General features: G+C 56.7%; 1 protein-coding gene across 1 annotated transcript; it reads right to left on the reverse strand.

Moving 5' to 3' along the window:
• Nucleotides 1-5,207: 5,207 nt before the first annotated feature.
• CFAP77 (cilia and flagella associated protein 77) lies at nucleotides 5,208-97,946 on the reverse strand. Its single transcript, XM_016196678.2, has 6 exons — nucleotides 97,758-97,946; nucleotides 47,549-47,648; nucleotides 46,873-47,098; nucleotides 26,761-26,866; nucleotides 24,488-24,589; nucleotides 5,208-5,559 (listed from the first exon to the last, which is right to left on the reverse strand). The coding sequence occupies exons 1-6, from the start codon at nucleotides 97,944-97,946 to the stop codon at nucleotides 5,437-5,439; spliced, it is 846 nt and encodes a 281-aa protein (XP_016052164.1). The 3' UTR covers nucleotides 5,208-5,436.
• Nucleotides 97,947-103,825: the final 5,879 nt, after the last annotated feature.

Below are 103,825 nucleotides of genomic sequence, written 5' to 3' on the forward strand. Positions count from 1 at the left end.
TGCTCAGAGTTTTTGAGAATGATACTGAGGGGTTCTCTGCAACGCGAATGAATTGTGGCTAGAGTGCCACTCATCACAGTCCTGAGCAGTCGGGGCTGGAGGCGTGTAATGCGACAGGCTGTGTGACAGGATGCCAGCTCCAGAATCAGCCAGACTTGAAGTAGGACCCTGGCTCAGAATCCAGGGCTGGGACTCAGGTGAGGCAAGTGAGGTGAGTCACCCAAGTCTTTACTGAAACTGTTACTATTTTGTCCATCAGGGATTTAAAATTTTTGATTTACAAAATATATTGTTTGTCTTGGTTACTGAGTTTTGTGGCAACCCCATAAATGTGCCTGAGGCAGGGGCCTTACCTGCCCCACCATAGTCCCAGCCCTGCTCTGTGACCCCCAGCACAGACTTTCTGACCCGTGGTTTTCTCAGCTGCGAGACCCCCATTGTCACTTGCTCATTGTGAGGACTCTGCACGCAGAGTGGGTCCTGGGGAGTAGCGATGACACATTTCATAGTAAAACTGCTGGCAAGGATAGCCAGAGCTTCATCCCCCGCAGGTTAGAGCGCCCCTGCTTGTCTCCCTAGCGCCTCCCCCCAGAGAGGTCAGCATCCCCCTTTGCCCAGGGCCTTCTAAGCAAAACCCATTTTCTATGTGGAGTGGGGAGGGGGTGTGGGTGACACAGGCCAGGCCTGGGTGCTGATATCGCTGCTCTGCAAACAGATGGGTTGGACAAGGATTTGGACGATTTGTGGGCTTCAAGGGCATGCTGTTCTCAACCAATTTTTTTGGTTTGGCCCCAAACCCCATGGAGCTCCTGAAACCAGAAAGAGAGCATCTCCCTCCCTCCCTCCCTCCCTCCCTCCCTCCCTCCCTCCCTCCCTCCCTCCCTCCCTCCCTCCCTCCCTCCCTTCCTCCCTCCCTCCCTCCAAGCATGCAGGCTCCCCATGCATGGTGCATGCTAGATGCTGGCAATGTCAAGGAGAGCAGGACAGAATGGAGCTCACAGAGGCCAAGGTGCCCATCCATCTACATTCCCCTTCATACATTATTTCCATTTGTGGATTCAAGTTTATAATTCACCTGCATTCAGTTCTAGGAACCTGGATAAAAAGCCAACCTAGTTTTCTTTGTTTTGTTTTGTCTTAATTCTTTTAATGATTTCAAGCATCAAAGATTTTCCCAAGTAAAAAGACATGAAGCAAAAAGGTGTTCTGGGCCCAGAAGGATACATGCACAAGACACACGTGGCGGGAGGCGCAGGCCTGCGCGCTGTGAGGCAGCCCACCTTGGCCCCTGAGCTGCGGGCCTGCTTGCTGCCATGGAGACGGGCTTCTCGGAACCCGAGTCTGTGGTTCCTAGACCAGCACTAGACGAGGAGCTGGGATGGGTGAACCAAAACGCCAGACCTTCTCTGTCTGGGTCCAGGGGCCTCCCGGGACTGGATTTAGATTCGTGGCCTATGAGCGATGCTTCCTCCTCAGGCTTCCAGCAGCCCTGCCAGGCCAATCGCAGAAACTGCCCCTGGTTTGTTGCTACCATTGCTGCTAAAAACCCTGCACAGCATCCAGACTCCAGCCCCCCCCTTCTTACCAAGGAAATTATTAATTATCTGGTTCTATGAGAGAGACAGGGAGGGAGAGAGAGGGAGAGGGAGAGAGAGAGAGGCAGTGACAGAATGAATGAGGGCTGGGCTTTGGTTGAAAAATCTGGAAACAGACCGGAGTCAGTGGGGCTTCAGCATGAAAAGAAAGCTGACCTCCCTCCCGGCCCAGAGCGGGGCTCCAGTCCCAGTGGGCTGCTGAGTAACTGCAGCCCTGTCTCCTCAAGCCCCTCCCAGCTTCCTGAGGCCTGGTTTTGGAGGCTGTCCTGCAACCCTCTTGCACCCCAGGCCGACTCTCGCTCCCTTTCCCACCAAGGGCACCACCTCCCTCCTGCCTCAGAGGGGACTTCCAAGAATTTCAAGCTGACCTGGTGAAGGTCCAGACCAGCTGCCCTCCCCGCCCCCTGCCCCCGGCTCATGAGGACGGCACACATGGGCCTCTTTGGTTAAATCTCTGATGGGCTGTTGCCAGGAAACCCAACCAGGAGGTAGAATGATCGCAAATGCCAGTCAGCGGGGAAGTGAGCAAAACCGGGTGCATGTCACACGTGATGGCCACCCCCACGTGGCACTGGCTGGAGTGTGACTGGGGGACTCGGGATGGGACGCTAGGCTAAGCTCTCCCTGTTTCTGCCCCGCTTGGAGAATAGCCTGAGGGGCAGGCCCTGGAACAGGTCAGTCACCTGCCTGGATGGCTAGTGGCCTAACTGACTCAGCTCCCTCCTCCACATCTCTCTTCCATCTGTGAAGGGGGATGGCGGTGCAGGGGGCTAACAGATGATCCCCAAGATGACCCCCTCCAGGCTGGAGCCTTCTGGACTCTACCTTAGGTCATGAAGGGCCGTCAGAGGGACACAAGTTGTGCGTGGGGGACCCCTCAGCCAGGGTCAGCACGAGTGAGCACACACGTTCGTCAGATGCCACAGGATACCTGAGAAGGCGGAATGAGACGGAAATCCGACCTGGGGCTTTGTGCCGGCACAAATAATTAATGAGGAGGGCAGAGCCAAGCTGAGGGAGGGAAGGGCCAGGAGCCTGCGGCCTTGGACTCGGGCTTGCCAGCGGGTGGCGCTGTAGGACAAGGAGCTGGGGAACCCTGGAGGGGAGGCGCTTCAGACCCAGGCGGGGAGCACCCAGAGGCTGGGATCTGCAGGCGAGGATGGAGGGTGCTGCCCCAGGACACCCGTCACAGCCCCGGCGAGGCTCACAGCCCGCTGTGTGCCTGCTGGGGCGGGGGTGGTGATCGCTATACAAAAGAGATTTCCCACAGCTTTTCCTGCCCAAGTCCACGCTTTCCCCTTGGCCCCTGTCCTTGGAAAAGCAAGCCTGGAGGGGCCACTCGCCCGTGGGCACCTCTCTTGTTGCCATGGCAAAGCGTGCCCCGCCCTTCAGTGGACAGAGCCTAATTTCAGGTCTTCAGGAAATCCTGTGTCCTAGTGTGCCCCCTTCCCCTCCCATACAGGGTTTCAGAGCAAACAAGTGTGTTGAGTTAAAAGCATCTTGACCTTCATGCAGCTGGGCACAGAGGAGGTTGGTCCTCTGAACGGCCCGCTCTCGCCCCTCCGTCACTCACAGGGTCTGGCTGCCCCTTTGCAGTGCGATTTGTTGATAAGAAAATAATAATTCACGTGTATCTATGACCCTGGGCTGGTCATGCTATACACATTCTTTAATGTAGGCATTATCTAGTTTAGTTTGAGCAGATGTCTGGTGCCGGGGTCCTGTCTCTCTCATAGATGAGGCCCAGGGAGGTTAGGACACTCGCTGAAGGTCACACAGAAATTCCAGGGTAGAGCTGGGCTTTGTGCTCTTCACCTGTGGAATGGCTGCCGGCTCAGCTGCCAGGCGCCTCGGGTGCTTCCTGCTGGAACACGGGGCTCCCTGCTCCCTGGGGGTCAGAAGGCTTCAGGTGGCTTTAGCCAAGATGAGTGAGGGCTTGTTTCCCTCTGGCTTGTGTGGTGGGAGGAGGGTTTCAGGCCCTTGGGATGGGGGGGATCTAGGAAGGCCCTGGCCGAGCCAGATTCCGAGGGGAGCGGATCGTGTGGCATCGTGAGGGAACCCGATGCGCTGCACCTGTGCCGCTGAGGGGCGGGCTGCCCGGGAAACACTCGGATCTCTCAGGGCCCGTCTCCATCGGTCTCCCTGCCAGGCCCGGCCTGTTGGGCGAGTCACAGCGGACCTTCCTGCGGTGGGCCCTCCCACAGAGACCACTGTGCACTTCCTGCAGGCCCGGCCCTGGGCCCTGGGCCCTGGGTCTGAGATTCCTGACCCTGTGCAACTCCCCTTCCGGAGAACACAGGCCTAAACAAGGGATCCTTGTTGTGCAGACAATGAAACAGGTGGGCGTGAATTTAACTGGAGGCCGACTCTGGGGAGGCCTCTTGCGGAGGGGGCTTGACTTTGAGCTAAGATAGGAACAGAGAAGAAGGGCAGGCAGGTGACAAGCTGTGGCCCAGGTGTCCCAGGCAGAGGGAAAAGCAATCCGAAAACCTAAGGCAGGACTGAGCGACTGTCGCCTGTGGACGGTGGGGACAGAGGCGGGAGATAGAGCCAGAGGGATGGCCCCACTGTCTCACCTGGGGTCCCAGCCTGGTCAGGAGTGGGGGTCTTGCTTCAGGATGGAGGGAAGCCACCAGAGTGCGGAGGGGCTGCTCCGTGGAGGTGGGTTGTGAGGGGGATGCCAGGCGAAGGTTAAGGGCCCTACTGCAATTCCCCAGGGAGAAGATGGGGCCGGAGAGAAGGGATGGACCAGGCTGTTCTTGGAAGCGATGTTGCTGGCTCGCTGCTGGATCAGACATCAGAGGTGAGGGAAACATCTGGCTTCAGCAGCTGGGTCAACCTGATCTCGTTTATGAGATGGGAAAACGGAGGGAGAAGTGAGTTTGGTGGGAAAATCAACTGTCTGTCTTGGCTCTGCTGGTTTGGGATGAGTACCCGGCGCAAGTGGCGACGTCGGGTGGGCTTGTAGCTGGGGAGGAGTCCTCAGACTGGAGATGGGGTGTTGAAACTCGGGGACGAGCTCGACTCCGTGTGGGGGCTGCCAGGTGTTGGGGGGAGGGCGTGATGGGCCTGAGGAGCCTGAGATTGGTTCCCGCACCAGGTATAACTTTGCTGGTTTTCAGATAAGGTCACGGAAGGATGACAAGCAGCATTTTAATTGAAAATAGATCAGGATGTCATTGGAGGGGAGAAGCCAGATAACATGCTGAGGGAGCGAGGGAAGAGCTGCCCAGGGGTTGGCTGGGAATTTCCTGGGCCCCTGCGCTCCCAGCCCGCGCTCGCCCGAAGGCTCTCCCCCCGAGGGTTGACCTGCCAAGGTCAGTGTTGGTGGAGGAGCCCGTGGTGGCCTGACGGCCAGGGCGGCCAGGGGACCGCAGGCCCCAGCGCCACTGCTGCCGTGGTGAGACTCAGGCCTCCCGAAAAGAATGATTGAAACTCATGTTTGGAATATAAACGAGGGCTCTCGGAGGATGTCACTGTCACGATTCTGCAGGAAACACACGGGCTGTTCCTGATGCTTCCTGGGCAGAGCCTCAGATTCCTTGGCCCCAGAATCTAAAGTCTGCCTGGTAATCTGAGTTTATCTCACGGGGTGAGAGCTTGAGAGGAGAGGGCAGGCGGCCTGCCAGAGGAGGGGGCATCCCTGGGGAGAGGGGCGCTGGGCGAAGGAAAGCTAGTGTTGGCTAATCTAAAAAGGGGACTCAGCAAAAATAACTAACGTAAAGCCCGAATCTGAGGGCCTTGCAGGAGCAGAACCCACGTAAAAATAGGAGAGTGTCTTATGTGAGTTGGGGCAAGAAAGGTGAGGCCTTCTGGAACTTTCTACTGTGTCAAGGAGGCTTTAGGGGTGGGTGTAGTTGCCCATCCGCAGAGTCCCCTGGCGCACGGCACACTCTTCCCTGTGGGCTTTGAAAGCTCGCTGGCGGTCAGCCTCGGTGGGGAAGGTGTCCAGATGGGGGGCCACCTGTGGATGGAGGGGAGAGCAGGTTAGTGGGTGTGGGTGCTCTTGGGGGCTCGCCCGGTGCTCCCCTCCCCGATTCCCTCGCTTGCCTGCCCCGAACTCCATCTTAGAGTCATAATAAAATTGCTGAGAGGGACAGAAGTGAGCTGGGAGTGCCCTCGCCCCGGGCGGTGACAGGCTATGGGACCGAAGGCTGCCGGGCAGGGCTGCCCGGGGCCCGCGTGGCAGTGTTTTCCCATCGGGCCTGCTCATTGTGGGGTAAGCGAATATCACATGGTGATGGCTGGGGTCACCATGCAGGGGGACCTCACAGCCAGCGTCACCCTTCACATGCCGCTTTTCCACCATTAAAACCCCCAACAGCCCTGGTCAGTTTGGCTCAGTGGTTAGAGTGTCAGCTGCGGACTGAAGGGTCCTGGGTTCGATTCTAGCCAAGGACAGGAACCTCGGTTGCAGGCTCGATCCCTGGCCCTGGTCGGGACACATGCAGGAGGCAACCAATCAATGTCTCTCCCTCACATCGATGTTTCTCTCTCTCTCTCCCCCTTCTGGAAAGCAATGGAAAAAATATTCTCAGGTGAGAATTAAAAAAAAACCCAAAACCAAATAAAACAACAAACCATAAGCCGCCCGCTGCCAGGGGACCTCGGGGCGCTTCCCTCACGCTCCTCCACAGGGTTGGGAGACGCGCAGGGCTGGGGGACAGCGTGGTGCTGGCCCTGGGGCCCATCAGAGCCGGGGTTCACCGGGTGGCCGAGGTGGAGGGCTGCGGGTGAGTGGGCCCACCGGGCTGCAGGCAGCTTTCGTGGGCGTTAGGTGACAGGCGAGAGAACGGACCAGGGAGAGGGTGAAGTGCGGAAAGGAAGTGGAGGGGAGACCCGGAGGCGCTCACGGGGAGAGCCTCTGTGCTCGGTCCCGGAATCTGGCCCCACCGCGAGCACAGAGGCCTGGCCCCCTCGCCCCTCGGGGAACGCCATGGCCCTTAACCAGAGCCCGAGGCCCCACCGTGGCTTCCCGAAGGCAGAGATCTGGGTAGTGTCTCCCCCGAGGCCCTGGGCAGAGCCGGTGTGGCCTCGGTTTCCTTGAAGCCCGCATCCGCTGCCTTGCTCGGGACACTGTCACCCCCGCCCCCTAACCGAGGTCTGGGCCGCTGCTTAGGGTCAATGAGACGCACACCTCAGGTCCTGACCGCAGGTCCAGGGGGCTGTGCTCAGCGTCAGGGGAGAGCAGGGAGGTCAGGATGCACGAGGGCCTGAGGAATCCAACTTGACCATCCCCCGTTTACACACGGGGAAACTGAGGCCCAGAGAGGGTTTGGTCCAGGGTTGGCCCCACAAGGAATCCGTGGCAGACAAACTGTATTAGCACCATGCCCCAACCTCGGGGCACTAAGTTCTGGATTCTTTCTGGAATATTCTGCTTCAGCTGCTTCTCCTGCTGAGGCTTGTCAGTTAGTTATTCCGGGACGTAAACCCACGGTCTTCATCTCTGGGGAGTGTGACCCTTTCAGGACTCGACAGAAAGCCATGGACTCTCTCCTCTGGGAAAAAGACCCGCAAGCCCTAGTGTAGGAAACAGCGCAGGCTGACGCGGGAGGTCCGTGGGCCTTTTGTCCCCTCCTGGGCCCTTGGTGGCGGTGTTTCCGGGAGCATCGGGGCCCCAGCCGCAGGTTTCCGACTTCTCGGCGGCGGGCAGGATCATGCAGGGCCCTCGCCAGTCACCTAATGCCCACCGGGCCCAGGGCTCAATACCTGGAGTTCAGCTCATTTGATCCTATTCTCAGCTTAATCTCCGGTTTCAGAAAAATTCCCAAGTGGCCTCAAAAATGTTATTGAAAAGAGAGGAAAATAGCCAGAAAACAAAGGGCTTCTCAGGTACACCTTTGTGTCCCCTCTGGCAAGGGATGGCTTGATTTCGACACCGTGACATGATTTCCCAGAAGGCAGCTAGAGATGCTCAGTAAGGCTGGCATGTCAGGTCTCGGGGGGCCTTGCGGGCACCCCCCTGCTTCAAATGCCTGGCCCGCTGGAACTCCCAGGTCTCCAGGGCCTTCTGTAGCATTCGGAGTCGCGACAGTTCTGTCCCTGGTCGGGCGTGTTGTCCGAGGTCCACGCGTCCGCCATCTCCACACACACCGGCCCTGTGAACGTGACCTTATTTGGAAAAGGGGCCTTTGAAAATGTAATTAAGAATGTAGAGATGAGAACGTTCTGACTATTCAGAGGGGCACCCTGACAGGCGTCCTTGTAAGAGGCAGAAGATGCAGATGCAGGAGGGAGGCCACGTGAAGACGGAGGCAGGGACTGGAGCCGTGTGGCCACAGCCCAGGAGCCACCAGGGGCAGAACACGGGAGTCCACGGAGAGGGGCTTCAGCCCTCAGAAGGCCGAGCAGCAGGGTGCCCCTCGGCGGGTTGTCCGGGAGGCCACCCCTGGGATCCCACCTGCTCCCATCAACAACAACGTCATAACCACAGACCCAGGATTCGCCATGTATGTCACACAAGCCTCAGAGCATCCAGGTGGTGTCCCCATTTTACAGATGAGGAAACGGAGGCCCCCAAAAGGCGGAGCCGCTTGCCCTAGGTTGCACAGGCTGAACCCCGAGTGGTGGGACTCTAGGCCGCATCCTCGAGCCTGAACGCCACTGTCTCACGATAAAAGCTTATGAGAGGACTCTCGAGAAAGTCACTGCCGGGAACGGGTGGCTCCCAGCCCGCACGCTCCGCTCTCTCCTCCTAAAATAGCAGCTCAGCCAGAGACAAGGATCCTGATTACAAGTCAGGCCTCAAGCTGTGTGTGGTCACGACCCTGTGGACCCCCGGAGTCAAAGGATGAGAGCTGTGGAGCACGGAATTCCTTCGGAGAGGCTTCTAAATTAAGCCATCTGCAGTCTGTCTCCGCCTGGAGCTAAGAAATTGTAACGGCTTTGGCAGGAGACAGCTCTGCTGAGTGGAGCTGAGCTGCTCCCTCTAAGGTCAACGCAGGTAAATAAGAGGCGAGTGCCAGGGCTGCCAGCAGCCCTGGGAGCTGGGTGGGTGGGACGGGGCGGCCATACCCAGGTTGGCCAAGGCGCTGGTCCAACCTTTGTGAATGGGGAACATCTAAACAGCATTGTCCAGATACGCACTGGGTGCCTCCAGCACCGGGGATACACTGGCGAGTAAGATAGGCCAGGGCGCTTGTCCACATGGACCCCCAAGACGGCCTGGGAGGCAGCCACTGAACACACCCTACGTGCGATTGATTGTTTAATCACAATTTAATAAGACTGAGGCCTGGGGAACTCTAACTCCGTCTGGGGGCAGGAAGGCCTTTCGAGAGACAATGAGGGCCCCAGCCAGGGGAAGAGGAGGGGAAGTGTCCTAGGTGGTAGGGACCAGCAAGCCAGGGTGCTGGGGGGCAAGGAGATGAGGGCGGGAGGGGGGCGCCATCAGATCTGAAGAGAGGTCTGTAGTCCGAGCTGCCCTGAGGAACCATAATTCCCTCCCTGTCTGGATGCCGGATTGGAACCCGAGACCCCAGACAGCCGGGGTTGGGAGAGACCCTGGAGGTCCCTGAGCCCCACTCTCCCGTTCTACAGATGGGAGACCCGAGGCCCGAAAGTGGGAAGCGCTTCTCCCAGGGTCTCCGGGCAGCCAGCTCACCCACCGCCTCTCCCTCGGCCCCCACTTTGCCCGGACCTAGATTCCCGGGTCCCATTTCCCAGTTCATTTGAAAGCACCCACACTTTCTGACCCGCTCTCGGTGAGCCAACGGTTCACCTGATGGATGCCCTTAGTGGTGAGATGCCGTCGGCGCTTGGTTGGTTTTGCCCTTGACGTCGTGGTTTCCTTCTCTGGGGTTCCGCTGTCCCCCCTTTCCCAGCATCTGGAGCCCCCTGCTTTCCCTGACGCGGCCTGTTTCCTCACCCTGCCGTTCACGCAACGCGGCGCTGGCAACCCTGTCGCCCTCTGCGCCTTCTTGTCTCTCACCTCACAGGTCCTGAGCATGTTTAGTATCGCTCAGTTCTCCTTTTATCTAGTGTCTATTGAATCTCTGTTGGGATTCCTCCTTTCGGCCTTAAGTTATTTATAAACGTGCTTTTAACTTTCCAGGCAGTTTTGTTAGTTACGTTTTGTGACTGACTTCTCATGGAACCTCTTTGGCGCTCAAGCAATCCGTGTGGTTCAGACGCTTAGCTAAGGTTCGTCGGGTTTTTGCTTTTTATGCCCGTTTGGGGAGCCGGACCCGCTTTCAGCAGGACAGCCCGTGCCCACGTGGCCCGGGCTGGGGTCGGACGTGGCGGGGGCCCTTCCACTGACGCACCGGTTACTTCACTCCCCGCACGAGCCCCGAGCATTCACGCCGCGCTGGACTCTGCTGGGCGTGGGGATACAGGGCACTGCGGAGCCTCTGCTCTCAGAGAGCAGGATCTGGTGACAAAAACACAACCGCACGACTCACTGCTCAGTCCTAGGCGTGCCGCGGATTGCGAGGGGGACCAGGCTCCGTGAGGCCTTATGACGCGGGGAGAGCAAGCGGGCTCGGGGCCAGAGCGGCCTCCGAGGAGCTGACAAGCGGGGCGTCAGAGGACTGGGAGAGGTGGGAGGTGAGTTGGCCAGGGGGCACGGTGCGGGGCGAGCTCCCCTGTTGGTTGTTGGAAATGCGTGTGACGCCACTGGGAGCAGAGCTGTGCTCGCAGGAAGTTTCACCACCGGTGCTCAACGTTCCCCGCGGCCCCCCCGTCGGGCGTTTCCTGCGCCCATCTCAGTGCCTAGGAAAGCGCCCCAGACCCAGGACGTGACATGTGGGTTGTTTTCCTCTGCCTGGTGGCCGCGGCCTTGGGCTGTGTGGAACAGCTTGGTCCACGTGAGCAGCGTCTGCCTTGTCTTTCCCCTGCCCTTGCCGCCGTCTTTCCTCAGCAGGAGGCCTTGGCCGAGCGGGGACACTGAGGCGGCCACAGCCGGGCTCTGTACAGCAGGGGGCGGTGGCTTCCTTTGCGCCCGCTCTGCAGCGTGGGCCTGGTGTGTGCGCGCCAGCCGGAGGGGACCCGCCCTGTGCCGGGCCCGCTCACAGGCTGGGCGGCTTCCCGTGTGCCCGACGTGTCCACTACAAGGGGCAGTGGGGCCGGCTGACTCCGGTCCCCTCTCGTCAGCCACAGGATGGTCCCCTAAATGGACACCAAGTCTTGGCCAGGTCTGGGGGCTGAGAAAGCAAAAGGCAGGATTTGAAGAAAAAAATAGCCAGTTTTTTAAAAAAAATAACCTGCCAAACAGCTTTAAAAAAAAAAAAAAAAAAAAAAGACAGCTATAGAGATTTTAGTTTAGTTTTTTTTCCCCTAAGTGACAAGTGCTCAGGTGACTGGGAGAGAGGTTTTCTTTAAAAGATTGAGGGGCTGTCTCCTCTAATGAGGCCACTTGGAGATTATGGATCAGTCCCAGGTCAGTAATTTCTGTCAAGCTGGGGCAGCTGGAGGTCAGAGGCCCCCGCAGAACACGGATCCGCGGGAGACGTCATTGGCGAACGGGCCGGGTCCTGCGCTCTGATGTTGCAGGCTCGGGAGTTGAGCTAATTAACGAGGGCGACAGGCTCTCCCGGGACATCTGGTCCCCTAAATTGTTGTTCTGCTACCAGCTCTCTTTTCTCTGTGGTCCAAAAATAGACAGAACAAGGACACAGGACCGGGCCCTCCCTGCTGACACAGACACATGCTGTGCTTCAAAGAACATCCAAGCTCGGCTTGGAAACAAACCTCCTGCTGCCCCACAGGCTCTAAAGCGAGATTTCCGGAATGTCCGGGCGAGGGGGGTGGAGCGACGGCCCCCTGGGGGCGAGGGGCGTCCTCACCTGGTGAGAGAGGAGACTGAAGCTCAGGGTGGTTAAGACACTGGCCTGAGGACACCCAGCTGCTCCCCTGGCTGTAGGGTTCTCCACACTTGCTGGGGCAGAAACCAGGGCAGCCCTGCGTGCCTTTGAAGATGAGACGCGAGTTGCTGTTTCCAGAAGCCAAACCAGTGTCTCTAGATCACTTCCAAGGACTGGCGGAGGCTAGTCAGCAGCAGTTGGGATCCAGATTGAACAATGAATCCATTTGCCAGATGCTGGAGGGTGAACAGAAGGGTGACGCCAAGGTGGGTGTTTGTCCGAACTCCCTGAAGACCCACTTCTGCTGCGTCAGCTTCTGAGTTTAACAGGTTTCAGGTGAGTGAGAGTCACAGTGAATAATTGGGGGAAACTGAGGACACACCAGCCCCTCCCTTGTCGTCCGAGGCCACTTCATGTGGCCAGTTATCACTCTCTTCCAGGCTCCGAAGACAGAATCCAGGTGACGTGCACTGATCTAACTCAAGTGGGCTATTTTTTTTTCAAGTGGCCTGAACCTTTTCTTTTAAACAGCTATATTGAGATATTCATAAAATTTACTCATTTTAAAGATGAACATTTGGGTCGCTGCCACTTTTGGGCTATTATGAATAATGCTGCTAGAAATGTTTGTGTTCAAGTTTTTGTGGAGACGTGTGTTTTCATTTCTGTGGGTAGACACCTAGGAGCGGGATTACTGGGTCACGTGGGACCTCTAGGTTTAGCCTTTTGGGAAACTGGTACAGTTTTCTCACCAGCACCTTATGGGGGTTCCGGTTTCTCCACAGCCTTGCCAACACTTTCTATCGTCTGTCTCATTGCTGTAGCCACCTAGTGGGCCGAAGTGGTATTTCACTGTGGTTTTGATTTTCGGTTCCCTGAAGGCTAATGCTGTTGGGCCCCTTTCCTGGGCTTCCCCCATGATCCGTGTGTCTTTTTTGGAGAAATGTCTGTTCATACCCTTTGCCCATTTTAAAACCGGGTTATTTACATTTCATTACTGAGTTGTCAGAGTAATATTAGCATTTGTGGACACAGTCCCTTATCAGCTATATGATTTGCAAAAATAGTCTCCTCTTCTGTGGGTTGTCTTTTCACTTTATTATTTTAATTAATTAATTAGTTAATTAATTAATTAAAATCCTCACCTGAGATATGTTTTCATTGATTTCGAGAGAGAGAGGAAGGGAGAGAGAGAGAAACATTGACGTGAGAGAGAAACATCGACCGATTGCCTTCTGCATAAGCCCCAACTGTGGATCGAACCTGCCACCTGGGTGTGTGCCCTGACCAGGAATCGAACCCGCAACCCCTTGGTGAACGGGATGATGCTCCTGCCAGCCAAGCCAGCCGGCCAAGGCCTGTGTGTAATGATTGATTAGCAAGGTGTGCCATGGGCCTGGGGCCTCGGGAGGGCTGGAGGGGGTGCCGTGTTTTCGCTCTGAGGGATCCAAATGGAGTGTCCTTGTAACAGGTTGAAGGAGGCGGGTCCCAGCGAGGAGCCGCCCGCGTGCTCCCCTGCCCTTCGCTGTCCCTCCCTCTTGAGGCCGCCGCGGGTCAGCTCAGCCGGCCGGCCTGTGGGTAGGTGGGGGGGGCGTGGAGCCGACGAGCCGGAGGTGAGCGGGAGGCTGGCCCCGGAGCCTGGGAGGACTCCCTGGAGTCTTGTTATTCAGAGAGCACCCCATTTGGCGTGGGCGCGGGGACCAATCGAGGACTAACGAATGCTCGCACTGTCATCCCGGGGGACAGTAATGTGTGCCGCTTGGAAATAAGTGGTGCTGCTTTTAAAAACCACTGAATCCTTATGTAGGATGCAGAGCCGAGGGAGGGAGCTTGCTGGCGGCAGATAACACGGGGCCTGGGACAGAAGAGGGGGCCCTCCTGACGACACCTGAGTGTGGCGCTAAGACTGTCCTGGGCGTCGAGTCTGCCTCAGGTGTCCTTTGGTCCAGCACATCTGGGCTGTTGTCCAGCAGGCTCCTGAGTGCTCTGGCTTTTCTCTGGTGCCTCGGCCCAGCCGCCGTCGGGAGGCCAGGAGGCCATCTAACCGTCACCGTCCGGGCTTTGCCTCTTGCCTGTTCTTTGAAACCCCTCAGCCCAAGAGGAATGTCACGCTGGAAGCTGTTCCGCACGAGCCAGACGCAAGAGGGGAGAGGAAGACCCCTTCCCGCCTCCCCATCTCCACCTTGGGGCCCCGTCCGACACACACACACACGCACACACACACACACACACACGCGCGCACACACACACACACACACGCACGCACGCACACGCGCACACCCGGGGATGCAAATGATAACCGCCGAGCCATCACTTGTGAAGCTTGACAGAAAATAATGAGAAACACTAAATCTTTTATAAGGTCAACACTCGCCTTAGCCGAGCAGCTGTCAAACAAGAAAAGAATTTAGCGCCGGAGCCACGAAACTTCCATCGGCTCATTAAGCCCAACAGGGCCCGGGCCTGGCGTGGCGGAGGAGACGGGGCCTTCCGTTTGGTGTCAGTAATTTGCGGCGGAGGCAAGAAGCAGCAGCCAGCGCCAAAGGGGCCTGGGGGGCGGCTGGGGAATCGTTAGCGCGCCAGGAGCGGCCTCAGCTCCTAATTGGAAGCATTGGGCATTATCAACGGAGGATTTGCCTCAGTTCCCTGACAGCTAGTGGGCCCAGAATGATCGCCCACTTGTCAGTGTAAAAGACCATTAAAAACAAACCATTTTGATTTAATTGGAGGCGGTGCACTGCGGGGCCAGGTGAGGAGGCCCGTCAGCCCCGCTCACCCGGACGGCCGCCTCTCTCCCTCTGTGATGGGGCCGGGGGTGGGCGCGTGTCTGTGTTTTCCAGGGTTTTCGCCTTTCAGAAACCGAGTGGGGCCTGGATGGGAGATGGAACGAGACTTCACAGCAGCAGCGAGGCCTGTTTTCAATGGGGTTGTCAACAAATGTGGTGACAAGTAGAGCTGCCAGGAAGAGGGCCCCTTTTTCTTTCCGGAGCCCGGAGGATGGCGGTCTGCGTGGCACCGCACTTCTGGGAGGTGCCCGGGAGGGCCCAGCTGCAAACAGGCGGTGGGGCAGTCTGGCCGGGGGCTGCCCTGCCCACGCCGATGACAAGCAGGATACGGGGCCCCGTGGTAGACTGATCTCTGGGACTTTCCCCTTGTTTTGTGCACAAGTGAGAGCTCAGGAGGGCGTTGGCGAGGGAGAGGCATCGCTGAGGCCCTGGGAGGAGGCTTTGTGAGTGGGACAGGCCCCAGCGGCTCGGCCTGGTGTCAGCAATGCTCCCCGTGGGGCATGGTGCTGACGATGCCCAGTTGAGGATGCTCCGTCCTCTCGGTGAGAAGAGGCCACTTGCTATAAACATTCACCTGAGGCCCCCCCCCCGGGTTTTCCCACCGGCGGGGCCTCTGGGCCCACGGAGCACCTGTGTGTATGAGGCTTCTCAGGACGCAGCCCCCCTGATGCCAGGGGCTGTATGTTTTGCATGTTGCTCCTCGGCATCGTGAACGCTGCGGGTACTTGATAAATATTAATTGGTGCTTGCCAGCTTTCAGAGAGGTCTATATATTTGTGTATTAATCTCAGCCCTGTCCCACAAGCGGCGATCTCATTTGCTGCCTGCAGCTTCTTCGACAAGACAGCGCCTGCAGGAGCACACGGGGCTGGGGGCGGGGGGCGTCTTCGGAGGGCGCGCAAGACACCCCAGCCGATCCCCTCCTAAGCCTCCACCGTTCGTTTTGATGAGAGATCAGGCTGAGAGGAGACGCCAGATCCCTGGTGAGCGTCCAGTTCCAGAGCTCCAAATTTTGCTGCCGAATTTAGACATTGGGGACCCCTTAATTACTTTCCCTGGAAGTTTACCCGACAGTGCGCTCTCAGGTGGTGCGAGGTGGTTATCCGCGCCTGGTTCCTCAGCCCGCAGTCTCTGAGTTTGTGCTTGGCTGTAAATGAGGCCCTTGGCTGAGCCGTTCGCACGGTGCCCGTCAGTGCCGTGTCGCTTTTCCGCACAGCTCCTGTGTCACTGCCGGGGAAGCCGGGTCGCTCAGATGTGTGGCGTCCGTGGCCCGCTGGGGTGGGATGCATGCGGTGTCGGTGTTGTCTTTCCCCTTTTGTCTTATTGGAATAATGACCAGGAAGGGTTTTTTTTCCGGTGGGTTTTAAGAAGAGGCTGACCCTGTCAGGTCACAAATAAGAACATTAGAGCTAAGTGTCCTCAACTGGACAGCAAGGCTGTTGAGGCCATACTCTGGGCCCTGTTCTGGGAACGTGTTGACAGGAGATTTTGGGGTAACCGCTCTTAGGGACAACCTTAGACACTCAACATATCTTGGCTGGGTGGACAGACGGATGGATGGATGAATGGATGGACTGATGGATGGATAGATGGGTGGACAGACAGCTGGATGGACTAATGGATAGATGGATGGTGAGTGGATGGATGGATGGATGGACCGATGGGTGGGTTAGGAGCCTGGGATAAGGCGACGGAGACCTTAGAAATGCACCTGAGATTCAAGCAGCCTAAGGATCCTCTCCGTCTGCTTTGCTCAGCTTGACTTCTGAGTAGGAGAGGCGTTTTATTTTATTCAATATTTCTACCTTACCGCCTTACGAGTGACTTGAAGGGGCCTAATGAATTTTACATGATATGAAAGAAGATATTCCAGGTTGCAGAGGCTTTATGAAGATAATGTAGAGTCACACTACCCACCCCGTGGGGTCACTGCCCAGCCCCTGGCACAGTGACGGGCACACTGAGTAAGCATTTGGGACGTGGTGGCTGCTGGCGTTACTACTGTCAGCAGCACCCAAATCCAACTGTAAGGTTTTCCTGCAGTTGCCCCCGAGAAGGGAATATTCGCATAGATTCTTGTGTTGAGTGGTTCAGGTGACACTGACGGGCATCTTCAACCACAGTCTTGTTCAAAAATATGTAGAAAAGCAGTTCAAGGTGGCAACTCGCCTATGGCTGTGGACAATGGTAGACAATGTGACTCCGGGGGGCCGAGGTCGCGGGCTCTGGGGCCCACCCCAGTCACTGCAGCACAGGGCCGCACCTCCGAACACTGAGAATTCCCTGCCTGGAGGGAGAGTCAGGAACCCAGGCAGGACAGTGTCGGACGCTGGGTATTTGTGGGACTCTCAGAAGAGGGAGCAGGTGATTCCGTGGGGTCCAGAGGGAGGAATGCAGCCAGGAGGTGGGAGATAAAAGGAGGCAGATTTCGACTGAACTGGAGAAAGGGGTTGCTCTGGACTGAATTGTGTCCCCCTAAAAGTCATACCCCCCAGTGTGATAGTGTTCGGAGGTGGGGCCTTTGGGAGGTGAATAGGTTTAGATGGGTTCCTGGGGGTGGGACCCCCATGCTGGGATTAGTGCTTTTATCAGAAGAAACAGCAGAGCGCCCCCCACCCCCTCTCGACATGACAAGACAGCCATCTGGAAGCCAGGAAAAGAGCCTCACCGGAACCCAACCCTGCCGGCACCCCGGTCTTGGACTCCAGCCTCCAGAACTGAGAGGAATAAATGCCTGTTGTCGGGGCCCCCCGTCTGCGGTCTGTTGTCCTAGCAGCCCGAGCAGACTATGACTGCAGTTCCTAATCCCGGCTTCCTTTTGAAGCCCCAACAAGCTTCGGATCAGACGTGTGAAGGGGTATCCACCTGCCACCCTTTAATTATACCTGTGTAAGAGCGGCCGGCGTCGACCCAGGGAGCTGGGGGAGCCACTCCCTGAAAACACTGGGTCAGGGTCCTGGGTGGGGCCCTGGAACCTGCAGCTCGAACCTCTCCCCAGAGGACCCACAGGCACAGCCAGGCTTGAGAACCACCTGCAGGAGCCGATGCCAAACCTGGTCTAACCCAGACACTGTTGCTCCTTGACCCTTCCTCGGCCAGGCCCCTGGCAAGCGCTTTACGTGTACATTGCTCTTGACCCTCTCGCCTACTGTCCTCACTCCACAGGTGTGGACACTGAGCAGTGTGGGACCTGGAGCCCGAGGCGTGGCTTTGAGCCCACAGGCTCAGCCCGCCCTCCACGCCTCATGCCTTTTGATACAGGAGGCCTGAACCCCGATCAATGGCTTCTTTCCTCTTTAGCCTCGGGCCAAACTACGGTTTCAAAGATGCTCGGGGGTGTTATCAAGGCCTAAAGGCTTTCAGGGCAGTGGAAAGTTGTGTTTATTGCAAGGGCTTAAAACAGCCAGAGCAGGGCTGGCCATGGCCCCCTGGACACCTATAAAAACCGAGTCCCTGACCACTGTCCACGTTCCTTCCCAGGCCCTGCATTTAGCCCCCGTGGCCCCTGACCTCAGGCACAGGTCCTTCCTATTTATGGGCCCTTCCACGGCCAGAGGGTGCCAGCCCCCACCCACTCTGCCACTTGTTAACCTCGAGCCTGGGGCTGGAGACTGACCTCTGAGCTCTGGCTTCCCCACCTGGGCAGCGTGACTTTCCCACCGCATCAGGCTGCTGGGAGCAGGGACGTAACCGACACCGTTCATCAGCGCACCCGCCTGGCAAGGAGGAGGTGCCGGCTGGGAGCCGCCGGCGCTGCGATTGTGGCTGCCAGCTGGGAACTTGGGCTCAGAATAGCTCTTGGATGCCCTTCCCTCTACACCCCAGCCAGTTGACTTTGGCCAAACTCCCCACTTTTTTTTTTTTTTTTGCACCATTCTAAGGCCTCCTGTCCCAAGGCCTCTGAGGAGAGGGAGGGAAGAGGCCAGGAAAACGCGGCCCCGTCTCGCCTTCTCCCCGGCGGGTGCTTGGTGCTGCCCGTGGGCTCCGCGTCCCCCGGGAGACGGGGAGGGATGTGTCCCTGCCCTCGGCGCTTAGCTGCGCGGGTCCCCGCCTCTCGGCTCATCTCCCCCGCGCTTCTGACAGACCTCAGGGAACGCACTTGGGTTTATCCGAGTGAGTCATCGAATGTTGTTTATCCGCTAGAACCCGCGGCGGCCACGCGCTTGGCCGCTTCAGTCCCGTCACCCCGCAGCGTCGGCGCCTGGTGACAGGGGCTGACAAGCGGGGCCGCGTGGAAACGAGGGATTCATGGGTGACACCGAGGAAGCCGTCCCAGAGGTGGCAGTTGGCCCGGACTCCTCCTCGAGCCCAGGAGAGTCTCTTTAGATCTCTGAGGGTTTATTCTCTTGGGGGTGAGCTGGAGGAAGAAGCTGGAGACCCCGCGGCCCCATCGGCTCCCAGACTCCCCCGTGAGGTGCTCGCCGTCCCTGGAGACTGGAAGTGTCTAGCTGATGCCAGAACAAGCGGACTTACTCTACATTCCGGGCGCTGTTCACACAACATCTGAAATATTTTCATGCCCGGTTGGGGAGAGCCTTGTGGATTAAACCGAAAACTCTCGGGCGCTGGCAGGATTCAGGGGACAGCCAGGCTGCGGGTCCCCAGGCTGCGGGGCTGGTCTTGGTAGCAGTGCCAGCTCCCGCATCCCCTGGCCTGGACGCCTGACCCCTCCCCATGACCGGCCTGGCACAGACGCGGGACCTCTCCCCCCATGACCCGGTTTCCCCCAGACTTCTCCAGCCGCTGTTTTGCCGCTTCGTCCCCAGGGCTCCAGCTCTGGCTCTTTGCGACTTGCCAGTATTTGAGCAGCAATGTCACCTTGTGAGCAGGTGCCTAAAAATTCTGTACCTCTGAGGGGCCGGATGCTGTAAGACCAATTAAGGCCCTGCTTTCACCCCTTCTGCATACGGATCTGAGTGGTAACGGGGGGACCTGTACTTAGGGGAGGAACGTCAGCTGCATCAGGACCGCTGACTCACCCTTCCCGGTGCCCCGTTCCCGCGTGTGACACATTCCCCTCCGCGCCCCACACGGCAACATGGATGTTCTTATTCCGGGGAAAACGCAGCGACGGGATACTTAAAATACATCACCAGTGTGGGGACTCGGAGAGGCAGCAGGTCTGGAGGCTGCCCTTCCTGGGTCTGCAAAGAGTGACACCGGGGCTGGACACAGCTGGGCGAGGGGGCGGCAGTGGGGTGGCCGCGTCCTGAGCCCGCCCTGGGGTTTAGCGGAGCTAACTTCACAGCCAGCTATGATTTGTAAGAGAACTGAGGGGTGGGAGAGAAAATCCTTTCCTTAGATTCAGCAGCTTCCGCTAATCAGCTGCGTCTGGGTGTCCCTGCTTGGCTGGCTGCTGATTTTCCCGCGCCTCCCAATTCTAGGAGGGAGCCGGGGCCCAGGGGACCCCAGGCAGGGCCAGTCTTCCACAAAGAGAGGAGCCTGAGCCCCGCACCCGGAGCACAGGGGCTTGTAAATCACACTGTTAGCTTAATGGCTCAGGCCATTATTCTAAAGCAGTGGGGCTGAACCCACCCAGTGAAAACAGTCAATTTGTTTACACTTTAGTCACTGAACGCCTCTGTAATGCCTGTAATGTCGGGGCGTTGGCCCTGTGGTGGGGGAGGTGGAATGTAGTGGAGGTGGAGACCTCCAGGTGCTTGGGCAATACCCCCCTAGAAGTGGACTTTGGATCTTCGTTATAACGTGGACTTGGCCATAGAGACCTGGACCCTGCAGGTCGGCCACCTTCGCTGCTGGGGCAGAGCGCCAGCCTCCGACCTCCACGCCTGATGGGCACCGAATATGGGAAACTGGGTGTGGCCAGAGCTTGGGCCCGGTTGGGAGCCATCAGAGGAGCTGGGCGCTTGAGCACTGGGACAAGCATGGGGTGGGGAGGTCGAGTCCCCATCCTTTAAAGACATTTAAAAAATAACCTCACTTGTTTTGTCGAAGATCCATGTACTCACTGCAAAAACTCAAACAATGCGGAGAAGAGCATTAGAGAGGGTAAGACTCAGCCTCCACCCCACCCGAGACCCCGGCTGCTGCCACTTGGGGCTCTCCTCCGACGTCTGCCCTCGAGCACACACACCTGCGGTCACTCGCGGCCGCCTCTGTCCGAAACGCTCACACGGCCGGTTCTTTCTGTCAATACGAGGTTGTGACGTGCCAATAGGTACAGACCAAAGTTGTCATTTTCAGTGGCTGTGCAATATTTCACAACACTGCAGGTCCTCTCTCTATATTACTATCATGTACGTGAGCCACTGCCTGGCTGGTGGCATCCGGCCTCCACCGTCCATTGTCGGGACCGCCATAAATATTTGGGGCACTGGCCCTTGTCTCCGGGCCCTTGTCACCGGCGGCCCTTTGTAAAGAGGGGGGAAGCATCTGTTTTTCTTGACTTAGTATTAGGTGGCCGGAGGCTGTGTGCTTCAGACCGAGTCACTTTTGAGAGCAGCAGGCGGGGCTATTAATAATTCCACCTCCCATCAGGCCCAAAGCAGGGCTGAGCTGGGCAGGTGACGTGTGCGGCCCGCCTGGGGGGAGCCCGAGGAGGATTCTGCAAAAGCGCGTGGACAGGTGGGCTGGCCGGAGCCAGGAGCGTGGTGACTGGGTGGTGGGTAAGGCGACCATCCCCGCCTGGGAGCTTGAGTCGCCAAGTAAGGTTGGTCTCTCTCCTCTGTCTGAGGCTGCAAACCCTGGGCACCCTGGGGCTGAAGCTTCTCCAAACCTCCCCGTCTAGCCGTGTACCTGCGCAGTTACCTGTCTGCACGTCTGTCCGTCCAGCGCCCTGAAGCAGCATATGCTGATGCTGAGAACGGGACCTGGCACAGATGTGATCAACACGATTTGTGAATGAGTTAATGAGTGAGTGAGTGAGTGAATGGTCACCAGGACCATCCTCATGGCAGCTGCCATTTATTGGCACCTTAATAGGGCCAGGCCCTCGCTAAACCTTGTGCACGTGTGCTCTCATCAGCCCTCCCAGCAGCCCTGCCAGGGGAACGTCCCTGCCCCGTTTTGTAGAAGAGGAAAGAGGGTCTTGGACAGGTAAGGCCACCTGACAGGTTGGGAGTGACAGGGTTGCCATGTGACCCGGGTCTGGCTGACCCTGGAGTCACGCACGGAGACACAGCACCCCTCTCCCTCTCTGCTGGCCCCTCGCTCGGCCCCGGAGACGCCGGCACGCCTGGTGGAAGGCACGTGAGCCCCCAGCCCAGCCATCCTTCCACTCGGGGGTGGGAGGCCATCAGTCCACACTCGTGCCCCAAATGGGAATCGGAGCTGTTCCCTGACAGTTCACTCTGACTGTGGGGTCTCCCACCTCCAAGAGCCCCCGTGCCCCTCCCACATGGCTCCTTGACCAATGGACGTGGGACCGTGGAACCTTAGGTTGGCAGAGACCCTCAAGAACTAGCCCAGCCCTTCATTTTCAGATGAGGAAACTGAGGCCCAGAGAGGCTCAGAGGCCAGCCCAGATCTCTTAGCTGGCTGGTGGCACAGCATGAATGTCCTGGCAGAAAGGCCACTCGCCAGCTGCTGGCTGACCCCCCTCTGGGCACCGGCCATTCGAGGCAACTGCTGGTGGCAGAGACTGTAGAGAGCCCCGGAGCCGCGCGGCCTAACTGCTGGGATCCTGCGGGCCAGCGAGGAATCCCGGCTCTGAGGGACCCCTCCCCTCCTTCTCCTGGTCCCTCGGGCTCACGGCCCTGTGAGCGCAGCGGCAGGGGCGCCCCCGGGGCCGGCGGGGCCGTGGAAGCCAGCTTGCTCGGCGCGGGTGCCCAGCCCGCGGAGCGGTCCGCGCCTGCCCGCAGCTTTTCCCTGTGAAAGGTGTTTAATTATTTCTGACAGAGTTCAGCGTCGACATCTGTTCGCGAGCGGGAGGTGCATGTGGGTTATCCATCACCGTGACGGGCTCGGCTTTTTTGGATGTGCTTGTTCCTTTCATAATGGGGCCGGGGCGGGGAGGGGCGGGGCGGGGGATCGGCGGCGACAGGCCACGACACGCGGCAGACAAAGATCCTCTTGGATGCTGGGCGCTGGCGCGTTTGGTTTGGAAAGGTGGGTTTAATCAGGTCTGTGAAGGGCTTTTCAGTTTGCCTGTCATTCTGGGCTGTACTTGTCAATCATTCTTTTGTCCACTCCTTCCTTCATTCCTCGGGCACTTACTGACCCCCCCCCCCCGGCTCGGTGCCAGGCACTGTGCTGGGCGCTGGGGACGTGCGGGGGCCTGGCAGGCATGGTCCTGATGGGCTCACATTTTACTGGGGAAGATGGACGGGGAATAGCTAAGGGCCCAGTTAGGTAATTGATTGCAGTCTGGATAAGTGAGGGGAAGGGGGGGAAGGGAGCCGTGCGGTGGGGAGAGGGGACCTGCTGGGGTGGGGCCAGGTGGTGAGGGAAGGAGTCCCCAGGAGGCTTTAGAGGTTTAGAGGAGAGGCTTAGGCAGCCCGGGGCTGAACCCAGGATCCCCTCACACAGGGCAAGGCCTCCCCCTCTCAGCCTCAGTCTCCACGTCAGTAGAATGGGGACATGATGTCTATGGGGACTGATGTCTTGCACAGTGAGAGCTCGATAAACACTCTTGTGGGTGTTATTTCTCGACAGGGAGGGGACTGAGCATCTGCCGGTGGTGGCGGCACTCTGGGGGTCTAAGAGCCTGTGCTGGGCTGTGACACGTGGCTTCCAGAGTCCCACGACCATCCAGATACGACGAGGGCCACCCTGCACCGGGGCCTGCATTCCTGTTCTTCCCTGGTGTCTACGGCACAATGGGCAGGGCCTTCAGCTTGGGCCCTGCAGCCGCAGGAACCTGGGTCCCAGGCCAGCTGCTCCCTCTACGCAAGGCGTAGGGCCCCTTGTGCGACACAGCACACGTAAACGACAGCACAGTGCCCGGCACAGAATCAGAGGCCAGCAGCGCGGGTCGGCGGATGCGGCCCGTTGCAGTGTTTTCTGCCAGCAGGGTGGAGGCTGGGAGAGGCTCGGAGGCTCCGGCACACCGCCTCCTTTGGAGAGGAGCGGGCGCTTTCTTTCCGCGAGCTCCTGCTGTGGGCGGAGCCGCTGTGGGGTGCGGGTGGGAGGGGCCTTGCCCTGGACCCTGGGGAAGACCCCAAGCCCTCCTTTGTCATTGCCCTGGGGCTCAGGCAGATGCTAAGTCAGAGGCGAAGGGGCCGAGGGGCTGGAAAGTCAGAGAGAAAAGGGCAACAGAAGGAGGCTGTGGACAGAAACCGCGAGAGAGAGAAGGGGGGGTCGGTTCGGGGGCCGGACATCGGAGGGACGGCGAGAGCTGAGCCGAGGGGTGCGCGGGGTCAGGGCGGACGCGGCACAGCAGCGCCCCGGCTCCCGGCGCCTCCTGAATGGCGAGTCGTGTTCCGGGCACGGGGGCGGCGGGCTGACGGGCGGCGGGCAAATGGTCACTGACACGTGCTGACAGAGGCCACTGGCGGACATGAGGGGCCGCGTCAAGGGGGCAGCCAGGCTTCCCTGCGAAGCTCGGCAGCTTGTTCGATTGCATTAGGCTCAGGAAGGCACCGGCCCCTTCATTGTCCAAATTGCAGTTTAACTCGACACGGCAGCCCGGCCCGGGCTGCTTTGTGCAGCTGTCTTCCCGGGGCCAGGCGTGTCCCCTGTGGCCCCTAGAGGGGCTCAGTGGGCCAGGGCAGGGCATGAACAGCCCCCCCATCCTAAAGCTGCTGTCCCCGGATCGCCCAGGTTCCCTCCCCTGCACGATGCCCCCAGCTCTCCCGGGAGCCCCTGTGCAGGCTCGGCTGCAGAGCCACCTGGCCGACCCCACTCAGTTCTGAGGTCGGAGATCGCCCTGGGTGTGTGTCACACCCTCACATCAGCCCCCAGGAGACCTTTGCTCCCACCTCCCGAGGATGCCACCCCGCCGGAGGTTTAGTGCTGGTGCCATGAAGCAGTCTTTCGTCCCCAAGTCCCCAGGGCAGGGTGTGGTGCTTCGATGGCCCCATCAGTAGACGGGGTTTGACCCAGACAGTGTCCACCCCTGAGGACAGACAGCCAGGCTCCAGTAGTTAGACGGATCCTTAGCAGCGTTTGCTGTGTCCTGTCTGTGACACGGGGACAGAGCCAGCAGCAGCGGCCCCTTCAGGGAGTGTGAAAGGTCGTGACCTGGGCCTCAGCATGGGCACTTAGGAAGCTGAAAACTGATAGCCACCGCTGCTGTTGTGCCCCTGGATGGTTAGAAGCCCACAGAGCCCGGCTGTCTGGAGGACTGGTAAGGACCACACTGGGCGGCCCTGGCAGGGAGGGGCAGGGGGAGGGGACTGACCTTCTGGAAGTGAGGCATTTGCCAGAGCGAGTCCAGCTTCACAGGCGGCTTGTACTTCCTCAGCTGGCTGCTCCGCGTCTCATAAAGCTTCCCCAGGGTCACCTGCAGGCCCGAGAAATGCAAAGCAGGCTGCTCACCTGGCTGCTCGCCTGACTACCTGGAGAAACCCGAGCTGCGGAGAGAGCGCTCGAGGGCAGAGGGCTGGGATTCCTGGTGCTGCAGACCCGTGGGTCCCTTTCCTCCCGCACCCAGCCCTTCTCCGAGTTGGGCTTCAGGGTGCCTGCCCCATGGCTCTGGCCCTGCCACAGCGCAGTGGACGTGGAGGGGGGACCACAGGATGCTGCGAGCATGTGGTTCCAGGTTCTGGCATGCAGCCGCTTCAAGGGCAGGGACCGTGTCCCAGGCATTCTTGTCATGACCCCGGCAGCTAGCACAGCCCTGGCGGTTAGCAGGGACTCCACTGCGTTTGAATGGAGGGTGCATGATTCACGGGATTGCTGGCATCCCTCTGAGCAGGTCCTCCCTGGGGCCGCTCTAGGAAGTCACTTGCATTAGCTAATTAAGGGAGGATCGTCTCTGGAGTCTGAAGGTGGGTCGTGGGAGGCTCTGGATCTGGTAGATTTGTGACATTCTGAGTTGCTGTAAGTAGCTGCTAATTAAAAAACACGACTCTCGATTGGGGCTATAAAGCAGCTTGTGGTGGCGAAGCTCCCTCTGAAACTGGTCGTTACCACAGCAAGTTGACTCCTCCTTGAGCCATTAACCAATAAACTAGTCATAGGCTGCTTTTAAAACGTTATTACCATGCTCTGCTCCGTAATGAACTGGAGTCTTGGATTCTACTGACTGTTGGGAACAGCTGGGAGGGGCCCTGGCTCCCTGCCCTCTGGGGGCTTGGGGACAGCTGGGGTCCCCTGTGCCTCAGTGACTCTCCTGTCCTGTCCCGAGGGCACCAGGATCCCGGGGAGGACTCCTCCACTCCCCAGGTTGGCCCTAGGACATCATGGGTGCTGTCACTGAGCCCTGAGCTTGCCTGTGATCGGCAGAAGTGGGACCTTAATCTCTCTGAGCCTCAGTTTCCCCATCTGAAAATGAAGCAAACTGAGATGATCTGATGAGATCCTAGCCTCATAGGGTGCTCAGGAGGACAAGCGGGAAGACGGGGTACATGCCTAGGCCCCTTCTCAGCAGGGAGTGTGGCAGAGGGACAACAAGGGTTGAGGTTGTTGTAACAACCAGAGACACCAGCGTCATGCTTCTGGGGAAGTCTACAAAACGCTCCATGGACCCAAAGCAGCTCTGATTCTGAGATGGTCGGTGGGGATCTCCTGCCACTGATGCCATTAGAATTGGCAGGGTCTGGACATGGCCTGTCCCCGGCTCCACGTCCCCTGGGTGGGCATCTCCTCTCTGAGCTTGATTTCTGTGCCTGGGGAGCAGGGGTCACACATGCCTCCCGGGCTCCTGTGAAGCGTCAATGAGGGGATTCTGTGATGTACGTGAAGCGTTCAGCAGGGGTCCGAGTCATTAGTTTGAAACGAGATGCACTCCTAAAGTTTAATAAAGGTGTTCCCTGTCGCACCTCCCCAGAGGTGGGTGTTCTCAGTTCCCTTTGCCTTCTTAGCCTTTCCTTTGTAGCTAGCATGGGGCGCTTTTCTGTGCAGGCCAGGTCAGCTGAGTTTTTGTTTTTTAAAAAATATATATTGATTTCAGAGAGAGGAAGGGAGAGGGGGAGGGAGAGAGACAGAAACATCAATGATGAGAGAGTCATTGATCGGCTGCCTCCGGCACGCCCCCTGCTGGGGGTCGAGCCCGCAACCCAGGCCTGTGCCCTGACCCGGAATCGAACCGCAATCTCCTGGATCCTAAGTCGATGCTCAACTGCTGAGCCACGCGTGGCCAGGCAGGTCAGCTGAGTTTAAAATCTGATTTCCAGATGTGTGAGGTCATGGGGAGGTTTGGTGGGAGGGTCCTCGGGTAGGGGTCAGGAACCGGGCTCGAATCCTGCCTCAGAGGCACACGGGGCCAGTGCATCGGGACCCCGCAGAATCTTCCACTCTTGGGGCTTAAGTAGCGGTTGAATCTCATCATTGCCAAGACCCTCTCTGGCTCTAACTTTCTAAGGTGCCTGGTCAGCACAGTAACAGGCAGCCTGACTCCCAGCCACCCCGGGGACAAATGTGCGCAGGGCTCAGTCTCAGAGCTTTGCGGGGCCAGCCCTTCCTGCCCTGCCACCCGGCCACGCAGCCACTTGGGAGCGAGGCTGCCCTTACCTTGTGCTTTTTCTCCAGTTTGATGGCTTTCTGGGCGGCCTTTTGCTCCTGAATCCATAGCTGCTGGTACCGGTGCTGCAGCAGGTCGAACAAGGGGGTGGATGGCCTGCGGGGAGGAAGTCCAGGCGGCCGTGAGGTCTTGGAAGGGCCGGGGCACCCTCCCTCAGGCCACCCGCCCCCCTGTCCAGGCTGCAGGGCAAGTCCCTCTCCCCAAGGCTGCGAGAGGCTCTCTTCAGCCTTCAAAAGCTGAGGAAGGAGTGGATGCCATGCACTAGTCATTCAGCAAACCTTGGTTGCACACCAGCCGAGTGCTGGGTCTGAGAGCGTGACAAAGACGGTCCCCTTCACTGAGTCTGAGATGGGCTCCTTGGAACCCTCTCTTTGACTAGGCCTTGTCCTTGGGCTCCATTCTTGGCCCCCTGAAGCCAGTCTTAGCAAAGAACCCGCGAAGCCAGTCCCCAACCCCTGCCTTCACTGAGGACCCTCTAAGTCAGTTTAGCAAGACTGCCCCCACCCTTGACGGCTCCTCTTAGTAACTGTCCATCCACTGACCCCTGAACTCTGCTCCTGGAACCTTGTGAATATGACTTTATTTGGAAAAAAGGGCTTTTGCAGATAGAGTCAAGTTAAAAATCTCAAGATGGGGTAAGTAATCATGTACATGCCTTTAGGATAGGCCTTAAATCCAATGCCTGGGGTCCTTATAAGAGATGCACAGAAGAGAGACACAGGGAAGGCATGCGAGGACGCAGGCAGAGATAGGGGTGGCTCTGTCACCAGCCGAGGAGCGCCTGGGGGCCCAGAAGCCAGAAGGAAAGAGCCAGGAAAAGATCCTCTCCTGGAACTCCAGGGGGAGGTCGGCCCTGCCGACACTTTGGTTTTAAACTTCTAGTCTCCAGAACTGAAAGAGAATATATTTCCGTTATTTTAAGCCACCAAGTTTGTGGCAGTTTGTTTGGCAGCCCCAGGACACGGAAACACAGGGGTTCCTCAGCACAGACTTTGGGAAACACCAACAGAAACGGCTGTGCGGCTGGGGGTGCTCAGAGCGGGCCCTTTGCTGGGAAACCGCAGAGCCCCTCACAGCCCGAGGAGCCCCAGGGCAGGGGGTTGCACGCTCTCCTTTGTGACCGACCCCTGGGGACCTTGTCAGAGGCGTGCTCCTAGTGGGTGGGTCTGGAGGTGCCTGGCTCAGGACCCCCACTCGGAGATCACAGCCCGACGCCCTGAGCCCCCCGAAGTCCCTGAAGGTGCAGACAGCCTTCTGAGCGGGTGGGCACAGGCATTTGTCTGGGGGGAGGACCCACGGCTTGTCACGTTTTCAGAGGTGAGGTGCGTGTGCCCCCCGGAAGGTTGGGAGCCTCTGATCATAGCCCGTGACCTTGCTTCACAGACAGGGAGCGAGGAAGTAGAGGCACCGAGAAGAGAAGCCACCCCCAGATCGTGCAGCTGGGACCTGAGAGCGAGGCCTCGAGCCTGGGGCTTTGCACGGTGGTCCTCAAAGTCTTTGAAATCACTGTCAACACTTAAAAATCGGGGAGTTTCCCGGCGCGGACCTCCCAGGGACTGGCTGACCCCGGCTCTGTGTGAATGGGGGTCCAGCGGCTTTGAAACACCACCTGCTCAGAGGTCTCTTCCCAAAGCCTCCCGCACACATCCACAAACAGGGCTCTTTGTTTTCCTGTCCCTTTACCCCTGTGGCGACTTTTATTACTTAATTATTACACACCCCATGCTCCTGAGCCGCCTAATTTATGGCCATGCTTTCTGATGACACGGGATGCGTAATCTGGCAACATCTACCCCAAGAGGCCTTCGCGGCGGAGAAGCTGCCTTCCCACAGCCCCTGCAGCGACCTCCCGCCGCAGCGACGGCCGGCTGGCCTGACCCGGCCCGCCTGGTGCGAGGATGAGCTCAAAATGGACCCTAGGTTTAAATGTAAACTAAGGAACTTTTAAAGAAAATGAAGGCGAGAATCTTTGGGCCCCAGGGGTAGGGTAGGTGACAGGTTCTTAGATTTGACCCCAAAAGCATGACCTGCAAGTGGAAAAAAAAATAGATAAATTGAACTTTCCCAAAATGCAGAACTTTCGCTCTGTGAAAGATCCTCTTGAGAGTGAAAGACCAACCACGGCCTGGGAGAAGATATTTGCAAACCACGTATCTGGCAAAAGACTATGGAGAATCTGTAACGAACCCTCAAAACGCAGCAGAAACAAGCCAACGATCCAGTTAGAAAATGGGAGACATTTTACCGAAGAGGATGTGCGGATGGAAAATAAGTGCGTGAAAAACCGCCGGCATCCCTGGCCGCTAGAGAAATGCAGGGCAAGCCCACGGTGACATGTCCCTGCACACCTGTTAGTACGGCCGAAATAAGGAACAGGGACAACGCGACACGCTGGCGACGAAGCCGAGAAACGAGCCCTGGCGCACGTTGCCGGCGGGAAGGTAAAGGGAACAGCCGCTCGGAGGGCGGTTTGCGGGCGTCCCGCGCGGGCCCGGCCACTGCTTCTTGCGGGGAATGGGGACTGTGTCCGCACAAAAGCCGGTGACAGATGGTCGTGGAGGCTTATGTGTCATCGCCCCAAACTGGGGACGACCAAGCCTCCCTCAGCGGGCGGGTGGCTGGAAAGGCCTCGGTCACCCGTGCTCCGGGGGACGCAGCCGGAGGAAGCGAACCGCTCGGACCGGGCCGGGTGCTGGGCGAGAGGGGCCAGGCTCTGAGGTCACACGCACAGTTCCATGCTCGTGACGTTTGGACATTTCCAGGGACCAGGCCGTGGTGGGGAGAGGGGCCACCAGGGGAAGCGAGAGGGAGACCTTTGAGGCGACAGGACGGTTCCGCGCGGCGATGGTGTTACGCGGACCTGCGCTTGCGATGAAATGCGCGGTGCCCAGCGCGGGACGGGCGCAGGCGGGCGGGGAGCTCTGCTGCGCGGCGCCCATGCCCGTTTCTCAGGTCCACAGTTCTGCAAGGGCTTATCACGGGGCACGGGTGAGGCGCGCTCGGGCGCTCTGTTCTGCTTTGTAATTCTCTGCGAATCGGAATTTCTTTCAAAGGAAGATATTTTTATTTATTTTTTTAAAAATTATTTATTTTTTAATCCTCGGCTGAGGATGTTTTCCCCATTGCTTTTCAGAGAGAGAGTGGGAGTGGAGAGGGAGAGAAGGAGAGAGAGAGAAACATTGATGAGAGAGACCCACGATCGGTTGCCTCCCAGACGAGCCCCGACCAGGGCTGGGGATGGAGCCTGCAACTGAGGTGCAGGCCCTTGGCCGGAGCTGAACCCAGGACGCTTCGGTCTGGGGGCGACACTATCTACCGAGCCAGACCCGCCAGGGCAGGAAGAGTTTTAAATGCAATCAAGTATGCCAGAGGAGACCGAGAAAGCTTCCTGCTTTGTAGAAAAATATTTAAATTACTGTCATACAAAGAGGTAATCAGAGAGTATGGAGTCAAAAAATGTAGGGGAAAAATGAATACAGGGTATTTTTTTCAAGTGTTATTTTTCTGGACTTTGTGGTTTGCGGTATTTGTCTGCTTACTTAAAATTTTATTTTTTTCTGATTTTCCCCCTCATTCTAATGAAGTATTCAGTTTGACACCTAAACTTGCGTTCATGATTTTGAATTTTTTTTTCTTAAAGAGAGCCCCAGACTTGAACGGGCTCCACAAGACCCGAGGCTGCCCGCGAGTGCAGGTGAGATTTTTCTTTTAATTATAAGGGAACATTATGTATAACTTTATGCTAATAAATGTGAAAAACCAAAACAAAACGGGCGATTTGTCTGGGAAGATATGAAAGACTCGAGATGGCTGAAGAGCATATTCAATGCTACCAGAGCCACGGGCACCGGGCCCGGGCGCGTCTACACACGGGCTCCCCCGACCTTACTGTGGACAGGATTCCAGGGTTTTCCAGAGCTTTTTGCCAAAAGCTTCCCGAATCTTTAATGGTCCCCAACCAGGAGAGGAGAGTGTGTATCTATTGGTCAGTCTCGCTTACGGGAGCAAACGGCCGAATACTAACTGACTATTACAGATCAAGTCCGGCTGTGCGTTGTGTTGACTACTGAAGGTCCTGTTGTGACGTCCCTGCCCATCCTGAGCTGGGGGGGAGGGAGGGGGGACAGGAGGAGTGACCGAGAACAGCCCACTCCCTGCCCCTTCCCGCTGAGCTCGGGGGGTGGGGGGGAACTTTCCTCCCGATGAAGCTGGGAGTTTTGACTGTTACGCTGGACTGGATGTACTAACTAGTGCGCCGAGACAGTCTTTTGTCACTGGAAGGGGCCAGAAACAGCGTGGAGGCCTGAGACTTCCCCTGGGAAAGGGCCGGGAAGAAGCTGGCCCCCAGAGCAGGTTTGAACAGGGCAAGGACACACGGGTCCTCAGGTTCCCCTGCAGCTCCCAGGTTCACAGCGCTGGTCACAGTCGTGAAAGCCATGGTGCGTCTCTGTTAGAAAATACTATATAGCTGCCAGAAAGAGTGCAGTGGTCACACGGGTAACGGCCCAGAAAGGTCTCTGAGACGAGTCAAGTGTAAAAAACCAGGTTGGGAGGGAAAGAGCCAGGCTCGTGCAGGTGCATCCACGCAGGTGTAAACCCACGGAAAGGGACTGGAAGGAAGCCGGCCAACGATGATCCTGTGGGGGGACAGGTCTGGTGGGAGGGGCGAGGGGGCCCTTCCCCTTCCAGTCCACTTACTGGTTTTATATGACACTTTTTCAATTAATAAAGCCAAAAGGAAGGAAGGAAAGGAGGGAGGAAGGAAGAAAGGAAAGAAAGAAACCTAAGTCTGAAAAGTCAGGGGACTTGCCTGGGGCCACACGGTAAGGATGGTGTAATGGGTCCGGGTCCCCAGATTCAGTGTCACGACTGGAGCCCACCCAGTGCCCCACCCCCACCATGCACAGCCTGGAGGACATCAGACCAGAGCCCTCCCTTTGCTCCACAAGCAGCCCGGGAGGGAGGGTGGCAGGCCGTCTGGGCCCGAGGAGGCCCTTGGCTGGCGCCCAGCCCTGCCCGTCCGCCTTGGGGAGTTTAGCATTTCCCGTGTACTTGACTTCTCCGGATGCATCTTTAGGAACCATTTTTTCTTGTTTTCTTCCGCAACTACTTTTTGCTGCTGCCTTAAAACATGTTCAGTTTTTAAAAAGGTAAATGTAGTTCTTTACAATAAAGGCAGGCATTTTTTCCCACCCCAAAATGAATGATTTTTGCCACAGGCTGAAAGCCCCTGTGGTCTCGGATGCAGCTGTTCTCTGCAGCTTTGTTTAAAGGAGCTGGAGGGGGTTCACACAGAGGATCTTAATTATTTATCCTCACTAAATGAGGTGGGAAAGGTGCGGTGGGGAAGCTGGAGCCCAGAGAGGTCAAATGGCTGGCCCAGGGTCACACAGCACACTCCAGTAGCAAAGCCTGGACTCCCAAACCCTCGGGCTACAGTGTCTGCAGCCAAGAGAATGTGCGACTGATTTCTGCAAAGACTGAAGGGGACAGCGAGCGGGCCGACTGCAGATAGAGGCCAAACCCACCCAGGAGGCCTGGCCACGCTCATGTAGGACCCTGGGCCTTCCCAGACCCTTGCTCTCTGCACTCTGGGGTCACAGGGCATGCGGCAGCCGTAACTATAATCGTCACAGCTCAGGCTTCCTGCCTGCTTCCCCTAGAGACAGATATTAATATACCCATTTCACAGATCAGAAATCTGAGGCCCAGCCAGGCGTGGCTCAGCAGTTGAGCATCGACCTGGGATACAGGAGAACCCGGTTTGATTCCCGGTCAGGGCACATGTCCAGGCTACCAGCTTGATCCCCAGTGGGGGGCGTGTAGGAGGCAGCCTGTCCATGACTCTCATCATTGATGTTTCCCTCTCTCTCTCTCTCTCCCTCTCCCTTCCTCTCTCTGAAATCAATAAAGACATATTTTAAAAAGAAAAAAAGAAATCTGAGGCCCGGAGAAGTCCAGTGACTCACCCAAGACGGCACAGCCAGTGAGTGCCATGTTGCATTTTCATGGGGAGCCATGGTGGTGAAGGCTGAGCGCCCGCGTAGGGACGGCCATCGGAGCCCAGAGGAGAGAACGGTTCGTTGAGCAAGGGCCTGGGGCGAGGAAAGTCCTCTCTCCGCCTTTTGAAGGGTCCTTGGGGCTGAACAGAAGACGGCCAGGAGGGGAAGTGAGCCAAGGGGCCTCTAGACAGAGGGGTCAGCGCGAACGCAGACGGCACCGGGCCGGGCGGCCTCCTGCCCTGTGCCCGGCAGGGGCAGTTGGGCTGTCCTGTCCTGCAGCTGGCTCCTCTGGACTTCTCGGCAGTGTCCCCTCTACACAGAGGAGCCCCTGCGTCCTGACGCCCTGCTGTCCCGTCCTGGGGGTCTCCGGCTCTCGCGCTCAGGGTTTCCTCTCTTTCTGAGCACCCCCCTCGGGCACAGCGAGGATCTCGCTGAGGACTTCGACAAATCGTGTGCTGATAACCTGGCAGGAAGGGCTTGGGAAAGTTCCCGCCGGCCTGACATGCCCGCTAACAACAAAACCGTGTCAGAGCTCGGCCCGGAGCCGGGGCTACGGCGAGGCGAGAGCCGCCGGCTCGGGGCGGGCCTGCGAGAAACTTCAAATTAGTTCAACCAAGTCCATCCCGCTGCCTGGCGATTGATACCCCAGACCAGGGGTTGATCGGGATGAAGGGCCGGGCGGGCGCGGGGGGTGGAAGCGATCATTTGCAAACATTAGGCTGACACTTTGCGCGCGTGGGGTGAGGGCTGACAGCTCTGATTTGCCCGCGCGGCTCCTCTCCGCCGGGGAGCGCGCTGCGGATTAGAGGGGCCCCTTTCATGGCAGCCGGCCCGGCTCCGCTGCTCATTAAAACTTCGCGGAGCCGCAGAAGTTGGCGGAGGAGAGGACGCGGCAGGAACCTTCTGAGGGGCTCAGGTACACACTGGTTGAAAGGTGTTTGAGGAGGCAGCCTTGGGTCTGACAAACCGGATTTTAGTCTGGCTCTCCGTTCACAGCGGGCTGAAATAATTGGTCATCAGTGACTACTAATTCGGTTTAGTAGCCAGAGGCAATTTTTTTCTTCCCGGAAAATCAATGACAGCACGGAGGCCTGTTCAACGTGATTCCACTCCAGACGGGCCCCGACTTGACGCTTGATGCTTCCTCCAGTGGAGACAGCTATTTTGTTAAAATGAAATTAAAATCCATCTCTAATACGCCAGCAGTCCCAGAGGGTGGGAGAGGCCGGGTGCCCGCGCGGCCCCGGCTGGCAGAGTGGACAGCGGCCTCCGGGCCGGCCGCCCGCGGCTCCCGGCTGGCGACGTTCACACGCGGAGCCACTGGCTTTGGAGGGGGCTGGAGGGCTGGGCCTCTCAACCAAAACTGAACCCGCGTCGGACACCCAACCGTGGCACCATCTAAGGAGACCCACCCCTCTGCCATCCTCTGGAGGGGTCCCTTCTCCGGCTGTGGCCTGGGGAGGGTGCCCTTGTGTTCGCGGATGGCACCCAGAGGTGCCCTTCAGGACCGGGCTGCCTCCCCTTTGCTTTCTAAGTGGGCTGGCCTGACCGCCAAGTGACTTCAACGGCCATCTACTGAGCACTCCGCCTGTGCCTGACGCCACCCAGCTGTTCTTTCTAACGTGCAACTCTGACTGATGATCCCCACGCGGTACCAAAGCCACTGTTAAATCATTGTTTTGCTTTTTCGCATTGAAATTTTAATTGCGACCGTGGCAGCTTTCACATGCAGTTGTAAGAAATAAAACGGAGGTCCCCTGACCCCACCCATGGTAACATTCAGCTTCCCCCCATGGTAACATCTTGTGAAGCTAAGGGACAAAACTGCATCCAGGATATTGACATTGAGACAATCCCCCGTCTTATTCAGACATCCCCAATCTTACTCTACTAATTTGTGTGTGTGTGTGTGTATTTCTTTTTTGTTTTTGTTTTTTAAATATATCTTTATTGATTTCAGAGAGAGGAAAGGAGGGGGAGAGAGAGAGACAGAAACATCAATGATGAGCGAGTCATTGATCGGCTGCCTAGCCCGCAACCGGGGCATGTGCCCCGACCGGGAATCGAACCCCGATCGCCTGGATCCTAGGTCGACGCTCAACCACTGAGCCACACCCGGCCAGGCATGTGTGTGTATTTCTATGTGATCTCATCACATGTGTAGTTCGAGTACCCAGCACCATCGCAAGACACGGAATAGTCCGTCACCACAGCATCCTCCCGGCCACCCCGCCCGCTCTAACCATACCCACCGCCCTCCCACTGCGAGCAGGTGCCAGGGACCCATTACAGGAACCCTGCTAGACAGGAACTGTTGCTATGACACCCTCATTTTGTTGGTAAAGAACCACTGACAGTCCCATTGACATCGAACTATTGATAAAGAGTTAACAAGATGGAGTGACGTGCTCTGCATCCATATCTGCACTGACAGGGCTGCAAACAGCAGCTCTGGGGCATGGCCGGCCTGCACACACGCTTAGTTTGACCTGTAGCATTCTAAAAACTCGTGCTAGCAATGTTTGTTTGTTTTTAAACAGAATGCACATAAAAGTCCAAATATCTGGCTTCCCTCCATGAGGCATTAGATGGCCTGGTGACACAGGGCCCACATTCGCACATGCCCATAGCTGGCTGGAGCTACCCCCTTAGACCAGGCAGGTGCTCAAGTTGGACACAGTCCCCACCAATCCCTATTGCCTCACACAGGGCTGGTTTCACCCTTTGACCTGCCAGGCCCCTTGCAGGCATGTGAAATTATAGCCCCGGTTCTATGCCTCTTAAATCACAAAAATACTTGGTGTCTCTCCTTCTTTCCAAGGGTTCAAAGGACTCTACTGATGAGCTCACACCATTTATTCTGGCCTAGGAGGTAGTATTAATACCACTTACAGATGGAGAAATGGAGGCCCATGGAGACGGACATGGTGTGCTCACAGTCTCTCAGTACAGGAGCGGGGTAACACTATGTCGAATCTGGAGACTTTGGGCTTCAAGGCCAGTTTCCCCCCTCCCACTGCCTTCATCTGTGCCCCTCCAGAAAGAGGGGGGCTGGAGGGTCGGAGGCACAGCGAGCGATGGGAGGAGAGAGAAACTCCCTTCAAGGGTGAAGGGTGACGAGGCCTGAAGGGGAAGCCAGGGCCCAGGAGGCATGTGCCTGGGCCCCGAGACACTCTTAGTGGCCCATGAAAAAATTAAAATTTTTTTTTTTAAATCAGAAGAAAAAAAAATAATCCAGCCTGGATTACAGTCATCTTTATACAAGCACAGCCAAAAGATATTTTTAATTTTTTTTTTTTTTTAACAGAGGAAGGGACTCATGAAGACAAGTGTGCCCAGGGCTCATGGAGTCTGGTTGCAGCCAACTGCCCAGGAGCTGAAACACACAGGGGCTTGGCCAGACTCGGAAGTTGCATTTTAATACCCCTTTCTCCCCCCATTATGCGAAGCCAGAGACTCTCACCCTTGAGGGTGAATGAGAACCACCCAGAGAGCTTATTAGCAGTAGAGGTGCCTGGGCACCACCCTCAGACATCCCGACTCACCGGGCCTCTGAGGGGCCCAGGCGTCTGCATTTTACCAAGGGTACCACCCCCACCCCCACGTGGTCCCTGGCACCCCTGGAGGGTGACAGCACTGAGCCTTTCTTATGGAGGACCCTCCAACCCTGCAGCCACCATCACCTGGTCTGGGGTGGGCTGGCCGACAACTTCTGGCCCCAAGGGAGGGCTGTAGCCCCTTCATTCCCCCTCAGTCCCCCCCTTTTCTTAATTGTCCCTCCTTGGCCCGAGGGCCTGTCTTTTCTAACTAGTCAGGAGGAAGGGGTGGTAATTGAGGCAGCCTCTCTCCCTGGCAGGACTCTTAGAGCTAATTAGAGAGGAGGGCCTCTGGGCTCCTGGTTAGTTTTTAATTGTTTGTGGATCCAACATAAAAGCTAATGACAGAGGAGGGAGGCTTGGTGAGCAGTGCACTCCTGACTTCTAAATTTGTGTGAGGTCATTTGCAATTTGTTATCATTTTTCACAAGGGTGGATTCAATTAGCAGTCCCCGCACCGGCACCTGCCCGGGGTGGGCGAGGGATGGGCGAGGGATGGGCGGCCAGCTGGGCGGCTTTCAGGGAGCTCCTCGCAGCCTGGAGTGCCTGCCCCGAACCCGGGAGCCTGGGGGCTCCCCTTGTGCACCCCACCCCGTCCCGGCAGGGCCGGCTATGGCCTGAGCCCCTCTGCAGAGGGAAGGCTTGATGGAGCCAAATGGACATCTCTGGGAACGAATGGCCTCTAGGCCGCTCAGGAACCTACTGCGCCCGGGACCCTGGCACCCGGGGAAAGGGCGAGTAGCAGATCGGCCATCCCTGCGGGCAGGTGCCAGGCATCCAGGCAAGAAGCGGAGCACCTCCAGAAGCCGCCGAGGGCCCGCTTCAGCCCGGCAGCTCCGCTGTGGCTGTTGACCCCGGGGGACCCTGCACACCTGGGGAGGTCATGGGGCAAAGGGGAAGCACCGTACCCCAGCAACGGGAGATGTGACACCCACGGTGGGAGATGCGACGGCCTGCCAGGGTGACATTTGCAAACGGGGGTAGTGAAAAAACCAAGTTGCCAGCCCTGGGCTGTTTGCTCAGTGGTTAGAGCATCCGCCCATGGACCCAAGGGTTGCGGGTTCGATTCCCAGTCAAGGGCACGTTGTACCTCGGTTGCAGGTTTCCAGGTCAGGGCGTGTGTGGGAGCCAACCAATGGGTGTGTCTCCCTCTCTCTCCCCTCCCTCTCCCCTCCCCTCCACTCCCTCTAAGGAAATCAATGGAAAAATATCCTCAGGTAAGAATTTTTTAAAAAAAAGCAAGTCGCCACGCAAAGTGATTTATACGGGTATGAAACCACACTAAATAATAGACATTATTTAAGGACACGTCACGCAGGGGCTGGCAAGGATGTGAAGACCCGGGAACCTGGATGGGAAGCATGGCTGTTCCCACCTCGGGATGGGCCCCAGGAGCAGAGGGAAGGGCGCGGGGCTGGGGGGGGAGGGGCTTCAGGCTGTGTTTGTTATATTTTATCTCTTTAATAATTTTACAGAAAAGGATCTGAAGCAAACCCGAGTGGTGGGTTCAGGGAGCTCGTTACGGAGCTTCTGGGCCTGAAACACAGAAGAGAGGATCGCAACACTGCTCCTGGGGAAAGCGCTCACACCCGTCAGCCCCTCGCCGATCACCACGCAACTGGTTGCACACCACTCTCCTTTTCTTCACGAAAATATGGTGGGCATCACGTAACAAGGACCCGGGGCAGCCATTGTAACATAATAATTCTAAAGATAGTTTTTGCAACACTGAGTGGTTCCTAAAATGCAGGGCTTCCTGAGTTTGTGTTAAGATGCTTTGGTGATTGCAGTGGGGTGAATTGGTGGGTGCCCCCCTCCCAAAAAAAAGATATGCCCTCTTCCTAACACCCAGAACCTGTGAATGTGACCTTCCTTGGAAAAGGGCTTGTAGGAGATGTGATTAACTTAAGGGCCTTGAGGCCGGATCACCCTGGATGATCTGGGTGAGCCCTAAACCCAATGAGAAGTGTCCTAATAAGAGGCAGGAGAGGAGAGGCCACGTGGCCACAGAGCAGCGATGGGAGTGATGCGGCCATAAGCCAAGGAGTGCCAGGAGGTGCCAGAAACGGAACAGGCAGGCATGGTTCTCCCCTAGAGCCTTTGGACGGAGTGTGGCCCCGTGACACCTGGATTTGGGACTTCTGGGGTTCACGCAATGTGAGAACGAATTTCTCACATTGGTCTTAAAGCCACACAGTTTGTGATAATTTGTTACAGAGGCCCCAGGACACAAACAGCTGAAGCTCAGTGCCCTAAAGCCCGTGCCCTGGAAAGAGCTGGTCATCCCATGTGCTTGGCATTAGAGTTTTGTCTGTTTCCAACATTGGGGATGGATTGCAATCAAGTTCTCTATTCTTCCTCAAGCAGTCAGGCCACATGCATTTATTGAGCACCTACTGTATTCCGGGGCCAGGGATGCAGCAGTAAACAAAGTCTCTCTGCGCCCTCTCTCCCACCCTCTCCGGCGTTTTTTCCATTTGCTGCCTGTTTCACTTTGTGTCTTATTTCCTCTCTGTATCCCAAACACCTGGCATAATGCCCAGCACCGGTGGGCACTAGATGAACACGCAGCATAGATGGAGAGAAGAAATGTGGCCATGTGGTTGTGGACAACGTCTCTGGGCCTCGGTTTCCCCATCTGTAAAATGGGGATGAGAGACTTGCTGCCTAGAGGGCCTTGTTGTGGGTCCCGCAAGCAGGTGTGACTGGAGCTCCGCGACTTGCCCCACGGGAGCTGGAGAGACGGAAGCTGGAGTCGTTACTAATGAAAACTAGCGCCGGGCGCCGGCTCGGGCCGCAGGGCCTGCTCCTGAGCGGGACTCTTCTGCTCTCTGGCCGGTGGGTGTGTCAGCGGGACCTGGGTGGTGGGTCCCGCTCCAGGCCTGCTCTTCACGCGGTGCCCGGGCGCCTGGCTGGCTCCAGCAGCACCAGCTCCTCTGTGTCCCGTGTCACAGGAGCTACCGTGTCCCCGGAGGGGCAGAACCAGCCGCACCCCAGCGGCCCCTCTGTGGAGACAGGCTGTGCAGGTGAGGAGGGGGCGGCGGGCCCAGCCCCGGGAAATTCAGAGGCGAGCGGAGCCCGTGCTGGGCTGGGAGGCCCGAGGGGAGCGGGAGGGGAGCGGCTGGGGCTCGTTAGCGCCGACCCGGCACCCGCAGCTCCTGATGGATGGTGGGGCCCGCGCGGGCCGGCCCCGGGGAGCGGCGGGCCTATCCATTACGGGGCCATCAGCGCCTCCCAGCTCCCCTGCTCCCAGGGCCTCGGCCCGGGCCGGGAATAAATCTCTGTCTGGGCGCAGGAGCGTGAAGGAAGCAAGCCTAACATGAAAAATGGCTCCTCCCTGCCTCTGGCAACAAAGCTTCGCTGGGGGCAGGAGCGAGCCGGAGCCAGGGAGCTGGGGAGCTGGGAGGGGTCCCAGGGCGCCTGGGCTGCAGGCAGGGAAGGGGGGAGGCTGCGGCCCTCAGGCCACACCTGTCCCCAGCTGCTCGTCTCTGCCTGGGCTTCTTTTAACAAGCGCCCTCCAGATCCGGCCCCTGGAAGCAGCTGGGTCTGAGGAGACAGGTCTCTGTTGGACCCAGTTTGGGGTGTCCCAGGCCCAGCCGGGCAGTGATGCGTGGGTCTGGGGTGTCAGCTGATACCTCCGCTTCCTGTGAGAATCTGCTCTGGCCACTGAGTGCCAAGGTCCTGGAGTGAACTGCCTGGACCTGAGTCTCCGCGTTTCCACCTGTGACCTCTTGCTAAGGGGCATAACCTGCCTGTGCCTCAGTTTCCCCATGGTTAAATGGGAGTTCCGGGTTACTCTGTGGAGAGCCTGGCCCACACCATGTGCTCATCAGCACTGGCTGCTGATCACTGTGACTGTCATTGTAGATGCCATCCCGATGCTGAGGACTCGCCCTGTGACAGGAGGCCCGCTCCGTCGTGGACCGGGTTCGGGTTGAGAAATGACTCCCTCTCCCGGGGCCTGGCTCTGCTTCTGGAAATGTGCAGCCTGGGCATGTGGACAGCAGCCCCGGAAGGAGACATGGCTGGAATCCTGGCTCTGTCACCGACTGGCCGTGTGGCCTCAGGCAAGTGATTCTCTGAGCCTCAGCTTCCCCATCTATAAAAAGGGGGTAATTGTCCCTAGTTGATAGAGGTGGGAGGATTTAATGAGATGATGCCTAGCAAGGGCTCTGCAAATGTTAGCCACGAGGGTTGCCCCCCAAAGCACACACATTGGTCCTTGTTTTGTCTTTGAAGCCCCTGAGAAAAAAAGCCCCTTCATGGTCCTCGTAGCAGGGCCTCGGAGAGTTGAGGGCTGTCTGCGTCTTTTCTCACTCAGCTAGGAAGACCTCATTTTCTGTCATGTTCCTTGTACCAAGTGGTCTCCCTCCCCCCAACCCATCCTCTACCCTGATGTCTCCCCTCTCCTGTTTGTGGACCTTCCCTGAATGTACAATGTCTGACTTTTTTTTTTTAATTTGATGCCAGAGGTGTGACTTAAGCAGCAGACTTGAGTAGGAAGGTCACCTCCCTTGTTCTGGACTTGCTACCTCTATTAATTTGGCCAAAGGACACATTCAGTCTTTGAGGTGGCATCTCCATGATGCTGATCTTAATGTCAGCTATAGGGGGACACAGCAGAGTGTTAAATGACACAAGACTCCTGGCCGTGCCATCTCCTCTCTGGGTTTCAAAGGGACTGTCTCTTCACTTTCCATAGCTCTGCCTCAGAGCCTTAAAAGGCCCTGGACCATATTTCTCCCCAACAAATATGTACTGAGTGCCTGCTGTGCACCACGACACAGCGGTGTCCCTGCCCTCCAGGGCGTGGGTGTCCGGTGGGAAAGACGGGCGTGAAGCAGAGAACTGCGGGCGCTCCTCGGCTTACGATGGGGCTGGGTCTCGATACAGCCATCATCCGTTGAAAATACCTTAAGTGGAAAATGCACTTAACCCTACACGGCAGAGTATTATTTGTTTACCTCCGTGATCACTGCCTGCCCGGTATCACAGGAAAAGATCACAATTCAGAAGTCAGAGCACGGTTTCTACTGAACGGGGTATTGCTTTTGTGCCCTTGTAACGTAGAGAAATCGTTAAGTGCGGCCAGCGTAAGTCGGGGACCGGCATGTTTAACTATAGTTGCTGTCGGTGTAGAGCGCCGGGGCTGGGGGCGCCTTTGCCGGCCTGGAGTTTCAGGCCCAGCGAGGGGCCTTTGCGGGGTCCACATGCTCCCCCTTGTGGTCGGCCTGGTTTCGTTCAGCCGGGGCTCAGGCCACCAGTGAGCGCGTCTCCCCAGCCAGAAACAGTCCCGGACCGACCCCGGGACAGGTGCCTGGGAAGGGGCTTGTTATTCTTTTATAGGAGTTTGGGTGGGCGGCTTGGATTTTGGCCGTCGGCTCTGGGAGACACAAAATAACACAGAGTGATGGATGGGCCCACTGTAAATTTGTAAAATAAATCAGCTTGGCAGAGAGATTCAAAAAAACCTGTCAGGCAGCAAACATTTTTTAACAGCCTGTAGAATTCCTCCACCCTTCACATTTGTCACCGTCAGGCTGTGATGCGTCTGATAGCTGGGCGAGCAGGGCGCAGGCGGGAGGGTGGGCTGGCAGCCCCCCTACCTTTCCCTTGTCCCTTGTTTTCCTGTGGTCTGAGCGCCTTCTGCACCCCGATTGGAGGGTCTGACTAGACTGATGGGGGGGGGTGAACTAAGAATTCTAATGGAAGTTGCTCGCTGCTGCTGGCATTTGGATTCCAGGGCAGCCTTGGTCCCTGCACTCATTCAGCAAACGTGCCCTGAGGCCCCTCCACCAGGGCACTGGGTCGTCGCCGGGCCGCTGGGGCGAGCGGAAGCAGGCCCAGAGCATCTAGCGTCATGGGGTTCCTGGGTGCCCCATCAAGGAGTTCACTGGGAAGAGGGGAGCCACTGAAGGTGAAGGTGAAGGGAAGTGACACATCAAAAAGGAAGCTCATTGGGCTCTTTTGATGCATTCAGATTAAGTTTAAAGCTTCCAGAAAAATCCAGACTGGATGGCCTTGCGCAGTGTCGGGATATTCTATCTCGGCTCCCCTGTAGTGCAGAAAAAAACTTAGGTAGCGTCTCGACCTGTGTCCCCCGATCCTTGTGTCTGTTAGGCAGGCAGAGCAGATCGGATCAGATCGGATCAGATCGGATCAGACCAATCCCCATCCGGCTGCAGAGCAGCCGGGGGCAAATGGCTTCACCTCTCGGACCCTCTGTCTCTTCTTCTGTAAGGTGGGGATGCAAGAGTTTCAAGCTCACGCTCGCTGGGCTGTGCGGTGATTTAAGGAGAGGATGCCGTGCTCAGCTCCGTGTCTGACAGGTAATAGTAACAATAATACATAGTTGCAATGATTAGTTCAAAGCGGGGTCTACACCTTCCATCTGGCCCGCGTCAGACACTGACACGCAGGGGGCTGTTTGCTCACTGACTGAGTGATGGATCCTCCTGGTAGCATCCTTGCCTTGCCTGTGGCATGAGGCTCCGGGCAGGGCGGTGGCGTCCAAAATCTGCCAGGAGAGCCAGCTGCCGCCCACCCCCGCCGTCCCTGACTCATCACGACGGACAATGCCGGGCCAATTAGGAGCAGTAACAATTAAGATGCGCCGGGGACATGTGAGCCTTTGCAAACACTTATTAAAACGCATCAATAATTAAGTGCCTCTTTAATAGTTACATTTCTGGCCTCCGGACATATCTGTTTATCAACCTTGGGTCGCAGCGTGTTCTGAGAGCTGGGTTATGGCCTTACACGTGATGATGAAAATTTAAAATTTCCCCCTAACTTGACTCTGAGATCGGACAGTGCCGGGGCGGCGTGAGGGTGCGTGGGCCTCTCCCGGCTGCCTACCGCTGGAGGCATGATGCTAGAGGCTCTGCGCAGCCTCCGCTAGGCCCCGTCCCCCGTCCTGGCCTGTGACAGGCGAGGAAGGATACCTGCCCGAGAGGAGCGATCTTAGGGTTAGCAGTTGCGCGCAGAACGCCGGCGCTGTGTGAGCGGAGTCACGGCAGCTTCCGTGAGGCCCCTGCCGCGAGTGGAAGACGGAGCGAAGCAGCAGTTGGCTGAGGGACCGTGATGACCGGCGTGTACCCGTGGCTGCAAACTCAGCGCAGAGGGGACCAGGCAGGTGATGGCAAGGAAGGAGCCAGGCTGGATGGGGGCTGGGTAGACAGAAGAGCACCCATGGATTCCGCCCAGAGGGGGCGCTGTCTCTCCGCCCCGGCCCAGGCAGGGGTGCCCACCTGGGTGGCCTGGGCTTCTGACTTCTTAAGAGAACCGGGAAATCCAAGTGTTTATATGAAATCTGACTTTTTAAATGTGGCAACTCATTCAAAAAAAAAAAATTTTTTTTAATTACCACCTGGGACAAACAGACATCTGTGTGGATTGACCTGCCTACTTGGGGCCCCTTTTCCAGACAAGAGCTCGGTCTCCGCTGCCTCTTAGCCTCAGAGCCTGGCGGGTGGACGTGTACCTTTCCGAATTAGTAACAATCTGTAAGCCACTGGTGTGGACTGGGAACCAAATGGGCTCACTGGAAAGGAAGGGATTGACTAATCGTCAGCTCAGGCCCGGATCCCATCTGGTGCGGAGAGGCGAGCGGCGGGGGAGGGAGGTGTGAGGCCCCACCCATCTGTTTGTTTTGTCCCCCCTAAAGTGGACAAAGGGCAAGGGGATTGGGTATTGGGGGGCCGGGAGGGGGGAGTAGCCTGGTCAGTTACAGCCCCTGAGCTCCCTGCCACCCCCAAGCTTCCCGGAGCTGTTCCTGCATTTAGTCTAAGGCGGGACTTTATTTTTTAAAACGTATGCGGTTGTGAATAGATGGTGCTCGCTTGTTTCTTTATTTATTGATTGGACCAAATTACCCCAACCACTCCTCGGGTAGTTGAGCGTGATCGGATTTGGTTTTAAACATGCTTTTAAAGTAAAAAAATAAATACGACCGTGGCTTGTGAAAGGTGATCATTAGGGAGCGCTCGGCCCCATAACTTGAAAGTAATAGCCCCATTAGGGGGGGGTGAGTCCTGAGCCGCTCCTCCTGAGGCTGTGAGGCCCAGGGGCGTGTGTGGGCAGGTTAGGCGGCTCAGTAAAAGCTTTTCCGGCAGCCATTTAACCTCCATTTACGAAGAAATAAAGCGAAATTGATGCTGATTTGGGCCTGCTTTGGGGGGTATTTTTGTTCCATAAAAGCCCTTTTGCTTGCAATTTGCTGAGCTGCTCTGTCACATCGAAAAGGGCTGCCGTTGATCAAGATAAACCTTTATGGCCATGATATTTGCTGCTAACAGCAACCTAATGCAGCATTTTCATTTCTGTGCAATTAATGTTAACGTCTGCTACGGAAATTGTCATTAAATACCATTTTAAAATCCATTCAATTTGCATATGCAAAGCCCATTTGCCATCAAGGGAGATGCATCCAGCTCTGCATCATGTCCTGTCCCTGGAATTGTGGCCACTTAGTTTGATAGCAATTTAAGATTTTTATATTGAAAGCCAGATGATAATGGATGTCCTTTCTGAGCCCAGATGATGTAAGCTTTGCCATTGTATATAGAAAAACGGAGTCCCAGGCCTGGAAACTGTGGGTGTCGATGCTGTACCTCAGTCCCAAGGAGGCAAGGCATGGAAGAAAGAGCACTGGACAGGGAGTCCGCCGGCCTGGCTCCAGGTCTGGCTCTTGTCTGGTCACAGCTTGCTCTGTGGCCTTGGGAAAGTCTCTTTACCTCTCTGAGCTTCTAGTTTCCTGTTTTAAATAAGGGCTTTGAACCAGGTGACCGCTGATGTCTGTATCTTCCCTCCCTGCCCGGGCCGGCTGTAGCCCTGCCTACCTCCTGCACAGGGTTTTAATGACAATGAAACTAAATTGACGTAGGGACAAAACATACCCGAGAGACCTAGGATGCCCGGTTACTCTATAACGTCCTATTTATGGAAGAGAAAACGGAATTCTGGAAGGAAAGAGAGTTTGGGACAGAGCTGGGACTGGCACCCCAGGCTGACTTGGCCAGGGCTCCTCCTGGACACCAGGCTGTCCTTGAGACGCTGGTGACCTGCGTGGACAAGTCTAGCGATCTGGTGCCCAGCGAGGACTGTGTCCCTCTGTGCTCCAGGCAGCCTGTGAGAAAAAGGCAAGGAGGGCGTACACGTGCTGAGGGTGGCAGGTGGATGGGGCGGGGGAGCCCGGGGAGATGCCCGGCGTCGGAGGGGCTGAGGTGGGGCAGTGTACAGACGATTAGTTACTCCAGCCCAGAAGTGACTTTCCCAGCCGTCCCTAGGTCAGATTCTGGGCCTGGGGGCTGGCGGATGGAAGTGCATCTCTGGCGAGAGAGACGCGAGGCCGGGGCGGGTAGGAGAGCCGAAGAGATGATGCTGGTGAAGCGGAAGAACAGAAGGTGTGAGCAGGTAGGATGGCAAGAAAGGCAGAGGGAAAGGCGTCCGAAGGGTCGGCGGCACGTGCCTCGGAAACCAGCAAGGAGGCTCCTCAAAGAGTTAAGCTTAGGATTCCCACGGGAGCCGGCGACTCCATGTCTGGGCATGTGCCCAAAGGACCGAAAGCAGGGGCTCGAACAGATACCTGCTCACCCAGGCTCCCGGCAGCACCGTGCGCAGGGGCCAAAAGGCGGGAGCCACCCGGGTGCCTGTCAGCAGAGAGACGGATGGACAGCAGGTGCTCGGGACGCACAGCGCAACCTTGTCGGGCTTTAGAAAGGAAATTCCGACACCCGCTAGGGCGTGGATGTGACCCGGGCCGGCCCGTCCGTGTATTTCACAAACGCTACGCACCGGGGCTCGTTCAGGGTCGGGCATCTCGACCTCAAGGCCTTTGTGGTTCCTACGCCCTTCCCACTGGGGTCACTGAGACGACAGGATGGGACTGACCCTGGCCCCTCTGTCACAGGGCGGAGAAGCTTGTCAGAGGCTGGAGCACGAACTGGGACGCGGAGAGAACCACAAAGGCTGGTATCACCCCATTGCCCAGATCCAGCTGTGCCTGAAGCTCTCCCCCTGGGCTTTTCAATCACGGGAGCCAATGAATTTCCCTTAAAAAAAATCAAGGCAGTTTGAGTTGATGACATGCAGCCACATTCTAATTTTTTTTTTTTTAATTCTCACCTGAGGATATTTTTTCCATTGCTTTTCAGAGAGAGTGGAAGGGGGGTGAGAGGGAAACATGATTGGTTGCCTCCTGCACGCGCCCATCCATCGAGCCACCAACCGAGGTACGTGCCCTTGGCCGGAATCGGACCGGGGACTCTCCAGCCCGGGGGCCGGCCTCTAGCCACTGAGCAAAACCGGCCAGGCCCCCATTCTACCGTGACAGGACGTCACGGCCTCTGACCCCGTCACTGTGACCGGGTGTGAAGGACACTGACCGGCCGGGCCTGTCGCTTGCCGCTCCCCGAGGGCGAGTCTCGCTCCCACATTAGTCCTTAACCCGGCCGCCGCTGAGCACCCCGGGTGAGGAATGGAGCCCGGGGTGCGGCCACCTTACCGTGCGCGGATCCCAAAGGTCATATTTGGAGGCAGGGAGGGCGGGTCCCGGAGGCGCCGCTCGTCCTTGTTGCTGACGCGGACATCGTTGACCTGCCGGTAGAGCAGGTTCTCCCGCGCCGTCACCAGGCCCGTCTTCACCGCCCCGCGGTTCATGGCGATGTAGTTCCGGGTCAGCTCCTGGGCACAGGTGGGCTGCTGCTTGAACACGTGCCAGTGGCCGATGGCTGAGGACAGGCAGAGACAGGCCGCGCGGAGGTCAGCCCGGGAAGTAAAGCCCTTCGCGCCTCTAAGGAACGGGGCCGGGTCCTGTTCCTTCCCGTTAGCCTGGGGCCGCTGCGGGGACCCCGCGTGGCTCCCTGGAAAGCGGGCGTCAGGACCCCCAGGATTCCAGAGGGCCGCCCAGCACCCTTCCCGGAGCTGGGTTTGCCTGGCCCTGAACCCCTTTGGGCGATCAGAGGGCCGGTCCCGAGCCCACCCTGGGCCCCCAGCTTAACCGGCACAGCACAGGGGGTCTCCGGCCTGGGCCAAGGCTCCGCGCAGGCCGAGCTCCCTCCGCTTCCCCACGCGTTCCCCGGGACCGCACAGCCCTCCCCACCCCGGCCAAGCCCAGGCCGGGTTTCCACCGGGGGGGCCGCGGGGCGGGCGAGAGCCCCAGCTCGGAGCTGCTGCCTCACCTTCGGGGACCCCTCCGTCCAGCCCCCGGATGTAGAGTCCGTAATTAAAATCAATTCCGGGGAGGCTGCAGCTTCTTTCCCGGGGCTTCCCGAGCTCAGCCTGCGGGGGAAGCACAGGGAGCGAAGGTGAGGAGTGGAGCTCGCACCAGCTGCTCTGCAGCAAACTTAGCAACGGGGAGCCACCGGGTGCCCGCTTTGCCCCCGGCCCCGTGGGCAACCTTGGGGCCTGCAGGGCGTGGACGACAGGGCCCTTCTTGAGAGGAGCTGAAGTTCGGATGGGCATGAGGCTGACGGGGGCACTGTGCTGAGGAGCCAGCCTGGAAAGCAGGGCGGTGGCCGGCGGTCGGGTGGGAGGGGACAGCGCAGTCCCTGCTCCAGCAGCTGCCCTTGTGGCCGCCCAAGGCCTGCTGGCTCCCGCTGGAGGCCACTCACCCACGCGGATGCGCCCAAGGGCCCCGGAGCCCCGACGAGGACGGGCATCTTTCCTCCCTAGCTCTGCATCCCTACTCGGTGACAAGCCCCGCCGTCACCCTTGGCCGCTGGACAACTGTTCTCACCCTCTGGGTCTCCGGTGAGCTCCTCCTTGAGCCCCCAGAAGGGGTTTGTAGGAAAGACCACGCTCTGTGTTCCCAGCCACATTAATTCCCCTGTTTCACAAGTAGGGAGACTGAGCCCCGAGAGGCGGAGCCATTGCCCCCAGCCGGGCGCTTATGGGAGGCAACTTGATGTCTCTCTCACATGGATGTTGCTGTTTTTCTCTCTCTCTCCCCCTTCCTCTCTCTCTAAAAGCAATTTTTAAAAAATGAGTGAATTGTACGGTGTATGAATTATGTCGCAGTAAAGCCATTAAAAATGACAAAGTCGCCCTGGCCAGAGCGGCTTAGTGGTTAGAGCACCGTGTCTCGGGTTCGATTCCCGCCCTCGGCCGGGGTGTGTGTGGGAGGCGGGGTGTGTGTCTCCCTCACATCGATGTCTCTCTCTCCCTCCCTCCCTCCTTTACACCCTCTCCGAAAAAGCAATGGAAAAATAATCTTCAGTTGAGGATTAACAACAACAACAACAAATTACAAAGTAGTGTAATTAAGTCATTAATTGCGTGAGGATCAGTTTAATGCCTGTCTCCCCAGGTAGACTGTGAGTTCAGTCTTTATTTGTTTAAGGTTAATTTAAAAACTTCTTTTTTTAAAAAAAATAGACTTTTTTTTTTTTAGAACAGTTTTAGGTTCACAGCAAAATTGAGCAGAAGGGACAGACTCCCCATCGGCCCCCCCGTTGGTCTTTATTTTCACCCCTCTTTTTCCAGGGCTCAGCATAGAGGAGATGCTAATAAACAGGAGGGTGAATGAATGAACGAAAGGCCCACATGGAGATTCTGCTTGTTCTTTTCTGCACAGAGCCTGGGTGGTTTCCTCCCTCTTCCTTCCCGTCTCAAAGCCCAGGCCCTGACCTTCGAGGGCCCCGGGTTCTGAGTTCCAGGCGGATGCTTGGGCGTTTGTTTGAATTCCTTCCACACGACTCTCTCTGAGCTGCAGACAAAGCTCTGGCTTCTCATTTGTTTATGAAAATGATCTGGCCTCTCTGATGACTGCCGGGGAAGTTAATTAAAATGTGACTTCTCTGGGAGAGGCCTCCCTCCCTCTGGGCAGGTGCAGGTGGGCAGACTTCCAGCTGGCAGGAGAATGACAGACAGGCTCAGGAGCTGGCTGCCACTCTGGGTGGGCAGAAGGGGTGGGAAGAGGCGGGAGTCTGACTCTCCACACTCTTTTTCTGGGAATCAACAACTTCCAATGCACAATGAAGCCTTAGGCTGCAAAGATCATCCCAGTGGGGGGTTCACTCATTTTTTTACTCCACGAATATTTATTTTCTACCTGTTCAGCATCAAGCCCTGTGCCCAGAGTTTGAAGGTGAACAAAGTAGATGCATAGGCCCTGCCCTCGTGAAATTCATCTTCTTGCAAAAAGGACAACTGAACAGATTGCCTCTAGCTCTAAAAACTTGTGAGTCCACAGAGTGAGACGAGATATTTGCAATACATGCATCTGACAAAAGACTCTTATCCATCATATATAAAGAGCTGCTACAAATCAATAAGAAAAAGGCAGCCAATCCTGTAGAGAAATGAGCAGGATTGGCACTTCGTTAAGAGGATGCCCGAGTAGCCAAGACCCATAGGTTAAGGTGGGAAATGCGAAGTAGAAACTCAGAGCTCCTGGAACTTGGTGGGCGTCTAAGCTGGTGTGACCACTGTACAGGAAAACTGTTGCGCCGTATCTACTAAAGCTAAACATACGCCAACCTGGATCCCCCACAGAAATGAGTGCCCAAGTTCACCCAAAGATATGTCTGAGAATGCTCATAGCACCTCAATACGTGATAGCCAAGTACCGGAAACAGCCCTAAATGCCATCCTAGGTGGGGGGAAAAAGTTGTGACTTATTTATTCCATAGAATACTCTATAGCAGTGGTTCACAACTGGGGGGGCTTTTGCCCCCCACCCCCGAGTACATTTAGTTCTGTCTGGAGACATTTTGCGTTGTCTCAGCTTAGGAGGGAGCACCACCCTCCCTCTGGGGGTGGAGGCCAGGGGGGCTGCTAAGTGTCGCACAATACACAAGACAGCCCCACCCCAACAACGAGTGATCTGGCCCCAAGCCAGTAGTGCCGAGGCTGAGAAACACGCTCCACCAGCGGGAGTGAGAGACCTGTAGGCAGCCACACGGTGCTGCTCACACACAGTGTGCAGTCAGAGAGGCCCGCACGCAGGGCTATGCCCCTTACTGAGCACTGTGTCCTGGGAGCTTTTCGTGCGTCTCCCTGAACGCTCTGCCAACCCCACGGGGAGGTAGTTTTCCCACTTTACAGATGGGAAAACTGAAACTTAGAGAGGTCCTCGCTTGCTCCAAGCCATCCAGGGGGTAAATAAAGAGCTGGGGTTAGACTCGGCTCTCGGACATCGTAGCTCAGCGCTCGCCCCACAGCAGCCCCTCACGACGACTCCGTAAGGGAGCCCACATTGTCGTCATGGGACAGATGGGCAAGTGGAGGCCCAGGAAGGGAGGGGACCGGTGAAGCCCTGTCCGCCCTCAGATGCAAGCCCTCCTGTGTTTCTCATATTTGTGGCTGAATTCTAAGGCACCTCAAGCAAAATCCTCGCCGTCTTTTGAGGGGCACGCCTTAGCTTTGCGCCACGGGGATTGAGAAACAGCTAAGCTGCTCAGATGTGACCCACTGGCCTAGTCCCTTGTCATCGAGGTGTTAGAATCAAGAGGCGAACTTGGAGAAGAGTCCCAGCTTCGGTTCTGACCACCCCACCCTCCCCTGCAGCTTTCAAACTGTGCCTTTCTCCGAGCTTCCTCTGTCACAACGTGGCTTGGCTGGAATACGGCTCTGGGTGACAGCTGTCCCCATCAGCAGACAGCTTCATTAAACCTCATTAAGATGTCATCCCTCTCTGCCTGAGTTCTCATCGCTCAGCTCTAATTAAAACCATCGCTGTTCCTGTCCCAGGGGTCCTGGGATTCTCTGGGCTCCTTCTGCACCAAAGCTCCCTCCACCCCCCAACCTGAAGGACCAGGCCCCGGAAATCAGCACTGGGAACCAGCCCCCGGCCCGGAAGTCCCCTCGGAGCAGCCTGTCGCCGGCGTGAGGACCGCTGGGGCTTTCCAGGGACCAGCACAGGTGGTGTTTCCCGACGGCTGCTGCCTCTCGTCTGAAGTCACCTGAGGCCCAGGAAGGAAGGCCCCTGGCCCTGGAAGCCTGCCAAGGCCCGTTTTCCTGGGACAACTTCAAAGCAAATGACCGGGTCTTGCAACTCAAATCTAATTATTTTCCACTCAATATACTGTAAAACAATGTTAACCAGAAGAGGCAGGAATGGGCGAAACCAGGTGGCTTTGATTCTCGGATGGTCTGAACTGGATCTCCCCCTGGACAGACAGGCTGGTGGTCACCCCCAAAGTGCTGGTTTTCTGTCTGGGGGCTCGATGCCTGCGTTCCAGACCTGCCTTTGACGTAAGGAGCTGCTCCACGCAGGAATCACTCCCACCTCCTGGCAGCCACGCAGACCATCGCTCATTAACCCCCAGCCCAGCGTCTAAAGTAAATGAGTGTTTGTTCGACAGTTGAAAAGCCTCCGCTCACTTTCCTGCATCCTATTAAAGCGTAGTTACGTGAAATCCCACGGTTACGGCCTGGTAGTTATTAAATAAATATCCGTGTACGCTCCCCGGCCCATGCATATGCACACACAGACCGTTGCGCTCGCGGAGGGGTAGTTCATTATTGTAAAACAACTTAAGATCCTCGAATGAAAAGCACAATATAAATGCAAATTGTGATCATGATTAGCATAGAGGATATTTATTTATTTCCATAATGAGAGCCTCAGATAAACAACCACGTGAAATAAGGTGCATTATGCACCAAAGGGCGCGCATCGTCTCAGAAGCCGGGCTCTCTGAGCCTCGGGCCGTGTGTGAGTGGCAGTTGAACACCACGGAACGATACTAAGCCACACATGAGGAGACCACATCCACGTGTGATCAAAGGCAAATAAAATAATGTCAAGTGAAAAGAGGCACAGCAGGATTTAAATTTTACATAGACTGTTATTGCGGCCGTGCGAAAAAAAATTCATTGAAAAAAATACTGGAAGGAAACACGCAGGCCGACCGACTGCGAGGGCCTGCGGTTAGAGACGGGGGCCTTTGCCGAGGGGGTGGGGTTTCCTCTGATAATTAAAGCAGTCAAAGGGCAGAGCTGCCTTGTAGGTTTGTTTCTATGCTATGTATTCCTGCCAAGGGTCAGAGTTAAGGCTCTTCTCTGTCATTATAACTCTGCTGCAAATTTATAATGGGGCTGAGGTTGTGCCGCAGGTGGGAAGAGGTGCTGGGGAGGCCCCCCCGCCAAACGGGACAATAGGGAAGCCAGCATGTGAATGTCACGCAGGACTGAGTCCCAGCTCTCCCACTTCCCAGGTGACCTTGGGCAAGTCACTTAACTTGCCTTGTCCCGTTTCTGGACTGCGAAACCTCGGCAGGCCACATAGAGCGTTTAGCGGTGTCTGGCCCAGATGCGTGCTCAGGGAACAGCGGTTTCTGCCACTGCGGTCGTTGTAGGTGTGACTAGAACAGCTCTCCAGCTCAGGCCAAGGGGAGCTGGCCGGGGGACAGCGTTCCAGCCCCACGGTGCCCGCCCCCCACTCCACTCGGCCCTCTCTGGGCTCTCACGGGCCTGGGCTGCTCCTGGTCCGCCCAGGGCTCCCTCGGTGGTGCCTGGACCCTATCGCCCGCCGCCCGCCGTATAGTAGCTGATGTATGGCCCTTGCCGCGGGAGGCGGTCACGGTGACAGGGCCCCCGGCGTTCCTTCCCCTCCCCCTCGACAGCTTGAAACCAGGTCCTTCATTTGCATTTACATGATCTCGCTGTGCAGCTTATGAGATCGAGAGATTTATTTGCTACTTAGCTTGATGTTTGATTACACTCGGAGAAGGCGGCGAGCCACGCGGTGCGCGGATGCATCGCTCTGAGCCCCCGGCCTCTGGGGGCCGGTAACTCAGCCGCAGGTTTAGGTGGATGGGGGGGGAAACGTGCTGCGTTTTGAAAAAGGCAAACGTGAGAGGCTGGGAGAAACAATCACCGTGATTTGGATTAAAAAACAAAAACAAAAGCAATAAAAACCGGGCTGGGTGACATCTATGATTATGAGCTGGCCCAGGCCACTCTTAGGAGGGCAGCCCATTGTCCTGGGGAATGAACTCCCAGAAACTTCAGGGCAAAATCAGACGCCCCTAAAAGAGGTGGTGCCTCCGATACAGGGAGGTGGTGAGGGGTGACTCCCGATTATCCTCATGGCCCTCAAATCTGAACGTCAGGGTCACACCTGCTCTCCTGTTCCACCTGTGTGGCCTCGGCCTAGTTACTCAGCCTACCTGCACCCCAAGTTTCTCACTGATAAAATGTGGAAAACAACCCCCTCTTAGGTTCATGGCTGAGATGGACACAGGCTGGGTACCCAGGAAACAAATGGAGGTGTGATGGGGATGACTGGCTGTTCCCTGAAGATGGGGGGACAAAGCGAATCCCCTAGCAGACCGAGATCACTCGGTGTAGTGCTGTGCAGTCCACCGTCACCTCTGCCTGGTGGGTTACCCACTGCGTGGGGTTGAATCCCAGCCAGCCCTCAACATTCTGCTCCTAGGTACAGATGAGGGGGGCCAGCCTGGGTGCTTGCTTGCAGCTGGGTGCACTCAGTCCCAGCCGGGTGTGATTAGGTGCTGAGCTGCGGTGGCCAGCCTGCACCTGTCACCTTCCAAATCCCAACAGAAATCACTGGGCACATGGTTGGGACTTTACAGTTTAGAGCTTAACAACATGACTTGGGGCCCCTCTGCCTGAGTTGGAATTCTGGCTCCTTAACTCTGTGTGACCTTGAACAAGTTGCTTGGCCTCTGAGCCTCAGTTTCCTTACCTGTAAAACAGGCATAATGAGAGGGCCCAGCTCATAGGGTTACTGGAACAGTTCACAGTGCAGGGGAAGCTCTAAGCAGAGGGCCTGGAAGGTTCTTATAAAAAGTCCTGCCAGCCGGCGGTCTGGCCCCATGAGCCTCTCCACTGTTTTGAACTATCAGTCACTTTGTCTCCATCGGTGTGACCGGACAACTAGCTATAAAATTAACATGTCCGCTGGATGGTCCGTCACAAAGTTAAACGTAGAATCACTAGGTGACCCAGAGATTCTACTCCTAGGTATAGACCCAAAAGAACTGAAAACAGGTCTTCAAACAAATCTATGTACATGTATATTCACAGCAGTGCTAGTCACGAGAGCCAAAAGGTGGAAACCACCCAAATGTCCGTCCGCTGATGAATGGGTAGACATGTGCTCCACCCGTTTGCAGCAGAATATTACTCGGCCATGAAAAGGAATGGAGTCAGTGCTGGCACCGGCTCCCACGTTCATGAACCGGGGAAACATGTGCCAAGGGAAAGAAGCCAGACGAAAAAGGTCACATATTGTAGAATTCCACTTACGTGAAATGTCCGGAGTAGGTAAATCCATAGGTGAGTGCCAAGGAACAGGGCCGGGGGGGGTGGCTGCTTGACGGACGTGGGGGCGATGAACTGTCGCGGGGCTAGATAGAGGTGGTGATCACACCACATTGGAAGGCGCTAAACGCCACGGAGTCGTACCCTTAAAAATGGTTAGTGTTTCATTTTATGTGACTTTTGCCTCAGTAAGAAGAAAAATTAATACATCCACAGGAGGGATATGCCATGCCGCCCACCCGGGCAATTTAGGAAACTCCCTCCCTCTCTCTGGGGTGGGAAAGAATAAAAATGCCAATAAAGTGACTGTGGTCTGACGGCAGGACAGCGTGGTGGGGAAGCGTCGCCCGACGTGAAGGAGGCGAGACTGCGTGGAAGCGGAAGGCGGGGTGGAGGGCTCCGGGCTGGCGCCGGAGCATTTAAGGCCACGTCCCGTCTGGTCTCGTTGCTCCGATGGTCCGCGTGGTGGAAGCTGGTGCAGGCGTGTCTGTTGGAGGCCCACGGACCGGAGACACGTGGTCGATTCCACTTCACATCGCGTCCGTCCTCGGCTTCGCGAGGCCTTGCTTTCGGAAGGCTGCTGCGGCGAGGGAGAGGGAGAGGGAGCCCTGGGCCGGGAGCCTGGAGACCTGGGTGCCAGCTCCCGCCGCCTGCTGGCTGCCTCGTGTGTCCCGGGGACACCGGGGGTCAGTGACTTCCCCTCTGAGGGCCACAACCTGTCGAGGCTCGGAGAGGAGCTCGGGAACCTCAGGGGGCGATGAGGAGAGGCTCCTGGGGAGAAGGCCTCATCCCGACCCGGCTTCGATCCTACGATGCTTGCGTTGTGTGCCCCCAAGTCTGCGTGGGGTTCTACGGCTTTAAGGAAAAAAGGGAATTCCTCAGCTAGGCCATCTCAGAGGGCGGTCCTCTCCGGCTTCCCCTCGGTGTAGACAGATGGGTTTGAATCCAGACTCTGACCCTCCTTCACTGCGCGGCCTCTTCGAGTCTCAGCTTCTCGCTGTTGGTGAAACGGGGACAGCCATCCCCACGTCCCCACCTCAGGGTGTAGAGACAAGATTTAGATGAGACAATGAGGCGAGGCGCCCGGGGGTGCCCGGCACACAGTGGGTGCGCGCCAGCCGGGACGGGCTCTTCCTTTCCCTTCCTCTCCAGGGGGTCGCTTGTTTGGGGAGCGGGAGGAACCCCTTTTGTTCCTTTAGTGTGGCGCCCAGCGGAAAAGGAGGGAGCTTCTGGACGGCCGAGAAGTGATACGCAGGACACGAGCTCCCCTCTGCCGAGGTGGGGCTGACGGCCTGAGAAAGGAGCGGCACGGTCATCTGGTCACTTGGTCAGCTCGGCTGCTGAGGGTCAGAGCCAGTGGACCCCAGAGGGAGCAGAGTCAGGAAAGGGGCTCCCTACCAAATAAATAAATAAAACAGGGAAGGAAGAAAGGAAGGAAGAAAAAGCGCAGAATGATCTATGTACTTTTCAAAACTTAAAGCAGAAATCAAAGGAAAACTGAACTGTTTTAAGTTTTGACAGCTGCAGGGATCATTCTGTTTGGTTGCGCTATTTATGTTTCCATTTCCTTTATAGGTTCATTGAAAATCGGATCATGTAATAGGGGAAGGAAAATGCTCAGTGTCCCCCGCCCAGGCCCCCCAAACCCTTGTTCCTTCCTGGAAACAGATGAAAACGCCAGCTCCAGTGACTTTTGTTTTGATGTATATTTCATAACATCTCATTGATTGTAAGTTTTATTTCCATGTCAATAAAAAAAGCCCGGCATTGTAATAAATGAGAAGGAGTTTAACACAAAACGGCAGCTGACCCGTTGGCGTGCGGGGCGGCGGGGCCGGGAGCGGCTGCGCGGAGACGCCTGTTAATCAGGCGGCTATTGATTCCTGCGCCGGCCGGCTGGCGGGCAGGGTCCGGCTCGGCGGCCTGTGGGCTGTTTTCCGGTTGCTTCTGTGTCGCCGCTTTGCAGGGAGGGCGATGTGAGGACCTGGGCGATGCCGCTCCTCTTTGGCAGAGGCCCAGCCGCTCACGGGGCGCAGGGCCCTGTGCTTGGTCCCGTGGAGCAGAAGAGACGCAGAGTGATCCGGCTGCGGCGGGAGGAGGGTAGGGAGTGGGTTCGAGGGTTTGGGCCGATCAGGGAAGAAGACATTCGCTCGCAAGCTTTACTGATGGCGGGTGGCTAGGAGTGCACAGGAGGGCGGTCCCTCACACTATGGGACGCCGGGGACTTGCGGGCGAGGGGCCTCCCTCCAGAAGGGAGGAGGCGGCAGTTACAGGGGGGAAGGGGGGGGAGAGGGGCTCGGGTGTCCAGGTGATGTGCTCAGAGCGGGGCAGGGAGGTGCGGGCCTGAGAGCTCTGAGGGGCGGCAGCTGTGGCTTCGGGTCTCGTGACCATAAGGCTCTGCTTATCCGTGGCCTGCAGATGCTGGTGCAGTTTCGGGGAGCATGCAGAGCAGGTGGGCCCGAAATGGCTGAAGATCGGCTTCTTTGGGCTACTTTGAAAGCAATTGGTTGTTGAAAAATTTGAGCTTGGTCTGGTGGGCGTTGGAGCGAACAGGCCTCAGCCTACTGTGAGGAGGTGAGCAAGCAGCGAGCCAGCCCGGGGCAGGGGCAGGGCAGCCCGCGGCCCATTTATGAGTAAGAGCCCCGGCCACACGGGCTCCAGCCTCACCACCGCCCTCTCTTGCCGCGTCTAGCCACAGCCTTCCTTCAGTTCAGCTCCTTCAACTGCCCCCGGGAGGCCTATGTTCAGTCCGCTCCCCCTCCTCATCTGCTCCTGGCCCCCCCAACCCCTCGATAAGTGTCACCTCCTTGGGAAAGGCCCCTGGGTCTGCAGCCCTGTTTAGAAACCCCAGAGACCTGATCTCGCATTTCCCTTCCTGGAGGATCTCATCCTAACGGCTGGATCGTTTGCGGGGTGCTTTCTGCCGAGTCTCGCTCGGCTGCATGTCCGTTGCATGAACGCAGGGGCAGGCCCGTCCCATTCGCTGTGGCGTCCCAGTGCCCGGCACACAGTAGGTCTTCAGCACACGTTTCTGGACTGCTCACGTGCCTGAGCACCAGTGGGTGGTGCAGGCGTTTGATGCTCTGGAAGCTCATGGAAGCAGCGCCCCTGCCAGCCTGGGTCGGCTGGGGCAGGCCTTCTGGGACACGGTGTGGAATGTATTCCCAGGTCCTCCGGGGCCTTGACCGGTGAGGGCACCGCGTGGAAAAGCCTGCCCTGCCCAACAGTGGGCCTCCAGCAGCAGGACGGGACTGAGTCTTTGACAGGCGGGCGGGAACCAGGAGGGGCGGGAGATGGGAGGTTAAGGGGAGGGCCAAGCCAGGAGGACAGCCTTGAGGTGGCCCCCTCCCGCTTCTCTGGCCTCGGTGTTGCCATCGGTAAAAGGAGGGAGCAGAGCAAGCTGACCCTGGGGCCCTCTCTGGCTCGGCCTTTTTCTTTCTGGAACATGCCTAGGCCCGTATCTCCTAGATGGACGTCACCGATTCTTCGTTTCAGGGAGGCAGAGTGCTCGCCGGGAAAGCTTTACGGCCTGTCTGACCCGGGCGCCAGCGCCAACTCTTCCACTTGTTCGCTCCTCTCTCCATGCCACCCAGCTCGTAGGTCTGGTGTGAGGAGAGAACATCCAGCGCCCCTCACACAGAGGCCTCGCTAAGTGTGGGGGGCAGGATGGTGGCAGTTATTACCAGAGAGAGGTGACACTACCTGTCCCGTCTCCATGAGCAGTGCCTGGGCCTGGAGGCCGGCTGGTGCCCGCCTGCCACACGCACTCAACCGGACTCACCCGAGCGGAGCCGGCTGGGCCGCCCGGGGCTGGAACTCCACCCCGCCCTCTCCAGCACAACCCACCAGCCACTCTGAGGGCCACCCCTGGGTTTGTGAGGGGTCCCCCGATGCTGAGCTGCACCAAGCACAGAGAATGGGATACTGAAGACCTTGGAGCAGCCAGCCCCAGCCCGGCCGCCAGGGCCTCCCCAGCACGGCCCGCCGGGGTCTGAACCCACCACTGAGCCCTGGACAGGCCCAGGCCCGTGGCGGGGAGGGGGGTGCGGACTATGGAAAAGGCCTCGGCGCCCCTGAAGATGTTCTAGCAAAAGACAGCTGAGCAATTAACTGAGGATGAGGCCTGGGCTGTGAATGATTTAATGGGTGGCTTCTCGGAGGGAGTAGGGCTGATAACTCAGGTAAAGGTTTCAAATATATGTCATAATTGCTACATGTGAAATCCGTTTGTACTTAGCTTTTAGTCTTGGAAATTTACCAAGCTCTGTGCTGCTCCTACAATTAATCATTGAAGACTTAAGAGTGAGAAGACCCATTACTGTGAAAGGCTCCGGTGACGCTCTTGATCCAACTAATAAAATAGGCAGATTTTATAAAAATTTTCCTCCTCTCCGCACACAATCGGGAGTGCTGGCCGCCCTCCGTGGCTGCCGCGACTGCTTACAAACTGGTCTAGGCCGGCCGGCAATTACCAAGCTAGGAGAGAACAGCATTTCGTAATGAGTGACAAGCTGCTGGGCGGAAATCTAATTTGGTCTAATTAAGCAGCCTTTTGTGAGGATTTGTCTTCCGATGGAGAGAGCCAGCCAAGGAGATCTAAATGCAAATCAGCCCCGTCGCTTCCGTTTAGGGGGCGAGGCCGCGACGTGTGTCTTCGGGCCCAGCCCTCTCCTTCTTCAGGTGACGGGTCCTCTCCTTGTCACCTGGAGCTCCCGCCGGCCCCACCTGCCTTGGAGGAGCCTCACATTTTTTTTGTCCCCTGCCTCTCAGATCTTTCCAAATAGGACACCTCGTGTCGACAGGGCTGTCAGGGAGCTTTTGCTTATTCAGGAGCAAATTTTATTTTGCCCAAAGTAATAAAAGCCAGCGGGGTTTTGCTTATTAAAGGAACCCGCTCTTGTTCTCCGAGGTGCACCTTCTGAAGTCGGAGCAGCCGGGAAAAACCACGCCTGCGTCTCGGGTGCGTGCAGTAGACCAGGTACCCGCCTGGGTTCCCCCGGGCGGTCCCTTTGAAGGCCTGGGGCTGCAGCGCCCGCCTCGTCGGCCAGATCACCGGCTCCATCATCAGGCTGGTGGATGCTCTCGGATTCCCTTCGGCCCTGGAGGCTAACGACGCACCGCTTGCGCCGACCCAAAATGCCTGCTCCAGACGCTCAGCTTCGTGAGGCTGCTTCAGGGGTAAGCGGAGAGCATCTTCAGCTTCCGTAAGTCACTGGAAGGACCACAAGATTCAGACACTGTTGGTTATGGTTTATCGCAGCAAAGGGAGCCGACACAGCTCAACTCGGGGTCCAGGAGACACCAGGCGCAGGACTGCCGGTTGTCCTCTCCCAGTGGACAGCATTTACTCTGCCCGACGTCAACCATCGGGGGACAATACTCACAAAATATTGCCAACCGGGGAAGTCCACCGAGCCTCGTGTCCAGGGTTTCTGGGGAGTTTCGAACAAAGATGCAGCTGACCGCTCACGTGCCCGATCTTTGATTCCAGCCCCTCCAGACACTGAGGTGAAACTGTGTTGGGCGAGGGCCCCCCACAGATCACATTGGGAGCAGGGACCAACCGGCGTGGCCCCAGGCCCCCGGGTGAACAAGACTCTAATCGGACAGGACAGTCCAAGGGCTTAGACGTTAGAGGTTTCCCTCCCCGGAGCTGGGCCAGGGCTCGTCCTTTCTTTGAAATGCCCGGGGTGTGGACAACCCAGGTCTGTTGAGCCGACCCTTTGCTGCACATTGGCTGAGCCTGTCGCCCACCCAAGTGAAAGTAGAACAACTGAGCCCGGGTAGGTTGGGTAGATGGGAAGGAAAAAAACAAACCGCATTCCCTCACTGACTCCACGACCCCCCGTCTTAGCTCTCTGTGCTTTCGAAGAAACCGCCGGCGTCATCTTCCAAACGGGAACGGGTTGAATGAGCGAGGGAGCGGGCGGCTCTGCCGTCTCAGAGGCCCCTCTGTGACCGCTGGGCCAGACCCGCAGTGCTCGCGCCCTGGCGCCCGTCTGAGCCAGCGGCCCCCTCGCTTTTCCGCGCGAGTCCGGCCGTTCCCTTCCCCAGCCGGCCTTGGCATCAGGAACGCCCGAGAGAGGGGGCCAGGGGGAGGGACCTAAACCAAACACAGGGCAACAGAGGCACCGAGCATCCTGCAGAGAGAAACGGAGACGGGGGCGCAGCAGCCCCTTCTGCCCGTGAGTGCTGTTATGAGCTGGATGCTTGTGTCTCCCTGAAATTCATCCTCCTCAGTACGGCGGAGTTAGGAGGTGGAGCCTTTGGGAGGTGGTTAGGTCATGAGGGTGGAGCCCTCGTCAATGGGATTAGCGCCCTTATAAGGAGAAACGGGAGAATTCGTTTGTTCTGTTTCTAGCCCATGCGGACACAGGGGACGCCAGGAAGCGGGTGCTCACCCGGCACCCAGAGGGCAGCCGTCAGGACCCTCCTGACTCGGCGTCAACACAAGGCCCTCGAGCTGTTCAACTCAGAGGCGATTCGGTCAAGAAAGCTGCCAGCATTGTTTCGTGCAGCTTCTATGTTCCTCCTGCTCCTGAACCATCTCCTTCTCCCTGCTGGCTCCGCTGGGTGTCTCCCTTGACCGGGCCACGTCCTCGGGAAGCTCAGCCCCACCGTGGGCCTCCTCCCTGCCCCAGCGACCCCTGGGCGGGGAGACTGGAGCCAGCCTGGGGCCCTGGGACGCTCCCCTCTGCAGACCAGCCTGAGGGTGGGGCCCAGTGGTGAATGGAGCCATCGGCAGGGAAACTGAATACGTGCTCTGACCCAGGGACGCCCGTGCCCCAGGGCACATGCTCTCCGGGGGGTTCTCCCCCATACCTGGGGAATCTGACTGGCCGCTTCAGAATGCCAGAGAAGTCAGGTTCTCGAGGGCAGGGAACAAACTGCGAGGCAGAGCCCAAACGTTTGCTCAAAAGCTTATGGTGCAAGTCCTTCCCGCTCAAAGACCCCAGGCCCGTTCATGCAGCAGCGGCTAGCACAAGCCTTGTGCTGAGTCTCCCCCCCCCCCCCGCCCCCGGCAACAGTAGAATAGTGAAGAGTTTTTGTCCGGAATGATGCGTTTTCCTTAATGTAAAACCGTCTCAGAAGGACAGAGCATCTTTTCTATTCCGCACCCCAGAAGTCCCCTAAGAAATCAAATATAATCCTCTTTAAGAAGCTTTAAATAATTTTGAGCTTTCTTATTGACTTATTAAAATGCAGCTTAAAACACGCCTTCGATGCAATCCCTTTACAAGGGTCAGGGATATAAAATTTGAGGAAATATGATTAGTAGACCAGTTCGAAAGACGTAAGTAATCGGACCCAATTTTGACTATTGCAGAGGAAACTTCCCGCGGCATCTCCGATACCCCCAACCTGCGCTGGGGCGGGCGGGCGTTCTCCCCGCCTCCGCGCTCTGTCCCCGCGCCCCACTCCTCACTGCCCGTGGTCCCTACTGGCTCTCGGTGCAGGAAAATCGCTGCCACGACCCTCCCCGCGGTTCCTCTGCAACCCATCCCCGGCGGCTTCATCTGCCTCCCTCCCTCCGGTCTTAACGACTGAACTTTCTCAGAAGCCCCTTTGTTAAGAGCTTCAAAGGGCTTAGAGCCGTCCGAGGGTGGCCTTTGATCCCCGGCGTCCTCCCGCGATGCGAACCAGCAGTGTCCTGACGCGCCGCAGAGCACACGTTTATCCCAGTCACGGGAGCCGTGCTCCTTCCCGGATGGATGGAGCCGGAGCCACAGTTTGATCAATTTTAAATGTTTGAGCAAGTGAGTGAATGGAATGAACGAACGAACGAACGAATGCCCCGGCCTTCCTACGCCTATGACCGTCCACCAGAAACCACACAGAACGGGGCCTCGGGAACCCACACTCTCCTGGAGGAAGGCGGCCACTGGACCCCCCGCATTCCCTATTTAAATAAGCAAGATGCTGATCTTAAGACGTGAATTGGACCCTGTTTCTAACCAAGCAAGAGTTCCGTAAATGCAAATCCTTACACGAGAAAAATCCCAATTCTGTAAAAGAGTTTTTTTGTTTTTTAAAAATGCGTCTTTACTGATTTCAGAGAGGGAAAGGGGGAGAGAGGGAGAGAGAGATGTGAGAAACATCCACCAGGTGCCCCCTGTACATGCCCCAACCGGGCATCGGAACAGAAACCGAGGTATGTGCCCTGACCGGGAACCGAACCTGCAGCCTTTCGGTGTATGGGGTGACGCTCCAACCAACTGAACCACACTGGCCAGAGCTATAAAAGAGTTTTGACACCCTCAGGGCACCCCGACTATGTCTCCAGAGCAGGCAACAGGGCCTTGGGTCTGTCGGGAGGGTGCTGGCATGCTCTGCACTCTGAGAGGGTCGGCACCAGCTCCCATCGCAACCAGGCGCCGTGCCCGGGTCCGGGAGGCTCCTAGCTCACGTCCAGGGATCCTCCTGTTCCCGGACATCTGGTTTGGCCTGGATGGCTCTCTCCCGACACAGGACGTCTTCCTGGGGGTTCTTCGTGCAGGTTTGGGAGCTGTGACTCCCTGTCTGGCACGAATCTAAGCTGTGACTCCCTGCCTGGCATGAATCTAAGCTGTCACTCAGCTGAACCACCTGGAGTGAGTGCCATCACTCATCGCAGGTCTGACAGACAATATCAGGTGTGTGCCAGGCTTTGGGCTCAGCGCTGGAGGTATTGAAATGAAGGACACAATTCTTGGTCTCCCAAAACTTGTGATTTCCTGAGGTACAGACAGAAAGGGGTCACGGGGCAGGTGGTCGTGGGACCTGTGACGGGTCTGCCCTATTGCCAGATTTAGCAAATAAAAAAAGGCAGGACATCTGGTTAAATTCAAATTTCAGATGAACGATATACTTTTTTATTATAAACATGTCCCAAATATTGCATGGGCCATACTTAGTATTCATTGTGTTTTTTCTGGCAGCCTCGCTGGGTAAGAATGACACAAAGGACATCCCAGTCCTTCCTCAGCGGAGGGCCAAGGGCTGTTGTCACCCTCATCAGAAATCACTTAGCGTCATTTTCAAGTGATTGGCGTCCACGTATGTCTTCATCTGCTTGGGCGGCTGTCACAGAACACCACAGTCTGACTTCTCACAGCCCTGGAGGCTGGCGAGTCCAAGATCAAGGTGCCAGTAGATTTGGTGTCTGGTGAGCACCCACCTCAGGTTGCAGACCACAAGAGGATGAGAGAGCTTTTATAAGGGCACTGATCTCATTCGAGAGGACCCCACCCTCACGACCTGATCACTTTCCAAAGGCCCCACCTCCTAATACCATCACCTTGTGGGTTAGGATTTCAACATTTCTTTCAGGTAGAAATTATACTCCCCTTGCAAGAGAATGCCCCCTGGCAAGAAGGCTGTGACAGCTGCCTTAGCTGTGACCTGGAGCGGGCCAGGGCACCAGCCCCCTGGTTATGTTTCTAGCACAGTGTAGAAATATCCCAAAGGAGAAGAAACGTGAGAGTCTGAGACAGGGCTGTAGAAGTCTGCGCGGGACCTGAGGGTGTGGCCCTTGACTCGGTGTGGTGACGGGTCCAGAGAATGACAGAAAGAAGAGGCTGGGCCTCACTGTGGGCAGATGGGTGCTCTGGGTGACACTGACGGTGTCCACTCTGGGGCTCTGTGACCCGCCATAGGGTTCTGGGGACCTGGGTTTGCAGCCACCTTGGTTTTGTGGGACCTTCCTAACTTCTGATGCTTTTGCAACAGCATCGTTGCAGGTGGGTTTGGGGGTCACAGGTGCCAGGACCGAACCTCCCAGGCCCACAGCTTTCCTAACCAATTCTAATGCTCTCACTGCCTCCTGGGGCCTCTGGCTCATCCGTCAGACACTGGGGCAAAGGGATCCGCGGGGCTCCGAGGGGCCTGCAAAAATGTGCTGGTTTTGTTTCCCAAGAAGAAGAAAAAGAAACACATCCATTTGTAAAACAATTTTTTTAACGGGCTAACGGAGGCGGAAGTGCCCTGAGCCTGTGACCGTTACCTGACGCGTGCCCTGCGTGGCGCCCAGCACCACTCACAGAATGCTCGAAACACTGGGCTCGCTTGGGAAAGGGCCTGAATTTCTTCCTCGGGAAGAAACAGGCTTCCAGGTTTGGGGGCACGGCTGCCCAGGAGGCCGCACACACTCCAGCAGAAAGACACGGAGACGGAAGGAGAGCGGACTCCCCCCCCATCTCCCCTCATCTCCCCCCCCCAGGTGCAGAGGAAGGCTCGGTGCTCAGACTCCGCCAGCGCCTCCACCTGGGTTCTAATCCAGCCTCCACCGCTCGCCAGCTGCGGACCCACGGCGGGGGCATCGGTGGCTGGACCTCGGCTCCCTCATCTGTAACGTGGGCGTGGGGAGAGCTCCCCTCCCCCCAGCTGCTGTAATGACCGGGTAGGGGGCTGCCTGGAGGCACCGGGTACCAGGCCCGGCCCCTGGGACAGCTGCTCTCTGATGACTGCGCGGAGGTGCCTTTGAAATGCCCACTCTTTAAGAGCGCTGGGGCTGCCCGTGGCATCTGAATCAGGCCTGCAGACGGGCCCAGTGCCGGTTTCCCGGTTCTGATATTCCGTTATTATTTCAGGTGCCACCACTGGGGGAAACGGGGTCAAGGGTACTAGGGACCCCTCTGTGCTATTTTTGCAACCTCTTAGGAGTCTGTAATTATTCTGAAATTAAAAGTTAAAAAAAAGGGAGCCAGTGAAACACTTCATAAAGAGAATGTCGACGCCAGTAAAGGGTGAATGGCCTTTGTCGATGACCCTCGTTTTCTGGGAAACGCAGCGGAGCCGATGCGTCCCCGCATGCCCCCCCCCCCCCGCCCCCGTTCAGCTGCCGTGGTATTTTCCTTCATTATGCCGGCGCCTCTGAAGTAAACCTCTCTAATTTTCTACACCACAGCTATTTATTTAAATGCTAACTCGCATTATGAAGTGATAATCCACGCGCGCAGGAGATAATTTATGAAGCATTTAAATTAAGAGCAGCAGCTAATTGGGAGCATGTGTCTTATAAGCCTTGCTAACACCAGAAAACTACAAATTAGGGGGGAAAGGGAAGGTATTCTTATCTTGCTTTTAGCTTCTTTTGGGAGGCACTTGGGGGGAAAACGACCTCTGTGACTGCACATGCTGCCCCGCCCGCCCCTCTCCTGCCTGGGGTCCCTGCCCTGCAGAGATCTTCTCCCCGACCAAGCCGTGGATCTCCCCCAGCACCCCCTTTTGTGATAAGAGAGCGTCTATTATTTTTTTTCTTTGAAAGCTTCTCAGCTCGATTACAACGATGCAAGTGGCCTAGATTACTATCGAGGTATTTACGCCTCATTGGAGAAAGGGAGGAAATTGGTGCCAGGGGAAATCAAAACAGGTTGCATTTAAGAATTATTTTGGACCTTCCCTGTTGAAGAGGCGGCCTGGGTTTACGTGCATAGGCTGAGTATTAGACTTGAACCCATGGGCGCTGCGTGTGTGTATGCTTGATCACGAGCACCCGCGTGTGTTCAGTCACTTATTCTTGCAGAGGGTTTAAGTGAGCACCTACTATGTGAAAAGCACTGGGGATGGAGCAGTGAGCAAAAGAGACACCGCAGTGAGTGGCCGCGTGATGCTTGCGTTCTAACCAGGAAGGCAGGCATTACAGGATGATGCATTTAATTATTCCTGTGACAAGTCTTAGAAAGAGCAGGCTGCTATTGGGGTGTAGATCGGGGAGCTGCAGCCTGGTCTGCAGTGGCCAGGGTCTTCCCTGAGGGAGAGGGATTTGAGTTGAGAGCTGCAGGGTGAGGAATAGCTGGGCGAGACTGAGCTGGGGTGGGGGGAGGCACAGGCCCCCGTGGGGCCACATCCTGGGGAGCGTGCCCCGGCCTGAGGCTGGGGTGAGAGGCACGGCCTCGTGCTGGGAACATGCAGGTCTGCGGCCCATTGTAAGGGCTGTACAGTTCGGGAATATCGAGTACAGTTCCCACCCTAAGTCCAGAGATGGTGTTTCCAGGTCAGTTAAGCAGCCGCCGTTCTTTCCCCCGAGCTGTGCTGGTCGGCACCGCAGCCGCCAGCTCCCGTGTGGCCGCTTGGTGTGGTGAGGCCCTAACCGAGATGTGCTGTGAGTGTAAAACACGCACCGATTTCAAAGACGTAGTGCAAAGAAGGAATCTAAAATAGCTCATTAATAATTTCATGTTGATTACGTGTTGAAGTGATGAGATTTTGAATATATTGGGTTAAATAATATATTATTAAAATTAATTTCACCTGTTTCTTTTTATTTATTTATTGCGGATACCGGGGCATTTAAAATTGCATCTGTGGCTTGTGTAGTTTTTCTACGGGCTGGTGCTGGTCCAGACCCTCATGCTCCGCAGCCAGGTGGCACCCAGAGAACAGCTTCAGAGACAGGTGCATCTGAGCTGGGACCCCACCTCTGCCGTCCCCTGCTTTTTAACCTGCTTATGTAATTTAACCTCGCCCAGCCTCAGTTTCCTCATCTGTAAAATGGGGACGTTGGGAGGGTTTATGGGAAAATGTCTGCAGAGGCCGAGCCTGGAGCCTGGTTGGAGGCCACAATTAATGGCACCTGCCCCATCCAGCAACCCATTTCCCCTTCCTGCCAGGGAGTGAGCTCCCTCAAGACGGGCCTGGCTCGTGTCCCAGCACCTACGGGGTGCTCGGGGGTGGCTACGTGTTTATTATTGTCGAGCACCTGTTCTGTGTCCAGCAGAGGGCTGGATGGGGGGGGGGGGCGAGGAGAGGACCAAAGAAGGGAGCCGCCGCGTATACACAGAGAGGGTGCTGGGTTTCCAGGGGTGGGGCGGAGGGCGGCGCACTCGGGCTGTGCACCCCCGGACGGCGATTTTCAGCACCTCTCACGTCGGAGGATATGAACACCCTTTGGCCCAGCGACGCCTGGACAGGCTTATCCTGTGGAAGTACTTGCTTGTGCGTACAGTGCTTTGCTGGGTGTAACACACAGAGCAGTGTGACAGTGCTGCAAGCCTTTGCCGGGTGTAACACACAGTGCAGTGTGACAGTGTTGCAAGCCTTTGCCGCAGTGTAACACACAGTGCAGTGTGACAGTGTTGCAAGCCTTTGCTGGGTGTAACACACAGTGCATGTGACAGTGCTGCAAGCCTTTGCTGGGTGTAACACACAGTGCAGTGTGAGTGCTGCAAGCCTTTGCCGGGTGTAACACACAGAGCAGTGTGAGTGCTGCAAGCCTTTGCTGGGTGTAACACACAGTGCAGTGTGACAGTGCTGCAAGCCTTTGCTGGGTGTAACACACGGTGCAGTGTGAGTGCTGCAAGCCTTTGCTGGGTGTAACACACAGAGCAGTGTGACAGTGTCGCAAGCCTTTGTTGGGTGTAACACACAGTGCAGTGTGACAGTGTCGCAAGCCTTTGCCGGGTGTAACACACAGTGCAGTGTGACAGTGTCGCAAGCCTTTGCTGGGTGTAACACACAGTGCAGTGTGAGTGCTGCAAGCCTTTGCTGGGTGTAACACACAGTGCATGTGACAGTGCTGCAAGCCTTTGCTGGGTGTAACACACAGTGCATGTGACAGTGTCGCAAGCCTTTGTTGGGTGTAACACACAGTGCAGTGTGACAGTGTCGCAAGCCTTTGCCGGGTGTAACACACAGTGCAGTGTGACAGTGTCGCAAGCCTTTGCTGGGTGTAACACACAGTGCAGTGTGACAGTGTCGCAAGCCTTTGCTGGGTGTAACACACAGTGCAGTGTGAGTGCTGCAAGCCTTTGCTGGGTGTAACACACAGAGCAGTGTGACAGTGTCGCAGGCCTTTGCTGGGTGTAACACACAGTGCAGTGTGAGTGCTGCAAGCCTTTGCTGGGTGTAACACACAGTGCAGTGTGACAGTGCTGCAAGCCTTTGCTGGGTGTAACACACAGAGCAGTGTGACAGTGTCGCAAGCCTTTGCCGGGTGTAACACACAGTGCAGTGTGAGTGCCGCAAGCCTGGGGAGGACTCGGGCCGCCCGTGTTCTGGCCCGTCATGGGGTAGAATGAGAGGCGCCTTTGAAACAGGAGGAAGTGTTGCTGCACCTGCAGCTTCGAAACCACGTCCCAGCCCAGGCACAGATAAAGTGGAATAAGTGAAGGAAAAGCCGTTTGGGGAGAAACACCACACACGGGAAGGGAAGGAAACCTGCGTGCTCGGCAGTGCTTTCTGGGGGACTCGCAGAGAACGCCCCACAATCGCCCCAGGAGCCCAGGCCGGACCGGGGGCTGGTCTCCTCCCTCCCCCGGGGAACCCGCCCGTCTCTGCGGCTCCAGAACTGAGCTTTGTAAACAAGGCCACGCACTGAAGCGGGCAGCTCGTGCTGGGAGTCCTGTGACCAGCGGCGTGACAGTGACTAATCGCTGCCTCTGGGCTTCTTTCTCTGTCCCTGAACGTGAAGGAGGGGAGATGTTCGACGAATAGGTGTCAGGCGCCGACCGTGCGCAAGGGACCACGGAGTCCTCTCCGGGTTTCCCTGATTTCTCCTCCTTAACATTTGCAGAGAGGACTGGAAAGGCCCCTTGGGGCTTTTAAAAAATGCTTACTGCCTTCTCAAGGACGCGGCTCCGGAGCAGAAGCGGGGAGAAGTGGCGGGCGCGGTGCGGCACCGCCGAGGCCTGGCTGGGCCCGCGCGGGCGGCGCCTCCTTAACAAAGCGGCGCCCGCACACTCGGGTAATTGCCTTGCTCTGGCCGTCGGTGTCATCGCTCATCGCCGGCCGGGGGAGCCCCGGGGAGCAGTCTACCTTTGCTAAACCAATATCCCCCGTGACAACCCCCCGTGGTCTTCCCGCTGTGGTCCCGGCAGAATAAATCCGCCGTTGCTCTTTGCTGAATGATCATGAGGACATGATTAAAGCTCTAGATTTATAGCTTCGTCGGGCTCGAGAAACCAAGCTGCTCCGGCTGCTAGGCCTGCCCCCCGGCTGCTGGGGACAGAGAGCGGGGAGCAGAGCCGTCCCTGGGCCGGAGGGAAGGCTCCTGGAGCAACGGCAATTAACACCATTAACACCACGTTAGCCGACCTGCAGCAGGTGCCGCTGGGACGGACCACGGGGTCCTACCTCGTCCCGCCGTTAGGGGGAGAGACAAGCAAAGCGACCCTGGGATCCGGGCATGTCCTTGGGCACACATCTCGTCCAACACGTGGGGCTGACTCACCGGAAGCAGCTGGCCCTCTGCGGGTGCCCCGCTCACGTGGGCTAACTGTGAGCACCCCCACGCGTGAGGTCAATTTTCTGTTTGTTTGTTTAATCCTCACTGAGGATATTTTTTCCGTTGATTTATTATTATTTTTTATTTTTTAGAGAGGGTGGAAGGGGGTGATTCTATCGGACGGAACGGAGGCTGATGCTGCTGTTGGGCACCAGGTTCTCGGGCGGCTCCGGCCTGCACGACCCAGTGCCCCGATAACCGTCTCCATTTCACTCTGGCCTGCGCAGACCTGACCTGTTAGCATGTTCTCCTGTTGAGTAAAGATCCTTGTTAGAATCAATACTCTGCCTTCATGGGCAAGACCGAGTGGACAGATAACACAGGGACAGGCAGACTCGGCTGAGATGCCTGATGGAGGAAGGGACGTGGCCCCGGGACGCCCCCTGCCAGGTAGACCCAGGCGGACAGGAGGCGCCTGTCGCTAGGGAGAGGTCAGAGTCCCTGAGAGTGTCGCTGCAGCTGCAGAGAGGACTTGTGCGGGATGCAGGCCCGAGGGGCCCGGGTTGGGGCCAGCACGGCTCTCTCCTGGATAACAGATCCGCCTTTATGTTGTGATTTAAGGCCTGGCAGGGTTTTGTTGCTTCCACCTGGACCTCACGCGCACGGGGAGGCCGCTCTGAGTCGGAAGGAAGCCCCCGCCTCGGGCCATAAACGGGATGGGGGGGCCAGGCCTTGGGGCAGCAGGCTCTGGCCGTTAAACTCCTCCCTGTGTGTGGGGGGAGCCGGGCGAGTGACCCCCGAGGGCTGGATTCATTACGTGGGACGCGCAGACCGGTCTAAGGAACGGCAAAGAGAGATGCGTTAGGAGCCGGTTTTCTCCGCGGGGGCGTCCACAAGAAACGGGCGCGCCTTTCGGCTCCTTGCCCCCCTTCCTCGCTGCTTCCCCGAGAGCCGGCGGGAGCAGTTCGCCTGCGACTGCGGGGGAGGCTTGAAATATTGCGCAGGTGGCATGTGGAAGGTCCCCGCGGCCCTGCCCCACGGCTCGCGCGCAGGCAGGAGCGGGGAGCGCCATCCGTAAGCCGGCGCCGGGCCCGGCGACAGCCGCGAGCTCTCCCTGCCGGGCCGTTGGCGGCGATGTATTTCTCCCTGCACTAAGCACCGTCTTCCCCAAGCCGGCGTCGCGGTGATTTATAAACCCCGTTTCTGGGGAAATCCAATAGATCAAAGCGAGGACTAGGAAGGCAGCCGGGAGCAGCTGGGGGAAGGTGCGGGCGGGAAACAAACTGCGCGCGAGCAACCGCGGTGACACAGCGGCAAGTCCTCGCCGCACTGTGATCAGAGAAAAACAATAGCGACATCTCTGTTTTAATCCTGTTTTCCCTTCGTGAGAGGTGGCCTCTGGTAGGGCACTGGGGCTCTGAGCGGGGCGCGGGCATGCGTGGGGACAACGGGCCACCCGGGAGGGCGCCAGGCGGAGGGCGCCAGGCGGAGGGCGCTGCCCCGGGAGTGCTTGAGCCTAGCCTTGTCCTCGCCATCCCCACCTTCTAGGTGACCATTCTAGGGGCCCAGAGGGCTCCTGAGTAAATAGGAGGGGTTGCCCTTCGTCACCTGCGCAGCGGAGGCCACCCTGGGGTGTGCCCTGGCCTCCGCATGACCTTTTACAAACCTCCGGCCAGGTCAGAGGCCTCTTCCCGTCATCTCCCGGTTGGCTGTGGCCCAAACTGAACCGTGCCTTTGACCGGCTGTCTTCTGTGAAGGCAGGAGGAAGGAGAAAGAGACCTGAGGCCCAGGGAGCCATGCAGGGCCACCGCGAAGGACGCCCCTTGGGAATCTTAAGTGGACTTCGCCCCGCGATCGGTCCATCAGCACGAACACAGAGGTCGCTCAGGGGCCGTGCTCCGTGCACCCCGAGGGCATAAGCCACGGTCCATCCCTGTCTAACTTTTTTAGAAATTTTGGTTGAACACACTTCTGGAGCCCACTTCAGTGTCCACACTGGCTGGACACTCGGGAACTGTAGGGAGGGTGCCCTAGGGAGCGTCAGGGTGGGTGGGCCGAGGGTGGGGGGCAGGCTAGGCTGCCTGGAGGAGGCGCCCTTTGAAATGGGTCTTGCAGGAGCTACTGTGGACGGGGTCCCTCCTCTGTCGTCCGTTCTGAGCAGCTTTCCCTGCCTCCCGCCCGGCTGTTTATCACAAGGAGAAATACGAAGTGCTATTTTTTAGTCACTCATTGTCTATATTTCCCCCGTTAGGATGCAAGCATGGGAGAGGCGCTTTATCTGCCTCGCCCACCATTTCCCCAGAGCCCAGAACGGTGCCTGACACCTGGCTGGTGCTTCATTAAAAGGCACTGGATGAGTGAATGAGTGAATGAATGAATGCCAGGCACAGCCCTCGCACTTCCTCATTCTAGCCCCAAGCTACGCTGCCCGGTATGTGGGGTCACCCCCATTTTACAGGTGGGAAAACCAAGAGCGGTGAGGCAACGTGCTCAAGGTTTTGCAGCTAGTAGGTGGCCACCACACTCCCCGGCCTCCCCATATCCTAAAGTTAGAGCTACTGCTCTCCATTGACAGCTGTGTCCTGTTGGGGGCTGAGCAGAGAGAGACTGGGGGTGTTTGATTTTGAAGGTGAGAGCCCCACGCGGAGCAGAGCGCGAATGGGCTCCGCCGCAGGGACATAGGCGTTGCCAGCAATGAGACCCCCGCACCCCTAACAAGGCCTAAGGGAAGTCCTGGTAAAATCTGCAGGTGGAGCGCAGAGGCGGCCTGCTCCCGCCCGGGAGGCGGCTGAGCTGGGCCTGGGCCGGGCCTGGGCCTGGGCCTGGGCCTGGGCCTGGGTTCTCCCCGCGGACTGATTTTACCGGCCTGTCTTTCAGAGGCCAACCCAACAACACAACACCTGTACGAGGGTGTAACCAGGAGACAATTGTGTGGAGTGTCGTGACATTCGGACGCCCCCACTTAAGGGGATATCGAAAGAAGGGCCTTGGCGTAGGGCACAGGGGGAGAGCTTGCTCGTGTTTGAGGGTGACGGAGGTCAGCAGGCTGCCCTGGGAACCTGCCTGGAGTACTTGGCATGTCTACCCTGCAGGTTGCCCCACCAGCATCCTCTCGATGGCAAAGGGGGGCTGGCCTTGGCTGCATTGACAGGTGTGTCCACGTTTTAAAAAGCCAGTAGGCTTGCCGTGTAGTTAAGAGCGCTTGTGTGCTTTCCTGTAGGCGTCTTGGGTTCTAGAAGAGGGTCCACCGCATGGCTCTGTTCAGCAGGCTGCTGTATTAAACTCTCACCCCACGGGTACAAGGGGGATAGGCGGGGGCCTCCCCAGAACACGCCCCCACTGGGCACGAGCGAGCACATCGATTCCCGAATCTCTTCCCTTCGTGGCAGGAGGAAACCCCGGGAACATCGGGCCACTTCCGATGGGAAAAGGCGCTTAATTCCACTTTATTTGTGTAGGGAAGGAAAAAAACCAAAGTTTCACCCTAAAAGTTGAAAGAAAGCCAGCTATTAAACAAAAACCTCAGAAAGCAGGCACGTTCCTGGGATGACAAACCGCTCGCTGTGTTTTCCTCCTGATCTGATTTTTAAACCGACGAGGTACAAGCCTCCTGAAAACTGGACTTTCTAATTGAAATATCAATAAATTATTTCTTATAAAGAAGCTACTAGATGCTGCAGTAACCACTAGGAAATAGGCCAAAAAAAATTTAATAAGAATGTTTTTCTCTGCTTTGCCAAGAAATACAATGGTAGAGTTTATTGCTTACAGAACGGTGCCGCCTCTCCTCAGATTGGATAGGAAAACATGAACCCCGGTAAATTATGATGCCCCTAAACCCCAGAGAACGTGCATCAGTTACTGGGGGTGCCGCCGTCATCCTCGGGGCAGCCTACTTATTAGGGCCGTAATTTATTATTATTATGGTTTGGTGCAAATACACGGGCTGATAAAATTCAAATCTATAAAAACGAAGGTCCTCCTTTCTCCGAATCAGGGAGGGACAAGGTTCCGATAGGCGGTATTTACTGTAAATTAGAAAAGCACATTGTTCGTGTAGGCTCAGAAGTGGGGGGCCAAGAGAGAGACAACTGGAGGGGAAGCAGCCCCTGTGACCCAGGCTCCCTGGGTCCGACCCCAGGACCCAGGAATTGCTACAAAAGTGGGGAGCGGGATGAGCTGTGGGCCACCGTCCGGGGCTCCTGGCCCCAACCTCCGGACTGAAGCCCTTTTCATGAAGATGTTTCTGTTATTTCTAAACATCAGCCTTTCAGCTTCGATGTTAACCAACATTGAGATACATTTCCTTCTCCAAGAGATACAAATTACATTGGCTTTTTTAAAAAAAGCTTGAATGTTTCGGTTTGGAAAGATTTTAGCAACCACTGAGTTACTCCCTTTCACCTACAGAGCAGAAAACTGGAGTCCCCAAGGGCACGGGACGGAGAGCCCCAGCTAAGGGGCCCGCCGGGGCCCCGGGTTCATGCAGCCTCACCGCCGTGAGACTCGGCAGAAGAAAAGCCACGAGCCTGACACGGTGCCACAAAGTGCTTCTCAGACGCTTTCTGATTAGGAATGAAGCTGCCTTTAAAAATCAAAGAATCTGAGAATCAGAAATGGCCGCAGGGGCATCTGGTCTACCCTGCACCTCAGGTTCCCTACGTGTTCCTTGTGAAGTCGCTGGTCCTCAGCTGCCGTTTAGCTCCTGCAGGGGGCGCCCCTGCCACTGGGAGACAGTCGGGTCTCGGGTGTCTCTTCTTTACATCCAACTGAGGGGCCCCCCAGAGCTTCTACTGGGGTCCTGGTCCTGGGTCTTGGCTGCCTGGCAAGGACGTGACACCGGGTGGGGACCCGATGTTGGTGGCAGTTAAATAGCCCTTCCCTAGAGCAAAACAGAAGCGCCATCTCTGTGTCCGTGGGACGCTTCTGCAAGGACCTGAAAATCATAATTGGATTCGACTTGGCCTTTTCTTCTCTTTTGATGGGTCTTCCCATGGTTTCTGGGCTCTGCACCAGCCTTCCCCCCTTCTCCATGCCCGCGTGCCCCAGGTGAGCAGAACCGAGCCCAGGCGCTGTCTGCAGAGGCGGAGGGTGGGGACAGATATTTCCTACTCCCGGCATCGGCGCCCACGGGCTGCTGCAGGAGTGTGCTGGGAACAAGCTCGATTGCCCCCTTCGGCTCCCAAGAAGGCAGGTCAACGCTCTCGCCAAGGTGTGGCCTGCAGAAGAGCTCAGTCCCCCGTGGCCCCTTCCCTGCAAGCTCACACCAACCCGGAGGAGGGGGCACATGCGCAGTGACCGGCCCCGACGACAGCAGAGCGAGCCCTGACGGGCCTGAAACGGGAGAGTGATGGGAACGGATTTATATTTTGAAGGGTCCCTGCGACTCTATGTGGGGAACAGAGCGATGAGGCCTGGGCAGGTGGGAGATGCCAGGTAGGAGGCAATTGCAATTAGCCTGGGGAACCAGCCAGGAAGGCCCTGAACTGGGGGGGAGCGGCAGGGATGAAGCGAGTGGGATGAAGGGCCTTTGCGAGTGTCCCGGAGACGTCACTCGTGGCCCCTGCCCTGTTCCGAGACCTCTGCCCAGTGCTGGCCGACGCGCCCTCAGGTGAGCCTCGCAGCAACCCCAGGGTAGGTTTACCACCCAGGTTTTCCAAAGAAATGGAGGCTCCGAGAGGGCGAATAAATACCTGCCGGCGTCAGACAGCTAGAAGTGGTGGGGCTGGGCTTCAAAGCCTGGGGTGTCTGTCTGTCTGTCTCTGTGAGACAGAGAAGCCCGTCAGGAAAGATGTTTTATGGGGCCTCAGGGAACGAGGGAGCCCTTCCATTTCTCCTCTGCTCTGTCTTCCCAGGGTCACGCAGCCAAAGTTTTATGATGTTTGTATAATATCCACCTGTGTGTGTGGGGGGGGGTGTTAGAGCCGCTAAAACCTGAGCTTTTTTCCTCTCTTCATTTCTGAATTAAAACAAAAAGCTGAATTAGCCCTCCGCCCAGGAGACCGGTACTACCTTGCGAACAGCTAGCACCTCCAGCTTGTCACCTAATTAAGCCACACTCCCAGACAAAGCGCGTAACAGTGTCACCGCATTACCGACGGCCGCCTCCCCTGGCAGCCCCTCGCCCGCGGAACACAGCGCCGGCTGTAAAGCAGGCGTCCAGGCCCGTCCCTCCCGCAGCCAGCCTTTGAACGTGGGCGGTTTCGTTAAGGATACTCTAGGGCTGGGGCGGAGGGAAGGAGCAGGTCGGTTCTCTAATCAGCCGGGTTTTCCGCTGCGTTGGACCCCGCAGCGCTCTGGGAACCCACTCTCAACATTCAGGCTGCCCTGGGCGTTTGAGGGCCCCGCGCTCCCTGCGTCAGCAGCTCCGTGTGCGTTTGAGGGGACGGTGCGGGTGGAGCCACGGAGGGAGGGCGATTGGTCGGCGTGGGCCAGGGCCACGGCCACGCCTGCGCTTGCTTGGCCGGGGGGCGGCGGGAGAGGCCACGCTCCAGGTGGCAGGAGCGAGGGCCACGCCCAGGCCGGGAGCAGGCACAGGGCCCGCCGCAGGTTTGCGGAGGCCTGCTCTCCGTTACCTGCTAGGCTTGAAATGGGACGGGAGTTAGGATAATATGCTTTTGTTCCCTTCGGGAGGGGTCCCCTGAAACAGAAAGGGACCCGTGGATTTGAACTGGTCCACTCTCTATCCCTGCAAAGAGGCCGGTGCGAACGACAGGTGTGGGGGGGGCCCACCCGCCGCCTTCTGCTCCAGGTTTCACTCATCGGCTGACTTGAAGGGGAAACACAAGACGCCGAAGCGGCGGCAGAGTGCGGGCTCTGGAGTCAGGCCCTGGTTTCAGCCTGGCTCCCATGTCGCTGCCCAGGACCTGGGGCCACGTCACCTGACCTGAGCCCACCTGGCTCCCCTCCTCTGCGGGACCGGAGGCCTCGTGCCCTCACCAGGCTGCCGGCGGGAGGAGCTGGAGTGAGACGCGTGGGTGCGTCGCTTCGCTCGCTCTGACCCAGGGCAGCGCCCGCGGTGGACCGCGGCGTGACCCTGGTTGTGCCATCCCGCCCCTAACTGTGAGAGGTCAGAACCGGCGGCCATGCTCACGCGGTCTCTGCGCACACGCGTGGACAGCCTCCAGCGCACGCTTGTGAGGCTGAGCCCGCGGCGACCATGTGGGTGACGGTAAGAAGCCCAACTCTTACTGGGGTTTTCTGGCCGAGTCTCCTGCTCAGAATTCAACCCTTCAACCCAAAGGGCTCCGAAGAAAGGCGGGGACTCGGGGAGTGAACCGGGCGTTCACTCGGGGCATGTCCGTTAGCTCTGAACCCGAGGTAAGCGCCGCCCCCGCTCCCCCAGACTTTCAGGTGAGGAATGGACCGCATATGACGTGCGCCTTGCCTCACCCCGTCTCTGGCATGTCACCCCACGACACCGGGGCCCTGGAGAAGGAGAGGCCAGCGTTGAGCTCTGCCCCCTTCGCTCATCAGCACAGCTGCACCACGTGGTGCCCGTGGGTGTGGCCCGGGGCAGCCTGCATGAGAACCACCGAAGCGCAGGCTCTGGGCCCTTTCTGGGTCAGACTCGGCAGACGTGGCTGCGGGCAGGTGAATGAGGCCCGAGACGCACTGTAAGGCGTCTGTCCTGCGCCCTTGGAGCTGGCGTTTCTACGGCGAAGAAGGAAAGGAGGACCCCCCCCATGCCCAGCAGACGCGGAGGCCACGGCAGAGGCTGGGCCCCGGGCCCAAGGTCAGAGCCTGGTCCTCTCTGGGCTGCTCGAGCTGACTTAGCTCCTAGGCCCTGAGGAGGCTCCTCCGCCTGTTTTCTGCGGTGTGCTCTCTGGCAGGTCAAGTTCACCTGTGCTCGCGGTGCTGGGAGGGGACCTAGACCCACCGCGATCATTCATAGGCCGTTAGATCAGGATGGTCCTTCCTAAGCAGCACGGCTGTGTAGGGCCGACAGAAGCTGCCTCGCGCCCCAGGCCCCAGCCCCGGCCGGAGCCCTTCCCCCAGTAGGACACCCGGCGAACACAAGGGTGAGAGAAATAAGACTAAACAAACGCTCTTACTGGTTTTGTTGTTTAAAAGCCAGTAACCTGGCCCCGGCCAGTGTGGCTCAGTGGTTAGAGCATTGGCCTGCGCACCGGAGGGTCATGGGTTCGATTTCCGGTCAAGGGCACATACCTGGGTTGGGGATCCGACCCCCACCCCTGGTCCGGGCACGTGTGGGAGGCAACCAATCTATGTGTCTCTGTCAGGTCGACGTTTCTCTCTCTCTTTCCTCCCCTCCCCACTCCCTCCCACTCTCTCTGAAAAAAAATCCAGGGGAAAAATATCCTCACTCCTCTGGTGAGGGCTGGAAAAAAAAAGTCAGTACCCTGTACGTTCATGTTCTTAGCAGCATCACTCACAGTCACCAAAAGGTGGAAGCAGCCCCAGTGTCCATCCATCAGTGGATGGATAAACCAGCCGTCGTGTAGCCAGGCAATGGAATATTATTCAGCCACGAAAAGGAATGAAGCTCTGACGCTGACTGCAAATCTGAGGGCATTGCGCTGAGTGAAACGAGCCGGGTGCTGAAGGAAAGCTCCTGTGGATCCCACTTACATGAGGTGCTCGGGGTGGACCCGTCCAGAGAAACAGGCGGTGGAGCGGCAGGTGCGGGGCGGGGGAGGGGGCAGGGCAAAGCTAAGCTGCGGCGGGCACGGAGTCTCAGTTTGGGGAGGCGGGGGAGTTCCGGAGACGGTCGGCGGTGACGGTGGCACAGCGGTGCGAGCGCTCGCGATGCCAGGGCACTGCCCACCGGAAATGGTCAAGGTGGCGAAGTTTATGTTGTGTGTATTTCTCGCCACAGTTTTTTAAAATTCTAAAACGAACACAAAGGCGACGGCCTGCACAGGCCTGTGTTCTTCCCGTAGCAGCACGCGGTTTACGCACGGCTCCCAGTGGGTCGGACACCGCGGCCTCTCAGGAGCCCAGGGCCGAGCGCGCAGCCGGCCCACGGGGCCCCGGCCTCCCGCCTGCGCACCCGGAGCCTGCGCCTGGCCGGCGAGGATGTGCCGAGCTCCCTTCCCCGTCCCTGGCACGCATCCAGCCCGTAATCAGGCAGGTCCTCAGAGGAGGGAGGATACCTCCTGCCCAGATGACAAGCCGTGGATTACGCGGCTCTCTTCCCAGATGTGGCATTTGTCTCCCTGACGATGCTGCTGCAGGTGGCTCTGGGCTTGCTTGGCCGGAAAGCTCCATCTGAGCGCCTTATCCTCACAAATGCCTTCCTCTGCGGCATCTGCCTCGCCCGGGGCTTTCATTTCCAGGCTGACTTCCCTCCGAGCTGCAAGGCCCCTCTCGGTGGGAAAGGGGAGGGGAGGAGGGTCTTCGGACGCCAGCGAGGGGCCGGGCGGGGCCCTTCGCCCCGGTGGCTGCTCGGCTCTCATCAGGGCCTATCCAGGCGTCTGACCAGTCGGCCGCCGTCATCCACGTAGAGCCCGGCGCAGTTGACAATAAACGGCTGTCGAATGAACTCAGTGGTTGATTGAATAAAATAGGGAAATGGCCCAGAACCGCCACTGGCTTCATGCGGTGTTGCGGGAGCAAAATTCATGTTCTGCGGACCCTGATGAGTGCTTCTCGGGCGCCCGCGTCGACCAGCGTGCCCAAGAGCTCCTTGCGCATTACCCGGAGCCCTCTCTCCAAGGTAACGCTCTGATGTGAAGCTTACAGAGAGACCAATATAAGCGACAACGGCTGACATCGTGATAACGTGATGATCCAAAACGAGAACTGCGGCCTTGTGGAGCTTAGCACGGTGTTCGGGTTCACGCAGGACGGACGCTGACCAGCCTTAAATTGAGGGACTTCTTTTCAATGAGCATCAGTGTCCATCAGCGAATGAAACGCATGCTGAGCAAAGGAAGCCAGACACGACAGATCACATCTTCTGTCGTTCATTTTACGTGAAGTGTCCGGAATAGTCAAATCCACGGAGACAGAGCGCCGAGCAGGAGACAGGGCCGAGGGGACCGGACAGCCGCTCGTTAGCGGGTGCGAGGGGTTCTCAGCGGATGAAACGGTTCAGAGCCGGAGGGCTGGTGGGGGTGAATATTGGGACTACACCCGGTGCCACCGAACTGTGCACTTGAAATGGCTGCTTGTACGTTGCGTGGATTTTGCCTATTGGTTTATGAGATTGTGCAAAGGGATGCAGCAGGGCCGGCCGGTAGCACAGATGTCGTTTTTCTCCTTGAGGGATAGTCCCTTTGAGAGGCAGATGCCATTCTGTCCGGGCGAGGTGGGTCTGGAGATCTGCCCCACCTGACTCCTGGTTGGGCGCCTGGCTTCCCTGCTGGCTTGCAAGCTCCCCGAGGGAGAGCGGGGGCTTTTTTGGTCTTACTCTCCGCATTCCTAGTACCCTCGTTGGCTCCTGCTACGTAGCAAATGCCAAGCAAATATGTGCCGAGTAAATGAATGACGGCAGGCGCTGGCTGTCGCGGAGCCCGGGGGCAGGGTGGGGGACGCTGGGCTGTCTCTCCTCAGCCCGGAGTGAGCAGGCGGGTACCTGGGACCTCGCTGGAGGTTCTGAGGTGGGAGCTCGGGGCTGGGCACTGCGATGCTGCATTTCCAACAACGTCCAGGGACTTGGGTGCTGTGGTCGCCCAGCCACACTTAGAGGAGCTGGAGTCCGGGCCCGCCAGACGCCAAGCCGGGCCACGGCGGTGGGTTCGGGTGTCAGATCCTGGGGGTGCCTGTCTCCCCCGATCTCACTGAGGCGAGGAGCCTGAGCACTTGCTGGTTACCCCGGGGAGGGTGACGAAGGTGACTGGCCACTTTCCCCCATGGTTCCAAGGGAAGCTGTCGTTTCGAGGCAAACACGTCCACTTCAGTTCGGAGCACTCGGTGGGGGACGTGTTCTTATGGACGGCGGGGGGGGGGCCTGTGGCCCCCCAAGGAAGCAGGCTGTTCCCTCTCCCTTTGTGCTTCCGAGCGTGTAAACTCCGTTTGAATCACAGCTAATGAACAGGTCATCTTGTATTTCCTAAATAAAACAGGCCGCCTTTCAGGGGACCCGCCGCTGTGCATTAAAGAGCTGTCAGCTCCGGTAGGATCTCCCTGAACCCTGCTCCGCAGAAGCACACCTTGTCACTCAGAGCCGAGCCGGTGGTACTGAAATATCTCCGTCTGCGTAAATAATGAGTCAGGTTGCCTGAGAACATCCCCCCCCATCCTTCCCCTACTCCCCAAGCAACGCATGCAAATGGCAGACTTCTGGGGTGAGAGTCTCCACGCTTCCCATTCAAACAAAGGCAGGAGGTGCCACCGCCCCTGGTGCTGGGTGTGCCGGAGGCAGAGGGGGTCGTGGGAGGGGTTAGGGGCAAGGAGAGAAGGGTGACAGGGACGAAAACAGTGGTCTTCGCGAGCTTCAAATCAAGGAGGCTGGACTGTCACTCAACAGCTATTTTTGGGGAACACACGCAGGTGGTATCGGGAAGTGTCATATACGGGAGCGAGTTGCTGAAGAATGGCCCAGACCCCAGGAGGTGTTTGCGTGAAACGGGGCAGCCCACGCAGCCTGCGGGCCCCAGGCCTGGTCCAAGGACCCTCCACCACCTACCACGGGTAGGGCCTTAGTCCCCTCACCTCTCCGAGACTCAGGTTCCCTGGCCCTCAAATGGCAAGAATGACAACAGCCTCACAGGGTGGTAGCAAATGAGATAAATGCAAAGGTTCTTTGTAAACCCTTGAGCGTAATCTAGATGCTAATTATTATTGTCAGTAGCTGGTCAATGGAAATCCAGGCATGGGCTCTGGCATCAGCCCAGCTTTTATTATATTGTGTTATGTTATGTTATGTTATGTTATGTTATGTTATGTTATGTTATGTTATGTTATGTTATGTTGTTATGTTATATTATATTATTATATTGTATTGTATTATGTTATATTATTAACTTTTAATTGCTATAGCATTAAAGCCTCTAACTCTACATGTAGACTGGTGGAAGGGTTGTGACCAATGACTTAAAAGTTGTTTTCCCTTCTGAATGTTCCCTGCCTAAAAGTCACTCTGCATGTGTCTTCATGCCGTGACAGAAGAGGCGGGGCACACATTTTTTCTTAAAGCAAGAGTGGGACATGCTCGTTTAATTGACTTGGGTCAACTAACCAACACAACTTTATCTGACCCCACTTTTTAGTAAGTTGAATGGTGGCCCCCAAAAAAGATATGTCCCCAGAACCTATGAATGGGGATCTCATTTGGAAAATGGTCTTTGTGGATGTAATTAAGTTAAAGGATCTGAGATCATCTCAGATTATCTCTAGGTGGGCCCTAAATCCAAAGATAAGTGTCCTTAACAGAAAGAATCGGAGAACTCGGACCGTGTCACCACCGAGGCAGACTGGAGTGATTCTGTCGAAAGCCAAGGAACATCTGGAGCCCCAGACGCTGGAAGATGCAAGGACGGGCTCCCAAGGATGCCCAAGGCAGGGCCTTGGTTTCAGCCTTCTGGTCTCCAGAGCGAGCCTATGCCTGGGGTTTCAAGCCATCTAGTTGTGGTCGTTGGTTATGGCAGCCACAGGAAACGAATGTGCCTCCAAATCCATAACCAGACTTTCCTCTCTGCCTGGATTCTCCCTGGGAATGGGCATCTGCTGCTGACGGATGGTGAGCCCTCCCTTCCTTCCTCCCTCCCTTCCTTCCTTCCTTGTCTAGTGGACAGTGTGCCGATGAAGTCATTAGCTGAAATCACTAAGCATTTAAGGGGTTGAAATGACGGCAGAGGGCCCTGGGGTGCCCTCCAGATACTGCCGTGTCAGGTCTCGCTGGCTCCATTAAATACCATATCAATTGAATTCTTGCCATCATGGTCAAACCAAATGTCGATAGGATCAAAGTTAGGGCTGTTTGAGCTCAGTGACCTTGTCTCACCAAATACCACTTGGTGCCTGGCCACCCATCCCGGGGGGCCGAGGCTCTCATGAGTGAACTGGCCTCTTTCATTTTTATCTGGTTCAAAGTGAACCCAAGCCAACCCCTCTTCCTAGAAGATTGTCATCACTGACAACAGTTTCAGATCACTGAAGACACGCTCACACCGTGCAGCGAGGTGATGGATTAAGAAAGGGGCTTCTGGCAAATTTCTGAAAAATCTCTCTCTCTCTCTCTCTCTCTCTCTCTCTCTCTCTCTCTCTCTCTCTCTCTCTCTCTCTCACTCTCAGAACCCAAAATGGAAGTTGCAGCATTAAGTAAATAAATAAAGTAAGTGGGCCATCTCGCGGTGACACTTTCATTAGCCCGCTCTCTTTCTGTCTCATTAGCCTCCTCGGGGAGAGGAAGGATTGTTTTAATTAGCAGGGTTTGAAGTCGGCTCAGGTTGCCTCCACTCCTGCTGTTCCCAGGATTACCCTGTCGGCTCACGAATGCAATACAAATCATTAGAGCCCACACCACCACCTCGGAAGGCGACGGGGAAAGGGGACCCGCCCCAGGCCGTGTTAAGTGTCTTGGAACAATGTTCTTTCTCTACGCAGTCGGGTATGATGCCAGAGCTTTACTGGGCTCCATCAAACGGTTCGATATCCCCTCTCAGAAAAGCTCTCTCTACATGGGGTCCGGCCATGTGCTCCCTTTTCCCCTTGGCACCTGGGCTGCCCAAGCAGCAAGAGCATCGACGGGATTGCACCTCCCAAGTCCCCGTTTGGATTTACTTGTTAAATGCTCAAACCAAAAGGCTGACCAGAAAATGGCCTAAGCCCCCAGCAGCTTCCTACGTGGAGCTCTGAGGCCCCTGGGGCTGGAAAACACATGCTGTTGATACAAATTGTTTTCCAATGACACAGAGTACTCCACAGACATAGTTTACTTCCCTGTGAGGCCAGATGGCCGGTTCGCGAGTATCACCCACCTGTGCACACAGCTGTGTCTTCCTTCTGGAGAACACACACCATGTCTTTAAATCTTAAAATAAGAGTGTCTTAACCTTGACCTGGAAAGTAGATCTGGATGTTCCTGGAAATGCCCAGGTGACTTATTGACTAGGAAACAGTCTCCCAGTGCCTACAGCTCTTGGTATAAAGTAGGTGCTCAATAAATGTTTGTTGACTGGATGGATGGATGGATGGATGGATGGATGGATGGTAGATAGATGGCGGATGGTGGATGGATAGACGGATGAATGGATGGTGGATGGATGGGTGGATGGATGGATGGAAGGAGGGATGGATGGATGGATGGATGGATGGATGGATGGATGGATGGATGGAAGGAAGAATGGATGGATGATGGATGGATGGTAGATGGTGGATGATAGGTGAATGGATGGATGATGGATGGGTGGGTGGATGGAAAGAGGGATGGATGGATGATGGATGGATGGATGGATAGATGGATGGAAGGAAGGATGGATGGATGATGGATGGATGGCGGATGGTGGATGATAGGTGAATGGATGGATGATGGATGGAGGGATGGATGGATGGATGGATGGATGGATGGATGGATGGATGGATGGAAGGATGGAAGGATGGTGGATGGGTGGAAGAAGGGATGGATGGATGGATGGATGGATGGATGGATGGATGGAAGGAAGGATGGATAAATAGCTCTGTGAGAGAGAAAAAGAAGTATGGTGTAAAGTCTGCCCTCAGGGGTATCTTACAGATGGTTAGTGAAGCGAGTTGGTTATGCTTAAGGGTTACATACCAATAACAAGTACCATATAGAGACAGGCCCAAACACGACTGTTTACCCATGAGTGGTCTGCAGCACACTGGAGAGGACCCCAGAGCTCTAAATGCCACATCCGCAGCCCCCATCAAGACAGTGGCTTCAAGTTCAACATGACAGATGCCACTCTAGGGATTACCTTGTTGTCCTTACCATAACTTGTGGACCAGGGACCAGGCCCCAAGCCCAAAGCGGTCACATGTTGAAGCCCTAACCCCAAGGACCTCAGAATGTGACCTTATTTGGCCACAGGGTCATTGCAAAGGTAATTTGTTAAGATGAGGTCATAATGGAGTAGCGTGGGCCCACAGTCCAACATGACTGAAGTCCTCATAAAAGGGGAAGTTCAGATGTAGATGCACATGTATGGAGAAGGCCAGGGAAATATGGAGGCAGATCCTGCCTCACAGCCCTGGGAGGAGCCAGCCCTGCTGACGCCTTGATCTCGGGCCAGGCTATGGTCGTTTGCCAACAGGGCAGGGGGCAAACTCGCTAGACCTGAGAATGAGCCGAGGAGTCCTAATGTAGCAGGTGGGATTCAGGTGGGCGCCACAAGGAGAGCTGATGGGCAGAGGAGACGGTGGGCAGGAGACGGTGGGCAGAGGAGACCGTGGGCAGAAGAGACGGTGGGCAGGAGAAGGTGGGCAGAGGAGATGGTGGGCAGAGGAGACCGTGGGCAGAAGGGCAGAGCGATCACGTTGGGAAGGGAGCAGCAATCAAGTGGAAGGCGCATGTTATCTCAGAGGAGAAAATGTCTTGCACCCACGAAAAAATCAGCCTGGTGCTCGGGGGAAGCCAGGCCTGAGCGGCCCAAATCCAGTCAAGGCTGGCCCATGTGTCTTCCCGTGTATTGTCCCCAGCCTGGAACCAACTCGGCAGCGGGCTGCGCGCATTGATGAATTCATTATCTCATTAGCAGCGCCTTCCCTACGTTTAGATGAACAGCCGTGTAATGATCACCTTGCCTGATGTAGATGGCGTCGTTTTAAGAAATTATGGCTTAAAGCCATCGTCTCTCTCCCCTTCCCTCGGCCCTCCCTGCGTTATTCCTCAGGAAAAAAACCAATTAATAGCAGCTACACGGCTGTAGTGCAGCCTGCTGTACAATGTAGCGACGCCTAATGGAGTTTTAATTTCCCCACGGTGAGTCAATATTTGCTTTAAGAAAGAAAAATGTCACCGTAAACCACTGCCCCATGTGAATTTGGTGGCGCAGAGGGCGAGAGGGGCTCCTTCTCCAGGTGAACGGGCGGAACGCGGGCAAGGGGGCGGGGGGGGGGGCTCCCTCTTCGCAAATACGGCTGCTTGTGGCTTTCGCGGCTCCTTTAGACCATGGTGGTTATTAAATATTTTGCGTTGCAAATGCAGATAACTGTCAGAGACTCACCCACAGTTTAAAGGGTCTGAAGCAAAGTCATTATAATAAAGGAGAGGAACAATTTATTCCAGCCTATTAATAACTTGGAGGGTGCAGGGAGGGAGGGGAATACAGCATCAGGCATTCGCATTCGAATCCTACTTTTTAAACAATGTATATGAGACTTTGGCATGTGGAAGCCGAATCCTACTTTTTAAACAATGTCTATTAGGCTTTGCAGGATCGCGTGAGGAAATCGAGCTCTGCAGCCCCACCCCCTCTCCCATAAGAAGTCTGTCCAAAGATGATGTTGCTCGTTCTGTTGAAAGATAGTTTCATTTCCTTGCTCAAAACCGGTATGAAAAATTTGCCTTGCCAAATGAACATTGTATACTGAACTTGTCAAATCCCTTCTCCTGACACAAATAAAAGATAACATTGGGTGGCGGCATGTAAAACAGCTCCGACAAGGTAGCAAAGGGAGACAAAGAAATCCACGGATTTTGATTCCCTCCGTTTCCGAGGCGGGGCCGGGGGGCCGGTGGGTACCAGCTCGCACGTGCTACAGGTACCGATCGAACAAGTCACTTTCATGTCGCTGTTCAATGGTATAATGACCCTGTTTCCAATTAGCCAGAACATGACAAAATCTCAACTTTTATGGCGGCAAAAGCTGCCAGGAAGGAGGCCGCCTGAGTGACAAGGCCCTTTATTCAAAAGTTTACGGGGGCACCGTGTGGCTTTAATTACTCGTCCTGACGCAGTGGGAAATTATTCCTAGCGTGTTTAAAAATAAATAAGGTGAATGATCACCCTTTCATTAGATCTGCACTCCTGTCGTATAAGTGACTTTTTTTTTTCCTATTAAAATTGTTGATTGAAGGCCGTTTGCTGTTTATCAGTTCAAAATTACATTTCCGCTCTCTTAGGGGCTGCCGTCGTTAAAAATCACACCCGGCGCCTAGTTAGGAACAAGAAAAGACTCCTAAAACCGCAATTTCAGGGGGAGAAAAACACAAGCAAGGAGCCCAGATTGCACCTTCCTGTCCCCAAAGGGCTCGCGCTCCTTTGTTCTGCTAAGAAAAATTAACCTCAATCTCAGCTCCAGGTCCCCAGGTTGATTATCATAGTCATTTAAATACTGTAATCTCATTTTCAGCATTGGGATAAGGAGGGGGGGCACTGGTGGGGGGCACGGGAGCGAGGCTGGAGAGAGAAAGTGAGGGGGAGGAGAGGAGAAAACAGAATAAATTATCTGACAAAGGGAAGCCGGCCTTTCTGCTCACAGAGCCTATTTCGGATCCTTCCACTTGATTGGAAAAGTTGATGAAGTTTAAATGAAGCAGAATTAGAACCTCAGGCCGCCGAGTATTGACGGGGGATACGCAAGAATGTGCAATTCAATAGCCCTGCTTAGGGCGGAAAGCAGGGAAAGGCCTAAATGGTCTAATCTTCAATCGCATCTCACACCCACACGGACAAGGCGGGGTAATGAGTGAGGCCAGATCAGGCCTGTTGGTTAAAGAAATTAATCCCCGCAGCCGCCAGGAGCCGGCTTTGATGCCTGTCGTGTGGGCCCCTGTCCCAGTCCATCTAAATGCTAACGAACTGCGAGGGTGCGGGGACTGTGCTTTTCATTGCTGCCGCTAATCTGATAACAATTTGCTCTCGCTGATGAGGAGGTGGGGAGGGGTGAAGGGGAGAGGAGGAGGGGACCCCTTCCCTTGAAAGGGTGAGGCCATCCCGGTCAGCTCTGGTGGGAGTTGCGCCCCAGCCGCCCTAGCTCCCTGGCCAGCAGATGCAATCGTCTGGAATCACCCGAACGCCAGGCGCCGCGCGACACCCAGTTGCCACGCTCCTTCTCTACGTCTTGTCTCTTCTTTAAACTTATGTGCAGACTCCGGAAGCTGCCCCAACCTGATGCCTTCTTCATATCAGGCTCTCTCCAGACTTTCCCTCCCAACACACCAAGCTCGGGGCAGCCAGTGTCTCCCCTTGTCTGGCCATTTCTACATCTAAAGTGACCTCCTCTCTCATCCCCGCGTAGCCGAGTCCTGCCCGGCCTTGCAGCGACCACACCGGGGCTTCTCGGGACCACTCCAGGCCACGGGCCATCCCTCGTTCTTGTAACACTCCTGTGTGTCTGAACCACACCCCTGGCCCTATTGTTTCAGCCTTGTGTGGTCCGCTTCTAGGTGTGCGTGTGTGTGTGTGTGTGTGTGTGTGTGATCACGCGTGCACACGTGCGTGTGTGGTGTGGCTCATTTGCCCAACTAGACTGTAGGTTCCATAAGAACAGAAAATGCACCTGAAGTGGACCCTTTAGTTTAGAGGGATGGAGATAAACTGGACTCTTCTTTCCCATCAGGACAAAGGGGTCTCCAGGTGACAGACAGTGTGGCACAACCTGTCAGGACCGTGACAGGCTGTGGCTGCACACAGGCCCCACACTCGGCCATTCAGCCTGTGTGACCTTTGAGTGTGTCACTGAGTCTTTCTGAGCTCAGAACACTGACCCTGCAGAGGTGAGACCATGTCTGGAAAAGTCTGGCACTTGGCAGAGACTCAACAAACAGCGGCCGCTGGTGTCACTAAGTGCTTTCTGACTTGCACGGTGGTTACGCCCTTGGCCTGTGGAGACCTGGCTGGAAGCCTGGCTCCCCCGCATTAGCCCGATGACTGTGGGTGACTTGTGTAGCCTCTATAAGCCTCAGCTTCCCCATCTGTACAATGGGAATGACACTAGTCCTGTCTCCCAGGATTGTTGTAAGGGGAATGGTGACTAAGAAGGGCCAGCGCAGTGCCTGGCACACAGCGGGCTCCACACAGGGCAGCTGCTGTCCGCTGGCACGGGGTGGGAGGATCAGCTGGCCAAATGGGTCCTCAGACAGAGCTTCCTGAAAACCCGGGGTCCAGGCCCCTGCCTCCTCCCACTGCTCCTGGAGAAGTCAGGCCTGGAGCACCCGTCAGGCGACCCTGGGGGCTCCAGCTTGAAAAAGCAGCCACTGCCTGAGGAAGACGGAGCCATCAGGGCCACCAGACAGACGCTTCCCTTTAGAAGGGGAGTGTTTGAAAGACCTGCCTAAACCTCCACCTTTATGCCCACTGGGTGCCTGCAGAGAGAGTGAAGTCTTCAGCGACAGTTCATACAGGGTTGGGAGGCAGCAGGAAGCCCAGTCCTGGCCCCGAGGGACCCCCGGGAAGCATCCCACCAGGTTCCCGCAAACGACTTGGTGACAATTCAGAGCGTGACGGGCTGGGGGCTTGTTTTACTTCCAGTAGTAAACAAATCGCAGCCACTAACCCTAAACCATCACGCATGTCCTGTCCGTTGGCACTGGAACCTGCAGCCTGGCAGGAACCCAGGGGCAGTGAATGGTCCCGGCCAGCAGAGGAGATGCCCTCCTCACGCCACAGCCTCCCCCTTGGGCGTCTGTCCCTGCCGGCCTGCTCTCCCCGGCTGTGCAGGGAGGAAGGCGCTGGCTCTGTGAACCGCTGTTGATGTCTGTGGTCTTTCAGCCTTGTGCTCTCTGCCTTGTTCAGTCCACTTGCTCTGGCCCCTGCAGGTCTCATGGGACCTGGGGGCCTCGCCAGGTGTGGCCTCACTCCCGGCCCAGCTTCCTCTAGGCACTTGCAGGCCCTGAAGTATCACTGCAGCCTCCAAAGTCCCAGGTCCCTCCTTGCCTTGGAGTCACAAAACCTCTTACTTTGTCTGAAACCATCTCCACCCATCACCCACACAAACAGAGACATATGCGAGCTCTACCCCCAGCCCCTCTTAACTGACCATCTTGACTCATCTCAGAAGGTCGGGCTACAGTGTCACATCCTCAGGGCAGCCTCGTGGTTGACGCCTAGACTCGTGGTTGACGCCTCTTAGCACCCTGGCCTCCCTCGCGAGCAGGTCTCTCCAGCAGGTCTCACCTGCAGTAGGAATAGCTGCCGTGCTGTTTGTCTCCACCAGGGCCTGGCCGGCTGCCTGCGGGCTGAACTGAGGCTCTCCTGTGCGCCGAGGGACCCTGGGGCCCAGCACACTGCCTGGCACCTAACAGTCCCTCAATAAACATTTTGCGAAAGGTCGAATGAGCAAATGAAGGGTTCTGGGGTGAGGGGGAGCCATTCAGGGGTGCAGGGCCAAGGCTTAGCGACATCTTGGGGCCTACCCAAGGTTTCAGAGTCAACAAGAGTGCAGGAGCCTGAGGTCCTGAGGCCTGGTCCAGGGGAAGTGTGCAATGCGTGCATAGTGAATGAATGAATGAATGAATGAATGAATGACGCGTAGCCCGGGGAAGAACCGAGGACTCCCAAGCCTGGTGATTCTGTACATTTCCCTCCTCCACCCCACTGAACGTGGCATCCCTTCTTCTGGAAAGCTCTCTCTCCAGATTTACTCTAAGGCTAATGAAGCTTTAGCTGCAGGGTCCTTCCTTACATGTGGCCCTTTCCAAGGCCTTGGACTTAATTTCCAAAATCATTTATAATTGTGTGCTCTGTTTCTTAAAGAAGCATCCCCAAGTTTCATGGTCTTCAGGCCATAGGAAACCTGCATCCAGCTCTGCCCCCACGTCTCCAGCTCCCTGCACACACTCACTGATCTGTGTCAGTTTTCGTCTCACGCCATCTAGTCTGCGACCTTCCCGTGAGCACGCGCCCTGCGCAGACGGCTGTCACCGCATCTGTACCACTTGGCTCTATGTTCTTATGCCGGTTTCTACGAGACTGTAAGCTCTTTGCAGGCAAAGCCTACATCCAGGCTGGTTCCCCGGTATCCTTGGTGTCTAATTCTGTGCCTGGTACACAGTCGGTGCTCACACGGGCCTGTTTACTCCAGCAGTGAGTGAGTGAATGCGTCTCCCGCTACCTCCCTCATATGCTCACGGAATCCCAGAGCTGCCCGGTTTCACTGAAAACACCTCGCCCGCATCAGACGCTGCGCCTTCGCCCGCCAGCCCCTCTCCGGGTGCCCCCCTCTCAGTCTACCCACCGGAGCCAACCTGTCCCACAGCCCGGCCCAGGTGCTCCCCCCCGGCTCCCGTCTTCACGCCTCGCTATTCACACTTGCCTCTCATTCCCTCTCCTTCCACCTGTAATAACTTTTATTATTGGTTTTAATGTGCAAAGTCTGGTTCCCCTTTGACCAGCCCATGAACTCTATGGGAACAAATTCTTAAACCTCTGTGTTCCCACCGGTACCTGGCACATTGTGGGTGTTCGACAAAGATTTGCTCATTGGGCTGATGGGCTCCCTAACAGTCTCCAACACGTGCCACGACCTCTTGGGAGACTGAGGGAAATATGGGTGCAATTCTACATAATGGGGACATTAAGATGGCATTTTAATGTGGCAATGTGGCCAAAAACACTATTGTTCAGTAAAATTGACCAACAGAGCTGCCAGCAGTTTTTCTCCTCTCCCCTGCAATGTCATGGCCATGAGCTGTCCTCTCAGTCGGTTTGGGGAGCCCCCATCTCCGTGGGAGGATGCGGTACCTGGGGCTCCCTCTCTGCTGCGGTGACACAGCCTGGACGCTATGCTGCTGGCTGCGAATGGCCGGCCACCGGGCAGCGAGCGGGTCGCCGTTCACAGATGCCCTGCGTTGAAACCAAAGAGCTTCTCGGTTTCCACTCTCACTCTTCTGGACAAACACAAAAGATTTTGATCTACACAAAGACATTCATCTTGTTCACTTCTGGGCTCATTGGTCTCCCAAATATGTATTGTTTGGTTCATATAAAAGATCAAAAATGGCTCTTTTGGGCCCATTATGTGTTTTCTACAATGCTCTTGGGGGGCCATTCTCCCCGCTGTGGGCTACTCATGTTGACCTTTCTGCTCATTGACCCACATCGGTCAGTTTCTTGACTGAAGTGCCTTGAAATGATTGTGCCCTTACATTAGTGGGTGGAAAAATACAGCTGTTTTCTTTATAAAGAGCATTTATTTGCTTCCCTGAAATGCTGTGCTTAGTGCCACGTCGAGAGTGTCGGGCTACGGGGGGCCCTGGCCACCATGAGTTTAATTTCTGGGGCCCTGGATCAATTCTGTTTTAAGTCTCAGATGAGCTCATGCCAGGGAAAACAAAACGAAACCAAACAAAACCCTTGGAAGGTGGTGGGCCAGGGAAACAAAGCTTGTATATGGCTCAGATTACTCAACAAACCGGCCCTATGCTAATTAGTTTATCCGATGAATTATCCAGCCACGCTCAATGGGTGGATGGCTGGAAACGCTTTTAATTTTTTTAGGCTACAACATGGGGGAGGCTGGAGATAGACGAGCCCCCGACGAAAGCCAGCAGACTTATGGAAGCCATAACTAAGGGGAAGGCGATGGATTAAAGGGGGGGGGAGAGGATTTTAAAATAGACATAAAATGTATGGGCGGGGGGACAGAAGCAAACAGTGGATAGAGAAGCAATGAAATCGAAACCTTCTCATTTCTATCATCTTTGCCTTAGGTTTTCAAGAGCCCCTAGACCATGGGTGAACTAATAATGCATCTGGAGAGCGAAACTGCCCCTCAACTGGTCTAACTCTAGAACAATCTATCATAACGATTCTTTCATAATCTCTCCCATGAGCTAGTGCCCTGTTTCAGTCTCCGTTGCATCCCTGAGAAGTAGGCGAGGTAGGGATTAGCACTTACGCTACACAGAGGAGGAAACTGAGGTTCAGAAATTAAGCCGCTTGCCCGAGAGCCCTCAGGAGAGCTCGAAAGTGGGCTGCGTTCACCCGCCAGGCGGCCCCTCTGCGCCGGGGCACGCGGTGCAAACGTGAGGCGGGTGACAGTTCTTCAACGAGAACACAAGGGGGGAAAGTAGGCGCTCGGGTGGGTGTGTCTCACTATAAATCGATTTTATAAGCTCAGAATTACAGCATTTACTTAAAAGCCAATTGATGAGAATAAGAAGGTTGTTTTGAGCAGAAATGGGAAGGAACAAAGGGACCCCGGCAATGGAAAATAGCAAAACCGCCCGCTTACAAGCGGCCCCCCTGGGCCTGCAGCACCTGCGCCGTCTCACTGAGTCCTCACAACTCTCCCATGGCCGGGTGCCAGCTACTATCACCCCATTTTACAGAGAGGAGACTGAGGCTCAAAAGTAAGTGACCTCAGAGGTGGCACAACAAGGACGCGGCTGAGACAGCCCCCGCGCCTGGGCCTGCCCGCTCCAGAGCCTGCCGTCTGCCCCATCCCGCTGGCCCTTCTCCCTGGGGAGGCGGCTGCGGTTTCCTATCTGCCCGGGCAGCCAACTTATTGCCGTATTTTTTGTGGTTGTATGAAATCGACAGCTTGGGCCTGGAACCGTTGAACAGTCCACATCTGCGCTGACTCGGGAGCTGGAGAGGAGTCGGGGGCAATTCACTGAAGAGCCTTAGAGGGAGCAGCTCGGCTTCTGCACTGGTTGTGGGCCCCCCCCCATCGGTCCTGGAGCACGGGACTGGGCGCAGGAAAGGGAGGGGGCCTTGATTTTAAAAAGAAAAACAGGAGCAAGAGAGACAGTGGCAAAGATAGATATTCCCTCAGAAATGAAACCTACCCGCTGGCCGGCCAGCCAGGGCGGGGCCCTCAGGGTGGGAGCTCGGCTTAACCCCCCTTCCTAGGGGTCCCTTTTCTCCCGTGAGGTTGTAATTGAATGTAAAAGGAGTCGAGCAGTCAGTGGTGTCTTCTCTTCGAAGGATAAAGCTGAGTGTAACATTTTCACATTTTACTCAAACGTGATAAAAATCCCGACCCACGCTGGGCTATTGGTGCCGCTGTGCTTGTCCACCCGCTTCCTTGGCGTGTGTCTCCGGGCGCGTGTGCTCTCCAGCATCAATATTTATTAGTGATGTTAAGCTCTTAGCAGGCATGGTGTAGTTCCTAATTAGGTAGCGCCTCCAGTGTGAACCCACCGGCTCTAAATAAATGCTTCCTCGTGGTGGAAATAAATGCTTCCTCGAGAATGATCCCAGCAGTGGCACGGAGACTCGTAAACTAAACCAGAGTTGGGGTGAAACCTATGAACACTTGGGATCTACAGGGGGTGCGATCATTCGGCCCCAGAGGGATGAGCGTCTTCCAGTCCGCCGCTGATCCGCATCTCCCTCTGCACCCTTTAAGGTCCCGTTCCAGGCCCATGTCTTCATAAAGCCTCCTAGTCCTGCTTAGGGTGCCCTCCCTCAAATCTCAGCCCTTCTGGGTCATGTAACTCATTTGAAACTTGCAGGGGGTGCCCCATGACATTGCTTTTATTATTTGTGTGTTTGTGTGTGTGTGCACACAAAAATAAGAGCTAACACTTCCTGAGAGCTTTCTTTAAGGCAGGTGCTGTGTTAAGCAACATACATATGCACCACATATGTGCATATTTATATATTCAATCTCCCAGCTACATAGTTAACTCCTCGTGGGTAAGGGCTGAGCTCTGAACTTGTTTCTATGCCTCCAAGGAAGCTTGGGATGGTGCTGGGCACTTAGTAAACACTCAATAAATATTTCTTAGCTGTCAACGAATCCCGAGAAATTAGTAGAGCTCACCTTGGAAGCAATGCTGAGCAAAGTGATCTGGGAATCAGACTCATGGGCCAACATTTCGACTGCCTGCTGTAGAGATGCACTCAGTCTGGGTGGCCATTAATTAATCAGTGTAGCGTGGGCCCAAAAGCATGGGGCTGGAAGTCAGGAGACAAGAATCTCATCCCCCTTCTGCGACCATGTCAGAGTGGCACCTTGGATGAGTCTCTTCCCTCTCTGGGTCCTACTGTCCTCGAAAGAGGGAATTGGGTGAGATGTCTGTAAGCCCCCTTCAGGGTGTGATATATGACTCTGTTTCACAAATGCATGCACTCTTATTTGTGACACAAACCCCCACAGATAAACAAAATCATCAATAAATTATGAGAAAATCAGGTGCCCTGATCCTTTGCACTCTCGGAGGGTGCACGCCCGCCTCTCCGGGGCGACAGGAGGCTCAAGGCTGTCAGTCGGGCAAACCGAGCCATCTCTCCGGCTGTACTGACAGGCCATCCGCGGAGCTCCGTGGCAGGGAGACGATTCTGCGTTGAGTCACAGATTTCCGGGGAAATGAGAGTCAAGCAGGGAGAAGCTTGGTTCATTTTCTACTTAATTTTATTCTTCCCAGAGAGTCACATTTGAAGGAAGACCGGCTAACAGCACATAATAATAGAGTAGAAGCTCTTTCTAACGGGAGATATTTACATCTTTTCGGGGCCACAGGAAGCACCTGCTTGATTCGATCGTTCCCGCTGATAACTAGTCGGCTTGGTTTTAAATGAGGCAGAGGGTCTGGAGCATTTGTAGATGAAATGTGGGCTTGGGTGTCTGAGTGTTTCGCTTTCCACTTGGTTGCTGTGGCACCTTGCAGACCTGCTCTGAATGACTGACATGTATTCGTCCTGGAAAACTCCAAGCCTGTGCAGTAGTGGCGCAGGGTGTCCAGGCGGCGTGCATGGGTTTTAAATGAGACACAGGCTGGTCCAGTTCACCGGAGGAAACATCTGAGCCACAGCCCCGGGTATGGGGGAGTAAGTGACTATTTCTAAGGGGCTCGATTCTTCCCATACAGACGCAACCTTCAGGTTCAGACTCAGCCAGAACCAAAATACACTCAAAGCCGGACATGCCCCGGTGGAGAAACCTACCACAGCCAAGCCGCGAAAGAAACTTAGGTAACCGATTATTTTAAAAAATATTTTCAAAAGGCTCCACTATCTTGAATACTTTCAACCTTCTTCTTTTCTTGAAAGCTGAAAACCCCAAAGATTTTTATAATTTTAAAATGTTTTTAAGTATAGGAAGCTGTTGAGAGTGGTAAAAATAATACTGAGCTGGCAGTGGGGACATAGCTCCTAACCCAAGCTCGGCTCCCCCAGATCGTGAGCAAAGAGCCACCACAGATGGCCTCAGGGTGCCCAAAGGCGGGTCGGGAAAGGTACCAGTCGAGGTCCCCCCTCCCTCTCAGTGTCTCTGCTGCTTGTATTTAGGCCAGCGTTGGTAGAAAGTCCTGTGGCGGCGGTTAGTATTGAAATTGGACATAAGTAACTGGGGCAGAAGGTAGCTGCGGCCCAGCAAGAACTGGGGGGAGGGAAGGAGGAGAGGCCCCCTGGCCCCCGGCTGCCCTGACGGGGAGGAGCCGGGTGCAGTCACAGAGAGCGCCTGGGCCCAGAACGCAGCCACCTCGGGCCAGGGCAGTCCCGCCCTGCGGCTCATGCCCTGAAGACAACCCCCTCGTCAGCAGTCAGACGTCTGCACTTTCTCCAAACCTAAGCTCGGGGCACAGAGCAGCGGTTGGATTTGTCCTGGAAGCTGTTCATCTAGTGCCATCCAGAGGCCACATGTCCTTGAAATGGAGCTGGGGAAGCAAAAGCGGAAAAAGGAAGGGAACTTGACTTCTATGCCTATTATATTATCTGTGTACAGTGTTCATGTACACATGTATGTACATATGTGCACACACATGGAAATGTATGTGTGTCTCTAATGTGTGTGTGCGTACACTTACATGTGTGTAAGTCCCTGTGTATAGCTTGGGGTGGGCACCACACGCCACCAATTCACCATGCTGAGCAGTAACTGCAAAATGCCATTCGGGTCACATTCAGTAAGGAATTGCCCGCAGTGACTTGGGGGGGGCGGGGGCAATGACCTAACGCTAGAGCAGCAGGTCAGAGGTGGGGGACTCGGTTCTCCCCCTGACCCCAGGACGGTGAACCCCACCTCTCTGGCTCATCTGTCCACTGAGAATGGCCCTTCTCACCTAGAAATAAGCGAAGGGCCTTGCTCTCCTTGGGGGCGGGGGTGTCATAAGAAAGGGGGGGGCGAGAAGGCTTCTAGTGCGACAAGCCCGGGGCAGCGCGCGGGGGAGGCGCGGGAGGCCCGTGTGTTCACAGGAACAGCGAACGCAGCTCATTCCAGCGCGATGTTAACGAAGCTCAGGTTCCCTGCACCCCCAAAGCAAGACCGCCAACAAAAACCTCTAGGCGCCCATCCGCCGCCGGGGTGCACCCGCCGAGTCCCGGCTGAGCCGGGGTTACCGCTCCGCCTCCCGCCTCCCGCGTCCGCGGACTGCGCGCATTTTTAAAGGCGCACTGCCCCCCAGTGGCGCGAGACAAACGTGCCGCGTGGCCCGCCCCCCAACAGCCAACCCCCAATTTGATTTTGCCTGGGGCCCCGGGAAAGCGTCGGGCGTCGGGGGGGTGGAGGGGGGGTCACCAGTCCGAAACCAGACTGAACGCGGGAGCGCGCGAGGAGAGGCGCCGCGATCCGGTTAGAAACCTGGGGCCCCTCGCTGAGCCCGCGGGGCCTCCCGGGGCCCGGGTTCGCGCTTTTTTTCTCGGCGCTGCACCTCTGGATGGGGCTCGACCGAGCGGAAATTGGCGTGGGAAGGGTGCTGCGAGGGGACACAGGGCGCGCAGGGAAGGGGAGGCGGCGGCCCGCACCCCGGGAGCGCTGGCAGGAGGCGCGTGAGGGCGCATCTGGGTGCGTGCGACCCGTCGCCCCGTGGGCTCAGCTGCAGGCTCCCGGGTAAGTGGCAGCGGTGGGCGCCGCAGGCCCACAGGAGTCGGGGGCTGTGCCAGGGGTCCCGCAGGCCCACAGGAGTCGGGGGCTGTGCCAGGGGTCCCGCGGGCCCACAGGAGTCGGGGGCTGTGCCAGGGGTCCCGCGGGCCCGCCCGAGTCGGTCTTCCCGGTCGCTCCCTTTAATTGGTGCGGTCATCAGCCCACTGTGAGGACGGGGAAGCTGGGGCTCAGACAGGTGCCACCTGCCCGTGACCGCCAGGGGGTGCAGGTCTCTCTGGACCGGAGCTGGAGCTTTCCGCGCGGCGCAGAGACCCGGGCGGCGGGGCAGAGACCCGGGCGGCGGGGCCAGGGCCGGACGCGCGGCCCCCCGGCCGAGCCCGGGCTCAGAGGCGGGGCGCCCGAGCTCGAAAGGGCGGCGGCGTGCGGCCTCTCACCTTGACGATGAGCGGGTTCTGAAACATGGAATCCCGCACGACCCCCAGCCTCTCGTTCTCCATGCCGGGCCGGATGTCGGCCACCGCCAGGGGCCGCCGCGGGGGCGGGCAGATCTGGCTGACCGTGCGGCGCACCGGCGGCTTCTTCCTGCGCGGGGCGTCCTGGCAGGAGCTCTCGGCCTCCGGCATCCTGGCGGTCGCGGGGAGTCGACCCGGGGGCTGGATCCGGCGCCCTCGGCAGCTTGGGGACCCGCGCGGAGCTCGGAGGAGCCCACCGCTCGGACCCTACCACTCGGACCCAGGGGTGGGCACCGGACGCCGGGCTCCCTCCGGAGCGGGGTGCGCCAACCTCTGCAACTCCCTCCCCTCGTTTCAAGGAGACCTAACAGCGCCTACGAGCCCCCTCTGGCTCCTCGGAGCTGCTTCTGGGCGCCGTGCTGCAGTTCGGGGAAGGAGAGGCGGCCGAGACCCCCCTGAAGGAAGAATGGAACGGCCTGTCCCCATGGCGACGGGACGCCAACGGTTCCACGCGGGCTTCGTTTCTTCTAGGAAACTCTTGGCGGCCACCTAAGTGGACGTGTTCAGAGTTTTCTTAAATAGACGTGAGGCAACCCCAAGAATTACTTGTGTTAAAAGGCGACAGGGCCCTCGAGGGCCATTTAGTCTCCCAAGTCAAAGATTCACACACACACACAGACACACACACACACAACAGGCACAGACACACACAGAGACACACAGACACACACACCCGGCACACACACACCCGGCACACACACACCCGGCACACACACACACAGACACACACAGACACACAGACACACACACACACAGACACACACACACACAACAGGCACAGACACACACAGAGACACACACAGACACACACACACACAGACACACACAGACACACACACAGACACACACACACACAGACACACACACACACACCCGGCACAGACACACACACACACAGACACACACACACCCGGCACAGACACAGACACACAGACACAGACACACAGACACACACACGCACACACACACCCGGCACACACACACCCGGCACACACACACACAGACACACACACACACACACAACGGGCACAGACACACACACACACCCGGCACAGACACACACACACACACAGACACACACACACCCGGCACAGACACACACACACACCCGGCACACACACACCCGGCACACACACGCACAGACACACACACACCCGGCACAGACACACACACAGACACACACCCGGCACAGACACACACACACACACACACACACCCGCACAGAGTGCTAAATGTTTCACGATGAATTAGGAATCCTCACTGGCTGGGCCATCTCACACTACTTGCCCTCCTGGATCCCTGGCATTTTCTCCCGTGAAACAGGGAGGAGAGTCTGGGGTTAAATGAGATCAACGGTGCCCAACTTTGGGCAACAGAAGGAAGGCGAGTTGAAAAGCACAGATTCGCTGAGCCGGAATATCTGGAAATGGGATCCGAGGGAATCTGTATTTTAAAATATCTCCCTCCCTTCCTTTGGATTTTTTTATTTCGAAAAAGTTCAAAGCTGCAGGAAGGTCGAAAGAAGAGTACAATGAAAACCCATGCAGATTTCACCGAGATCCCCCAGCCCTTAGTATTCACCACATTTACTTTCTCAGGGTGGGTCACCCCCCCACACACACACACACACACGTTGAGGAATTATTTTGAAAACACCTGCAGACAGTGTTGTATTTGACCCCAAACACCTCAGCAAGTATCTGCCAAGAACAAGGAGCTTCTCATACATAACTACAAGGCCATTATCATGACCACGGACTTTTAATCTTTTAATGTGATGCTATAATGGTGCCCGATAGGCAGCCCATAGGCAAAGTTGGGGATCTGCCCCTTTCACAAGCTTCCCGGGTGAGCGGAGCAGTGTTTTTGGAACCACTGGCCTGGAAGTTCTCTCGTTCCTTCTAGTGCCAACCTTTTGTGGGTTTCTTCCCCCACCACCATCACCATTGAATGCCCGCACCGTGAGGAGTTCCCCACAGGGCAAGCTGCATGGCCTGAGAACCTGCACTTCACCTACGTGCCAACAGCGGACAACACCAGCCCCACCTCCAGAGTGGCCCGGACAGACTTCCACGGCTCACCCAAGGCCCGCAGCAGCCCTTGGTGGTGACATTTGGGGTGTGTGAAGTGTGCCTGTGGTTTCTCCAGCCTGCCTCACTTCCGGACTTTTGCAGAAACGCAGGCTGTGCACTTTTCGATCAAAGCCGCTTGGCAGCTCACACGGAGGAAGTGGGGTGGTGCAGCGAGGGGCAGGAGAGTGGAGCCGCGGAGAAGAGCACAGGTGTGAGTCCTGGGCGGGCCGTAAGTCCCCTTGGACAGGTTACGTGAAGCCCTAGTTTCTCACCCACGAGGTGAGGCCGATGACACCCAGTAAAGACACCTGCAGCCCAGGGTTGTTACAGGATTGAGAAAACAAGGTGCCAATATGGTCATGTTTGCTGTGCAATAAGGCTGGAAACTTGAGCGGTGTATGCGCACTTTTAATCACAGCTAAGTGTCTTCAGGACTCAGCTGAAGGGGGGGCTGGAATAGGTCTCGGGGGCCCTCTCTGCCTCATCTAAGCTTAGTGTGCAGCAGACCTGCACAGCTGCCCCCGCCTGCCCCTGAGGCCGCATCCTACCCCTCCCCGGCCGCTCGCTGAGCCCAGCCGCCCTGGCGCCCTTCAGCTCCTCGGGAATCAGGTCGGGGCCTGTGGCTTTGCTTCCAGCGCAGGACACTCGTCCATCCAGATGCGGGCTCCTGTAGAACTTGGCTCAAACGTCGCTCCTCGGAGAGCCTTCCGGCATCCACGGAACCGCTCACCGTCGCCAGTCACTGTCCATCACGCCGCTCGGTTTCGTCTTCCGTGTGGGAGAGCCTGCAGTTATCTTGGCTGACTGTGCGCCCGCCTTGCTCAGGGCTGGGCCCTCGCCGTCCTCTCCGCTCCTGGACTGGGGAGGGCGCTGGGCAGGCGCCGTTAAATAAATGGGGTGCGCGCACGAATTAGCCAGACCGCGGGAGAAGTCGGCCCACTCGCTTACTTTTAGGATCCCGCCCACTCCATCCCACCCCAGGAACGAAATGGGCAGAAACCACACGGCTGTCACAGTCCGTGGGAGGGGGCTGTCACCGTGGCAACGGGACGCCGAGGTGGACAGGAAGTGACGCGCGCGACCACTTCCGCTTCCGCCGCGGCATCACTTCCGGGGCGGAAGGCGGGCGGTGGCGCTCGGGACCGTCTGCAGGTAGGAAGCGGTTCAGGTTGCTCCGGGTGTTTCCGACGCGCGTGTGTAAACCGAGCGGCGGGCGGCTGTCGTCCTCCGGGAGACGCGCCCGTGGCCTGGTCTCCGGGCGGGGGCGGCCGCTGCAGGCCGCTCCGCACGGGGCCGAGGCTGGGTCTGCCCGCTGAGGGGGCCGAGCGGGCCCTGCGGGTGGTGGGCTCCCCGGAGCCCGCGCGGGCGGCGAGGAGTCGGGGCGGGAAGCGGAGGCCCGCAGGGGTGGAGATCGGCGCGTAGCCTTCGCTGCAGGGACTCTCTGGGCCCAGAGGACGAGGCCCCGCCGGCGGGAGGCCCCTGGTGGTTAGCGCCGGAGGGGGCGGCGGGGCTCCCGGGACACGCCGCACACCCGGCAGGGCCAGTGGAGCCGTCGGAGGCCTCCGAGCGACTTTCAGACTCAGACCAGCCTCAGCTCAGAAAGGCAGCGCGGAGGAAACGCGTTCCTCGGGGACGCGGCCGCCTTCGGCACGTCCCGGAGGACGCCGGGGACGCGGTGTTTGCGGGAACCGAGGGGCAGCGTCCGCCGCGGAGCCCGGGCGCCGACCTGACCGGCCGCCGAGGGCCTGGTAGCTCTGTGGAGTCGTGGGCCTGGGCCTAAGAGGAACGGGGAATCCGTACCATGTACGTAGCGGGCAGTGACCGTGTATTTAAAGGGTTGTGTTGAATTCAAGAAACGAGACGGAGGAACTTGGGTGTTTACGAAGAAGACAGTGGTGGGGAGTGGGATATTTAATGCAACAGCCTGCTCTGCTCCTTGCTGTGAGGAGGTCCTGCGGGATGGGCCGGGAGAGGCCTAGGCGCTCGGCGAACGCGCGAGTAGGGAGGGTGGGACTACGAAGTGGGTGGAAGGGAGGAAACGGAGAGAGCAGTTTCTCCCAAGAAATGTTGCTGTGAAGGGGAGGAAGGGGATGGGGCGTTAGCGTGAGAGGATGGTTGCTTCCTTGTTTTTTGCTTGTTTTGTTTAATTTAGAGGAGCCTAGAGATGGATGGAGTGTTCCTAGAAGGCAGCCAGTGCGGACAGGCTAGAGATGGGGGGATGGGTGACCTGAGGGATCCGGGTCTCTGAGAGGCGGCGGGAGGCTGGCATCCAGCAGCACGGGCAGGGAGTGGCCTTGTCAGGAGAAGGGTCACTTCCTTTGCTGCAGCAAGAGGGGAAGAGTGAAGGGGACAGGTGCACCCAGGCATGCTGGGTTGGAGGGAAACATTTCTTATCTAACGTGTGTGCATGAGGGAGGTCAGAGGCAAGTTAGTTGGCTGCAGGTGAGGGGAACAGTGGCATTTAGAAGTCTGCTGAGAGTTAAGGCGATTTGAAATAGTTCTTTCAAGAGAGCGGGCAAGTGAGCTGTCTGGAGCAGTGCTGTCCAGAAAAACAGCGTGCAAGCCACGTATGTAATTTAATATTGTGGCTAGTAGCCACAGTAAAAAACATGAAAAGGAAAAGGAGGAATTCGGGATGTATTTTATCCAACAGTATTCAAATTACTGTTTCAACAGAAAGCAATATGCAAAAATCATGACTGAGGTCCTTTAGTGTCTTTGTTTTAGGTCTTTGGGACCCAGTGTGCCCTTTATACTTAGAGCGCAGTTTGGCCTGGCTGCCTTTCAGGTGCTCAGCCGCCTCGTGTGGCTAGTGGCTACTGTAGCAGGTCTAGGTGGGCATAGTTCAATTGCTGGACAGTGTTCAGGTCCCACCTAGAATCAGCAACCAAGTGTTTAGAGTGGTGCTCATCTGCCCAATTGTGATTTTTTTCTTCTCCAGCCGCCTTTAGCAGTTTAAGCACAGCCAAAGAGAAGGCATTGATTCATTCCATAATATGTATTTATTGAGCTCCTCCTCTGAGCCAGGCACTATGCTGGATGCTGGGACTACAGTAGTATACTGTATAAGATGGACAAAGTCTGCTAGACTCTCCGAATAGTGGGTCAGCCTGCAGCACTGACCTGGCCTATAGCTGAGACCTTAGAGAGGTCATACCTAGGTTCCCATGAGTCTCTGGGTGACATCAGGGAGGAAGGCCTCAACCAAAGCTCTCGGTGCCTCCATGGAAGGTGAGACCCTGAGGCTGGGGGATTTGGTGTATAGTGTAAGTCCATGTGTTCGGTTGTAGCTGCTCTCCCTCCAGCCACACAATTCCTCTAGCCTCTTCACTACCCAGGAGAAGCTAGGTGTCTTCTGTAGAAAATGTGGTCACCATTCAGACCTGAGAAACTGCTGATAACAGAGAGAGCTCCTGGATCCATTGTTAAATGAAAAATAGCAAAATGCTGATCAGAATATATCGATGCTACCTTCTGTGTAAGGAAGGAGGGAAATGAGAATAGTTTATGGAGTTTGAGCCACATAAATGTTTAACTAGTCAAAGAGAAATGAAGTCTTAAATATTGAAACACAGAAGCAATACAGAGCAAGGAGGGTTATAAGACTTGTTTGTAAAATTATACTTGTAACCATCTCTTTTATAAAGTTCATTTCTGTTAATGTACTTCAGCTGCAAAGTGCATGTGCTCTCTGAGTATTGACATTGGTGCCTTATGAAATCTCATTCCAACTTAGTGTAGAATTCTGACTCTTTGTTGGACATTAACAAGGCCCATCCAGCCTCTTTCTCAGAGGTGACCTTCTTTTTGAGGTCAGTGGACACTGGATGTCCCCACTGTGAAGACATTGGTGGTCTTGCACTCTGATGTCAGATAGAGTTCCAGGACATGGCTCCCCGATGGTGGCAATACAGGCAG

The sequence above is a fragment of the Miniopterus natalensis genome, chromosome 12, assembly GCF_054644295.1.
Source record: "Miniopterus natalensis isolate mMinNat1 chromosome 12, mMinNat1.hap1, whole genome shotgun sequence".
Taxonomy (NCBI): domain Eukaryota; kingdom Metazoa; phylum Chordata; class Mammalia; order Chiroptera; family Miniopteridae; genus Miniopterus; species Miniopterus natalensis.

What these genes read in the sequence shown, in the direction of transcription:
- CFAP77 (XM_016196678.2), bottom strand. Translation starts at nt 97,946, where the DNA reads ATGCCGGAGGCCGAGAGCTCCTGCCAGGACGCCCCGCGCAGGAAGAAG. An exon ending in AGAACCCGCTCATCGTCAAG is followed by an intron (nt 47,649 to 97,757) that starts GTGAGAGGCCGC and finishes CTTCCCCCGCAG; the next exon opens with GCTGAGCTCGGGAAGCCCCG. An exon ending in ACCTTTGGGATCCGCGCACG is followed by an intron (nt 26,867 to 46,872) that starts GTAAGGTGGCCG and finishes TCCTCCCCGCAG; the next exon opens with GCCATCCACCCCCTTGTTCG.